This window comes from Cygnus atratus, chromosome 3 (assembly GCF_013377495.2).
Source record: "Cygnus atratus isolate AKBS03 ecotype Queensland, Australia chromosome 3, CAtr_DNAZoo_HiC_assembly, whole genome shotgun sequence".
NCBI classification, from domain to species: domain Eukaryota; kingdom Metazoa; phylum Chordata; class Aves; order Anseriformes; family Anatidae; genus Cygnus; species Cygnus atratus.
Window position 1 is genome coordinate 31,508,990 of NC_066364.1, and position 144,179 is coordinate 31,653,168.

The window sequence follows — 144,179 nt, forward strand, 5'->3', positions numbered from 1 at the left end:
CAACAGGCCCTGAACTGCACTTTCAAGGAACAGGAGCAGTCAGTTCTACTGCTCCATGCACTTACTTCTGCCTTCACAGTACCAGGTACTGACATTTTTTTAAAAACTCAGTGTTTGTTAAATAATGATCCCCCTTAGCCGACTTAACATCACATAGAATATATACTTACATCAACTTTTGAAAGTCTAGAATCTCTCAGCTTTCTCTTTTATTCACTATTTCATCACCTTCAGTAACACGCTTCCTTCTTTGCCGGAGAGCTCCCCCGAAGACCTGCAGTGCATTCTGGAACTCTGCATGGGAGTAGAGCCTGAAAATAGACCATCGTTCTGCACTTCAAAGGCTCTAGAATCATCTGGCAGACAGTGACATTAAAGAACACAAAATGAAGATTCAGAAGCAAGAGACGAGTTACGGAAGCAGATCTTTATCTTGCAGTCAAACAAAGGGACATTGTGTAGAACATTTTTAGAAATGACACACAGGTCTTGTCTGGGAACCTTTAACGGTCTTTCTTATTAGTACAAACTGTCTTAAATCTGTCCCGTGATTTTTATATGATCTTTTTTTTTTTTTCTTCCCTGTAATTTCTGCACCCATTAGCTAGCTGGACCTTTTGTTCTATAACCTTTTCTGCTCAATTCCTAAATTAAAAGATCATTTCATATTCAGTGAAGTCAATGCATGGATGTCAATGTATGTCTCAGAACTGTACACTTTTCTTCAAGAAAAAGAAATATGCTTTCCAGATAAAACGTCAGAATGAAGTAAACACAGAAACAATGTGCCTTTGGGGAGTAAGAAAACACTCCAGGGCTGATTATACTTGCCAGAACATTGAACATGGACCCATCGGATTGATTAAGTCTGTCATAACAGCAAATCATTAAGCCGTAAAAGAGAAAATTCAATGTACTTTCTAGAGATAGAAGTCTATTTTTAAAAAAATCAAAGCAATATTGGTTTTAGCCAATCCTTGTTGCTTTACTGTACTAACACTTTGAGCAGGACTTTGACATCAAAGATGCTGTAGTAACAAAAGTACAGACAACTCAACATTAATTTTTCTTTTTTATCATATGACACCTATCTGGACCCGTGTCAGTAAAGACGAACACGCCAGGCATGCTGTAACCAGTGCCATGCATCAAAACATGGAAAGGAAAAAACTGTGAGGGAGAAAGACCAACATATATCCTGTATGGGGAGAAAAACTCTTGTTGAAAAGCAGGTAGGAGGGGTTTTCCACAAAAACTTCCCTTCTCTGTGAAAATATGATCTGGAGAGAATTCCAGCATTGCCTTAAAGTGGAGCAGTAGAAAAACTGAGGCAAGCAAAGTGAGCTGAGGGAATCCCAGTCGGATGCCTCTCCAGAGAAATCCTGTTCTCTTCCACATCCCCGAGGGACACACAGACCTTCCAGAGCTGCAAATTCTTGGAATCAGAGCTCACATTCTCCTGACGCTACACTTTCTGTGCAGTGTAGCTCGGCTTTACATTGTACACAAAACAAGGGAAACAACCCAGGAACCATCACAGACTTACTCGTGCTTCGAGAGGCAGTCACCCAGCTGCCAGATATAGACACAACATGGTGAACACATCCAAGCGTGTTTCTCAAGCGATCAGTCACAGAGGGCTGAAGGAAGAGACTTTTTCATTTCTTGAGAATCCACTGAGTGAAAAAAGCATGTTCTCCTGCAGATAGGAGCTCAGCTTGCGAGTGTTAAGGACATTTTTTTATTGATAAAAGACTCACTGCTCACTAAAAATAAGCAGCTTTTGAAGTAGAAATGATACTTCTCCAGCATCTCTGGACTTCAGAGAAATTCAGAAACCAGTATGATTTGCATAGCCAAGGCTATGACCCAACCACTTCAGCCTCCCCCAGTAAGAAATTATCTTGAATGAGAAAGCAAAGTGAAAGTATTTTAAATGTATCTCCTTAACATTTTCACTTCTTTGAGGACGATTACACTCTAAGACAAAACAGGTAGCATTGGCAGGAGCACTGCAAATGTTCAAGCAGGTAAGATCTAGCATGCAATTATTAATTGTTCCTTGTTGAAAAGATTAACACTGGTTTATTTACACTAATATTTAAAGAGTGCTACAGAAAATAGTAGGAAAAACATACTGCTACAGAGGCAGATCTGTGTAGAGAGATTCTTTTGGTAGCAACAGTCTGAAGCTCGTGGTTCATCAGCTGGTTTTCAACCTGTGCTCTCCACAAGTTCGTGATTTCAGAGGGCTGAAAAAGCGTGCTACATGAATCACAGCTTCTACTGTTAAGGAACTAACACTGAGATTTGTTCCACATGAAGCCAAAATGAAAAGCTTTCCTAGCTTTAGGGTCTACTCTGCAGTTTACTGAGTCAACAAAATGTTTTTAAGCTCTAAGACTACCTATTGCACGTGAAGGAGTAATTACAATGGAGCTCGGCTGTCTCACTATATGTTTTCTATTCATATTTCTCCCTCATCTTTCAAATGTATGATTTTGCAACCAATTTTACATCTGATTGTTGCTCTTCTTCTTGGCTAGCTATCAAGGGCTGCTGATACCTAAGGCTGGTATTCTTATCCTAAAAGCCCGAGTGAGCCAAATGCATGACTCACAAAGTTTCATCTAATAGTCTCTCTTTTTGAGCTTCTCTTCAAAAATCCCAATCTTAGAATGGAAATGAAAAGGCTCAGGCTGAAACATACACATAGCTTTCAACAGCTGAAAATACACAGGGAGCTTGGGAAGTGCCAAGCATTTCGTTTTTAAGATCTCTTCTTGCTTTGGAACCGTGTGGAGCTTCCATTTCGTTATACTGAACACCCACACTATTCTGCACGACATTCCACACAAGAATACAGTGGCCAAATATACGCAGTAGTTTAAATTATAATTGCATACATGCTTATTAGCTGTACAGTAATGATTTTTTTTTTTCTGAGCTTACACAATTTATGACTGACAGCAAAGCTCATTAAAATGTATTTAGTCATTTGCATCCGTCTATTTAATTCATAGTTTCCTGCCAGGTACTCATTTGTGTTTACAATTACAACGCAGATTTACTAATAACTCTCAAGAACACAAGATTGTTTGTGATGTGTCACCATGTGCTGGCATGTCACTAAACGATGCCACTTAGCAAGAGATGGAGATCCCTTTCTAGTTTTAACAATTTCCATCTTAATTTTCGGAAATCTTTAGATTTCAGTGTATTTCAAACGCTCGGCACCTACAGAAATCAGACGGCATTATGTGTGATACCATAATGTCCGTAATTGCATTCAGTATCAGGTGCTTGTTCTCTGTACATAGACGTAAATGAAGAACCAAGAAACTGGAAGGAAAATTTATTACCTCTAATATCTCATCTCTCCAGTCAAGCTGCTGTACAGAAACACAAAGTCACTGAAAATACTGCCTCCCCTATAAATCTTGCTTATTTTATACCTTTTAACCACCTCTGGCATGACACTATTACTGCTTGCTTCATGGGGCAGGCATTAAGTGCTGAAACTATGGGGCGAACAAGTAACTCATGCAGCTCCTGGGGCAGGTGTTTAATGGTTATAGATCAGACTTCCAATTGCAGTGATCATGCAGGGCTGCCAAACATTTAATACCCTTTTTGGGGAAGAAGTGAGATAAACTTGTTGTTCTACTACTATACTCGTACAGTATTCAGCTGTAGTTCAGACAGTCTTGTCCTAATAAATTTTGCATTGCATCATTGCATAAGGAATTTCTTTCCATATCAATACCTTCTGTACTGTTAAAATTTTGTGAAGCATGAATTAATGCAAGTAGTATGTTAAAATATATGTATAGTTTGTGTTAGCATTTTAATGTTAGCATTGAAAAGGTTTATCGAAGCAGAATTAAAATTGAGCTTTGAAAACTAAACTTTCTGATTTTCAAAGGCTGGGTTTATATTATTATTATTATTATTATTATTATTATTATTATTAATACTGCTTTTTAACACTTTGTTGAATTTGTTTACAGAATTATGTTTTTGTTTATAAGCAAAGAAGGAAAATAACAAAATCCCCTGGTATAGGTTTAGATGCCTTTGTACATCTGTTACTTCATTTTCCATGAAGTTACTATTGCTTCCTTTCTTTTTTGTCTGAAGATATCAGAAGTAGAGCTGGGCAGGAATTTTCCTAAACGAAGTACATTGCTGGAAAATTGTTGATTAAAAACAACACTGATAATTCGTCTCTTAAATGACCAACTTCTGTACACTCAGGTACAAGACAGTCGCCCTCCCTACCCTTTACAGCCAATGGGGAGATGCAAATGATCCAGCAAGTGGTTCGCCTCCTCCTAATGCAGGCTCTTCCAGATGGTAATTCACCTCACCGGAGTTAGATGCCTATCTCAGAAGAAGACAAATCACCTTCTGGAACATCCGTTTCTCTCCACTGACTATAAAGGGTGGCTAGCTCACTGCTAAATAAAGATTTCCTTAAGCACCTCAAATTTGTGAAAGAAATTCCATCTGAAGTGCTTTCTGAAACATAGTGGTTCATATTTTGGGTACTGCCTTTCTCTGACAGCCACGGGCTGCAGCTACCATATTATCTGAGCCCGTGGACATCCCAGACTCTGCAGCCTGAGGAGCCATCTTCAGAGCGTTGAGTTTCAGGAACATTACTGAAATGTCCATTTCCCAGACAGACACAGATCTTTCTTTTTCCTTTCCTTCCCTTCCCTTTTTTCTTTTCTCTTTTCTTTTCTTTTCTTTTCTTTTCTTTTCTTTTCTTTCTTTTCTTTTCTTTTCTTTTCTTTTCTTTTCTTTTCTTTTTTCTTCTCTTCTCTTCTCTTTTCTCTTTTCTCTTCTCTTCTCTTCTTTTTTCTTTTCTGCCATAAGAGCATGAAAATGTCTGAAGCAGTGAGGTTTCTTATGAATCAGAAATTCTCAAATTCAAAAACTCTGTAGTTGGAACCCTGTTTATTTCTGGACTTTGATATTTGCAGATGAGACATTAGGAAACCACAGCTATTTTAACACCTGGTTTCATTTCAGTTAATAACTTTGCACCTGATACATTCTCCTCCATTAAGTCAAATTTATGCTAATACCGTCCTGATTAGCAAATACTATTTAAAGTTGGTTTATGTGGAGATTTCTGAATAAAGTAGGTATCTAGACTTGGTGAATTTCAGCCAGGAAGATTATATTCAGTGAACATCAGCTATCAGATTATACAACAACATGAGCTTCAGAAGTTGCCCATAAGTATCCCTGCAGGACAGCGGTGTTGCCTACAGGATGACAAGTAGCAGCAGCTAGGGAGAAGCTTTTTTCATGCAAGGTCGATCTGTGCTTTTTTACTGAACACAACGCAATCTCTGGCAGGGATGGCAGAACTCTGGTATTTGAGTTACTTCATGGAAAATTCACTTAGCCACGTGAAACTCACTTGCTTTGGAAGATACAGGTCTTCAAACACCTGAGTATTTCCTTTAACAATTCCAAAACTGGATTGTATAGGCTGTGCTCTGCAGGGCTTTACGAAAGGTGAAGCAAAGGGCACCAAGCTGACAGGCTCAGTGAGACAGCTGCCTATCTTCTCCCTCTGAAGGAGCCCTAGGCGGTGACATCTCTGGCCTCTATGCACTACATTTCACTGCAGACCTTAGCTTTTTCTAAAATCCATACCATATCCTGAAAGACATTTTCCCTTTTATTTTCCTTCTGAAAAATGCTTCTGGTGGTAACTTCGTATATACAATACTTTGCTTTTCTTTAGGGTCTAGGAAAAGCAGCAAAGGCACAGAGGGGATATCCTTTCATCTTCTTTACATTCATTTAAGCTCTTAGGGAAATACCTAATAATGCATTTACAGCATGCTGTTTTCAAAGCACTACCTATTAAAACATTAATAACTTACTCATCTCAGTCTCCTAGGGAAGCAGGAAATTTTATATTTCCACTACTTTATACAAAGCATGGTAAGTATATTAAAGGAAAGGATAATTTTGAGAGCTGAACACAAGAAGGACATCTTAATGCTTGACAGTTAGAGGAGGATATCCCATACCAAGCCACTCAAGCATGCATGCAAAGTTGGAGTTAGTCCCAGGAAATAAACAATTGGGACATCTGGGTTTAAGGCACTAAGGCCAAAGCACAGACTAAACAAATACACTTACTCTTCACTTCTGTAATTTTTTTTCGAACACAGAAACTGGATCAATAGCCACTTTTCATGGTGAGTATCCCTGTATTCATTTTAGGATCAGAGAAGCTGATGCACATTACGCTAAGCCGATTGCTTAACTTGACACCTTCTGGCAGCGCAGCAGATGTTTTCACAGCATATGTAATGTACAGGTCGAGTTTGTCACAAGACGTAAAAGCAAGTACTATTTTTTTCTAAAATGGCAGTGCTGCTGCCACAGTCTTTTGATATAAGAACACAAGAACTTACCTAGAATATAAAATGCAACCTCGTTTCCTTTCCTCTCTGAGAGCATTTGTGCCCACAGTCCTCGCCTTTCTGAAAAGCGTTCTGTTCCCCAGAGCCCTGGGATGAAGGCAAGGGGCAGAGGTATGTCCTCTGTCCTTCTAGCTGGAGCTGTTTTTCTCTACAAAAGACACAGTAATTAAAGATACTCTGGGCTAGAAAAGGAGAACAATTTTGTGCTCGTAGGTAAAATACTCAGCTGGAACTGTTTAATGTCATGTTTAAACGGCCAGGACTATTGCACCCCAATAACCACGTCCCTAGCAAAGCACAACTAACACCAAGCTACATTGCTGTTAGTTTTACGATCTTTCTGGTGCAGTACATCTTTGGATTCAGGCACTGCAGCAAGGCAGCTGTAGGATGCTAACCCATCTCTTGGCCTCATGCATCGGTACCAGGTATGCAGCCTCGTACCCAATACCGCGGCACTCTGTGTGTCTTTATTTATTTGAGGGAGATCTAAACAGGGTCTTCCATGTTAAGATACCAACCTAACTGCTAAATATTGTGATAAGCACTTTCTCAGTTCTTTCTGTTATAAGTCTTTCAAGTTTAGGGGATAATTAATTAACCATCAGAGTTGAGCAGAAGAAAGACAGAATGATTCAGGAGTTTAACCGCTGAGGGAGAAGAGACCTGAATTCCCATCTGCCTCACTGAAGTGTTTTATAGGCTATATATATAGGCTCTAGCTCTTTCCAGAAGAGTTGGATTAGGAAAAAAAAAAAAAAGGGAAAAAAAAAAAAAGCTTGGAAGAGGCTGACAAAAGGGCCGTTACTGAGGAACGGCCGGCACAGAGCTAGTCGAGGGGACGCGACACAAAATGGCGGCGGACAGGCAGCACCGCCACGCGGAACGGAGGGGCGGGAAGGGACGGAGCCTTCCTCCTCCTCCCCCCTCTGCTCTTCCTCCCCCTCCCCCTCCTCCTCGGCCGGTCCCCGTGCCCATCCCGCCCTTTCCACGGGGCGGGTCGCGAGGGACCCGAAACCCCACGGGGCAACCGCGGGGCGGCGGCAGGACCCGGCGGACTATTTGTTGTCTCGGCGTGGCGGAGGGGAGGCGGTACGGATCCCTCCGCCCGCCGCGAAGTAGCGCCGGTCGCGGAAGTCGGCGCTGGCGGCTGCCGGGGGCCGCGGCAGGGCAGCGGCGGCGCCTCCACCCCCGTCCCCCGGCCCGGCCCGGCTCCGCTGCCATGGCCACCCGCTCCTGCCGGGAGAAGGCGCAGAAGCAGAACGAGCAGCACCAGGCCATCCTGGCCAAGCTGCTGCGGGAGGAGGACAACAAGTACTGCGCGGACTGCGAGGCCAAGGGTACGGCGGAGGGGAGCGGGGGGCTGAGCCGGGCTGGACCGTGCCGAGCCGGGCTGAGCTGGGGCTGAACCGGGCCGGAGGGAGCCGCAACGGCCGTGCCGGCGGGGTGCCGGGAGCCAGCGCCGCCCCGCCCCGCTCCACGTCCGCAGGAGCGGCCCCGGCTCGGCTCGGCGCTGCCCGGCCCGGTCCGGCCCGGCTCGGCTCTGCTCGGCTCGGCTCAGACGTGTCGCGGCGGTGGGCGAGCTGCTGGGGCTGCGGCGCTGCCTCCCGTGGCGAGGGGTTTGCGGTGTGCCGTGTGTCGGTGCCGGCCGTGGGCTCGGGAGATGTCGCCTGGACTGGAGGGACCCCGTTAAGGTGACCCGAGCTAAGGGCGGCACGGTGAGGGCTCTGCTTCCCGGTGGTCGCAGCGTGCGATGGGCCCAGCGCTGCCCTGCCCGGTCCCGACCCGTCCTCGGAGCTCAGTGGGCTGCCCCGAGCTGCCCCAAGGCGCCCCGTGGCTGTGATTCCCCGCTCCCATCCCTGTGTGCTGCTTTTCCTGGCCGCGATCATCAACTGTGCAGTGTCTTGCATGATGCTGTGATTTAATACATCAGTCTTATGGAAATGCAGAAATACGATTTTATTTTCCGAGCTTACAAACCTAAGTAGCGTACAGTGTGGGTTACACCAAAGGTGTCAGGCCTTCGTTATTTTGCAAGTAACTCTTCTTACTCGTTTGCTAGCACAGCTATTCAGGCCCCCAGGCTTCTGGTTGCTGTGTGAAGACTCCTTGCAGACTGTGCTTTTCTGGAAAAATCGTATGTTTTGTGCATTACTGGCATTTGGGAATGTGATGCTGAGCGCTGCTCGGAGTTCCTTGCTGACTGAGCTCCACACGGGTGCTGCTCCGTAGCACAGGCCTCAGAGCTTGGCTGGTCAAGATCTGTGTCTTGAATTCTCCAGCTGAGTTTTGTTTTGTTCCCTCTTTCCAACCACCTGGTCAAAGTATTGTTCATAAATCTCTGTAGTCCTCCTTGCCCAGTATCTTCTGCCTCTTCAACTCAGCAATACTGATGCTTCCAGCCTCCTCGTTCTATTTGTGTTACGAGTATTTTTGTGCACTGTTCTTCGTTCTTTGATACTTCCATACCATACCTCTTGTCCGTCACAAGGCAAAGCTTGAACTGGCAGAAAGCTCTTACCTTCAGTATGTGTGTCTTCTGTCCAGGTTCTGGAGCACCTACCAGTCCCTTGACCAGATGTCTTCTGCCAGTACCTGTCACTTGTTTTCCATCTTTCTAGTAAGTTAGATAAGGTAGCCAGGTAAGATAAAATTTGACTGCAGTTCTGAAGTCTTCTGTTTTCTCTTTGGCCAAAACCTCTTCTTCCCACGCTGTCTTTCTGCATGCTAGAGGTGGAATGGTGAACTTAGCTGAGCCTCAGCTGTTCTAGGGGCTCCTGTCTGGGAGGTGGTTGTATGTGGAGATGCCATGTAGATTTCCTTTCCTAGGTTTAGGAAGTTTCCTTCTAGGCAGTAGAGTTGTGTGAGCAGTGTTGAGGTGCCTCCATTATACCCTGGAGTCTGGATTTTTGTATCTTTCCAGAAGACATGGTTCAGAAGAAAAAGCACGATTGGTTCTCCAGCTGAAAATCAAGCCTTCCCCTGCCGTCAAAACGTAACACCACTGTTGAACTCCTCCCTGATGTCATTCCCTTGTTGAAACTTGTTGAGGAAAAGAAGAAGAGTGGAGGCTGCTGCTTTCAGATACAGCCAGGTTTTTTTTTCTCCTGATGTTTCACGCTTGACCCATGGTTTTGATATGTGCTGGTGTCTGGCAAAGTTACGGTTTTATTAGTCATGGCGCACAGGGATGTCTGAGGCAGCAGTTTTTAAAATGGCTCTGCAAGGAAAGCAGGTCTGTGGGCTCTCCCCAGGCTCTGGCAGCGGCCTGCTCCGCTCGCATGGCTAGCAGCATCCCTTTCATCACCAAACACACTTGTAATTACAGGCTGGAGCTCCCCGCTGTCAGTTCCACTAGAGGAACTGACTTCTCTTAGTCCTGCCTTCTGGAAGCTGACTTGTGAAATTGTTCTCGACAAAATATTGAGGACTTCTCTGGTGCGAGCTCTAGTTGAGGGCTTTTGTTTCCTTTTGGTGGTGTTACTGATTCTTTTCTCATGGAGCTATTGTCCACTTCAGCTTCTGTTACTTTCCTCTTTTGTGCGAGCTTTGCTTCCTCGTCTGTCATCCTCCTTTCTGTTGGCTAGGATTCCCCGAGTTCAGTTTATTCATGCTTAAGTGAGTTACACTTACGTCTTGGTTCTTCCTCTGCCAATATTTTAAAACCTTTCCGTCTGGTATGGTCCTGCAGATGCCTAGCATCGGCCCAGATTCGGTGAGCTCTGAACTGAGGCGCAGTGGCTGTCATCACAGATTCCTTCCTCTCACCGGAGATGTTGCAGTCTTCCCTTGGACCTTAAGCCTCAGGTGTTCCGTTTACCCTGGGCTTCTGCTCAGATGGCTGCATCTAGGGGATGTTAAAACCTCGTATACCTTACCTGCACGTCTGTATTAACTGCTATTCTTTGAGGCCCTGGGAATTCTTCAGGAGCTAGATAGCCTCTGAAGTCTTGTTAGGGTCTACAGGATACTCACAAACTTAATGTGGTCCCACTTGCATTTTTATTGCACGTTTTTTTGACCACATCTACCATTAAGGCTTCTCTGCTGGCTTTTACATCTCGCATCAAAAAGGGGATCTCTGGAACTTACTGTTGTCCTGATCCACTCCTAAATCCCTGAGGTGGCTCCTTGCTCTGTGAGGACCTTCTGCATTGCTCACGAGGAAGTGTTGAGCATGCACCTTTCCTGTAAGAGGATCTTTTTTTTTTTTTTAAGACACACATGTCTTTCTCAAAATAATAATGCCATTATTATTAGTGATTGTGTATCACGAAGAAATCCGTCCATAGGTTTCTGGCCTACTTCTTAACGCGTGAGGTATGTGGATGAGTTAGACAGGGATTATACCTCCTTGCTGCTTTGTTCTGCAAATCCTTCAGAAGGTGGAGAATACAGCTGAGGATGCGTCTGCCAGAGTAGGCACGAAGCAATAACTAGGATTGCTGACGCTGGGTACAGTTTGCGGAAGCGTTTTTTATTCTGTATTTGCCTTTTAACTGTTGAAAGAGCTGCTAGGAACCTGCCACTGCTGACGCGTGTTGGGAACTACCTGCAGCAGGGCCGGGCTGCAGTCACTGTCACGCTCACAGCGGCGCAGGAAGGCTCGATGCCACCTTTGTGGGGGAGAAGCCTCAAAATCAAAGACTCTGGAGCTGTCTTTGCAGCCGCTGAGGTTTTTGGAAGAGTGAGGAGACCGGGCTGACTTCTGACAGCGCAGTTCTTGTCTGTGTGCTGACTGTTCTTGGTGTCCCTGTCTGAGCAGCTGTCCGCATATGGCAGTAGATGTCTTCCTGATGTTATACTACCTACTCCTAATATTTGGAGGAAATACTAAGGTGTGTAGAGAGTAACTTCAGTGAGCCTGAGTTTCTGAAAGAGACAAGCAACTGAAATTCCCTCTGGTGTATCATTGTATGGTGCAGCTCTTCATAGTCCTTTTCTGTGTGTAGGTAGGTAAAGCTGGCAGGAACTGGAAAGCTGTAGGAGAGAGAAATAGCTACAGATCTGTCAGGCAGACTGTGCTGAAAGCTACCTTGAAGCACTTGTTTTTTGTGTTGTTTTTTCCCACTGTATAGGGAGTCTAAATGGATTTTTGCTATTTGTGCTGATATTTGAGTCTCCTAAGCAATAACAGCTCTTACGGATCTCTCAAATGGAAGCACAGTCAGAAAACATCAACTTCAGTCCCCCTTTGACTGTCAGGGTTTGCTCTTTCTATCCATTTAGTACCTAGTTATAACGTGCTAGAAGTCTGCCAGGCTCGTGGTACTGCTTGGCAGCGGATATTACACGGGCACTGACATCAAGCAACAGTGAATCGAGTACTTGGGGTCTGAAGAGTGTGACAAAGCCCCCAAGGAGATGTGCTTTGTTAGAAAGGGTCAAGGTGTTCACTGCTATCGAAGGAACAGCCAGCTGAGCAAGAAGGCCTGCCAAGTAAGCTGGAGGCAGGAGACCTTGTGCTAGTAAGACTCTGCTGGCTGTTCCTAACAATGCTCAATGCGAGGCATGCGTTTGAAACCAGTGTGAACATACTCCAGCGTCTTGTCTGTTTGTCACGCCTTGCGTTTGGGTGTTGGCTTTAGCACAAAGGTGTCAACTTGTGAACTCTGCTGGTGCATTCCCGTGTCTGTCAAGAAGACAATTACCTTGACTTGTCAGCCCCATTAGAGTTTTTTTTTGAACTGGAGCAGTTACAGGAACGTAATTGGAAGCTTGCAGATCTTATATAGACAATTTTAGATATTTTGGACCATCAGAAGAGGTGAATAAATTTGTGTCAGGCGTTTTGTCATTTTTCTTCATGTTTACTCGCTTCTACTGCAGTGAGGTATGAAGTCTGGCTAAACGATCCCTTACCAGAGCTGTGGCATGAAAGGACACACTGACACTGCTTGTTAAACCGGGTACAATTCCAGTATTAAACAAATGTTTTTCAGTAAATTTTAGTTGTACTGTACAATTCGTGGCTATTTGTCTATGACTGACGACTTGATCTTTTCTGTCTGAAGAATAACAAGTATGGGCTTTTAGGGAATGTGGGGAGAGACTGAACAAGAAAAATCACAGTGCCAAAATTCGTGTAGTCAAAGCCAATTTCTACAAACTTGGCTTTAAGTAAACCTAACTTAAATTTGCCTAGTAACCTGCCTACCTCAAAAAAAAAAAAGTTTAAACTGAAATAGACAAACCAGCAGTCAAAACAAATTCCTGCTGTGCTTAGCTGTTCAGATTCCTTTTTTTTTTTTTTGTAGACAATTGATTCTTGTGTTTGATGTCTCCCATGTCTGGGAGACCAACTTAAACGCATCTAAGCCTCAATGTCTTTGAAGCTACTTCTGCTCTTAGCTTGTTTTGGTGACTAGGGGTCTCAGCATCTTAATCTTGCTTGTATACTTTCATAGAGTACTTCTCCTTAGGCATTACCCTAAAGCATATGGCAAACTCTTGTAGCCCACTGCAGCAGCGCTTGAGCTTTTGCCTCTGGCTGCCGGTGTCAGCATGCTTTTGGGTCGGCTCGTCAACACCGTTAGCTTGATCTAGCACAAGGTTCTGGCTGCTCTACCTCCTAGGGTCAAGGCTTTCTCCTGCCTCCAAGGGTGGAGAAACTGCTGAAGTAGGGCATGAGGGCAAATGGAGCAGAGTTAGCTGATATCAGAGGTGAAGTCCGCAACTGACAGCTCAGGTGTAGCTTTTAGCCCGATACGGAAGGTCAGCCACAGAGCAGAAACCAAGCAGCTCGTGATTGCACTGTGGTACCTTGTCCCAGCAAACATACCTGTATCCCACGTGAATTTAGGCTGCCTGGATCAAGAAGTTGCTGGTATTCTTTGGTTCTGTTGTAAGGTTGCTCATGCTGCTGTGAGACGAGGCTGATAATGAAAACACGAGCTTAACAGACCAGAACATGAATAGACAGATAACAACCGAAGGCTTCTATGGTCCCTGTCCTTCCACAAGGAATAATGAAGGCAAGCTTTGATTCAGGGTGGGTCTTGACCTCTAATAATAGGAAGGAGCCCTGTCACTAGAAATCCTAGGGTTCATCTGGTTACATTATTATTTTTTTCTCACCTGTTCGCAGAACATCACACCGTCGAAGACCTTAAGGGACCAGAAACTCCATGCTCTCTTGCCACTGTGTCTGCGGGTTTTTTTTCCTGATCCTCTACTGCTAAAAGCTGTGCCAGCCCTCGGTTGTTGTTCTGCGCCCTTTTACCTCTTGCTGGGACTGGTTGCATGAGGCTGAAACTTTAAGAGCGAGAGCTGGAAAGTTACTGCCTGGGGTGAGATAAGAGCTCTGGAGGAGACGCTTCTCTTTCCAGCTGGGAGAGCGCGGTGGCTTTGGTTCACAACCTGTAAGCAGGTGGAACGGGGCTGTGGGGTTGTTGTAGTGCTGGGTGACTCCAGTGGTGGTCTTTATACCCTATAGGGAGGGGTTTGTTTCTATCTCCTGACTCTCTCAGTACAGAAAAATACTCTGACACAAGCCGCAGGAAATCTGTTTAACTTGTAATAGAACAGGCTTGTTTGTAAATACATACTCCTGCTTTTGAAGTTCTGAAGTGCTGCCTGGAGGCATTTTACCCAAGCCCTTACTGTGGTGTTTGTGTGGATTCTCCATTCTTTGGCACTTAGCAGAGCTCGATAGGGCGAGACCCGAGGTGGCACGATGTAGCTTTGAAGTTGGCCTTGTTTTGACGGGAGACTGGGCGAGTTGACCTTTGGGGATCCCTCGCAACTTAAGTCTTTCTTTGACTTTTAAAAATACGTGCAGGACTTGCGTAGTTGATGTTCTTCTCAGACAGTTGCAGTAATCCTTACCGTGGTTTGCAGCCCCTATGTTCAGGAGTACAGGCCCCTGCGATCTGAGCTGTCGCCTTTGTGCGGACCATAAAGGCGGGGCAGTTCCCGGAGCAGCGATCGGTGGTGTTGGTGAGACCATCTTCTGGCCTTTTGGCGCGGGATGTCCTAGCGCTTTTGGCCAGGAGCTACTGGCGTCTCCCTCCTAACGATGCCTCACCTGTGGCTGTGTCACTCCTCAGCGGCATGAGAAAGGTGCCGCTGCAGGATGCTGTTGAGGCCAGATGTTAATCTTCGCTCTGTTCCTAGATCTCCTCTCAGTGGAGCTGAGGCTGTTCCTGTCCTGTGAAATCTTCCCTCCTTGGTCCGAATGGACAGCAAAGCAGCGTTGATGCAGCCCGAAGTAGTCCTTGTCAGCAATGCAGAGGAAGCAATTAGACACATGTATGTGATAAGTAGACTTTTAGGGAGGGACCTTTTCTGGAGGGGTGGCTCCCTCCTTAATCCAGATTTCCTAAGGGGATTTAATAGAGTCAATTAGCAGCTATTACTCAGGGGGTAGTCAGAGGTTAACTTAGCTCAGGTGTTGCATCTTCCCTCACTGGCTCACTCAGGTTCATTTGAGCGTGATTCAGCTCTGCACTACTGACTTAGGTGCTCAGTTTTGTTCTCTCTGGGGGCCTCAAGTAAATTCCCTAAGACTTAATGAGTTTGCCTTACAAGCAGGTAATGTGCAGTGAGATCTTATTCTCACAGTTGAGGTTCTTGGAGTATCCCTGTTGGGTCTGTAACTGCTGGAATCCAGCACAGGATTCAGGCACAAGTAGCCCTGGCCAGTAGTAGTCCTTTTCTGTCAGAGCACGGGCCTGCGTGCGGCTTTGCCTAGAGGTGGGTGACGAGCTTAAGAGCTCACGGGTCAGGGCTAGAGGGCAGACCAGCAGGGGTGCTGGCGTGGGTGTCTGCTCCTGGCCACCTGGTCAGGCAAAAGCAGGAATGAGGCCTTTCTCAGACAGCTTGAGGGCTAACATTCACGGGCTGTGGTGCTTGTGGAGGACTCGAACCGCGATGATACTTTCTAGAGAGGAAAGAGGTCCAGGAGAGCTGGTTACCTCCCCTCAAGGGTCACATCTTTATGCTATAGGGGGGCACATCCCAGTGAGCAGGAAATCAAGCAAAAGCAGCAGGGAGCCTGCCAGGAGCAGCTTGCTCATTTTTGCAAAGCTCAGACATAAAAAGGAAGCATGTAAGAGGTGGAAGCAGGGACAGGTGATGCACAGTAAAAATAGAGGCACTGCCTAAGCATGCAGGGATGGGGTTAGGTGGGAAAGCAAAAGCCCACTTGGAGTTGAATCCGGCAAGGACAGCAAGAAGGGATTTTACAGGTACATCAGCAGCAAAGAGAGGGCTGGAGAAAATGTGGACCTGCTGCTGAATGGGGCAGGGGACCTGGTGATGAGGGACGAGGAAAAGGCTGAGGCATCCATTGCCTTCTTCACCTTGGTCTTTACTTGTTTCAGAAATCTCCCTGGATCTTAAAACTCTTGGTTGGTTCTCTGGATTGTGACTAAAAATGATATCCTCTGGCAGACCAGGGGCAAGAGAGAAACTATTACAGCATTCCTGTTCTCCCCATGTGGCCTCCTACCTGATTAGTGTCTGCTGGGAGCTTGAGCAGTGCTGCTCTTCCCGAACGACTTCACGCGACTTAAAGCTGCTTCATCTTTGTGAAAACTTACCCGTTCAAATCGAAGCTTGCTATCTGTTTCATGTTTATCTTTCTTTACAGTAGTTGACTGTAGGATATGGAGCAAACCCTTGCTTACCCTCCACTCCTGCATCGATCCCTCATTGCTTTCCAGTAGGCAATAAACATACATGCGGATGTCAAGGAGTTTCTGCCTGGTGTTAGCGGTGTTTGCGAGAGGTGCTGAGTTCCTGCTCTGTTCCCACCTTACCCCAAACGCCCTAGAGTTGATCTTCCTCCCTCTCACCGGAGGAACCGGGTGCTGCTGTGTTGTGGGGCCACCGTCTGAGGCGGAGGAAGAGCTTGGCAGCACGGAGAGCATCCCAGCGCTCCGGTCCTGTACCGGGCGTGGAGAGCACTCGTCCTGGAGCTGACAGATGCGGCGATGACTTCTATGAGAGATGTGAAAAACTGCCCAGGTCAGCTCGCCGACCATCTCCGTTAACCTAGACCTTCAGCTGCTCTGCCTGTCCTGAGGGAAGGCGCTGACATCCTGCGGGCTGCTCTGGCACGTGGCGGGGGGAGCGGGAGCAGCAGCAGCACAGCTCGGTGCTTGTCAGAGCAGGGCTGCCTGCTGCTCAGGGCGGGGTTGCCAAGCAACTAACTTTGCAGCTGTGATTTGGGGAGAAAGTGGCTCTGTTCCTTGAAGCTGCGCCTGGCTCTTGTTTCTGTGGCAGAAAATGGATACGTTGATTAGGAGCTGTGCTCCTGGCATGGGAGGGGAAGGGAATTTGGTATCCGTGTTTGGCTGCTGGTTGCCGTGCTCTTCTTGTATGCTAGCTCTTTGGTAAGCAGCAGGGAACAGAAATCTCTTAGGTGATTTTGGTCAAGTACTTAAGTGAAAATGGATAAAGCTTCATAGAATCACAGAACGGTTTGGGTTGGAGGGGACCATAAAACCATCAAATTCCACCCCCCCGCCATGGGCAGGGACCCCTCCCACCAGACCAGGCTGCCCAAAGCCCCATCCAGCCTGGCCTTGAACACCTCCAGGGATGGGGCATCCACAGCTTCTCTGGGCAACCTGTGCCAGGGCCTCACCGCCCTCATAGAAAAGAATTTATTCCAAATATCTAAACTAAAGGAGGGTAGATTTAAAGGAGGCATAGGCCTTCCTGCGCTTTCTTATGCTTTCACTGGCTTTCATGGCATAGCGCTTCCTTAGTAGGATTACAGGCCGTAGTACTGTAGGAATTTCTGCAAAAGGAGGTGGAAGTGATTTATTGCGTGTAACCTGCTATTCCTGAACGCAGCAGAGCTCGCAGGTGGAGTCAAGGTGTGTTAGTGAGTAGCAGCTGGGTTTGAGTAATAGATCTCAAATAAGCTCTTTGTACTCTGTGTTCAAGTCATTTGGGTTTGTTTGTCATCCATGACAATTTCTAGAAACAACCAGTATGTGAATAAAACCCAGTGCTTTTCTGTATAACGTTTGACTTCTCTAATAGGGTATATACCTATGGGGTATTTGTTCTGTTGCCTATTACCTGTAGATAAAGGCAAAACCGTCTGTTTCTTCAAACATAGCAAGTGCCATACTTAACATTGACCCTTTAGATCTTTAGCAGAAATGCGCGTGGGCATGTGAGCTCCCTTCCTAGGGACTGGTTAAACTGGAGACACCACCAACACCCGGACTTTGGTCCTATTACCAAGTGATACCTGCGTGGCGATTTCCAGTTCTCGGTGCACTGAACTGCTGAGGGCTGCTTTGGTGTTTCAGGAAATCACGGTCCTTTACTAAGCTTCAGGCTTCACAATCCTTTATTAAGCAATCTTCCTGGGTGTTCTGCACTCATAGCAAAGGGTCTCAGAGTGATGCTGAACGCCCCTTGTTTGGCTCGCTGTAATTTCCATGAAGTTGCTGTTCTTAAAGAAAAGTTACTCCAAAAAATGTGCTTTATTAGCAAAAAGATTGTCACCCGTTTGGTTTTAAGTAAGACTTAAGAATACAACAGAAGAAATCCAGGCTCAAGATTGCATGCTGGAGGATTCTTTTAAGTTTTGGGAATACATTTTGAGAGCTGATACTTCTCGAGCAGCCTTGATTCCGCTCTAAACGCTTTTTAAATTGTGTATGTGAAAATAAATGCAGCTGATTTCTTTGGTGGATTATTCAGTTTTTCTTCCTGGCTTCTGAAGAAACGGATATTTTGCAACAAGTATTTTCCAGCCGCAATTACTCGTCTTACTACTCTAGGAAGTAGTAACCATGTTTGGGGGGGGAAAAAGCTTTAGAAAAAATTGAGCAGTTTTTTTTTTTTTCTTGTGAAACACAAATCTAGTTAGAGCACGTGTGAGGAACTCTACTTAGAAAGAAATTGCTCTTCCTTCCAGTCGCGTGTGGCTGATCTCGTGGTGCATGATACCTGTGTGTTGACAACTGTCTGTCATGCAGGAACATTTAACTATATTCAAATAAATTATAATTAATCTAGTGTCATCTCAGATGTGCCATAGTTTTAGGAAGCAAAAAACTTTTAGAGAAAATGTGAAGCTCATTTCAGCCTTGTGTGGTGCGATACCTTCTGATTCTGTCTGCCCTCTTTGACCTCTTCTTTCCCATGATCTTTCACTGAAGTTCATACCCTGAAGTCCACAGCAAGTGCTGCTGTGAAAGTTAGTAACGTTACAGAATCACAGAATTGTAGGGGTTGGCAGGGACCTCAAGAGATCATCGGGTCCAACCCCCCTGCCAAAGCAGATTCCCTAGAGCAGGCTGCCCAGGTAGGCGTCCAGACAGGCCTTGAATATCTCCAGGGAAGGAGACTCCACAGCCTCCCTGGGCAGCCTGTTCCAGTGCTCCGTCACCCTCACCGTGAAGAAATTCTTTCGCATGTTGGTGCGGAACTTCCTGTGCTTCATTTTTTGGCCATTGCCCCTTGTCCTGTCCCCACAAACCACTGAGAAGAGGTTGGTCAAATCCCTCTGTCTCCCACACTTAAGGTATTTGTAAACATTGGTAAGATCCTATTAATAAGATCCCCCCAACATTGCTACGGTCAAACTTGGGCATCATCCAAGAATGGGGTTGCATTTATGCTCGTAGTAGGCTGTTCCTGTGCCCGATCTGACACACGTCAGTGTTGCGGGGTGGCCAGCTATGCTCTCAGTAGGTAAGAAGAGTAACTGGTGCAGCATCGCCACCTGCGTGGTGTGGCCTGTTTCCCCTGCAGAGGAAGCGAGGGGAGGCGGTAGGTGTGGGAGGAAGGGCGGTGAGTAAACCCCTGGCGTGGGCACGGATGGTGTGGGTTAGTCCCGGAGGCAGCTGAGCACCGCACAGCCCCTTGCTCGCTGCCCCTCAGGGGGATGGGGGAGAGAACCAGAAGGTTTTAACGGGAGAAAACTTGTGGGTTGAGGTAGGTAATGGGTGAAGGGAAAGTTGTGCGTGCAGTTAGAGCAAAATAAGGAATTCATTTACTGCTTCCCCAGGCAGGCAGGTGTTCAGCTATTTCTAGGAAAGCAGGGCTCATCGTGTACGATGGTTACTTGGGAAGGCAAACGCCATAACCACCAGCAGCCTCAACCTTTTTATTTCTTCCCCGAGCTGAGCACAATGTTGTATGATGTGGGCCGTGCCTTTGGCCAGCCTGGGCCCCCTGCCCTGGCTGTGTCCCCTCCCAGCTCCTGGGGCACCCCTAGTGTCCTTGTGGCCAGGGCAGCACCAGGAGCAGGAGAGTCCTTGGCTGTGTGCAAGCACTGCCCTGCAGCAGCTAAAATAGCGATGTGTTATCAGCACTGTTTTGGTCACAAACCCAAAACACAGCAGCACAGGCTCTGCTATGAAGACAACGCCATCCCAGCCAAGACCGTTGCAAGAGACTGGGCAGTCTTCACAGATGCTTTCAGTCTGTTTCTGCAGTCCAGAGACTCGGATTTGGTGCTCTGCTTCTTGTCTGCGGACCTGGGTCTCTTGTTTTCTCTCTGCATCTTTTTCAAACGTGGGCTCACGTGGGAGAGGTGACGGCGGTGTGTTTGCCTGCTTCGTGATGCAGGGTGTACGAGGGAGAGCAGCTCCTGGTAGTGAGGGCTGCGCAGAGCCTGTGGAGTTTGGGGGGTGTCTACTTGAGCTGTCTCTTCTTCAGCTGCGTTTGAGTAAAAATGGTAGAGGGAGTTAATGTGATTACTAGATTGATAGTCTTCATTTCATAGCCTTCATAGGTAAGGGTAATTTTTCTTTCTTGTTTTATGGCAAATAGGCCGTATCATAAATTTGTCCTGTAAGCAAATCTCATTTCTGTGTTTTTGTCATGGTTTAAAGAACTTAACTGCTGGCCAAAGGCTTTGCAGCAGATGCTTCTACAACCTTGGTCTTGTGTCTCGCTACACAGTGGCACCGCTGTATCCCACCAGAGTAGCACAGATTTACATACATGTATGTTTCCTCTTATCAGTGATACTCCGAATGCTTAGCTATCAACTTATAAAAACATATTTGTAAGACCTTACTGTTCCCTAAATTTTCTTTTATTTCTGCATGTAAAAGGAATATAAATTGTTCACTTTAAAAACAATAAGCCTTTCAGCAGTTCCTTGCTGACGAGGGAAAAACTGCAGTCAAGACCACCTCCAGAAGCCTCTTACCAGTATGTAATATGCTCCATGACCGTGTCGTCTTAGAAAATACCAGATGCTGTTCAGAGGAAATGACTGCTTGCACGCTTCTTTCTTGCAGCTTGAACTCTGACATGAACAGTGCTTTTTTTCTTTACAAGCAAACAGGCAGAGTAAAATCAGAGCACTACTCCTTAACCGAATTGAAATTTGATTTCTGAAATTGCCGGCTTACTGAATGTGGCCAGGTTGGCACCGCTGACACTTGCCATACCGAAGGGTTTGCTTTTTGCCTTTCCAAAGGGGATGCTGCAGTGTGCTCCTGTTCTGTGAGGCTGAGAGGAATACTGGGACAGTGTCCCGTGCACTCTGCACACGCTGTGCATGTGTGCGCTCAGTAACCAAGTATTTCAATGAGGAATGTGTTTTATTTAAACATCGTCATCTTATTTCTAAGATGAATAGGAAATCTTGGTGATATTTTGGGAACAAACCTCCCAAAAGCCGTTCTTGATCTCTCTTTTCTCTTACTATTTCATGAAAACTGGCCAACTATGTATGGGATGTATGTATGTGTATAACTTCACGATGAACTTGGAAATACTGTGTTTTTATTTGTTAAACAACTTAGCATTTGCATCGTATCAGTCCCTAATGTTTGGTGACATTATTATTATTATTTATTTTGGAAAAGCAAACTTCTCAGAGTCTCATTCAGTCAAATTCAAACTTTTAGTAGCTGGCTGTTAGTAAGGCCAAAATACTTTGATTCCATCTCGTCACCTTACAAAATTTCTTACCTAGTAGCAATTTGGCGTGAGTAAAATGCTGTTTGTGAAAGAATAAACTGACTTTTGTGTATCCTTAACAGCTGTAAGTAGCCAGTCCTGATTTGCATACTGCACGTTGCTCATATTCCTAAGAAGTTTCCGAAATAAGTGGTTTGATGTTTGAAATGTTGTATGACTTGAGTGTACTCCAGAGTTAAAGTAGTCAGAGCTTTGATTTTTTTTTTCTATTGAAGCTGTATGTGGTTATCAGGTAAATCAGGTGAATTAGGTATACTTTATTTTGTGCCTTAAACAGAAGTGGAAGAATTTTCGTGTCACTGTGGTACCGTTCTAGTTAAGGCTTTATACACTTGTTGGAATAGGGTTGCTGTCTTTTAAAACACTTAACACTTACTGCTGCTGTGGAAGCAAGCATTAGCGAGCTGAAGGACTAATTAAAACTGGCTGATAAGGATTTCCCTCTGAGTTGCAGAGGTGGGGCACAGGGGGAGAGTCTTGTTCAGATAGCCAATGCGTGGCTTCTACTGTTAGGAATAAGACTGAGCTTAGGGGCGTTGTTGTTGATGACTTTGGTGAAAAATGGTTGTCCAGATGGAAGAGACAAACTTGGGGGCATCCTGTCCTTGAAATTCTACTCCGCTTACCAGATTTTGGCTAACAATAGCCAAGCAATGCATCCAAGTCTTGTCTCTGCACCGTTCTTGCAAGAAGTCTTGAACTGCCCGATTCTCAGCGGTTATTGAGCTGGGCTCTGGAGCAGCGTAATTGCTTGAATTGCTTGCCTTCAGCATAACTTCATGCCGTTGAGTTTAATTGTACTTAAAACTACTAAAACAGCTGTCTTGTTTGAACTTTTCCAATGCTTTTTTTTTTTTGATGTAGCAAACTTTAAGTTTGTTCTCACCTTCTGGCCTTGACTATGTGTCAAAACCACCCAAAATCCTGCTTTGAGAATAGCAAGGTCTAAGGGAGGCATAAGGTAAGGACTGGAGCCACCCTCAGACCTGAACCTGTCCTGTGGCAGAAGCAGCTCCGTTTTGCTTGCGGATGAGAGAAGGTAGCTGGTGTGATAATACCATGAGATCTGTTTACATGGTTGGTTGTTGCTAATTGTATATAACCGGCTGGAAATTGTAACGTGACCTTTCCTTTTCCTAATGGAGGTAGAGTCTCATGATCAGGACCGAACTTCAGTGAAACCTTTGTAAATCTGCCTTTGGTCCTGATTCCTACTTGTGACTTGGGATGTTCAGTGACCTTTTGGGTCATGTTTGTCACAACTGTCAAAATACAGGCTTATTACTAAGCCATATGGAAGAGATTTCTAATAATGACTTGGAACAAGGTGATCATTAAGGTCTTTCCCAACCCATTCTGTGATTCTGCAGATCTGTTTAAGCTGCAGACTCCTGTTGCCTTTTTTTTCAATATAAAAGAGCTTTTTGCTGCATGCCATCACATCTGAAAAGAACACGAAGAGTGCAGTTGTATGATTTTCTTAGCCTTTGAGTATGGAGGTAAAGCAGGGAAGCCTCTGCTGCACAGGAAAAGAATGAGCTTACTGTGGGGAAAGACAAGAATGAGCTTACTGTGACACAAGACTGCTTCAGGCTGTTTGTTCCTTTTAATCAGGAACTAACTCAGTGCAGCAAGTGGTAGGTAAATAGTCCCATATCTTCAGTTTGTAAAGACTAAAGGTTCAAGGTCCTTGAAGAACGCTTTATTCAAGAGTAAAGATTCATGTATTGTGGTTCTTGCACAATTTCCTTTGCGTAAAGGTCTTTGTGTAAGATACTCAAGATTTTTGCTCTTTTTGAGATCTGTTCTTTAATTCACAAAATCTGATGTATTTCTTCCTGGCTTCTTCTTCCTGATTTGAAGACTTAACTGATTCAGTAGACGTGAATAAGATTGTAGTTACATTAATTTTTGGTTCTAGGGTGCTTTCTTTGTGTGTGTTTTGTGTTGTGTGCGTCTGAATCTTACATGGTAGGAGATGGTGGATGGGGTTCTTCTTTCAGGAGAACTGAGCAGCTTCCAGTGAGGCTGGTAAGACAGTCTTTGGAAACAGCAGGGTAATACTGAACGTGTGTGACAGTACTAGTGCTGCTTTTGAGCATTTTAGTCTCATCTTGATTTAATCCCTGTCTCAAGTGCATTGCCTTGAGGGGACGAACTGATAGGAGTCTCTATGGTTCTGCCTCGAACTTTTCTTCTTCCCTGTGTGGCCAGTGGAGGTGGGACTCTTGTGTTAGTGGTGCTGCTTGTTGAATCACACAAAATACAACTGCTGCTTACATATTTTTCTTTTTTTTTTCTATATATCTGGTACATAAGAACGCTTGTTTTCTGTGCACAATTTGTATCTGAATCTCACCTTGGAGAAGTCAGATGTTTCTGGAAAATGTTCATTGATAACTTCATTTAAGTCTTGATGAGCAAAGCACTTACACAGCCCAAATTGTGTGGGGGAAGTCGTGGAGAGAGCACTGCACGAGCATGCTTATGCTGATGCAGCCACCCAGGCTTTGGTAAATCTTTGGCAGAAGTGACTCTTCAGGAACTGGCTGGTAACCATTAGATGTGTAAATCTTCTTGCAGTTAATTCGCTGTTCCACAAGATGGAGCCAGTTATTTGACAAATAAAATCTGTCAGCCAGCTGTTCTGTTTGGAGGAAGAGCAGCGTACTGCAGTAACTTTGCTTGCTGCTCGGGGCGCAGTCAGCGGCATTGGAGTGAAGGAAAGAGCCACGGAGCTGGAGTCTGGCAGAAGACGTGGCTGATGTTGGCCCAGAGAAGTTTACTATGGACTATTTTGAGATGCATAGGAGTTAGTGCTCTGTTACCTGTAGTGTTTGGCTTCCTTCCTTCTAGAATTATTTTTTTAATATGCCCGTGTGGGAAGTACATGTGCTCCTGCCCTAGCCTTGGCTGGTAGCCTGTAGCTGTAGTTGAGTGGGGCAGCAAGACGCTGAGGAGAAGCTACCGGTGACTGCTTAAGGCAGTCAAAGGACTTCTGTAAGGACTAATCAAAAGGAGACATAAAGCGTTGTTTCCTACTGTGTTGAGCTGCTCGAATTCATATGTAGTGAGTATACAGGGCTTCAAAGGTCTTCCTAATGCAGATAAAACTACTTTTTCCTCAGCATTTTAAATGGTCAGTGCCTTTAAGCCTTGTTTTGTACATGAGGCAGGCACATGCACCCACTAATGCAACACGTAATTCCAGCAGTCCGGAATAAAACTTAAACTTTGGACTTGCAGGAACTGATGTACCTCAGCCCACGTTACCTTTTGTAATGCGCTATACTGGCCTCAGCATTGTCACTGCTCTTGTTTTTCTTGCCCGAAGACCTGGATCAGCTGTACTCACAAGGCTGTTTGTGTAAGCTGTATGTACACGAGCAGAGTGCGTCAGCAGGGCTGGGGATGTTTATTGCTGCCTCTTTGATCAACTTTCTAATACAACCAACTAGAACACTTTGCCCAAAATGAACTGTGGGGCTGGGGAGGAAGGGGCTGTAAGGGGCACATTAAACATGTGCGAGGAACTAGACCAGTTTAAATAATATGGAGGAGAAATATATCATCAGAAGTCATACCCTGAAAAGGGAAAAGTGGGAAGATTTTTGAAATCTGTTCAGAGAAAGCATCTAGTTCAACAGAAAATACATGAAAATGATGCCTATTTTTCATAAAGTTCATACTTTGAAATCATTTTAGAATATGTGTCATGTGAAGACAGATAACTCTTCAGCAGCTTAAAAATTGGATGAAAATCAACTTATGTGAAGATTTGTGTTTAAAATTGTCAGTGACTTTCAGGCTCTTTATTGGTTAGGTTTAAAACAGCTGAATTCTGATGTTGAAATATTCTCATTTTTTTGGTAGCTGTAGATATTTTTGCAAGTAGGGAGAAGTTCTGCACAATAACTGTGGGTGCGTGGAATTTCTCTGTAAGAGGGGAAAAAAAGCTCTTGTCAGTTTGTCTCTGAAATTCACAAGTTACCTGGCAATTTCTAGCAAGAAAACTTGAGACATGTCGGGAAATGTTGAGCCCTATGGCTATACTTCTTTCATTCTAAAAGTCTAGATGGTTTCTAATAAAAGACTACTTAAATACTCAATATATGTCACAGTCAGTGGTGTGTTTGTGCATCTGGTTAAATTCTAGTTTCCAATGCAAACTTGACAGATGATTCCTGGATGCAGGTGAATCCGGCAGTGGCCATGGCTGACCCCGGTGAGCAACCGAACGCGCACCCGAGCTCTCGCTCCCCTCTCCTGTGGATTGGGGAGAAAACAGGAGGGCAAACAGACTTGAGGGTCGACATAGTGACAGATGAGTAAGAAAAGGAAAAAGCCCTGTGCACAAGGGAAACCGAGGAGTTCATTCCCTGCCTCCCATCAGCGGGCAGGTGTCCGGCCACTTCCTGGAAGGCAGGGCCTCGGCACATGTAGCAGTTGTATGGGAAGATAGACCCCATAACCACTTACGTCCCCTCTTCCTCCTCTTCTCCTGGGGCTTTTCCTACTGAGTGCAGTGGCACAGTGCAGGATGTGGCACAGCCGTACGGGCTGCTGTCAGGGAGCGCTAGTTGGCCTGGCCAGAGCCAGCCCTGTGGGAAACATCACTTGCTTTTTTCCAGTTAACATCTAGGAATCCAAATTTATGTGAATGTGTAACATCTCAAATACAAGTTTCTGCTTGGGTTTTACAAAGCTTGCCTATTCTAGCTGTTTAAATTTTAAATTGAAGTTTTATCGCCTTTCTGCTTCTTCAGAAGGTAACTGAATTGCAGCTACAAATACAACTAAATACGCGCGATAAACCATGTGTGGTTGTATTCGGTACTGGTTATTGTAATGGTTACTTGTAAATGTCAGACCATCCTAACGAAGATTTCAAAACGTTCACAAGAATAACCTAGTACATTCAAAATCTTGTTGTGGTGGTTTTACTCGGGTGGGCGGCCGAGCTCCACCACAACCGCTCTCTCACTCCCCCTCCTCAGAGAGGAACGGGGAGAAAATACGATGAAAAGGGCTCAAGGGTTGAGATAAGGACAGGGAGATCGCACAGTAATTATTGTGACGGGCAAAACAGACCTAGCATAGGGAGATAGTAAGATTTGTTACCTATTACTAACAAGCTAGAGAAGTGAGAAACAAAGTAAAGAAACCAAAAGCACCTTCCCCCCCATCCACCCTCTTCCACCTCCTCCCCCTGAGCGGCACAGGGGAACGGGGGAGTGGGGAGTTATGGTCAGTCTATAGCGCTTCTTCTTTGCCGCTTCTTCTCAGTCACTCTCGTCCCCTGTGCTGTGGGGTCCCTCCCATAGGATGCAGTCCTTGCTGAACTGATCCAGTGTGGGCTGCCCACAGGCAGCAGCTCTTCAAGAACTGCTCCAAATATGGGTCCGTACCACGGGGTCCATCCCTCAGGAGCGAACTGCTCCAACCTGGATCCCCCACGGCAGCAGCTCCTGCCAGGTCACCTGCTCCTGCATGGTCTCCTCTCTACAGGCTGCAGGTCCAGCCCGGAATCTGCTCCGGCAGGGGTCTTCCACAGGCCGCAGTCTCCATCGGTGCAGGTCCACCTGCTCCACCGTGGTCTCCTCCACAGGCTGCAGCGTGGAACCCTGCTTCACCACGGTACTCCAGGGGCTGCAGGGGGACATCCATGGTCCTCACCACAGGCTGCAGGGGACTTCTGCTCCGGCGCCTGGAGCACCTCTCCCCCTCCTTCTTCACTGACCTTGGCGCCTGCAAGGCTGTTCCTCACTCCTCTCACTCTCCCAGCTGCTGTGTGGCACAGCGTTTTTTTTCCCTGTCCTAAATATGCTCTCACAGAGGTGCAAAACAACATCACTTACTGGCTCAGCTCTGGTCAGCAGTGGGGCCCTTACCCGACATGGGGCAGCTTCTAGATCTTTCTCACAGAAGCTGTGTATCTGTTAACTGTATCTTAAATGACAGAAGAAGTTACTTGAAGTGGATTTGGTATCAGAAATAGTACCCTGATAGCAGCATAGAAAGTTGCTGAAGTTCAGCCCAGCCATTCTAGTAAGAAGCTTGTATTAAATGGCTTTCAAAAGAATAAAATTACGTATTGTATTAAAGCTTATACCAGACAACATTTCCTACTAACGTTGGCCAGTTAGAGTTGCACTATATCATGGCAGTTCTTGACAGGTAAGGTAGCTTTGTTACTGCCATGTGAAGGTGTTTTAAATAGCGTTAAGTAACCATCATCAACTTTCTCAATTCTCAATGTTCAGTCTCCATTGTTGAAGCCAAATGTCTGTTTTCTTATGTCAGTAGCAGAATATGTACAGCAGATAAGCTATCTTACTTTTCTAAATTTGAAAATTGTTTGTTGAATCAATCCAATTTACCCTTGAACGTTTCTGACATGGAAAGGTTTGCAGGCTGCCAACTTCCTGGCAAAGTTGAGAAAAGCTCAGTGGCATAAAGTACATACTCCTGAGCACCGGTTGCTGCCACTTTGCTTTTGTCCGGTGTGGTTCTTTTTGTTCAGACTGTCCTATTGTGAGTACAACAAGTGTTCTGGTGCCCATACAGACAAATTATTTTATAACTTCTCTTGCCTACTGCTTACTGTGGCATAATTGATTTGTATTAATTACTTTTTATTTGAAGTATTTAATATTGCGCACTGTCATTAGTCTGAAATAAATTCAGGGAGTACACGTAGCATTTTGATCTGGCCTCAGGTTTATTAGTGTTATTCCACTGCTTAGTTTGTTACTCTGTTGCTCAGTTAAGTTTTATTTCCCTGAGTTATTCAGAAATAAGTAAAAATTAATGAACTTTGAGCTTCTGGGAAAACACAAAACCGTTCCTTTCCAGGAGAATAATAGCTGTTATGTGTTATGACCTTACTGTTTGTTAACAATTCTAAGCTAAGCTATTAAACTACCAAGTTAGCAATCTCCCTCCTCATTTGTTAAAATAGATTTTGGTCATGTTGAACCCTCATCCCAGTCTTGTCTTGTTGATGTATATGTGGACTGTAGCTGAGAAAAATCTGAGGTATAGGAAACTAGATAGGTGACCTAAAGAGCAGTGCCCAGCCAGAGTTGTATAATGTTATAAAAAAGAAAAATGAAAGAAAAATGGCTGTGTGTAAGCACCCCATAGGATAAAAATAGGGACAGCACATAGTACAGATGATTATCTCCTGTCCTTGTAGTGACCTGGTCAAAACTGGCTTTCCTCTGTATAACCCAGGGTTGTGCATTCTAGTTTGGGGGCAAAATTGGATGAGCTGTTGGGTGCACAAGACCTTGCCGTAGTTGTTTTTAAACCATCATGGGTACGTTAAGCAACTGCACAAGCTAAGGTACGTTAGCCACAGCGGAGTGGCAAATGGAGTATTTAGAATAAGTTTCGTCTGGTGCATAACTTCATCTGAAACTTGACTAATATCTTGATGCAAGCAGCCTGCACATCCTGGAGCACTAAAACTTGTGGTAGTGTACATTGCTAGTGGGGTCTTCCTGCACTCTGGATCTGTACGGACTAATTGAACAGGGTGCTTTGTGTGTGGAGCATTTTATGGGGGGGAATGGCAGGTCAGGCAGCTGCTAGCTTTTGAGCTCTTTTCAGGTGTATATTGTAAATAGTTTGACTGTTAGTTCTTACCTGGTGAGTATTTCTGTAGAAGTGTAGTTTGTGCAGGGTTAGTTTCAGTGAGTAATTGTTAGATCTCCTGACCCCTGAAATATAATTTTATCATCATAGCACTTCTTTGTAAAACTGCCAGTCACCTTAATCGTTTTGGTCTTAAAGGTCAAGCGCTGGACATCAGGCGTCTGACTCGCTGAGGTCATGAGCAAGACAAATTAAAAGCAGAGTGGCTACTCCAGCTGTAGCTAGTGAGAGGAACGCCTCTTGCAGTAAAGCCAGGGACCTGTGTATGTACTAACAATATGTTAGTGTTGTAATGCTAACTGCTGCAGCTGTGTTAATGGTCTGGGTGTGCATCTGTCCTACAGAAGGGGAAAGTGATTGCTCAAAACAAGCTCCAGCTCTTCAATGTGTGTCTTCTTTGCTTCTGGTTGTTAATTATTTAATCACTTTAATTCTTTAGAGTTCAGAACTAGATGGAGTTTAAAACACTGCCTTTCATACTGGTGGTGTTGAGAGCTGGAATAAAACAAGTAAGAGTCATGGAATCACTTCAGGACATGGTTGGCCGTTTTGGCTTCCAGGGCACGCTGCTGACTTACATTCAGCTTGCTGTTGACCAGAACCCCCAGATCCCTTTCTGCAGGGCTGCTCTCCAGCCTCTCGTCCACATGCAGAATCCGGCACTTGCTCTCATTAAACTTCAGGTGCTTGATGATTGCCCAGCCCTCTAATTTGTCTCAAGATCTCTCTTCAAGGCATTTCCACCCTCAAGAGAGTCAACAGCTCCTCCCAGTTTAGTATCATCTGTGAACCTACTTAGTATGCGTTCGAGTCCTGCACCCAGATCATTTATAAAAACATTAGAGAGAACATTAAAGAGCATTTGACTTGAAGTTACTACAGTCCCAAATATCCCAAGTGTCTGTGAGATTTCAGGTCAGCATATCCTAGGTCTGTGTCAACATGTTTCTCAGCCGCATTAACAGTGATAAAGTTCATAAATCATCTTGATTCTACAGGAAAATTCATTGGGCTGTGAATGGCAGCTCATTAAGTAGTTCAGGCATCGAGGGGGCTGAATATATTTCATTTTCTACTGTACTTTGTCTTGGGTATTTTGATTATTTGGCTTTTTAAATCTCTGTATAGTATTCCGTATAATCATTCTCTAAAAACTTGCACGCTACTGTTGCATGTGTGGGGTATTAAAGGATTTGGTGCATTCACATAAGGTCGCTCTGCATTTAATTTGAAGCTTGGTACAGATGCGTGTCTTAGGTGGCTTTGAATTGGAGAGAAAGGGGCAACTTCTGATTTTTGCTGATACTTGGATCTCATGCATAGCCATAAGTGTTATTCAGAATGTAAGCAAAATCTTGTTGCTGCTGGTAAGCCAACTTCTTAAAGTTTTTTTGGAGTGTGCTTCGTAGCTAATTGAAATGTTATATGATATCAGTTAAAAGTAGAAAGTCATAAATAAAATTGCAAATGATGGACGTTAGCAGCAGTAACTAGATGTAGATATCTTTGAGAAAGAGCTGTCAGCCTTTATTCAGACTTATTTACTCCTGTTGTCTGGAACAGAGTCGTGCCAAAGAAGGTCTTCGCAGTATATGGAATTTTGAAAATAGCTAATGTGTTTCCTTGTTCCCTTTAGGTCCAAGATGGGCTTCCTGGAACACTGGTGTTTTTATTTGCATCAGATGTGCTGGAATACATCGAAATCTTGGGGTCCATATATCAAGGGTCAAGTCTGTCAACCTGGACCAGTGGACACCAGAACAAATACAGGTAAAATATTAAATTGTTTTCAAATTGGAAGGAATTCAAGGAATCCTTTTCAAATGATTGAGTTTATCATGAATGTTTTACAGTCAAAGTAGAGAGACAGGAGAGCTACTGTGATTTTCAAATGTTTAAGGGCAACTTTAACTGTCTAGCAAGGTAACTTAATACCCCTACGTGAACAGAAAAGCTACACAATCAAAGAAAGATGCCTGTAGTTTTAAGGTGGTGTATTTAAGAGTATTCTATTTTCCTTTTTCCTCGAATCTTTCAAATGTGTTTCTATATAAATAAAATATTGAATGTACTCTCTAGCTCTTCTGATTCATTGTAAAGAGACTTTATAGATATTACAAGTGATTTTTTAGGTTTCATTCCATAGGACTGAACAGATTGTAGTCAGCTACAGTCTATTCACAAATACCTAATATATTATTTAAACCGTTTTTATATATAATCTCGGTACACAATTTGAATTACTAGAACAAGGGATCAGAAATACTCATGTTCATATGAATCTTTATTATGCTGAATGAGTTTGAGAAGCTGAAGCTTGTTAAGTGCTATAAATTTGGGACATCTGAGTTCTTTAAAACCTACAGTGTCATTTAAGCACACCTTTAGCATTCTCACTGTCATGATTTGAAGTATAAATGGTCAAGAACTAACTGTTTTCTATCGCTTTTCCTTAGTGCATGCAGGAAATGGGAAATACTAAAGCAAGACTACTCTATGAAGCTAACCTACCGGAGAACTTTAGAAGACCTCAAACAGATCAGTATCCTTTTCGCTTTAGTTTTCACATTGAAATGACTTCAAATGCTATTTAGATGTTAGGACTATTTCAAGAAAATTCTACATTTGGCATCTCGTTGTTTCGTTGATACCATTGTGTAAGAAGTAGCAGTGGAAGTTGGGAACGGTTCAGAAAAGGTTTAAATTACTTCAGTTATAGCAAATCTACTTTGTAATGAGATTTGGCAAGCCCCATTTATTTTTACTGTCAAAAGAAGTGACTTCATAAATTCCATATATGTAAGAAGTTAGAGTGATACCAGAGAGCTCTTGATTCTGTCCCTATCTTGAATAACTGCCAGCTGAAGTTAGAAGCATTTGAACAGGAAATAATGAGCTGAACAGCAGAGAAAAATAAGTCATTGGATCTTACGCAAAGTGAAGTACAGATTTCTTCCTCTAGATTAAGTATAGTTTAGTTTTCTGAAGTTGAAGTGTGTGCAGTCTATGAACTATGTGAGCACAGATGATAAGTATGGGAATATCTGAGTAAGCCAAACATCCTGACAGCTGCCATTTGTGTTGGTGAGTGTTTACCACCAGGTACCTGGAAGGGGGAGGGTTGGAGGAAAAATTGTCTGCCATTGATGGAACGGCTTTACTCAAAAATTAGCTTTCTCAAATGTACTGAATCCTTTGGATAATTTATAATAGCATTAACCTAGGTTTGTATTAGCCTCTGATTCAGTGACGGTATTCCACAGGTAAGATTTGCTTCACCTGATCTTATTGGAACTCTTAACTGTAATGAGATACTAAACACTTACTGTTAAGTGAGCTGAATCTTTTCCCAGCTCTCTTAGTCTGACACAGGCTATAGAGGCTGATAAACTGACTTAGCTGTAATTGGATCCGAATCTTCTTCTTCTATATCCAAAAGTGATCTTGGTTCTTCTGTTTATTAGATGCTATGCTTGATATGTAACGTGCCGAAGATTTTTTTGAAGGGTAACACTCTTCATTTTAATGAGCACTTGGGGAAAAAAAAAAAAAGGATGTGTTTCTTCACGTTCCAGTAGCTTTTGCATTAAATGTACATAGGTTTAAGAAAAAAAAAGGAAGCACATACTACTGTAGTATCCCAGCTGTAATACTTAGATTAAAACTTAAGCAAAAGTTGACCTTAAAGACAAATATTTTGTACGTACTGCATTTGAATTTCCTGGTGCTGTTGCAGGAGAACTAATAAAGCTTTACTTGAACCTTTGTTGTCAGTTAAGACCAAAAGTTGCATTAGCTCTGTTGCACAGTAGATCTCAGACAACAGGTAATCAACACTTCTGTCTCATCGGGCTTACTTTAAACTTTCAAAACAATCATTTTCTTGACACTGTATACCTTGAGATAATTATATAGTCTTTTGTCAGTTTCTAGGTGGTTGACTTGGTACACTGAGTTTATTTAATTGCATATGTCCTCTTTATTAAAAATACAGTGCTAGAAAAGAGGATGACAGTGTTTTCTATTTTAATTCTCTTCTCCCTCAATTTTGGCAGCTACTTAGCTGCTTGACATTGGTAATAACTGCTGTGATATGAACTTTTTTGCCATCTTTTTGACCTTTTGTATCAGTACAAAATCATTATGGTCTCGAAAGTATTCTGGTTGTGAATATTCTTAATATTCTGAAACAACTTTTGGATGAGCTGTGAAAACCCTTCGCATTACAGTGATCGCTTTTGTATATATTATTCCATCTTAGTGTTTAATTTCTTGTAGCGCTATAATGTGCATTCTTCTACTTTCTGGGTAGTTGAATGGAGAAATGGAGAAGCTTGCAGGGTTGGAATCTGCCCAAAATCTCCCGATAAAGGCCCCCCATCACTTCTGCTTGATCACAAGACTGACCTTTCTGAGCGTTTTCATTTTCTCTTGTACCTGATGGGGGTCCTCTGGCCTGGAAGCTAACTGAAGATCTTCTTGATCTGGACATTAGTTTACTGTTTGAAAGTGGTTTTGTTCTTAGAGTAGATTAATTTTTCCCCCCTTTGTTTTACTTGTCTCTTAAAACAGTTTTGGCGTCTGTTGAGGTTGCATTAAATTATTCTGCTAACAAGGACACAGTGGGTTACTGACGTAAGGGTAGACATCGTTCAAAACTTGGATCCTTGAATGAAGAGGTATCTTTCAAAATGCACAACTTAATACCCCAGTGTAATAGCATCCCGAAAAATTAAACCTTCTGAAATCTAAAAACTTCTGATTGTTTGGTATGTATAAAGAACAACATATGTATAGCTTGGTACTAATATTTTAAAGAGCTCAAGATCCCCTTTAGAATGTAGATACATTTGAAAAGAGTAAGAAAATAATGTTTTCTTTTTGCAGCTTTTTTATGAGGCAAGTGTTTAGGTGACACTTGCATGCGATTTGAAACTAAATATTATTGTTGAAGATAAAACTTGATGTGCAGAAGGAAGCAACGGAGTGCTCTGAGCTCAGTGCTAATCTTAAGAGATAGTACAGGGAACTAAGGTAGTTCCCCTTGATTGAGGAAAAAATGGTATGGGAATTAAAGATGCAACGAACCTGAGCTTTCACAGTTGAAATTTTGATTTCTGAATGGATAATCGTATTGCCAAACAGATTAGTTAAGATTTAAAGTTTATTCTATAGGTACCAGAGAGTTAGCTTTACTAAAATTCAAGTACTCGCTCTGCTTTGGATGAGTTGCTTTATTAAGCTGAGATAATACTTGAAGAAAATAACTATTGTTCTTTCTGTATTTGAGCTAGCAAGTTGGCTGTTCTGGTCTTCCATGCTAGTATACTTGCTGTTATTTCCACCTGTGGTTCCATACCTTCTTATCATTATTGCTTTAGTTTTCTTTCCCTTCCACAGAGATGTTTGTTGTAGTGGAATATTCTTATAGAGGACTTGCTGATCCCAGAGGACTTTTTATGATCAGCTTTTGATACATGCTATAATTTGTGCAAATCAAAAAACAGGTACATATATCTCACCTGTTTTCCAAGTTACGATGATAAATGATACTTTAATTATTTACTGTATTTACTAGGAGTACCTTTGCAAGTATTTGCAATGCTATGGTTCTGCAGCTTATAAATACCAAGTGCAAATACCATAACTGTGGAATGCTGGGTTCCTTCTAGTATATCTTTCTGATACTTCATTAAGAGATGAAAATGACTAATTTTCTGCAGTAAAAAACAGCTCTTTTTGGACAATACAGTAGCAATTGTTCTGTGCAGAGTGGTTTCTCTTCTGTTGTTTTAAAATGACAAAATGGGTTGGAACAAAATCTGCAGTTCTTTAACTTGAATAACCTGTCAGCTGTTTAACTTACTGTTGCTATTTATCTGAATGCATATTTTCCTTAAACTAGCTGTTTCCAGAGCCGTGGAATTTTTCATCAGGGACAAGTATGAAAAGAAGAAGTATTATGATAAAAATGCAGCAAATACCTTCAATGTAAGTAAGCAGTTTCACCAAGAATTCTGTCACTTTTCTTACTTGAGAGCTATATGAGAGAAATGTAGGAAACCTTACACATGTTAAAGTGTCTTTCACAGTAGAAAACTTTTTGATACAGAGCTAAATGCTTTCTTTTATCTGTTGAAATCTATTCCTAGATTCTGTAAGTACAACATACGTTGTCTATTGCATTTTTAACAGCAAACTGTTATGATCCAACAAATAACTTTCTTCAGGCCTTTTATATTGTGGTGTTTTGTTCTTTCAGTGATGGATAGTTCTTTAACAGTATTCTTTTGTATAGTATACTTATACCTTTTTGAGTGTCTTTTTCTGTCGTAGAAATAAAACAGAATTACTGTTCCTGTGTACTTTGATTTTCCTCTTTCTCTGTAATATCTTGATGAGAGGTCCTAAGGTGTTTTGGGTCCCTTTTGTGAGGGTCTTGTTGCTCTGATAAAATGTTAGAATCTTGCTTGCAGTGAGGTGCACTGTAATAGCAAATGAGTAATAAGACAATACAAAATTAAATAGTTATGCATTCACCGCTGTAAGCTGGTGAGAGATTTCCTTGCAAAGCAGTTTTGAGAATGTCAGTCCTTACTGAAGTTCAGAATTCATTAGTTTTCTTGATACAGCAGTTCATGGGGTGTACAATCTAGTTCATACATCTCAATTTTTATATAGGTATATGTATGCTTAAACTTCCATATATCTACATTATTTAAGTATGGCCTAACACAAAACTTATCAGTCCATCTTACTAGGCAGTGAACTTTGACAGGGAAATGAGTGTAAGGATGGGAGTAGAGACTGAATTTATGCTGCCTTTGCCATTTGGAAAAAATGGATCTTCAAATGATATTTTTATTTTAGAAAATTTAGAAAAATGTGGAAATCAGAGAAGTGAATTTCGTTAAGCATTACTGAAGTAGGGGAAAGGTTGCCTCACTTAAACCACAATTTGTATTTTACCTCTTGAATTACACTGTTAGCTACCTCTGTTATTTTGATTACAAGGTAGAAAATAGCAACAGTCATTTAAAACTATACTTGTATAAAAAGTTCAAAATATTTGCAAGGTACTTTTAAACACAAGACCTAGGTGTCTAGTATAATAGTCCACTGCTGCTTTAGTATATTTGAATGAGTAATCAGATTTTGCTTGTTGTACTGCAAACTAATATAAATCGTTTTTGACATAGCATTAAGAATGGAATCCAGAAAAGCTGGAGAGATGCACGTTACTGCTGAGTAGGGAACAGCATTTTATTTCTTCCTACCTGGACTTGTCTTTCATTGACTAGTATAAATTGCATAATTTTTCTGATTAGGACCAAAATCTGATTATGAAATATTTTAACAAATGGACAAATCCTGCACACTCACATTTACCTGCTTTTCTTCAGGGCCATCAGACATTGGGTTTGAGGTAGGCAATTTTTTGCTACAGTAGTAGCAAAGTCTTACAAGTACACAGATTTACTGAACTAGTGCAGTGTCTGTCATCCTGGTCTGCTGCTTGTTTTCAGTTGCTCTGCTTGGCTGTGATCCCCAGCCCAGCTCATGCACACCTGTGTTTGTGTGCCTGGTATTCCGTGACCATCTCTTGTGTGGGCTTTGGACTGACAGGGAAGAGGAAGAAAAGGTGAACTGAAGATGGGCCTTCGTATTCTGCATGTCTGTTGCACATCTTTTCTCCTCCTGGGTGCTATAGACAGGGGAGGTACCTGCACCTCCAGCAGATGGAGGTGTGTGAGGTGTTTGAGAAGAACCAGGTGAGGACAGTGCTGCTGGGGTATGAGTTTCTGCACACTTGTGTGGCAGTGGTGAGGAGTTTCTTTCTGTGGTTGTGATGATGTCTGAGAAACCTGCCCTCGTCCCACCTTTTCAGGAGGTGGCTGAGATTCCCTGCCTGTGGAAGAAGGGGGAGATTCCTGCTTGTGGTCTACAGCTCTGTCAAGTGTTTCAGTGGCACCAAAGCAGTTGCTAGCATGAGCCTTTTATCAGTAATAGTCTCAGGAGCTGTTGGTTGTGAACAGTTTAATTTGGAGATACATATGTGTATTGTCATCTGGTAAAATGAGTCCCTTCTGGGTATGAGCAGGTAAAACAAGTGCAAAAATAGGCTTGCTAGACCTTCAGGGCTGCTTTCCTTAATCAAGTGATTTTGCTGAAGTGGTATTTAAAACTTCAAGGGACTTTCCTGGATTTGATTCACTGTTAAAGGTGCTTGTGATAAAAGCTTCAAGCAGCATAAAAATTGTACGTTTTAAGAGAATCTGTTCAAAACCATACACAATTTTTCATAGATCAATTTTGGCGAGATCGTAAGCTTTTCAAGTTTGTTAACAGCACAATGACTGTGTTAATGTATTCTGTCTGTTGGAGTCAGGAGTGTATGTGTCAAGGCTCAGCTCTTGCTTCTGTGGTTATCAGGATTCTTGTATCAAAATGTTAATTACATGAGGTGATTTTTTCTGACAAGAAGACTGTTGTAATACTAAATTGAGTTTTGAGAGACCCTGACTATAATAACAAATTTCTCTAGTGGCCAGCCTTGTACTGCCATCAAATGCGCAGGCTAAAAATAAGCAAATATGAAAAGTTTAGTTACTCTTTTCATATATTTTTGATTTTTTTTCTATTTAGCTTCTGCTAATATTACAATATTTGACTTTGTTTTATTCTGATCCGTGGAAAACAACAACAACACAATGAATAAATAAGCCTGCAATGAGGAAAACGATTTTATTTTTTGTGTCCCATGGAAGCATCCTCAGATAGACTGGGTGCATATGACATGGTGCTGAGTTTGCACAGCTGAGTCGTAACTTTCCTGTTTTTTCAAGCATTTGGTCAGAGGCAAGGTATGACCAACAAGCATGGAACGAGGCAGTAACTTCGGTAAGCTCCACGCAGCCAAATTTAAATCAAGCTTTATAAGCAAGAGCATCTTTTTTGGAAGTTAAGGTGTAGTTTAGGGAAATGTAATCCTCAAGAATCCTTTAAGGCAAGTGATTTTCACTCACAAAAGCAATTATCTTTGAGCCAGCCCAAAGACTGGGAATTTCAGAGTAACTTAATGTGTGTCAGCTCTTTGAGGAATTGTTACTGTTGTAATGATCTGTAAATGTGTAGATACAGTTGTAGGGTTCTGACTGTGACTAAATTGTCAAGACAGCTGTATGGTATTTATTGTATACAGGAAAATGTATCCTTATTATCAAAGCATATTCCATGTAAGCAGTGTAGCCTGTGACAGAAGTAGTATTTCTCAGGCCAGTGCCCATCATATTTCTCTTTCAACATTAATTAGTCACACTGGTTTAAAAGATTACCACTTCCTTTCTCAGGAAGTAGTTCATAGCCCTACAGTGGTGAGACCTTGGTTTGTCAAGATTTCTAAAGACCAGTTGCTTAAGGAAGCCACGTCTCTCAATCTGACCGGCTGCCTTCCTGGTTTGCTTTGTTGTGATGGGATTTTGAAACATGCAGGACTTCATGGTTGTTATGCTTTTTATGAACGTTTGAATTTTAAAAACTGAGGAATAATACAAATAAAAACATGTGAAGCTGACTGTGTTACTTGGGAGTATATGTTGGCTTTGTGTGAATACTGTGGGATTTGGCATTGCTAACAGCAGGAACTTTTTTTGCTTATTGAATCATCGCTTTGAGAGCAGCAGTAATTGTTAACAATTGTTAACAATTTGACTAATTTAAAATACTTCCAACATAATACTGTCCACCTAAATCTTATTTTCTGCCGAGTCCCCATGTTTTTGAGCAATACGTAAGCTGTAAAGGATGCCAAGTGCAATGTGGAATCTATTAAAACAAACTTCACACAGGAAAAGGATCGGGGTCTTTATGAATGTGATGCATCTAAGATAGGGTAATGTGTACAACTTGCTGTGCACTATGCTGTGGTATTTGACTTGATTTACCCCAAAAGCTTGTACCCAGCAGCTGAGGGCTTGCATCACTTCTGTAATTAACTACAGATACTTACCAGAGGTCAGATGGTGTGAGGTGATTTTGCGTGTTAAAGCTCTTCCTCAGGTGGGTGTTGATGTGAAACTGTTCAGGAATATCATTCCACTTCAGACTTGCACCTGAGTTTCACTTCCAAGCAAAGGCAAATCCTTCTATACTCATCCTATATTTTTGTTGTACAGAATGATCCGAGAACTGAAGGGTAAAGCATGCAGAGTGGTTTCTCCTTTTACGCTCTCAGTTGTAAAGACTGTTGCTTAGTAAATCTGTTGTTTGCTTTAGGCTCTCATTAAACTCTTTATGCTCTTTTATTTTCTCCTGGAGCGCTCTTAGATGAGCACAGCTTACAGTTACACAAACACCTTTCCACAAAAATCTGAACTCGTCTGCTTAAATTAATGACTTGAAGGACTTTGCCAGACTTGTTGCAGTAAATAGAAGTGGAGCAGATGTAAGCGTAGTCAGAGACACAAAGTATTCCAAGAGAACGTAATATAAAACTGTCATTATTTTTAGGAGAATAAACTGCCTTACTATTTTCGAGGGCTGTTCCCTGTTACAGCAGAGAATACTTACATAGCTCTAAAACTGGGTGTGAAAGGGGATTCCCAAATGAGAAAAATACTGTACAGGGAAGGCAGCTGACTGTCTTAACTCCCTTGATTTTCAGTCTTTTTTTTCTGATTGGGCTTTTCTCCTGTATTCCTCCCACCAGACCTTAGTACAATTGCAGATAATTCTTGTTTCTGTTTTTTTTTTCTTTATTCCTTTTTTTTTTTTTGTGTCTGGGATATATTGATATCTTTCTGGAGTACTTAATATTCTCTTACTTCCTCATACCACTTTGTACTACTTCCAAGAAAGCCGTGGATGCAGGCAGTGATGCAGAGCCAGAAAAAGAAACTTAGGTTGTTAAGACTTCCAGATGCCGCCTGTAGTTGTCCAGCCTATGTGATCGTGCAGTGGGATTATTATTATTTTTATGATTTTCTTCTGGTGATATTTTCGTTGTTGAAGCTGTGGCAGATATAGCTATTCTCGACTTTTAGGTTGGGTTCTTTTTCCCAGTTCTTGTGAAATTTGTTAATCTGTATTGCAGAAACAATGTTTGCCATAGGCTTTGTAACACCACTTGATGATGTAAGATGTTAAATGTGTTGAAAATTGGTCGTATGTAGTTCATTAATAAAACTTATAGGCTGAAAAAAAGGCAACAGTGTATTTACAGCTAATGGTATTTTTAGTTGAATTATTTTAATTTTTGATTCTTTTGAAACATTTGTATGACACTGAAAGCAGATTGGTTTGCAACTGAAGCAGCTTAGTTTGAATGCAGGCTGAGGAGTGTTCTCAGGAATCTATTCAGAACATCACAACAATTGTTAGGCTGGTTTTCCCAGTGAAATAAAGCACGTTTTCAAGTATTAACTCATTTTGGTGACTATCAAGACAAAACACTTATTTGACAAGTACACTTTTTGGCCTTGTTTCTTTCCCTTAATTCTCTAACCAACTGAAGACAAAGTACTTGAATCCAGAACTGGAAATGGGGAGACTGTTTTTAGAGATCACTTTTTAGTCTGGAAGAAGTTCAGAGATATTAGACATACCAATATTAGTAACTGTAATAATTAAACTTGAAAGGTAAGACTGCAACTGCTTCCCCTCAGTACTTGTATCCTAAGAAATAGATATGCATTATCTGCTCGAATAATAGGAAGGTGGTTCCTAGTTGTATAGGAATATGAGTGCACATCATCGTTCTCTCATTGCTAAACAATTTAGCTGATCCCAAAGCTGCTGTTGTACTTAATATTCATATATAATTCCTGCCTAGCCTTTAGTAGGTTTGTCGAATGTGTAGTATGTGGAATGATATCTGAGGTGGCAGTAGTGGGTGGAATTTGCCTTCTTGTTGACGGGAAGGCATTGTGAAAAGTCAGAGCTCTCGGCTTGCTAAAGGTCTGAACAGAGTTCATGAAAGAGTGTTGATTGGGTGTCTGTGCTGGGGCATGAGTTGCTGCCTGATTTTTGGTTACAAGTGGAATGATTCAGTGCAGTGATTATACCCAACAATGTGAAGTGCTCAAAGGTTAGCTTGTCTCGTCTTCAGCAGAAGTTATTTGTTCACTCTGGAAAGAGGCAAAATCTTTTTTGAAAGCTTTTTCTGAACAGAGCATTCATCTTGACTGATGATCTCTGTATTGAGTTCCAAATACTTGTAATCAAAGCTATACACCTGGTAAGGTGGCTGGAAAGCTGTTAATGAGACCAGGTTCTTAGATGCAGTGGCCAGGAGAAATTATTCAAGTTGCACAGAGGTTTGGGAGATCAGGTTTGAAGCCATCCTATTTTCTAACAACAACAACAAAAGTAGCACGACTTTGATATAAAATAAAAACTACCAGAAGACAAGCTTGTTTAAATTTTTGTTTATATCCACTGCAAAGACCCTTATGCCATATGAGTAATAAGGAAAAGAAGCAGTGAGGACACTGTTGGTTGTGTATAAAGATGAACGATGTAGGCATTAACACAAGTAATCTCTGCAGTTTTTAATGAAAGTATGTAAGAGAAGAAACAGTACAACTTCTAAGAATGCCTGTGGAAACTACGATATTCAGGGTGGATGGTGAATCAACTTAAGCTCCCTCCAGATACTTTCAGTCTCAGAAATAATGAACTGGTACAACTTATTCCACTACATGTAGTGTGAATATATTATAATGTACTGATGATACTCAGAGAATAAAAAACAAAGTTCCTACATTTTAGAAAGGGTGTGAATTATGTATGCAGCAGAAGTTTTATGTAACTCCTAAGTTCATGGAAAGAAAAGAATAATGGGTCTACGTTTTCCATGCTTTAAGATGCTGTGTATAATTTAAGAGATTTGAAATCAGGCAACTGGATAAAATGTGATGTGAATTTAAAGAATGTGGTAACACATTTTCCAGAAAGTTATCTTAAAGGAGATTAGTGTTGTAAATTTATTATGGATTTAAAATATACCGCATGGGCAATTTAAGATGGAGAAATTGGGGTATGATAGAGTAGGTGAATGATTGCTTTATAGTAACAAGCATTGAGAAGCATTCAGAGTCATTGGCCTGGAGAGAGGTTACTGGTGGCTTAAAAACCAAAACAGCTCCGCTCCCAATATTACAAGAACCATAATCACAGAATCATTAAGGTTGGAAAAGACCTACAAGATCATCTGGTCCAACCATCCCCTTGTCACCAGTGTCACCCACTAAACCATGTCCCTAAGCACCACATCCAACCTTTCCTTAAACACCCCCAGGGATGGTGACCTACCACCTCCCTGGTGTTTTTAACAATTTTCCGAAGGGGTCTATGAAAAATTTGTGAATCAAGTGATAGAAAGTACCTCTGAAATATGCTAAGCAAGAGGAAGCACAAAAACACCATATGAGAATGACTTGAGGGCAGGCATAATAAAAGTAGGATAAAAACTATTTTGCAAGATCGTGCTGTTAGAACGAGTTAAATTACAGAATTGCGGAGTAGCTGTTTGCCTCAGTCATCATTGTTCCCCACCACTAGTTATTTATACAGATTGGTAAGATTTCTTCCCCCTCAATAGCTTTCAGTCAGCAGTGTCAACTCACTAAGCCTCTCCTTGTCTGAAAGATGCTCCAGTCCTTTAGTCACCTTAGCAACTCTTGACTTGTTCCTGTCAGCCCATGTCTGTCTTATGCTGGGGAGCCCAGAACTGGACACGTTGCTGACACACGTCCAACTTGTTCACCAGGACCTCCGGGTCCTCTTCTGCAGAGCTGCTGGTGATGGACTGTCCCACTGTGTGGGTCATCAGTGAAAAAGTTCAGCAATACTGACCCCAGTGTCAACACCTGGGCATACCACTAGTGCCTGGCCTTGAGCCCAGCATTGCCCAGCAGTGGTTAGGCGAATTGGTTGGAGAGGCCAGGGTGTGGATTTTCTGTATGCAGCTGCATTCTCAGCAGTTGTCGTGTGCAGTGTCTCTTTTTCTCCATTTCCATAAGGAACCAAGTACTTTCGTTAGAGGAGTAGTTAACACAACAGGTGGATTGCCTAGCTACAATTTACTGTGTCCATGTAGACAAAAATTCTGCCAAAGCTGAAATCGGTAGTGATTGAGTTGCCAGTTCAGTGTCAGTCATGAAAATGTAAATGATCCTGGTGTGCAGCAGAGCAGGCGTTGCCACTTGGGAGGAAAAAAGGTTTGGTTGGGAAGCTCTCACCGAAGAGAGCTGTTTTCCCTGGAACAAATGCAGGAAACATCTGTTGGGTTGGACAGGGGAAATGGAGAGTGCTCCAGTAAGAGATTAAAAGCATCTGTTCTGTTCATCCTGTGTCAGCCTTTAGTCAAGCCGTGTTGACTCTCGTAACATCCCAAGAGGGTAGATACCTGAAGGAGAAGCTAAGTAACCTAAAAAAACATGGGCAACCATAGGTATGGATGCTCTTGAAGTTGGGGAAAAAAAATACGCATTTTGCACTGAAGTCAAATACTAATTAGAAACAAACAAACAAAAAATCCTCCCAGAACATTGAGTCATTGCATCTCTACTTGATGTAAATGTTATGAGTGTCTGTACTTCTGCACACGTACAGAAAGAACTACAGGCAGGTTTTGCACAAGCTTCACTGTATTCCTGAAATGAGATGCGAGCACTCTAAAGGAATGGAGGAGGGGTGAGCACGTTCAAAATAGTGACCGCACAGTAGTACTGGGTTCTTTGAAAAGCCAGCTACTGCTGTGTTTTGTGAAACGTGGGGCATTGCATCTGTTCTCTGTAGCGTCCAGCAGATAGAGCTCTGAATGGCAGAAATGTTTTACTGGCAAAAAGCCATAGCAGTTAGCCTAAGGAACTTCTGCAGAGATTCAGAGGTGTTATTAATAGTATGTTAGCATTCTTTATACTTCTTTTAAAGAGGTCTACTCTTGAAATACTAAAAAGTGGTAAGCAGTTGGTTGTGTGTGTGCATCTGCTAGGACTCCGTAATTGCTACCGCTTTGAAATTGTTTTTTTCAGTGTGGTTGGAGATGTGCAGTAATAAAGACAATGAGAAACACACCTAGTAGCCAAACTTAAAACCTGCCAAATGAGCATGGAGTAGTCCTCTTGATTTAAGTTATTTCCCTGTGTATTGTGTGCATTTAAAATGGCCACTCGAGGGCACCTTTGCATTTGGTTCAGCTGCTGACTTCCTGAGTGTATTGACCTGGTTTGGTAATTGACTCACTTTTTAATATCTTGAATCTTCTGAATGACAGCACCATAAATGTCAGGTGTAATGGCAGCTTGTTATAGGTTTCTAAAGGTTTAACTTGAACTCACTAATAAAAAGTTAAATAGTAAAATGCATTAGTTCAAGAGCGAGATTTTGGAAAAACTGTAACTAAAAGTGTATGAAAACTTTTAGTACTTTGATCTTAATGTCTGTAAGTGTTTGTATGACTGCTGCCTACCATCAGAAATATCTTAGTGAAAACTTAACCGAAGTAAAGTCATTCTTAGATTTTGTGCATGTTCTCTGATAGCTTCATTTCTTTTAACCTTGCTTTTTACTTGAAATTATATGTGGTGCTTAGACTGCAGCAAAGTCATAGGGCCAAGTACTGCTTGTACTGATGCTTTCACATTGAACTACTAACACACTGTGTATTCGGTTAGTGCTACTACTAAGAAATACTGTAGAAGCTTTTAATGGAGAAAATAGGAAACAGGTAACCCCTTTCTGTGTAAGAAGGACAGGGAACTGGATTAATATTTTAAACTTGTAGATCCATGCTTTTCTGTTCTTTTTTTTATGAACAATAGAGGCTCTTACAGAGCATAGGTGAAAATGAAGTCTTACAGTACCTTTCCTTTACACATGTATGCGTTTTCTGCACTGAATATTCTTAATGTTTTAAAAGCACTGATGAGTTTCATTGCACAAAAGGATTGTTTTGGCTAATACTAGCTTTCTAAAAACTACTCCCAAAACAAACAATGGAAAGAGATTCAAGAATTGCTAAAATGAAGTGGCTACAAGTCTTTCAGTCTCAAACTCGATCGAAATTTTATGATCTTAAGAGTATAAATGCAGAGACTTAATAAAGAGCTCCATACTTCACTATATCTTTTAGGCAATTCTGAATTCACTTTTCAATCAAACGGCCCAACTATTCTTAGCTTAAAAACTAAAATGAAATATTCAGATGCTAGTTGTCAGTTTGTAATACATTTTTAATGCATATAGGCCTGTCAGTTTTATTCTCTTTCCAGCAGCATGTATGGTTGGTTGTAGGGGTTGCCACTGGTTTTGTCTGGTGGTTTAAAGTGCCAATAATCAACTGTTGTTGACAGCTTTCCAGAGCAGAATGCTAGCATATGTTGTTGGAGTGTATTAGTGTGTGCTGCTTTACTTGAATTCTGGAAAATGGCTAGAAACAGCTTTTTGGTTTTTGATGTAGAAATTTAGATGAATTTATTGCTTTATACTTGTGGCCAAAAGTAGGGGAGGTTTCGGTCATTTGTCACCAAAGCCATTAAAGATAAATTTCACTCCTACCACCTACTTACTCAAATGTCTTTCTGTTGCATCTAAATTAAAAACAAAGATATTTTCCATTTTCCTGCTGTCTGCTCTTCAGACTTCGTAATCGGTGTCAGCATTGGCCTGTTTTTCTAGAAACTTTCTTTTTCGTTTCCAATGGAGTGTAAGAATTGAATTAAAACTGACAAATCAGAGAAGTGGTAACAGGATTATTGCTGTGGAATAGTGGTTTTGCAAACCACATTTTCGCCACTAAAAAGGGGGATGTCTGCTTGTAAACAACAGTATTTTAGGGACTTGAACTTGCTCTCAGTTGTAGAGCTGATCTTCCTTACTGATGTTTCTGATCACCCCCACAGAAACAAGCCATGATTAAGAAAGGCTGATAAATGCCAAACAGAAAAACATATATTACTTTGAGATGGGATTACGTAGTACTGCTTTCCAGTGATCTCAATCTACTAAAAAGGTTTTAAATTATTATTAAAAACCATGGTCGGCAATCCTGAGTGGTGATCAGCTATAAATATCTAAGGTGCATTTGGGGCTTTCAACTAATTACGGGCAGTCTGAGCGGCACAGCCTGCAGCACGCTGCGGAGCTGGGTGCATGTAGCTGTCGTGAGCGACGGGTTTGATCTGGGAGCTGGTCTGAACCTCGGCACTCACGCTGCTGGCCAGCCGACGGTATTAGCACAAACGTAGAAGTAGGTCACTGAGCAGATGCTTTTTCAGTTGCCATTTGTTAGTCAAATGAGCTTCGTTAGCTTGCCAACAAACTGGGACAGCTTCATGAGCTGCTTTATCACTGTAGTAGTTTTAAAAACAAGGATTTACTGGAACTGTAAGACAGCAACACGCAACTTGTCAGCTGCTGTTCCTCGTCAGCGTTTCATTTGTTCAGTGACTGATACGACCATCGCCAGCGGTGTGCCAGCAGTGCAGGCAGGATCTAGAAGCTCCTAATACTAACTTTGAGAGTGATAAAACATGCATTTTTGCAATAAAATCATCAGAATAGTGTTGTAGTTGTTTACAGATGATTTATGCTAACGAGAAGGATTATCTGATGAGGTTTTTGCTATACATTATAATATGCACAGCTGTGAAGTGTGCTGCGGTTTGAAAATAGGAGCATACCACAACCTTTCAAAGTAATAGCTGGGGGCCAGTACAAGGGAAAAGAAAACCTGTGAGGTTCTGTTGAGATCTCAGAACATCAAGCAACTTCAGTGATTTGCAAAAATAGTGCATGTGCATTAGTTTGAGTTAAAAATGAACATTTTGCAAACTGGAAAACAAGTACTCGATGATTGAGGGGTTTCTTGTCTCTTTATGCTTGAAGACAGTAGTAGCAGCTTTTATGATGGCTTTGATACTAGTCAAAATTCAGAATCCCAAGATAATAAAATACCCTTACATTGCAGCATTATTACAGTTCTTAGTTGTATTTGGTGCTCATTCCGGTATACAGACATGACACAGTGAAACCAGCTAGGAGCATGATAGCTGGCACTGTCGGGGCTGATGCTAGCTGTCTCCTTAAGGCTCCTCTGCAGTCAGTGCTATGCTGGGCTGCTCTTAGCTCAGGAGGGCTTGTTCAGCGTGAGCTGGCAACAGTAACAGGATGCTGCTGGTCCCTCAAGCATCCGTTTGTACCAGTGGCAAGTAATTCTACAGGCTTCTCTGGTACCCTGATAACTCTACAGCGGACTGCATCAGTCTGTTTTAATGCTGTTTCATGTTTAGCTTTATCCAGCCACTCAGTTTGACTTCATTTTTTTTTTTCATTCAGATTTCCTTATCTGGTGCAGCATGGTAGATAACAAATTTAACATGATGCAGTGATGACAGAAACTATTCAGCAGCCCAGACTCACACCATTACTTCCATTATATAAACATAATCAGTTCTATACATTGTAAAGTGTTTTCTTTTAAAGATTATATTCAGTCATATACCTTTTGTATTCCTGCTCAGTCGAGTGTTTGCATATGTCAAGCGTGCTTTGAAGAGCTGGTATTTAGCCTGAAGTGAATGCAGAGTTGTGTATCTATAAATGCTTTGTCTGAGTATTTCTCAGCTTGTACATCCTGTTCCATATCACAGGATAGACTGCCACTGCTTGTCACTGTCTAGCTGCTTAGAACTTGCATGCCACTTCTCCATTACTTGATTGGCGAAGGTATAATTTCAGGCCGTTGTAGGATTACCCTATCCAAGGTTAGATGATCGCTTAAGTTATGAAGATGAAATACAGATTGAGAAGAGCTATTACAGAAGCACAGAAATGTGACACAAACAACTATAGTGCTGATTTCTCCCAACATCCAAATGCGCTTCTGCTCATCTGGTTCTGTGGGGTGCGTAGCAGTGACCTGCTGTTCACCCGTGACAGCTGTCAAACTTAAATTCTCTAAAATCTGAAGAATACAAAATAATTTGAAAAAAGCAAAAATCCCACTTTATCCTTAGAAACCATATGTAAGATGTTCTGCTATCACAATTTCACGTATTTGCATTTAAGTGAAATGTTGATGAGGAACACGTTATTAGAGCTCATTGTTTAGTGTATGTACCTACCTATTTTTCTGACGCCTTTATTTGGTTACGGCGTGGTGTAATTGGAATAAACAGGATCCCTGTGTTCCTATAGCAACTGAATGCTACAGTGTAGAACTGCTTTCTTGCAGCAGATGTATCCATAACTCTTCTGATAACCTGAGGATTTTAAAACAGTAAATTCAAAAAAGAGGACTCTTCCATGTCTCTGTAGGTTAAATCTGGTTTAAAACTGAACTTTTTAAAAAGCTTTCCTGAAACTACACCACCTTCCAGGTTAAGTATAGTTTGTGAAAAAACTGATTATATATACACTCTATGAATATCTAGATATATGAGCTATGGTACTGGCAGGATTGTCTGTAGCAAATATGGAGTATGTAGATATATTTTTACTAAAAAAAAAAAAATGCTTGCACTAAAAGGAAACTGAAAGCTACAGGAAATAAAAACACTGTCATCTAAATTGGTTGTTTTGATCCAGCATAATGGCCTGCTCTGCAAGAGTTTCATTTACTTCTAAGTTTTCCCTGTAGATAGTAGAGATGATCCAAGACATTGTAGAACTAAGTGTCACCTTTATAGCTCTCAGGATCTACTACCTGCTTGGTAAAGGTAATTCAGTTGCATTTTTGTAGTAAGTGTAACAGAAAGATAATGTTTCCATTAAAGTGATCAACTATGCATGAAGAAGCAGAATAGGAAGATGTATGGAAATGCATTTAGAGAAATCCCATTTTCTTGAGCAAACTGCATCGCTTGCATATCTAACTTAAACCTTTTGGATCACTCTGCAAGTCTAGTAGTGTTTATAGCAAATTTATGTACTGGTTCCTAGGAAAGAAGCATCAACTGACTGGAAGGTCTGGCATCCTACCTCTAGGATGCTGTCTTATATTAAGCTGTTTACTCCTCTGGAGTGCTCTTAGAGGACAGTTAATTAGAACTTTAATTACTGAATAACTTTGAGAGTTATTTTGCATTGTTCATTGCCTCAGTAATTTTATTAAAAACAAGAACAAAGGCACTCTTTCTCTCCCCCTCCTCTGGGGACAGTATGCCTTCATGCTTCAGGACATTAATATTTCAGGAGTCATGTTGGAAAAAATTGAAAAATGGATGAAACCTAATTATTTCTCGTAGGCCTGTGATACGATCATATCCAGGTTCATTTGCTTATATGCTGTTCTAGTGAACCTCATTATGAGTCACTCATTCCTACTTGATAGACCTCCTTTAGAAATTGTACTGATAAAATTTATGAAATTAAATGGAAATACTTTGTTTCTTTCTTTTGCTTTTTCTGTGTTGTATGTTTTTTCTATACTCTCAAAACTATTAAAAAAGAATGAAAATCATGTCTTAGCTGCCTCTGTTCCCCATCCACCCATTTCCCACCTATTCTTGCTTATTTTCCTTCTCATTTCTTTCCTTTATTTTGTACAGATATCCTCTTCTGATACTGCTCAACCTTTGACATCCTCTCCTTCTCTGCAACCTGCTGCTGAGAAGAGCAAAGCAGAGGTATATTGGGTTTTCTGGTGTAACTCTTGTCAGATTATCTAATCTGCTTCTTTGCACAAATGTTTGCATTGCTATAGGGTAATTTCAGTGAGCTAACTAGGTAATTTGAAATGTTAGTAATACTTCAGGCATTTAAAATACTTCTCTCCCCCCTTGCTTCCTGGGCTTGATAAATTAACTGATAGAGTGGGACAAAATATATGCATGAGTGATATGTGCTAACATTTACGTGTTGAAATTCAGATTTTACATGTTGAAATTCAGATTTTGCTCTGGTTTAGTGTCTCAGAGCTGTGTGGAATAACTTTTTCATTCGAAGCTAATGGGCATGAGTGACTTTTTCCTTTCTCCTCAGGAATAGTTCTTGATAACTTCTTTATATTAATTGTTTCAGAACCTAAATTATCAGTACTATTCCAGTCATTGACTTCAGTCTCCTTGGAGATGAGGGTCATGGAATTAATTCTGTATTTCTGTTAACTTATACTGTTTTAATATCCCTTCTAGTTGGGGTTTGTGTGTGTGTACTAAAGTTACATTTACTGTGTAGAAGGGCCTTTGAATTTTCACACACACACACAGGTAGGGGATGAGACATTTGCCAGAACTTCTGGTAAATGTTACAATTCATAACAATAATGAAATGCATAATTTTAAATGCAAATGTTAGGTTCTTTTGTGTACTTCATTCTAAATTGAGGCTGTATACAGTATATGAAAAAAGTTATGATCTAAATGTAAATCATGCATTTTTCTTCTAGATAAAGAAAATTTGGCCAGATGTTATAAATTATTTTAGTTCAGCTATATTTAACATTAATTAAAATTTAAGTTAGTGTCATGGACAAGACCACAAGCCTTAGGGAATGTGACATGCTTTTAAAGTTGTAGCAGGAATCTTAGTTGCCATTCTATAATTAAACTCACCTTTCATTTCTTAACCTCCTCTCGTGTATTCAAATTTAAAAGTTCCACTATGTAACTAGTATGCCATGTTGTTGGAAATGAATCTTGGGGAAAAATGAATGATTTTTGCTTAGAATTTAAGACCAGTACAAAGACAATTTCATGTTATGATCTTGATAGTGTCTTTTGACTAATTTTGCAAGTAATGAAACACTTGAGTTGAAGTTCTGGCATCAATACAGCCTCTGAGAAATGCTTTCATTTAGTCTAAATTCATTTTTATCTAACGGAGCTGAAGCAGAAAGCTTGCATATTGGACTTGTGAAGTGTGAAGATGGAGTTATGGGTTTTTAAGCCCTCAGTGAAAATGTACTTAGCAAAAACAGTCTCTGGGAATTGAGAGAGGTCCTGTGGGCTTTGTGAGAGGTATGGAGGTGGAAACGCCGGTGAACAGTTTGTCTTCACATCTTCAGTATGAAGAAGTCAGGAGTTCTATAAGGGCATTTCTTGTTTATATTTGGTCACCTTTATGGACTGTTTGCCATGTGAAGCTTAATGCAAGCTTTCTTCTTTCCTGAAGTCTGAAAAATTAAAATTTTCTGATACTTCTTCCCCTGGAAGCGAAGTTTCTCTAACAAAATATATTTAAAAATGTTAAAGTCAAACTGGAAATGAGGACATCTTGAAGAAGATCATATGCAAAAAAAACTTTCTCTGCTTTCACTTGACATATTCTGGTAAACTTATAGTACTATATTTGAAAAGTAAGTACTGCTATGATACTTTCAACAACCTTTTCCAAGAGGAGAAGAAACAAATAGCATCTAAGACATAAAAGAGCTTCCATAAGGGAGGAGATTAAGTGTACTTAAATTATTCAACTTGAGAAAGCAGGGAGGAAAGGGATAAAAGACTTTTGGAAAAAGAAATATATATTGCTCCAACAGTGTATTTGTGCACTATACGTTATTGCAGTCACAGGATTTAGGGAGTCTTTAGAATGCAAGTTGGTACTGGAATGAGTAATGCAGTAATGAAGGGAAGATTAAGCTTTGTTTGAAAGGCATGGCTGTGCATTTGCAATCTTAGTTCAATAAACCTGCAAATCCCAGGTTATTATGATGGCTTCAACATAAAACACTGCTCTCAATGCTTGTCCCAGTAAGCTTTTTCTTCTATACCTGACACTGCCACAGGTGAGGTGCAGCGTTGGCTGGTCCTCTGGTTTGGACTGGTGTGCTCATTTTGTGTTTCTAATAGTTTATGTTGCTTGACTGACAGCTACCTGTGCTTAAAGTTGGTTTATGTGATAGTCTCACTTTTTAGGATCAGAGATTAAGTTAATACAAGATTAAATAATACACAGGGGTTACTTGGGTCATGAGGAACCTCTGTTGAATAACCTCAATCCATCTGGTAAATATAGTGAAGCTTTTGAAAACATTATTTGAAGTTGTGAAGACTGTGTGTTCTTTGAGTTCCATAAAACCAAAATCCTAGTATTAGAGCTGTTTTATAGGGAACACCAATGGTGACTGCCAACCAGCTGGACCTCCATTCACTGCAGTGAATATATAGTTTGAAGCAATAGTTTGAAGGCTGCATTACACTTGAAAGCTTCCTGGTAACATCCTTGATCTGAGCCCTGGGGAGGCAGCAAACTTCTCCGTGAAGAGGGTCTGGCATGCAGATAGGAGCTTCCAGTCCCTTGAGAATGGAGTCATCTACAGTTACAACTCGCTGTCGTTTTCTTCACGGCGCTGGTCTTGGTGCTGTGCTTGCTGTGAGGCCTTGGTTGATCTGACCTTGGAGGGAGAATTTGCATGGATGTCTCTTCTTCCCTCTTTTCATGTTCCTCGTTTGCTGCTCCCAGAGCCTTGTACCTCTTCGGTAGTGGAAACTGAGCAGGCAGACGGCTCCTCTTTCCACGCGGTAACTTGCTTCCACTCCTTGGTGTCCCTCAAGTTGCTGCCTTTATCCTGATGCAGATCAGATGGCAGGTTGGCACATGCATACCTGAGAAAGCAGAGTATGGCTCCATTGATCTATTACCTTCTCAGACTCCCAGATGCTTCCCAGTCTCCTCAGTTCTTCCTGAAGCTTGGCTGCCAGGCAGAGCAGTCCACCTGCCCAGGCACACCTCCCATGTGCCCTCGCCCTCCATCTCCGGGAGCAGCGCCAGGCCCACCCCACAGCCCCAGAGCTGGGTGGCCAGCACGTGGTGACATCTGCCACCGCCATTAGAAGTGACAGTGTCCTGCTGTTCTGAACCAAGACTGCTCAGTCTAAAAATCACAGCTAACACATCGTGTCAAAGCACACAGAGCACTGGCCTAAGAAGTCCACGTCTTCTGTGTGTTACAAATGGTGCCTTTTTTTTTTTTATGCTGTTCTTCAGTCAGACCTGATCTGTAAGAGTTTTGAGTTAATAAATCAGCTACGATTTCTGTAGTGTCACTATGATCCTTTTAAAGGAAAGGGATCTCTTATGTTTTCTTTCTGGAACAACTTAATGTTTTATGACTCATGAAGTCTTTTATGTGGCTGAAGTCAACTTTTTATATTCAAGAGTATTATATTTCTATTTCTGATCTACTAGATCAGCTTTTAAAAATGGCTAACTCTCTGCAGAAGGTTACATGTATATTATCTTACTGTAGTTCTTTGGTCAGCTTGGAAACTGTTCTGAGAGAGGTTATCGGAGTTAGCAGAGTACCCTCCACTCCCTCCATAGTAGATGCCACCAAATCCCCTTTCATTTCTACCCCACCTCACCACTTTATCTGTTGTCTACTGTGGTTTTTGTCGCGTTCCTTAAATGACAGAACAAAAGAACTACAAGCTTTCAGCTGAAGATTTCAGGGACTTCCCTCTGTAACTCAGACTTCATGGTGTCAGGTGTTGCTGAATCCAGCATAACCTAAAGTATGGTAGTTTCTATAAATTTATTAGTAATTGTTGGCTTTTCTTCCATGAAATTGTCAGATTGCCCACTCAACCCGTGTAAATTCCCAACAGCTGAATGACCTGCAGCAAGGAATTCCATGGCTTAAGTATAAAGCATGTAGAAAATAGTACCCTTTAGTTTTCATTTTGTTTTCAGTCTTGTTCTATGTTGCCTTTGTATGATAGCCCCATATTCTTATACTGGAACCCAGAAAGAAATTCCATATTACTCTCTAAATGCATCCTCAAGATGATGAATCTGTGATAGTGTATTTTTTGCTGTCTCCTTCTTCCTTTTCTGCACTGAAATCAACTTATGTAGCTAACTCTAATAGGAAAGCTTTCTGTGCCATGAAAATTCTTGATGCCTTTTCTTGAATGTTTTCTGGATCTTTCAGGAGGAACTTATAAAGATCTGCCTACTTGTATCTTTTGATAATTTTTTTCCATATTTCTGAAACAGAAACTCGAGGCAGATTCTGATCTGTGAAATTATGGATGATGCAAGGAAAGTAATTCCTCCGATGCTATGAATTGTTGGTACTAGTCAAAGACGGCACACCTGTTTCTTTCTCTTCTTTGCATGGGACATCACTATTAGCAAGATGCTAGTGAGTAGTAAGGGGTAGTTGCAAAAACAAAGTTCTTGTGGACAGGTTTCTTTACCAGGTTATGTAGAGAGGCTAAATCAGGTAAAAAGGAAGAAATAAGCTTTAGTAAGCTTTTTTTATTTTTTGGCAACTGTGGCCTTTCCACAACTGTTTTCTGTGGACAGTTAGAGATGTTTTTTCTTTCCATATCTCCTTGGCTCAGGAAAAAGCAACCATGATTCCTTTTTCTTTCTGCTTATATGCAGATGAAATGCAAATGAGAAGGCAAAATAGTATTTTCTTAAATTTGAAAAAAAAAAAAAAAAGATTTTTTTGGTAGTACTATTTGAACAAAAGATACTTCTGGAAGCAGAACAGATGAAAGCATAAACTCTGAATTGAAAGGGACCAGCTGAAGATCTTTGTTCTGTATGACCTGACATTCAGTATGTTTGCAAACGTATTGTTGTTGAGTACTAGCAAAATGCTTTTATTCATTTTTCAGAAGGAAAAAGAAAAAAAGAAAGAAGAGAAAAAGAGAGAGAAAGAATCAGAAAAAACATCAAAACAAGTAGCAGTTGAAAAGGTAAGAATATTTTATTTTCCTCAGTTACTTAAAAGTTACATGTAGGACGTGAGGATTTGAAAAAATGAAAATTTAAGTTGTAGAGAAAATAATACATATACACGTGCACACACATGAATAGTTATCTAAATAACCCACATGAATGGTTTACTTAATGTTAGTACTCCTACTTGCATACAGACGTTGGTTGACCATTTGATGAGGAATGTGTTTGGTGGAGCAGGGAAGTGAGTTAGGATTTGTTCAGATTTAAGCTCAGATGATTAAGGTTTTTAACATGTGCCATGTTGCAGCTTTATTTGCAGCTTTATTGAGCACTGTGTGATCATTTAATGCTATCTTTCTTAAATGAATCAATTTAAACAGGTGTATAATTATAAAATTGAATTTATAACTTCAGTCTAGGTAACTTGAAAACATTTGACAAAATGTGACAAACAAACCAGCTTAAGCTGCTTTTTTCAGCAGCTATATTAAAGCGTAACGAGCAGCTTTAGCAACATAGGTACGTTTAAAATTTCATGTACACTGCAAGTAGAGTTAATATTAACAGAAATAGAAGGGATAACTTAAGTTTAAGATACAACAGTTTCTTCTGAGACAGTCCTCTGACCAATTAGGTGACTCCATTAGTGTGTTCTTATCTGCTCTGTAGTCCACAGAACACATTGGGGACTCCATTTGTCAGTTAATTTGCCAGTAGTGCTGTGTTACAACTATGAAAAATGTGTATTCATAAATTATAATTGCGGGTATATTTCTAGTTCAGTTTTCTATTTTTGTTATTTTTTCAATATATTTTATATTTATTTTGCATAACCAAAAATAAATACAAAAATATATGCATCTGTGGATGGGGAAAAAACCCTCCCCAATTTAAATATCTTTTTTTCTGGAGTTGTAAAGCAGTTTTGGAATAATAAAGCAAACTTGTTATGACAATGTGAGTCTTCAGTGAGCTAGTGGGAAAGGATATCCTTACACATATGGTAGGAGGTCAAAGCATGATTATGGATGGTAATACAAATATTAAAATTCTTGATTATTGAAATTTTGTAAAAGTACATTTTTTTTGCATCCACCCAAATTAAGTGTTTTATTCTCATGATTAGAACAATATAATTCAGTTCTATGGGCTAAAAATATTGCTGTGGTTTCTAAGTGTTAACTTCTTAAAGCCTAGAGGTCTAGTGTTGGTTGGGGCAGGGGGGGGAGTTGCTTTTGCAAGGGTTCCTCAACCTTGTCTCATCATGGCAAGGACTACTTAAGTGAGAAGAAAGGACAGCAGTGCACAGTTACAGCTGAGGGGTTACCAGTTAAATGGTTAAGCAGGAAAAAGAGGTATTTTGATTTTAAATGCTTGTGCTACAAAATGTGGCATTTTGTAAATACATCGGCGTTAGGTAATAGTGCTGTTGTAACAGCTGCAAAATGTTTGAACATGCAGTGCATTTTATTTCGTTATTAATGCAACAGCACTGGTTGCTCAAATGAAACTCATCTATGTGTCTCTTTGATTTAAAAGATTCTTTAAGCTGGGACTTTTCAAGGCTTTTAAGGATCGTTCAAAATACACTATTTTTAGATACCACTTGTAACTGTTACTTTAAAATTGCAGTCAGTTTCTAGAATCCAAGGGAAAGAGACCTATATTGAATGCTTGTGTTTCCATTGGAAAGTACTGGTGAGATAGAGGATCTGAAGATTTTTATTTATGTGTATAGTCATATATTGCTGTTTTTTCATGTGATTCTGCTTCAGGAGATCATAAACAATAACATTCTTCTTAGTTTGACTAATAATGATGGAATTTGTGTCCCGTTAAGACTGACTGTAGGGTATGTTAAATATTGCGTGTTGAATCAGTAGGAGGATGATGGAGTCTTGACCACAGTATGATATTCCCAGCAACCACCACAAGCAGCAGATGCCAGTTTATCCCAGTTCCGAGCTTTCTGAAGAAGGAAACAACTTAAGAATTCTTTGGATGCTTCATATGTGCAGTCACTGGTCACCTTCATCAGGCATCATATACCTCAAGTGTAGACGTTCCAGGCTTGAAAAGTCAATAAAGTAAAAGCACGTAACCAAGCAATTGTCAGTTTTACAGGAATTTTGTTGATTAAGATGATTCAAGCAGTGTTTTAGCCATCCTATAGAAGAATCAATGAAGATTGCGGGGGCAGAGGGGGGAGGAGGAGGCTTTAAGCTAGCAAAAAGTTGGAAATGAAGCTATTAAGAAAACTTCAGATAGCTTTCCAAAAGTGATGTATTCCTATGAGCCTTAAGTTCCTAGTATCATTTTTGTATCTTATACTGAGTTCAAGTTTGTTAGCTTTGGAAACGAGTTTTTAAAAAACCAAAAACTTGAAAAAAAAAAAAAAAGGCAAAATGTTCCCATTCAGTGCTTACGTTCTGGTCTCTGCGTCAAAGAACCAACTAATCTGCTCCTATGGTTGCATATAAGAGCCTTTCACTGGTGACTAACTGATCTTTAGTCTTTCACAAGCTGAGTGTCTAGCCCTATTTCTCTGGCATTTTCACATACTGCTGAAAGCTTGTAACATGGGTTTAGTAAACTACATTATTTCAATATTGTATTAATGCATCAGGTAATTAGGAATTTCTTCAAGGTCCAAATGAGATCCACTGCAGAACAGTGAGTAGCAAGGATGCTTGGCTTTGACTCGATTTTTCTGGGCCGTTCCATTTTCTGTGACAAAATGGCTGGGTAATTTCTATTTTAACAAGATCTTACTATGTCAGCTGCAGAATGAGTCTAGCCCAGTGGTTAGTGTTTTATTGGGAATAGCCAACACTATGATGTTCCACATCAGGTCCTGTAGTTTCTTAAAAATCGTGATATTGCCAAACTACTGGCAGTTGTAATGATTTATTTTCAGTCTAATTGAGATCTACCTCATGAAATCTTACAATGGAATAGTAATGTTGTCAGCTTTGCTGTTATTAATTATAGCTTCTGGTGCTTCATAAAGCCTGGTCTAGTAGTCTGACATTTTTTCATGTTGGTAATAGGCTGACAGTGGTCAGCAAAGACAGGGAGTTAGCTTTCCTCTTAAGTGCTCATTTGATCCTATAGTACTGTGTACGTGTTTGTCCTGGTTTCAGTTAGGACAGAGTTAATTTTCCTCCTAGTAGCTGGCAGGGTGCTATATTTTGGATTAGGATGAGAAGAGCGCTGATAACATGCTGATGTTTTAATTGTTGTAGAGCAGTGCTTACACCAAGCCAAGGACTTTTCAGCTTCTCGCTCTGTCCTGCTAGCGAGCAGGCTAGGGATGCAGCAGGAGCTGGGAGGGGACAGACCCAGGACAGCTGACCCAAACTGGCCAAAGGGGTATTCCATACCATCTGACGTCATGCTGAACAATATATAGGGGTGGCTAGCTGGGGTGGGGGGCCGGCTGCTCGGGGATAGGCTGGGCATCGGTCAACGGGTGGTGAGCAATTGCATTGTGCATCACTTATTTCGTACACATTATTACTATTAATACCATTATTATTATTATTGTTGTTGTTGTTATTCTTTTCCCTGTCTTAATAAACTGTCCTTATCTCAACTCACAGACTTCACTTTCCCGTTTCTCTCCCCCATCCCGGAGAGGGAGGGGGGAGGGTGAGCGAACGGCTGTGTGGTGTTTGGCTGCCAGCCGGGCTAAACCACAACAGTGTTGATCACGGGTCTCAGTTGATAAAACTTCTTATTCCTATATAGCAAACTTCGTGTAACCACTAGATATCAAAGTTTATATTGAAGGCTTAATTGATTCAGCAGTATTTTGAGACTTTCTAAAGATGATGACTTGCCATAATATAACTAAGCTACCAATACAAACTACAGTGTTCAGTGTCAATACTCTTCAGTTTCTCCAGGAAAACTGTATAATAATTGGAATACTAGACGTTCAGTCAGAAAAGTAGAATTTTATATTTGGTTTTAGAATTTCTAATATGGGCTGAATATTTCAAATAGGGCTGGTATGGTAATCTGTCTGGATTCAAATTTGTCTTTTAAAGCAAATTAATCAGTAAAATAAGTATTTCTGTGATGTTAAAATTGTACTCTAAGGGGTTTATTGCCTTTGTTAGATCATCTTTACAAAGGTTTGAAAAACAATTTTTTGGGACGTTGCTACTTGGACAGTTAAAATATGATTATTGGCACGCCTCAGGGAAATGAAAGTAAAGTATGGGTAAATGTTAGTCCTTTTAGACTTTTAAGTATCTTTAGCTTTAAGAGGGTGCCTTCCAAGAACAAATCATGTTAATTTTCAATGAAATATTAGTTCCATGGTTTAAGCTAGTAATCGAGAGCTAGAGCTTCTAATATCACAGAAGACATGCATACAGTTTTAAATGGGAAGTTACAAGTGACTTGAAGGCCTCAGGAGCTGTAACTATTGGCAGATCATATTGGCAGTCAGAGGAGATGGGTGCTACTTTGCCAGCACACTCATTTCACAAATCCATATCTGGATTTTAAATAAAGCAGTTACAAAATTAAAGGGAAGTAATAATTCTGTATAAGGGTGGGCAGAGAAATGGAGCATGAGGAATAAAGCTCTTGAATTTCTAACTTTAATGAGGAACAGGAAATAAAATCTCTCATTTTGTGTGAAATTGCGAACTTCCTTGAACACAATAAATAACCATCTAGTAAGTATAAAGGGACATACTTTAGGAGTAAGGGACTACTGAAGGAATACTCTTCAGAAATCTGGCAGCTTATTCTAGGAGCAGTTGACCTAATGACGCCTGGACTCTCTGGGGATATTCTTGTATCCTGTTTTCCTTTCATTCACTGCCAACTGATTTTGCCCAGAATAATCAAGGTGATGCTTTAAAAGTAGAACTACTTGTCACGTTATTCTCTCAGTATTCAGTAACTCACATTTTTACTGTCTCCCAGAAAGGTCTTCTGGCATTCATCAATTTTCAGCTTAAAGTCTTTCATTAATGTCTTTTTTGAAGCTGGCAGGGACCAAATTCTGCCATCTCCAGCACTCCAACACCGCTCTTTCAGTGAATGCCCTTGTCTCTTAGAAACCCAGGGTACTTCTTCCCGTTCTCCTTGTGCCATTTCCACAGTTACAGTCTTCAAGTTTCTTTTTTTTCCTCATACTTTAAATAACCTTCCCTTTACAGTTGCTTTGAGAAGAGATTGTAAGAAAACTGCTGGAACAAGCACTATGCAGTTATTCTTGACGTGAAAACTGGGGACTGATCACGTGGAGCTGAGATGTCCAGCCAAAGCCCAGCTTGTTTGCGAGCAACAGAAATACCAATATAAATAGCAATATAAAATATATTGAATTGCAGGAATAAATAAATGAGGCTATTCATGTGTTTCATAATGTTTCTTAAGGGCCAACAGCAAGAGTAATAGCACAAGAGAGACTGTCATGCACTGAAGGAAATTTTTAGATGTTTTGTAAATGTAATTATGACTAAGATTTTAAATTAGCTTAAAATCTGATGCTTTAAGAGCCAGTTTGTGAAGAGAAGGAAGAAAGTCTGTAGTCTGCCACAAGTCCTACGTATTTCACTGATGGTAATGCGTGAAAATTTTTAATTTCTTTGAGAAAAAACAGCTAAGCTTTCAGTAGTCATCTTTTAAGCTTCATAGTCCTGCCCACCCTTTCATCAGCTGCTGAGTAGCTTTCCTTTCTTATTAATTAGTCCATTGCACAGTCAAAGTACGTGAACTTTCCTAAATCAGCCACAATTTTTTGTTTTCCTTTTATGCCAAAGCTGATAGAACTAGTTCTTAGTTGGGGATCAAAACACTGAACTCCTTTTTATTTCTAGTATTTCTACTGAGAAGGACTTCTTCATCCTGAGGAAATAGAACGTGTTCATTTTAGTCATTTGGTAAATTTGAGAAGAATACCTAGCCTAAGTATTCTACTAGTGCGTAAGGGAGCTACCAAAGCCTCATTAGTAGTTTTTGGAACTAAAACTTAAACTGTACATTCCTTTTGTGTAGCGCCTCCACTTGTAGCACAAAGGAGCACTTGAGGTAAGTTCCATGGTGCTGCTTCAAGCAGTGTGCACCCCATCCATCTTGTACCTGTGTCCACTGAAAGGAGGGATGGGGTACAATACAACCTGGTCATTAAAGCTGCACAGAGTGGAGTCAGGAAGTTGGTGTTTGAGGATAATCAAATGGAATCTGATCTCTACAGAACGGACAGGAAACTCTTCGTACATTTGGCAGGACTTCTAATAAGTGAGGCTACAAATACTAATAAGTATTAAGGATATAATACTTCATTTAGTAAAGGTACTTGTGTTGCACAATACTTGAATTAGAACAGAGAACTTGGATTGAGTTTTATGAATGAGACCTCCTGAATATCAGAGTGACTAACACAATTCTATTTTTTTTTCCAAAACATGCATTATATATCCATCTGCAGTACAAATTCAGACAAAAATAGGCATAACCAGGCATGATGTCTTGTAGTTCGAGAGCTTCCAAAGTAAGGAAGAGAAAATCCGTGTGCCTAGAACATTCAGATTTTTGTAGGGTTCAACTTTTTATAGAGATTTAATTTTTAAATGAAGGAAATCTGATGTGCTTGAGTGCTAGCAATCTAGAATTTAGCCAGTAGTGATCTGTAAAACCATCCCTGGAAAACTTGACAAGTATTTCTGGTATCCAAAATTACAAAGTTCAGCTAAGTCCATGGCACTGAGTGATTTGAAGGTGCTTGGATTTGGCACAGTATAGCTTTTTATGGTGTTTATTTTAAAGACTTTGCATCAGTTGAAGGCTTTCATGAAAACATTGTGATGGTTTCTCTGTAAAAGACTGCGTATTGAGGGTTGTAATCTGATTTTTCGAAAATGGGCTCTGTGAAGACAGTTTTTGTTCTGTTTGGACAGTAAAGTTAAGTAGTTAGGATGTAAAGAACAAGGTGTTTTTTTTTGTCTTCACCAACTACCTGTGCTTTTGCAAACTAATAATGATATTCAGAGTTAAGAACTTTTTTATTCTCATGAACATACCAGGATGAATGTTTCTAAAGGACTGCAGCAGTTAACTTGATTAACTGAAGTACTGTTTGACACTAAGTTTAATTTCCTTTATTATGCTGCATTTTGAGTTTGAAATTGGCTCTTATGTATAGCGTTGAGATAAGTGACAGGAATGGGTCAGTTAGAGGCTGTCTTTTAGTGGCAGTCAATCAAATTCTATTTTTCTTCCCCAAGGTGAGGGCTAAATTGCCAGCTTAATCTCAGCAGTAAGAGTAAGCTGCTGCCTCTGTCCAGGTAGGACCAACTTGTACCAGATGGCCAGTGTTTTGGAGGTACTGACAAGTTTATTTGCACTTTAAAAGTGCTAGCAAACCCCTCAAGCAGAAGTGGAGGCATATCATATTAGCAGCTTTTCCACTTCATATAGCAGAAACGGTGTCAAATATTCTTTCGCTGAAGAGGAAGAACTTACTGTAGTTTTTTGTGTTGTCCCCTCACCCTCCAAAGACAGGTAAAACTCCCACAATAATCAATCCATCCAGGCAAGTGAGGCAAGAGGAATATTGGTCCCCGTTGACTGGAAGAATGAAAACTTGCTAAAATTTTGGTCTCCGCTTAAAGACCAATTTGATGGAGGTGATATACTTAGGTGTTTAGGAGTATCTTTGACGTGATGGATATTGACCTGAACGATAAAATGTAAATGCAGAATTAAATCATTGATATTGTAAATGTTTTCTTGATTATGATATGATTGATGAGCTCTGCTAAATCACTTGAATAGTTATTCATGTTCTTCTAGCCCTATAACCACAATTTTGCCTTCCTGAATGATTTCATTTTTAATGCTTTTTCTTTGTAATCTTACATAAAATGTTAATATATAAGCAATTGAGTGTTTATCAGAGGAACAGAGAAATAAACAGGTTTTGCACTATGACTGTATAGTCTCTTTTATATACTTAGTGCTTGTGCTCACAAAATTCAAACAAAGTAGATTTGATTTAAAGCTCAGGAGTCAGGAGTAAGTGGTAAGACGTAGGACAACCTGTTTCCCTTCCTCCTACTTCCACAAAGGGTGAAGAGTTTTCAGGCTTGTTCTGTTTTTTATGCTTGTTCTGCATTTTATGGACTTGTGCAGACTGGTTTTATATTTCTAATCATACCTTTCCAGTGTTTTGGAACAGACCAGATTATTTTTGAGTTGTTTTGTTGCTTCTGTTGAATGGTTTACAACATGATTCTTCTTCCCAAAGCTGTGCAATTCATTTTTTTTGTGCAGGGAACAAAGGATTACTTGTGTTTAAGGATTGCTTTGAAAAATAGTCTTTATTTCACAGAAGTAATCTGTCATGGGTATTATTATTTATTAAGAGTTGTAGCCAAAGATATTAAGAAATAAATATTGTAGGTAGAAGCAATTGAAAGAAAGCCTTGTTTTGTCATACGGGGGGTGGGAGGGGAAGGACATTCGTGTTTTTTTTTTTTAGTTTTGGAAAAAGAGTCAACCATAGGTATCACATTTTTTCTCTTCAGTGCAGCGTGCTTTCTCTGTATCTGCTTGATTCTCTCAACTCTGCTCTGTGGCATAACATTGTTTTCATGTTATTTCTAAATAAATGGAATCTTAAAACTATGAAAACAAGCTTGGGTTTTGGCTGCTTTGGTTAAATTTGCCTTTAATTTTCTACACTATTTTTAACCAAAAGGTATTCCTAAGTGTGCTTCGTTTTAGTTGATCCTCAGTTGTTTTTCCTGTATACTGAGTCAAAACCTTAAAACAGACATGGTTTTGGGATTGATAATACATATTAACAGGTGTCATTTTCAGGTTTCTCCTGCTTGCTTGTGATAAGCTTCATCTTTTTTCTATATAACCTTGAGACATTTAGGAAGGCAACTCATGCAGAATTGCTGGAATATGTTATACTGCAACCTTCACTTTTATGCATCAATTCTAAATTGGAATAAGTGCTGAGGTACGTTAGTCCTACTTTTAGTCTGTTGACATGATTTTACATATATAAATCTGCATATATATGTTTAGCAAAAAGAAGAGCGTGCACTTAAATTAGCTTGAACTAAATTAGCCTTATTCAGAGATGGACACTATCTTTAGATTAAAAGCATCTATAGGACCAAGTCTTACGCATTTTGAGGCATTTGAACCGTAGGAGCATGCATGATTGAAAGCGCAAATACGCAATCTCATATAAAGCATATTATAAAAATTACAGTACTAGTTAAATTGTGTACAATCGATCACATGTGCAAGAACAAAGAAGTATGACGCTTTTACAGAAGTGGTACTGACATGCAGAATTGAACATAAAGAAGGGGAAGGATTGGATGAGATATGAAGTTAAGAACAGGAAAAAAAAATAATGATGTTCAAAATAATAATCTTACCTTGTTTTGTATAATAGGCTTCCTTTGTTTTTCTAACATAATTCAAGTATTGGATCATGAGCAAAGCAGCCAGGTGTCTTTGTGTTTGTTTTCATTTTACTGTGCTTAGGCTAGGAGAATGTGCTTAAAATCCTCAGGGGAGATACCTTACTCTAGTGTAAGGCATAGACAGGGCCTTTAGATAGGGCAACTGGGTAGCAGGAAGAGCTGTTAGATGTGTAAATCTTACTTAAGAGTAAAAATGGTAACCTATTTTTTATAAAAATTTTAGATGCCACTGGCAATGTTAAAACCTCCAATGTAAGCTTTAGCTATTAATATGATTTTTAAAAGAGTATGTTGTAAGAGGTTTCAACAAGAAGTTAACAAACACTGTAGTGAAATTTTCAGAGCCTTTCAGTTCAGGTTAACAGTTGACGTAGGTATGGATTGTGCAGCTTTTTATTAAAAGGAAAGAAGGCTATTCAGATTGAATTTAGTATGTTTTGGTAGTTGCTCGTGGCAGTAGAACAATTGCATAAAAATCTTTATGGTTCTGGCATTAATCCTGTTACCTAATTATGTCTTCACACTCTTTACTTAAAGGTATTTGAAGATATCACTCTAGCTGTGATAGAGATACAAGCAAGACAAGGTACAGGGCGGGATCTTTTAATGCAATTTGAAGGAAATGGACACGCTTCTTCTAGAAAATTTTGCGAGTTGGAAGTGTGGTACAAAGTTAAGTTGCCAGTTATCTGGTTGTTCCGATAACTAGAGTCTCTTTAATGCTAAATTGCTAATATGTCAACACTGTTAACTGATCTACAATCAGTTGTCTCCTGTCTCTGTTGCCAAAAGGGTTGCAAGTGAATGAATTCATCTTTGTCTTACCTGAAATTTTTCCTTTATAAACTTGGCACCTGCAGCTAGAAAATAGGGCAGTTCTGTGGTTTGTCCCCACGCTAGTTGTCAGGGTACTGTTGCGAAATAAATCTGTAGCACATCTTTGCTCAGCAAGCATGGCATCTCCCAGCTTGAGGGTATTGTAGATCATGTCACAGTAAGTTACTGCAGACTTGGCTGCTAGGCAAATAGTGCATTTTACACTGTGAGTAGCATGGGTAACTTCTGCTCAAGATAACCTATGGATTTTGTCTTATGTACTTAAATCCTCAGTTTACACAGTATGTACATAGCAAATACATTTTTTCTTCATTTAGAAACAGACTAAGTGGTGTAGAAGAAATTGATTTGGTTGAATCTGAGCATAAGTATTGAAATGGCTGCACAAATAAGCAAATTGGAGTCCTTGTAACATCGCTTTGAAGGGTCAGTTGTAAAAGTTCAGAATCCCTTGAAGCTATAAATCTAAAGTTTTAGTGATCCTAACATTTAGTAGGGATGCTTTAAAACATTCATTTTCAGAATACCCAGAAACTTCATATAGGTTCATATTATTTAAACTGGAGGAATAAAAGCAGAAAGAATTTTGATCCATTTGCAGTACAGATGTAGACTGCGAGACTGGATTGCAGTTTAGTAGGTGTTAAAAAATTACAGTGATATGAAGGGCGAAGAGAAAGAAGATAGTTTATTCAAGTAGAGCGAAATCCATTTTGGTATTGTGACAGGTTAAAATTAACTAGCTTCTAAAATAATTGTTTCAAAGTGGTTAAATTTGAAATGAGAACAAAACAGGGAAAAAAAGTGGCAGGAAAAACTAGTGCATTGTCATAGACATGAAAAGTTAATGATGCTTAAATATTTATTAAACACTTCTTATGGGATGCAGAGAGAAAAGAATGTAGGGATTGGGCAGCGGGGATTGGGGTTGTGAGAAGTTAATTATACAATTAACGTGCAATTAGGTGACAGGTTAATTACGCAATTAGGTGACAAGACCAAAAGCAGGGAAATGAAGGAATCAAGGTGGATAGGGGTGGATCAAGCATGAGGAAACCCAGGGAGAAAGGGATATAAAGGGCCACTCACGTGGATGCAGGTTGCTGGGCACTATGCTCGTCTGAGCCCTGCAGACAAGCAGGATCGAGGATCACTGCAGGCTACACTGCGTTTGTATCAACTTCTGTTTGCAACCATGAGATTCCCTCTTCTGTACCTGTGTGAACGCTAGCAAACCTTAAGTTGGACTACCAGACAAGTAGGATAAGAGGTTGGACACTGGAAAGACTGCAGGTCAGATGAGCCTAAGGGTCAGCAACTGGGGAGACCAGTATCCAGAAGTCAACTGTTGCAAAGGCAGCATGTCTAAGACCAGCTACTGGAGACACCCATAGCATGCTCACACAGGCAGGTGTGTAAGAGCTAGCAAACTTCAAGCTGAGTTAGCCAGTGAGCAGGAAACCAGCATCTGGAAAGATGCAAGGTCTGAGCTGGGGACTGGCTGCAGGTGTAGGGTCCTGATAACAGATTAACCTCAGTTCCGTGCAAAAAGCATTTTCCAGCAGAACAGCACTTCTGTTGTAGCCAAGGAAAAGAATGCAAACCATGTATTCACAAATAGGGATGGAAAGCAAGGTTCCTATTAGATCGTTTTTTCCCTATGTCACAGTCAAGTGCTGTGTCCACAGCAGCTTACTCTTGTCTGGAGGTCTGTAAACAAGGAATTACAAATATATAGATATGTTTGGGTGAACATGATATAACATCAGTATGACTAAAGGTTTTTAGAAGGAAAGTTGTTAAAAAAAAAAAAAAAAAAAAAGATTGGAAAAACAGTTGAATCGTTTCCAGGATACATTTACAAAACATAATACAGTGCCACATGGCTATGAACGAGCTGAGGAACTGGAGCTAATACAGCTGTATTACTGTAATATTGTCCAGGCTAATTATACAGGCTCTGTATAAGCAGGGTTGAAATACTTTTAACAGAGTTCATGTAACCAGAATGTGGTTCTAAAGCTGAAGGCATATTTAAAACAGCTTTTAGAAATGCAAGCCACGTGTATTGCATTTCACAGCTTGCAAACTGAGGTGCATTAAAACACTCCCACTCTAATCTGATTTATAGATGTTGTAATGGGACGGTGGATCAGCCACAGCTTTATGATGGATCTGTCCGGATTTTCTGCTTTAAAATGACTTATCAAAGATTTAAAAACAGGTTTTATTGGATTAAAAGTAGAATGCTTTGGTCTTACGTAATCAATTTTCATGACCAGATTAAGACAAAACAGGAAAAGGCTTGATAAACAGCTTTTCCTAGTGCTTTATATGTCCTTGTAAGCAGGTCCTCAATTCTAGGTTCAAAAGCAGTCATTTCAAAGATCTTGAGCTGTAGCAAACTCTGCACATATCCTTACCCCCAGAATCCCTATAAAACTGTTTCCTTACCTCCAGAATCCCTATAAAATTGCTACCTCTGCATGCAGGCTGTGGGCCTCTCCTTCTCAGCAGTGTTGCCATCCTCTTCAGGTTCCTACTCCTTGTGACTGTTACCTAGCGAACACGCAGTCTTTTGATGCTTTCCTTCAAGTGCCAAACTCTTGGGAGAAAGAACTTGTCCCCTTGCTTCAGACCCTATTGTGAACTTGTCAGCTTGAAAATGAATGTATACAATTAGTGTACCAAATGCGGTTTAGATCTTTTTAATAAGTAAATCTTGCACTTGCCCTTGAAATTCTTATATTCAATCTTAGACATTTTGCCTGATGTCTCAGCAGTAACTGTAAAAAATAGGCATCTTCATTTTAAGAAATTATGCTTCTACATTGCGTACGTTACTTTGAACAAGGCTAAAAGGGCCTCTGAGAGTGTCTGATGCAGATGCTAGAAAGGAGCTAAGTATGAGGCATGAAAGGTTTTAAGTTTTCTTGGAACACATTGACTAAAGTAAATGAGACCTGAGCTAACGTTTTATGTTCTGTTAAAATGGTAGTACCGGGTGGTCAAGACACGATAACAAAAGAATAGTCTTAATCCACTTTCATAGATATTATTAACATCTTAGCCTTGACCCAGATAAAAACTATATTAATGGAGCAAGATTAAGGTGCAGCTGTCTGATAGTTCAGCCAGGAAGTTTTTCATTCAGGTGACTAAAGATATGACACATTGTACGTTATCTTCTACTAGGACTGTCCTGGTTTAACTCCAGCGGGCAGCTCACCACCATGCAGTCGCTCACTCACACCCCCCACAGTGGGATGGGGGAGAGAATTGGAAAGGTAAAAGTGAAAAAACTCGTGGATTGAGATAAAGACAGTTTAAAGCAAAAGCTGTGTGTACAAGCAGAGCAAAACAAGGAATTCATTCACTATCTCCCATCAGCAGGCAGGGGTACAGCTGCTGCCAGGAGAGCAGGGCTCATCACGGGTAGTGGTACCTTGGGAAGACAAACACCATCACTCTGAACGTCCTCCCCTTCCTCCTCCTTTCCCCCAGCTGTTATTGCTGACCACGACCCCACCTGGTGTGGGACATCCCTTTGGGCAGCCTGGGCCAGCTGCCCTGGCTGTGTCCCCTCCCAGCTCCTGGGGCACCCCCAGCTCCTCGCTGGCAGGGCAGCATGAGGAGCAAGAAAGGCCTTGGCTCTGTGTGAGCACTGCTCTGCAACAACTGAAACGTCATTGTGTTACCAAATTATTTTCATCAAAAATCCAAAACACAGCACCATACCAGCTACTAGGAAGAAAAATAACTCTATCCCAGCCAAAAAAAAAAAAGCAGGGCGAAGTACTTGCCCTAAGCTGTGAAAATTTAATGAAATCCAAATACTGAGGTTTTTAAAATGGAAATTGAGATCAAGGACAACTTAAAAATGTTTTCCTTCAGCCTGAATGGCCTTCAAGTGTACAGATTCCAATTTAAAAGTGTTTCAGTTTTGTTGGTTTGCTTGATATAAACACTCTAAATTAGATTACCTACATCAGCATGAGTAGTTCAGTGTCTGAGAGTGATTCATTACAATAATCGCAATAGACTCTTAAATAATAAAATCAGAACTTCCCCTTGGAGTAACTGTTAGTTTGAGGCAATTCTTCTTTAAAGAAGAATTGCAGCCTTTTGTTTGGTTGACATGCAGTGTTTTTTCTCTTGATTAGAAATGCGTCAGAGTTTGCATGCTGAGACGTTGTAATCTGTACGACTTCAGAGTGATACCACTGTAGTGTCTCTTGTGCTTCAATGTAGTATACTTGTTTTCTGGCTCTTTTATTTATTTATTTTTTCAATATAGGCAAAATGGAAGTTCATTTGCTAAAGGTATCCTAAGTTTTTGATGTGTCAGTCTTGTTATTGAATTTCATCTTATTTAGTTACAAGTCTGAGAAAAATCCTGATAACTTATAGGAAGGTAAACAGAACAACACATTTCATTTTTAACTTGATTTAAGTATAGTATTATGGAAGAATTTATCTTTTACTTATTTACTTATACAAAAGGTACAAAAGATGTAAAGTGTTCTTAAAAAGTTCTGGGACTTCTGTGAGTGATGCTTTAAATAGATACTGGCCAAACTAACTTGTATAGTGAAAGTATATAAGCTGTCAGAAAAATCCCACCTACTGCAAACTTATAGTAAATGACTAACATTATTTTCTCATATCAGAATTCTCAAATGTTTATGCTGTCTTCAAAAGTTTTATTGCAAGCAGGTAATGAAGAAGGAGGGAATCCAATTACTTTATGCACAAGGCATGAAGTTCCTACCTAATAAAGAGCAAAGGAGGACTTTTGTACAGTAAGCATAGAGGCATCTATAAGCTCTAGTGAGTAAACTGGAAATTGCTTTTAAGTAGGTTAGGAGTGATTTTCACTAAATTATTTGATGGATCTTCAGCTTTCATAAACCCTCATGTAGCTAAGGTAGAGTACAGGAGTAAATGCCTGAGTGGGTCTGATGTATATGAAACAAACCAAATTCTAGATTCATGTGAATTTTTCATTGAAGCATGAAATTGAGGAAAATGTTCAGAGAGGGCTTTTGTGTGTATAATGTTTAAGTATGAAAATAGGAGCAGATAACTGGACTGGACAGCTGATGGATCAATCTTTGACAGTGATTGATTCCTTGCTTCAAAGGAGGAGAAGAGGGATTTACAGTAGTAACTTATGACTGCTCTTACTTTAAACTTTTTCTACTTCAGAGCTACTTGTCATAGGCTTACGTCTTGCACCATGTATGCTACCCCTTCTAATACTTCTCAGCTAAAGTAAATGAGAATAAGGTAAATTTTAATCCTAAATGCTGTTGTCGAAACTAAATGATTTGCATGAATATCTTGTGGTAGTGAATTCAGCAAAAGTTCCATTTGTTTTTTAAAGTATTTTTTCAGTTTTACGTTTCTGTTGGGTGTCACTTCCCTTCTAGAACTGTTGAACCCTTAAAAATTGTACATATGAAGTAATTGTCATGAAGTTACAGAAGCAGAAAATGGACACTCGAATTACCCAGCATTATTCTTTTATCCCAAAGCCAGTCATTTACGGTGAAAAATAACCACAATATGTTCTCTGTGTGCTGGCACTTTTGAACCTACCCTTCCCAAACAAGTTTGTTTCACCATTGTGAGTTTTATGCAAAATGTCCTCAGCTGCCTCTGTCAGAGGAGAGTAATCTGGTGAACAGGAACGTGCAGATAAGTAGCTTATAAATGCAGAGTTCAGACTGACCTATAGGCTCTGCAGTGTGTAGTCATGTCTGAAAATGTTCTGAAAGGACTGCACTGTATGAGTAGTGTGTCCTTAAATCATTTCACAAACTTGGATTGATTTCCTATTTTGTTACGATAATGATTAAAAAGAGAGAATGGGGGTAACTGAAGAGCAGTGGAGTAGTTATGAGATCTGAATATTCTTAGTTTTCTTATTCAGGGTTTAACTCACATAGGAAGACCTGACATCGTCTGTTCTGTCCTCCAAGCAAGCTGGGATAAAGCTTTCCGTTTCCCATTCCCCTACCCATCTTGTACACCTCGTAGTCAAACATCCACATGGGCGCTATCCTGCGAGTCAGGGAAGGACAAGCTGGTTTTTTTTTTGTTTTGTTTTGTTTTCAGAAACGGAACATGGGTTCCAGCAATAAACCTTGTAGTGTCCACCTGCCTGTGTGAATTTAATAGATGTGTGACTGTTGGTCAGGGTCAGGTACTGACCTTTCTTCTTGTCTTGCCCATGAGGATAACCATATCCTTGTAGACAACATCGTATGTGCTGAACTGTAATCTTTGTGCAGAGGAAGGGGGAAGATTGACTTGGCAATGCTTTCATTATTTCTCTTTCCTCTGATGAGACAGAATGAATTATTCATTTAATGGTTATCTTCAAAAATAGCTGGCTGAACAAAATCTGATGAAGTGCCTGACTGAGACAGCAGACTTTCTACAGTATACAACTTAGGCTTCAGGTGTTACTTATGGGGTTCTTCACAACCCCATCTCCTGTAGAGCTGCTGTCTATGTCTCTGGGAGAAAACATGGTTGTTGTTCAATGAAGTGGGAGTTTACCTTTGGATGAGGCTGGTGCAAAACTGTGTTAAGCTTAAACTTAAGGCTTTGAGGCTTGTGTATGCTAGGCTTCGATGGGAAAACAGATTGGGAGCTCACTGTGATTTGTGATTTGCACTTTCTTGAAGCTGTGCAGGTGGTGCTCAGCAATGTTCAAAAACACTGCTGTGTTACCAGCGCTGTTCTAGTCAGAAATTCAAAGCACAGCACCACACTAGCCCCTCTGAAGAAAGTTAACTCCATCCCAGCCAGACCCATACAGGCAATTTGTTTGCAAAATATATGGTATAAATCAGATTTCAGTTCTCTTGTCCTTGTCAAAGAACTGTTCTTATTTACTGGAAGATTTGCCTTACGGGAACATATAAGAGAGAAACAAATCTATAAAATCAACCCTAGACCTTGATGTGTTATAGAGTAATTAACATTGTCACTTGCTGATTTATTTGGTTTAAACTAATTCAAGAAAAGTGTTTCACATAAATGAGATTGAACTAGAATGGTGTTATTAGTGTTATATTGAGAGCAATGCATTGTTGAGAGTTCAATAAAATGTAATATTGGTTTATACAAAAGCTTTGCTTTTTGAATCGAGACCTAGTAGGGACAAATAAAATGATTTATTTTTTGCTGGTCTAAACTAGTATTCTTACAAAACCTGTTTTTCAAATTAAACCTTTATTACTGCACAGAATGAGAAAGAATAGCAGAGGAGAAAACAGCAGTGCATCATTAAATGTAGGTTGCTGAATTATGAGTTATTCTTTCACAATGGAATGGAAAACTTTCTCATCCTATGAAAATAGTGCAGTTCTCTAGAATGATGTTCTTTTGATCTTGGAAGGATGTCGTCAGAATTTGAGCAAAATAAAACGCAAAACTTTGATTTCAGTACAAATATTTTAAAACAAAAAAAATCTTAGCCATGAAATGTTAGAAAATGAGAAAGATGGATAAGTGATTTTGATTATATAATACCTAGTATTGCTATGGATTAGAAGCAGACTGGTGTGAATCTTAGGAAAAATTACGTTACATAAAATTATTCAGGCAGGCTTAAGCACTTGCTTAAAAATTGTAATAAATTACAGATGGCCTGATTTTATTCACAGTTGACTGCTTTTTACAGCAATTAGGACAAGAATTCTGTTTGTGATAGCTTCTTAGCACATAATATTAAAGTTGACCAAGTTGCAAAGTGGAGGCATATGCAGATTGCCAGCATCTAATGTTCTGTCTGCTAATTTCAAGCCAATTAACTTCTAGTGAAGGTGTGAGGAAGTTAAGATCCATATAGTCATTTCTGTATTTCCATTTTACATAAACAGGAAAGAGATGTTTCTTATTATCTGTAGAAGATATTTTCTCAACTGCTCATTTTGTTTGTTGGAAGTAAAGTTATGGAAAGTTCCCAACTAATTTTAAATACTTGCTCTTTAAATACTAAAATATTATTTATTTTGTTACCTAAGGACTACTTGTGAATAAAGTTTTAGTACTACGTTGTCATGGTATGTTTTTATTGTATTGTAGATGGAGATTAATTTGGGAATAAAATTGGGAGTCACTCATCACTGGATAGTAAATAGAGAACAGAATGAGAGCAAAAACTTGAAGAGGGAGTTGTTTCCATGATAGCAACTTGATCAGTTTTAAGCACGCAGCTATGTTTGTCTTACTAAAACGCAGCCACTACAGGTACTGTGATTATCTAAGGTTCTGACAATTAGTTTACCTCCTAAATATTAAACCAAAATTCAGGTATTCTTTGAAGGAGTAGCATTTGCATCAGTCTCAATGTATCACGCGTTCTTTTCAGAGAATAATAAAGGGAAATTCTGATCAGACAATAGAAGAAAGAGCTATTCTTGACCTCAGTCCATTCTTACTCAACTCCTGTTAAGTACTCACCTTTCCATATCATCCCATACATATTGGTATGCCTCTTGGGATCCTCATAGCAACTGTAACCTCTGCTGCAGTTGAACTTGATTGTTTTTCCCAGTTTTATTAAGTATGGAAAATGAATATCACATAATATTTATGCAGTAGATACTTTCATTTCATTGCTGAAGCAATCTTCAGAGGTGTTACTAAAAATGATCTCTCAGAGAGAGCTTCAGGAATAGGCTATAGTAGATGAAACAAAATCCAATACAAAGGAACGATTACTTATAAATGAGAGAACTCATTGGTATAAAACCAATCCTAAAACAGTGGTTTCTGTGTATTCAGCATCACATCAGCTAAGATGGATGAGCACTTTAGAAATCAGTGTTTTATGCCAAGAATTACTTGCCTATACTCTTCCACAGAAGACTGCTTTAGCCCCCTTCCATTGAGAACTTAAAACAATGTTAGGGTGCCTGAAAGCATGGAAGGCTTTCAGCCTTAGCAAAACTGTCTGGCAAGAGCAAATAAAATAGCTGATGATTTCTACGTGATCTTTCTTTTGAGACAATCAGAGTGGTTGAGGTTGGAAGGGATCTCTGAAGGTCACCTTTTGAACAGCATATTGAACAAAGAGTTCGCCAGACAGCTTTCAGCAGCTCCAGGCTGGGAGACTCCACAACCTGTGCCAGTGCTCTGTCACCAGCACAGCACAGAAGTGCTTCCTGATGTTCACACAGAACCTCTTATGTTCCAGCTTGTGCCCATTGCCTCTTGTCCAGGCACTGGGCACCACTGAAAAAAGCCTCCCTTCAATCCCCTGGCTGAACAATCCCATCTCTCTCAGCCTTTCCCCATAGGAGAAGTGCCTTAAATCAACGTACTGGCCCGTCACTGGACTCTCCCTAGTCTGTCCATGTTTCTTTTGTACTGAGGAGCCCAGCACTCCAAGTGTGGCCTCACCAGCACTGAGTAGAGCAGAAGGATCACCTCCCCAGACCTGTTGGCAGTACTTTGCCTAGTGAAGTCCAGAATACCATTAGCCTTCTTAGCAGCAAGGGCACATTGCTGCCAAGGGCCCTTTCTGCCAAACTGCTTTCCTGCTGGTTGGCGCTCAGCTTGTCCTGGTGCCTGGGGTTGTTGCTTCCTAGGTGCAGGACTTCGTGCTTCTGCTTGTTAAACTTCACGAGGTTCCTGTCAGCACATTTCTCCAGCCTGCCCAGGTCCCTCGGGATGGCAGCATGACCCTCTGGTGTACCAGACACTCCTCCTGGTTTTGTGTCATCTCCAAACCTGCTGAGGAGCACACTCTGCCCCGTCATCCAAATCCTTAACAAAGATGTTGAACACGACTGGACGTAGTGTTGGCCCCTGGGGACACCACTAGTTACTGACCTACAAGTAGACTTCATGCCACTGATCACCACCTTCTGGACCTAGCCACTCAGCGAGTTTTCAGGCCACTTCACTGTCTGCTCATCCAGCCCGCACTTCATTAGCTTCTCTACAAGGACCTTACAGTAGATGGCATCAAAGGCCTTACTGAAGTCTGGGCAGACAGCATGCAGTGCTCTCCTCTTTCTACCATGCTAGCTGTTCCATCACAGAAGCTTTTCAGATGCGTCTAGCATGACTTCCCCTTGGTGAATCTGTGCTGCTCCTTTTTAACCACATTTGTCCTTCATGTGCCTAGAAATGGTTTCCAGGACCAGCAGGTCTGTCACCTTCCCACGGGTCGAGGTGAGGCTGACTGGCCTGTAGTTCCCTGGTCATCCTCCTTACCTTTCTTAAAGACAGCAGTGATAGAAGAATGTACTTAAGTAAAATTTTAAAAGATAATGGGGGGGCGGGGGGATGGGAGGAGGATTACTGTATCTCAGCTAGATATTATCAGTGCAATTGCAGAAAATCATGATACCCATACTGGGTCTCAGTAATGATTCTTTCCCTGCTTCTCTACTGAAGAGATTTGCTTTATGGGTGAAAATTGGAAGACTTGCCAATCTGAGGAGCTGTATAAACAGCTGAAGTATGCAATAACTGCTGAACAAGCAATAACTTCAATGGATTGTTGTTGCCCTCTTCAAAACAGGGGCTAGGTTTTTCTTAGGGCAGAAAATTCTAAGTCATGTTGGATACCAAGCTGATAGCAGGGGGGGTGCAAAATAATTGACTTCCAAGAAGCTTGTTGTGGCGTCAGGTTTTTCTCAATGACACTTGCAAATAATCTGCTTTCAGTTATCTCAGAATAATTTAAAGCTTACAACATTGCTTGGTTTCAATAGATGCATGAAAATGAGAACAACCTTAAAGTAAAGTGTAGTGCCCGTTTGTGACAACTGTGAAAAATGGAAATTTAAGGCCTGTGTATGGAAGACCTTTGATGCTCTGCTGTTTGCAAGGGCAGTGTTTCAGGAGTATAGACTAGTACCATAAAGATTTAGTTTTTCAATTAGAAGTTGTTTATATATGATATGAAGTAAACATATCCAGAAATTGCTGAAACTGTGTACTTCACTTATAAAGCCGCACATACTGCTATGCCAGCCTGAAATATGTTTAAAATGGTAGCCCCAGTAATTGTGAAGACTCCGCTTGAAAGTAAATACACAAATACTGCATACCTGTCCCTTTATACATGACTCCATTATAGCAGATTTTTATGCTATTTATTATTTATTTGGTGCTGCTTTGTCTCCTATTTTTATGCAGCCTTTTTCCAAAAGATACTACAAAGAGTAATTAATCTATTAGTGGTGTCAATAATTAACAATAATTGCTGTGATATTCTAGCAGACTAGTAATAGTAATAGACTGAAATGAATCTTAGTGCAGCAGAAGTCCCAAGCAGCCTTTTGTCATGGTATATGACACTGCTACAAAATTAAAGCAGGTCACTAATTGAAACACTAAGTTAAAGCAATTTCACTGCCTTGTTATGCAGTTCTTTAGCCCATTGCATGCTTCTGTGCACACTGCATGCAGGGATTTTTTTGCTAGAGCAAATCAATATTTCTCTGAAAGATGAGCAGGGATGAGTTTGGGTGTGCAGGTTCCTGTTTCCTGTCACTGCAGATATTTCCTAGAGGTTTTCGATGGATACTTGCTTGTTTCAGAGGGGTGTCAGTAGTATGTTGGGTTTTGGGTAGTCTTGAGTTCCCTCACTGCTCTTTACAGACACCAACCTCATTTACTCTTTATTCCTAATTTGCAGGAGAGGAAAGGATTATGTATACAAAGATAACTCCATACCCATGCAGTGAAATATGTTACAGAACTGTAAAATTCTCCTAATACTAAATACTAAGATTTAAGGACTTTAGCAACCTCAGCAGACTCAGCGGCTCTGTCAAAGGCAGCTATCGGGATGATAAAGGTGCGAGCGAAGCACATTTTCTTGATCTCAGCCCAGTGCCCAGCCTGACAGTGCTCTTCTGCTGTCCTTCAGGAATCGGTTCTAGTTAAAAGCCGTGCAAAAGATGAGAAGTTTCCTTCTCCAAAGGAGACAAATAGTGTCACTTGCCTTCAGGTTTACAAAGGACCGTGAAAACACGTCTATGTGGAAGCACATCTGTGCTTAGCATCTATAAAGTCAGCACATTCTGCAGATACTGTTTTCAAGAAGGGTAAATAGTATCTGTCTTTAGTCTGCTTCTGAATTTTTACTACAAGCTTTTGAAAAATTGAACTTTTTTTCTCTTTAATGATGCAGAACGGCATAGTTTGGATGCTGAAGTTAGTCAATAAATAAGAGTATAGACAGATTTCTGGCTGGTGCATGATAAGCGGTGGCTCAATTTAAGATTTCAATTTATTTTTAATTTATCCTGGAAGTTTTATTTAAAAATTGATTATATATCAGTGAAGGAATAAGGATAATGTTTTAGAGTAATACGCCTTGTCCTTTATGACCAAAACTGTAATTTATATCCTTATAAATCAAATTCATTACAATAAACAAATACAGAAAAGAGTTTTTATTTCTGATACTGGAGCAGCATCTTTCACGGGAATTTTTAAGCACTTTATATTTTTCAGAAAATTTACTTGTGATTTTTTTTTCTTTCTAAAGCCACAGAAGAAGGAGGATCAACAATTAGAAGCTAAAGCAAGTCCAAAAAAGTCATCAGAACCCACTATTGACCTTTTAGGACTTGGTAAGCAATAAATAATTACCTGTTTTTCTATCAAACACAGATACATCATTTTATATTTTAATAAATATTCTCTCTGCTTACTGATATTGTTAGCTGAATTTGAAAACCGTAAGATTGAGTCTCTGAATTTGAAACTATAAAGGAAAATGCCATGGGGACGTGTGTGTATCAATACTTGTGTTTTGCTAAGGAGAGTAATGAGCTCCTGTGGGAAGGGGAAGTTATCAAAGTGATCTTCAAAGGGCTTGCGGATGGTGGAATTTCAGAGTTTATGGTACAAGCATACTTTTTAATTGAAATGCTGAGGTAATCTGAATTGTATTTCTCTAAAATGCCTTATATCTAAAATCCCTATCTTAGTTAAAAGAACAATAAAGTGTCTCACTGCAACTGACCAGTATCTTGTAAAATTAAATACACTGGGCACTGCTTTGTCATACACTGACTGTGACAGTCATTCAGTTTTATGTGATACATCTTTTGTTTTCTTGACTGGCAGGTAACCATCAATTTGTCTTGTAAATAAACTGTTTTGGACATTAATAATTTAATTTGCAACATCTTCATATGCTACCGTAATTTTTATGTGTTTCCTCTGCTTGTTGAAGGCCATATTTCTATAATATATGTGTTTACCCATTGGATAGAAACAAAACCTAGAAAAACAAAATATTACAATAATTACGTTAAATCCCTTTTATTGTTTGAATTATTTGTTTATGAATTTGAATATTGTTTATGAATTGGGAGTGGATATTAGTATATTCAATTTAAACTATTCTAGATTTCTACATAGTTTTTACAGGGTATTGCATGAGGCAGATAAGCTTTTAAAATGTAACTATTTTTCTAGTCTGTAGTACAACCTGGAATTTGTTGGAAAATGTTTTGTTGCCTTTCTTAAAAAAAAAAAAAAAACACTTTTGGGTTTAAGGTAATAATGTTACAGCAAAGCAAAAAGTGTCTTCCCTATTTTAGAATTTACACTGGCATTCAGAACGCAATTTATTTTCCCTCTGTATGCAGAGTAGCTGTGAAATACTGTTTTTGTACTGGTTATGCATGTGTGTTGTGGTCCGTATCTCATCCCAAGTAATCTGCTACTATAGGCAAGCAAATCTTCATTAACACAGTAGAAGTTAGATTATGGATATAGAATGAACTTGTTAAAAACAAAAGTAATTCAGACGTCACGGAAAACTGGTCCCCCCTTTCTTTTCCTTTACCAGACCGACTACCTAATTAAGAATTAAAATTTAATCAATATGTGGTTCTGAGGCTGTCAGACTTCTGTGTCCTTTTAGTTATTGTTTGAAAAGAATCTTGGTAATGCCGCTTTATGATGCGGTAATGAACTCGGATCACATCGAGATGTAATATGCAATAGAAAGAGAATTATAATTGTGTTCAGCAGCTGTGGTTCTTCATTGTAAGGAAGCATAGCGAGATACACAAAGGGCAAAGTTTATAATTTGTATTGTAGCATAAAATGATTTTAGAGGAGGGGGTGTTAAAGACTTCTTCAGTAACAAATTGAAAGGCAGTGTAATAAGTTAGTATCACTTAGAGTCTGCTGAGCTACAAATGAGATGGATTAATGAGAGCAGACCTGCATATTTCATTTGGAGAGTTGTCTTCTAATTAATTCCTTCCGTGGACTACTTGTTATTAATTTGTTGGTTCAGATAGTATTAAAAGAGAGATCACTTCAAAACAATATATATGCCATACCAAACAATAATAGAGTGGACACGATTGTATAGCTCATTTTTCTTACTGAGTGGACACATTTCTAATAACAGTGATTCATTCCCTCAGGATTTTATTTCTGCAAATGGAGAACGATAGTAGTTTTCACTAGACGGATCAGAATCACTTGTAATAGCAGATTAAGTAATTTTAATGGATCATGATTCATGCTAGAAGAATTCTGGCTTTCAAAACAGCCTGGCCTCTTGTGGAGTATTTTCTTGAGTAAAGAGTAGCTTTGGCTATTAAGTTAACCTCTGGGTGATTGCTTTTTTTTTTTTTTTTTGTCTCCAGTACTTTTTTTTAATAGTGACCTCATCAGAAGGTAAACCTAATCCTGTGTAATAGGACTTACCCTGAGAAAATGAGAGGCAGTTGTAGCTAGACAATATAATTTTCTGGAAATATTTTTTTATTATTATTTTTCTTTACAAAATGCAAAATTCTCAAGGTAATATGCCTGGGCAAATTGCATCTTTAAAACTTCTAATAGCAGCAGAAGCATAATGCAGAAAAATAGTACAGTCACCAAGGATTTCTTATGAGCTTTTAAAATAGATTCATATGGTTTCCTTGAGTTCGTCCTGTTCAGGAGGCTATTACTGCGATAGTGCTTGGAAATTCAATTTTTGATGATCCAGCTACATAAACATTTGTGCCTTTTGGCCTTTTGTTTCAATGTAGATTTTAATTCAGTAATCCGCAGACACAGAAAGGTGGGAAACAGACATGTACAAGCTAAATGTTCTTACATTCTTCACAAGCAATAGTGACAGTTAATGTTCTTGCTGTGCTACCTCAAATTCTTTCCTTTACTTCCCAAGCTGTGAGAAATCACAGCCTATTTCTGCAGGCTAAAACTGCTGCTCCTTTTTGTTATTGATCTCTACAATTAGTTGGATCTTGCCCACACTGAACACGAGTGCCCTATTGAGAATGTGAGGACTTGGAAGTTAATGCCAAAGTCGGTAGCATGGGATTTTATAACATTAAGTTTTAATAGGGGAATTATAGGAAACATTTTTTCAGTTTGAAAGTCACAGCATGTGAACCAGAGTTGTTCAGCATTTAAGTCACTGTCACTGCTCTCTCCATCTCAGTGGTGTTAATCTTGCATTCTGTGCTGCTTGGTGCCTTGGGGTTTTCTCTCACAAGAATTCTCTCCGCTTATGTCAGATCAATAGAAATAAAGACAATTTAAAGAAATATTTGGAAAAAAATATAGCTATGTAGGATAGTGAGAATCTTTGAGAATCTTTTTTTTTTTTTTTTTCCTGAATACTATTATGCAGGTAGTTTGGGGCCATTCTGTTTGTCAGTGTATGCCACTTGAATTATCTCAGCATTACATGACTACAGAAAAAAGTGAGAAGTTAATATTTCTAAACTATTTTACCTTACAGAATAATGAGAAAAAAGGAAAGTGCATTTTATGTATTCTGCACCATTTACTGTGTTTAGACATGCCTTTTATAAACCAGTTAGTTGCACATCCTTGATTAATCAGTGTAGTAAGGTGTTACAAATAATCAGGAGAAATTGAGTTTTATTATTTTGTGTGGTTGGCCTTTTTTTTTTTTTTTTTAATCTTCATGCTTATTTAAGATACTCCTAGATAGTTAATATACTGCTTAATATACATAGTTAATGTACTGCTGGAAAGAAGCTCTAATACAATAAACCAGAATACAGTATCATTAATAGAATGGAAGGAAGGCATCATTATGGAAGGAAGTGGTATCCTCATGGAAGGAAGCTATCATTAATTGAATGAGATGTGCGGGGCATTCATCTGACGTGGTTGGAGGTAAAGTAGGATATGCCAAAAGCTGCAAGTCTGTCTGCTTGTGTGGGGGAAACATTCTGTGAAGGAATTCTGTTAAGTTTTGAGAGCCTGATCATAGTATGAAATGTAGCAGGATGTTGCATATGAGAGAGATGCACTTGTGTCAGTGCTGTCTGGCGAGTACCAAAGCAGCATCGTTGGTCATAAATTGGAAAGCTGCATTTACGAAATTAAAAAAATGCATTTATAAGTACATAAATATCATATGCTTACATAGATACATGTTAATATTTATAGTATTGCTGCTATGTTAAGATCATGTTTAGGTAAGTAGTGTATCCACCCAAAATGAAAATGTTTACAGCCACTCAGGGCATGTGGTATTGTTAGCTTTCTGGCTTTCCACATTTCATTTTGAGAAGTATTATATAGAAACAACCTTCCTATGAGTGCTTTTTCACTTCCGCAAAGGTTTTAGCAGTAAACAACATTTTAGTAATGCAGTATATAACTCCACAATAATTTGGGATACTTGTTTATATCTCTGTCCCAGATTTTGTTTCAAGTGTTCAACTATTTTTCTCAGCTCTGCCTTTTTAATAATTTGGTGAAATAAATAATCATATGCATACTCAAAATCCTATCTCCTTCCCTTGCAAGTTTTAGTATGGCTGTCATAAATATCTAGAGAGATATATGTTAAAACACATGGCAGCTTAGTAACAAAGGTCTTGTAAATAGCTTGTCCCATAGAAAATCAGTTTCAGAAACATAATGCAAAGTTTAAGAATAAATCTTCTTACGGTGCCTTTGAATCTCTTCTGTTGGTCACTTCCACTGTTGGCAAAGAAAATTATACCACATACTAATGCTGTGTATTAAAGCTTTCATAACAAAAGGCAGCATGACTTGGAAATTGTAGTGTCAGAAACAAGTAAAATGTATACGGAAAAGCACTATAATGGTAAATCCTTCACTTACTGAATATATCCTGGTAAATGGCTTTTGTTTCTACTAGCAAATTTAAACAAGACTTCCTAATCTGAAAGCAGAAGCAGCATCTGCTGTTGTATAGCATGGCAGACAGCAGTCAGATACTATCTGTCATATTGTCATAAATGTAGAAAGAGCAAGTTTGGGACCACAGATAGGAACAGCAATGGAAACCAGCATCTACTGTCGTAGGGTTGAGCCACGTCTTGTGCTTCATCCACAGCTACTGATGAGGATGAAGTGATGGGTGTACTGTTGATTAAAAGTGCTTTCCAAGTAACTCTGTGATGTCTCCATAAGACTTCTGGTGGTTAAAGCTATAAATTTCTCAGAATATTCGGGCAGGCCTATATAACTTAATCTGGTTTTTTGACTGCTTCCCAGAAAAGACTCCAGGCGTGTTTCCTTCCATCTCTTCTACTCATCAGTTTTTAATGGTAGGCAGCAAAAGTTGAGTAAGAAGTAATATTCTTAGAATAATTTAGAACTCAGAACTCCACCGCACCATCTTTTGTATACTATAGAAGTACTTTAAAGTGAGGGGAGAAAGGAGAAAGTGCTTTCTAATCGATGGCCTGGTGCACTGAGGTTGAGAATATCCAACATGTGAACTACTACACTGAAACACAAGTTTGTGTATGCCTGCATGCATATATTTAAATGAAGACAGTAATATTGCTACAAATGATAAACAGGATTGAAAACGCTTAGGTTTTTTTTTTATATCCTGAAATTTATCACATTCTGGAATCTTCTAGTTTCATTGTGGAAAAATGTTTTAGGAATCACTTTTTAATAGATATAAATATTCCAACCATTATATTTTTGAGAAATTAGTAATACAGGATCTCATATTATTCCAGAGTTGAACTATGTTGTAAACAGTAATTCAAAATGGCTGGCTTCTGCACTGAGACAAGGAAATACTCATTTTTAGTCTAAAATTCAGTAAGAGATTGAAAGTATGTACATTATCAAATAACACTCTTTGAGAATATGTATAGCTGTTAAAACAGCTTTCGGCTGATCTGATGAAAACCTGGGTTTTCATAGTACTAATTTATAAGCAGGTTATTAAATACTAGAAAGAAAACGTGCTCTTGCAAATGTGTTCTCCCAATGAATGCTCTAACATATGAAACGTTTGTTTTACTAAATGATTATGTTTAAATTTAAAATTTTAAGTCTTATGTTAAACATTTTTACATTCAGGGAAACTGAACCGCTTTGGAATATAAGATTTTCTCTTTAATGCATGTGCCTCACTGAGAAAATGAGAACGTTAAATTATTAATTCTAGAAAAATCCTTTTGCGTGAAAATTATGCACTGTTCATTCCTAAATTTATCTGAAACAGTCAACTTTTTGGGAGATGTTTTTGGAACTGCCTGTCTGCAGAATGACCTCAAATGAATAGAATACACTGCCAGAAGCTTGTTACTTGTGTGCAAATACATTTATTTGCATGCATCTTAAAGCACGGTTGTGTATGAATGGTGGATCAGATTATGTGTATGGTGTCCGCTGGCTTCCAGTCATCAGAACAGAAATAAGGAAAGGAGGAGACCTTCATAGCTAAGATGTAAGCAGGTTTGCCATAATCACAGATGACTTTGTGTAACTTTGTTTTTCAGAATTGTTGAAATGGTAATCCTCCCAGCAAAGTCAAATCATGACACAGGAACTAAATTAATTGGCTGATGTGGCAACTGCAGTCCTGTTGTCATTGTTCAAGTCACGAACTTATTTAGTATAGAAGATCTAATATGACCAAGCCATTCCCATGGCCATCTTGTCTGTGTGGAGTTCTTGGGTCTTCCTTAGTCCTCGCAGACAGCATAATTACCCTTACAGACTTTGGGGAACTTAGGACAATAAACACACATGCCGAGGTTCAGTTTCTTGAGAGTGCTGCTCACTTGCATCCTTCCTGTATCCCTGCCTTGTAGGTATTTAGGTCTTGTTACTGGGTCTGCGTGCCTTTGCTGGCATGCACAATTTGGTCTGAATTTCCTATTGATAGGAAGTGGATTTGAGAATTAGCAAATACCAAGCTATTAATGTCCTTGCTTGATACTGAATCAAGCGTAAAATCGTGTTGTGTATCTGAAGTAGTCACAAAAGCAAGCATACAGCTTTCAAAGAATTGCAACCCAGCACCCTTCCACGTGGTTGTTTCCTAATTCCCTGTGCAAAAAAGGTGCAGTAAGTGCTTTAAAGTATGCTGGGGGTTTTACATATACCAAAGCTGTTCTGTTGCAGTTTCTGTAGCAGCTATAGCCATGCCACATTTCCTGTACTTACAAAGGCACAAAGGTTAGCATCTCTAAAGTAAGACAAAATACAGATGTGAAAGGATGGTGGTAACTTTGGACACATTTCACATTGACGGATTTTGACATTTGTGACTTCAGTGTCAGCTTTCCAAATACTTAACAGTAACAGTCTGTGCTTTTAAAATAAATATTTACAAGCAGCGTGGCCAAAGGGGTGGGGGTGTCGTGGATGGACGGTAGTCCATCGGAGTTTGAAGGCAGGCATCATTGAAACGTGAAGACATCTTTTGTGGATATTTTGGACTGACTGTTTCCGATGCATTGACTTCTAATACAAGTTAACAGCTAAAAATCTTGTCAGCTCTTCTGTGATAGCCTAGAAACCACTTGAGTGAGGAAACTGATGAAGTGTCTGGTGATGCCTTCAGGCTTCTTCCAACTTGTCAGCATCCTGGGCTACTGGGAGCAGTAGTCTCCAGCTGCTGGCACTGTTGCAAGTTTGCATGTGACTGAACAAAATAATGAAAAATGAGAATATTCTACATGCAAGATGACAGATCTTACTATATTCAACCAGTTATCCGTGTTTCTGCAAAAAAAAAAAAAGAAAAAATGAAAAAAAAAGTAGAGGAGCAAAAGGAGATCTTATTTCTAATTAATAAACTTACTCTTTTATTCTATTATGTCTTTAATAAAATAACATACCAATTCCTCTATGATTGTTTTCCAGATGGGAAAGAATGCTGCAGTTATTTAAGAGATGGACTTGTAGTATTTTAAATAAGTGTTGGAAGCCTCTTATGATTTGCTTTTAATTAAACACTGCATTTCAACAGTGCTCTTCACCAATCAAACCACTTCTGTACCTTTATTAGAGTTCTAGAAATTTTAATATACCAAAACCTCACATCTCCCTTCTTGCCTGTATTTGTGGTAGCAAGGCATATGTTTTGTGTGTTATCACTAGATTGCTAATGCTGATATTCCAATGATAGACCTCTGCTCTGGAAATAGATCTTTTCACTATGGTCAATAATTTTCATGGTTGTAGGATACTGGAAAACAACGTCTTACAGTGTAGTAAAAGGAGCAAGTGACTGTTCTTTTCTTAAATAAATATTAACTGTTTTTGAAGGTTCTTGATGTTTTTTAAGTTTAAAAATGGTGATCTGTATTCTGTGTTTTAAATTTGTAATATATTACTGAGAGTCTGTAAATGTTCCAGAAGTTTCTGATAGATATATTTGAAGTTAGCTACCTATGTGTAACTGTATGACTTCAGAAAAAATCCTTTAATTAGAATTCTACATAAATTAAAATTTGCTTTACAGAAACTTACTCTGAATAATGAGAACAGTCTTATCTTAGAAATTGGATACATATTTGATGGCAATGGGGAGAATGGGCAGCTTTAATTATTTTTTAATTATTTATTATCCATTAAAATATTAACAATTTTCACTTTAAATGCAATTCCATTGTCTTTTTAAGATGGTCCAGCTGAAGCATCTGTTACAAATGGAGGCACTGCTACTGCCGCAGCATTGAATGATGACCTGGATATCTTCGGTCCAATGATCTCTAATCCTTTACCAGCAGCTGCTGTATCTCCTGCTCAGGTAAAATTTACTTGGCTGTATGTATGCCTAAATTTGTGTGTTTGTGCACATAGTTTCCTTCCAGTTGTTGTTCTCTTGGAGATTCAGAGAGAAGGAATGCATCTCTGTTTGCAGCTGGAGACTATATAGCCATAATGACTACATTTTTCTCACCTCTTCGGGCTTCCCTGCTGCTTAAATATAGAATTAAGAGATGGTCTGGTCTTCCCTTCTGATTCCTCCTGGTTGTCCAACTGAATTGGTTTCTGCCTTCCCTCGGTGTGATGGTAGTCATGGTTTCCTCTAGTTCATATTCTGTCATCTTGTTCTTTTTTTTTTTTTTAGTAAGTATTGCTGAATATATTTTTTTATTTCACATCTGCAGGTTCTTGTAATTTAGGTCATACTTATTAAGGACTTCTTATTGCTTTTTAATATTGATATTTAGGAAATGCTACAGCAGATGCTTCTATCTTAAAGCTGCTGACAAATTAGGGTCTCAAGCATCATTCTCAAAAGCAAGAATGGATACCAAGAAAAACTAATAATTGCTTCCTGGACTGATCTGTCTTTTTTTCTCATCTTGGAACTTGTGTGTCCCTTCTTCCTCAAGGAAGGGGTGGCATGAAACCCTGCACCTGGCCTCCTCCCTGTCATAGCACTGTGACAGCTCGGAAGAGACCCCATTGCCTTGCCTGCTGTAGCCAAGTAAGGCAGCTTTGGGATGCACTATGAAAGCACTTAATGCTACAGCTCCATCAAAGTAGCTTTCAGCCTCAGAGAACAAAGTGTTGGTGCTGAATGTGGCAGGTACAGATGAGAATGCACACGTGCTGGCTTCCTTACCCAAAGTGGCTTCTGACAGGGAGGCTTTGCTCCATCTGTGGAGCCCTTTTGAGGTTATTTGGAGGCTTTCTGCCTCACTCAGCTGAAGCAGGAAGTTCTGTATGTATTCTTGGATTTACGCTTTGGGACCTGTGATCTGTACTTATTTTTCCTTCTCCAGTAGTTCTGATCATATATAAAATGTAAGGAATGGTGATGGAAAGTAATTGTGATTGGACTGGCCTATCGTAATTTTGTTCCCCAATGTTCCCTTTATCACTGTGGTCACCTCAAAGCATTGAGGAGCAATTGCTGTTGTCACAAGATTTGATTGTAATTGTTATTCTTTATCGTTTACTCTCCCCTCATCTACTTGTTCCTGAGGGCTGGCTTTCTGAAAAATGCTGGGTAAGGTTTTAGAGACCGAAATCACGCTTCTTTTTCAACATAAAAACTATAGATAAGGCAAGCTTCCCAGCATGCCTTCATCCAACTGTAAATGGTGAGAGATGAGTGGTTTGGATGTGTTAGCTAAGGCTGCAAAGGAAATTGTTGGTATGGATTTTCTTGGCTCTTGCGGATGTCTGTGTTCAAAGTACCAGAAAGGATGGTATCTAAGTGCACGCTGTCTGCTATTCTACCGCCTTATGTCAAAATTGATCTAGATAAACCTACCTGTAGAGCTAGATGGGAAAAGCAGGAGCCCATTTCCAGCTTCACTGAGCTGTTTAATGTATCCAATTTTGGTGTAGATTGGGTAAATTGAAATCTGGAATCATGCAGTTTCCACTCAACCCCGTAATAAACAGACCGGCAATAGTAGCACATGTAATAGGAAGGGCTGACTTGTGTTTTTCCCCTTTTCCTGCCTTTCTGATGCTGGAAATGATTTCCTCTATATGTAGTTATTGTCTGTGCAGGAGAAAAGATTTTGGGGGTACAATTAATGTTGCCTAATGAGTCTTTTCAGAGAGCTTTCAGAATTGCAGCCTTCCCTTGATTCCATTCCGTGAGCAAGTGACGAGATCCGCTGGTTAAACAAGTGATGTAGCTGCGGAATTCAGGAAGTCGAAAAGAAGGCTAAATACTTAAGAGTGAGAAAAAGTTAAGTGAAGGGTGATTATCTGGATGGTGATGATTCCTGAAGCGTTAAATAATGGGGTGGCTGCTACAGCATATTGAATAATATGTATTAGCAGTTAAAGGAAAGAAAGTGCATTTCTGTGATAAAGATTGTTTTGATATTTATAGTTTATTTGTGATTGTGCTGGTTTGTAGACCAAGTATAGCACTTATTAAATAGATTACAAAGTAGTAAAAAGGAAAATATTCTCAATATCTGGTAAGTATCAACTTGTTTGTATCCTCGGAAGCATGGCTATATTTACTTGCAGTTAACAAACCAGTCCAGATTTTTAGTGATAATTTGCTTTTTTCTGAGTGCCATAATCAGGAGCAGCAAATAGAACTTTTATCAAATAAATGGCCCTTATGGCATCTTGCAAGATTTAATTCTTGGTTGTCTTCCATTTTTAATCAGTAGTCTGAAAGAAAATATGATATAAACAGATAATTTCCCTAGATTAGAGACAGGGAAATGGTAGTAGCAGAGGATAGGTTTCTGGTGCTGATTAAATGGCTTTCTTGGTAAAGTGAATATTCCATTTTCCTTTAGGTCTAAAAAGGCCTTGCAGGTCTTGCACGTTAGGATGGTGGTATCTAGTTTGGGCACTGATTCTGGAAAGGACTTGAGGGTGCCTCTCGTTTGGCAGCGGTATGAGTATTTTGCAATATGGATAAAAGTTGGATGGGATTCAGGGAAGTGTCAGGAAAATACTGGAGGCTGGAAACTATGCTTTGTAATGAGATTTTAAGGATTCGCTCTGTTTAATGTACTGAAGCAAAGAGGTGGTGTGATTATGTTCTGTAATTATTTTGTATGAGACTGCAAATGGGAAGGTGAACATGGAGTACAGTCCAGTAGCTGAGTAACCCTACTATGCAGTTCCTACATTTGGAATTGGAAAATTTAGAGTAGAAATCCGTGGCCAATTTTTAAGTTGGGATGCGTAGCACTTGTTTGAATATCTAATAATAGAACGAACCTTATTCAAAAACTGAAGGTAGAAGAAGGGATCAAATGCAAAATACTGTGGCTTCCATTTTCACCTAGATTTGCCATGGTATTCTGCATAGGTTTTTCTGAGATACCACAGCAGGGTTTGTGGGCATCAAAAGAGAAGGTAATTTAACTCTGTTCCTCAGACCAATTTGCAGGAGCAACATACACTTGTTCATTATTCATAGGATTGCTTTTCTTTTCCAATTTAACCTTTAAGATAGGACTTAGTATTCGATGAGTATTTTTATGGCACTGCAGAGTCCAGAAGTGTACTGTTTGAATGTTTTATTATGAGAATGGAACAATGTGATGTCTGAAGAGCTTAGGATTTGTTATGACAGTTGACATGGCCAAGACATGATTTTAAATGAAAACAAAAGCATTTATTTTTTTGTTCTCAACCATGACTTCAGTGTTTTATTGACTTTTACTCTCCTTTCAGTTGTGTCTTTTTATAGTTTTCAAAAACACTTAAAATATTTCTTCCTACTTTTCTGTGTAGCTGGATATTAAAAAACAGTTGATTTTGTAGAGGTCTGGTAATGCACAGTATGGGAATGGGTAACTTTTTTTTTTCTAGAAATTTGCTGACTAGCAAATACAAGGGGGATTAAGTTAGTTTAACCAGCTCCAACTGTACAGCTAGATAAAAGGCATGTGCTATAAAATTACCAATTATGTAGTGTTCATGGACATAAAAAGGAAAAAAATGACATTTTGTATTGTTAGTGACACTTTCTAATGTGAAGTGAGCATAGCTGAATTATAATTATTAGTACAGAGTTTTTTGTTGCCAAACATTGGATGGGAATTGAACAGTGGTCTATCATTCTTAGTTGTAATTAAGCAATTTCCTAAATTGTTTTAGCCAGATTGTAATTTCAGACTTTGTATGGGTATATCCTCCAGCTAAAATGTGATCTTCAGTCTTTGCTGAAACTTGTAGCGTGGGGGAGACAGGGAGAACTGCAGGTAGTAAGTTGAAAAGCATTAATTCACTGAAACACTTAACGTGCATCTTTAATGGAGCAAAATACTAAAATCCACTGAAATTACACTTTGGATTTTTGTGTGCCTGTTTTGCATCATATTGGGAGCTGAGAATTGTTTCAAGGGCTACAAAAATACGTTTTTGTAGAGATGCTATATGTTCTTCATGAGTGTTTGAGGGCAAACTTTAATTTAAAGTAGTAATGTGGTTTAGATAACTACGTGTTCTCAAATACTCGTTTTTCCCTGAGGCCAGATGTATGCACTTACTGTGGCTGCTATCAATCAGCCCACAAGCTTTAACTTTTTAACAAAAGTTGTGGTAATGATAATGTGTCATAGTCCTCGTTTTTTTTTTCTGGAAAAAATGAGTTACTCAGAAACTTGCTTTACGGTGAAAGTTCTTTGTGTGGGCCCTTACCGGAGAGCTATTTAGTTCTGTTATGCTATGAGCAGTTGGATTGTTTGTAGCTTCTGCTTGTGTTTATTTTATCCCTCTAGATTTTGAGGTAATCTGAAAGATAAGTTTATTCCTTCATCTGAATGTGGGGGACATGGAGTGACTCTTTATTGTGACTATGATTAGTTACTACCAAGCTTATCAAATTGCGTCTCTAACTGTAGGAAGTTGTCTTATTTCCTAATCACTAGGCTGCCTGTACTTGCCTGGTTTATCATCGTTGATACAGTCTGAGTGTCTGATGAGTCTGGTGATGACTGGCAGTGTTCAGTGGCAGGCTGGACTTAGGAGTCACACTGAAGCTTCTTACTCAGGCAGTCCCTTTATGTTTGCACCCGGTAGGCAGAGCTGAAGACCTCTGCATTTATGTCTGTATCCACAAATGGAAGCTACTTGGGTACAGCCTGTGTTTGGTAAGTCGGTCCTTGGGAATTCTTCAGCACCGTGCTGCTCCTGGCCCTTCTTCAGCAAATTGTTTAGATGTGGTGTCAGTGATCAGATTACGGAACATAGATGTGGTCAAGTGATCTTTAAATTATTGAATTATTTGTTTTGATGCCAATAGCTGTTTGTTTATTTCTTGAAGAAGCTTAAGAGGATTTCTGCACAGTTTAGTATAATTAACATTGGTTAGCACTGATTCTAAGTTCCTTTTTTTATATGGGTGTTCATGTTGTGGCAATTCAAATATTGCTGGAAACATTGATGCACAAGATTTGAATCATTTTGAGGTCATGGAATCATAGAAGCATTAAGGTTGGAAAAGACCTCCAAGATCATCTGGCCTAACCATCACCCTACTACCAATGTCCCTAAGCACCACGTCCAACCTTTCCTTGAACACCCCCAGGGATGGTGACTCCACCACCTCCCTGAGCAACCCGTCCCAGTGCCTGACTGCTCTTTCTGAGGAGAAATGTCTCCTCATTTCCAACCTGAACCTCCCCTGGCACAACTTGAGGCCATTCCCTTTAGTCCTATCACTAGTTATCTGCGAGAAGAGGCCGACCCCCAGCTCCCCACACCTTCCTTTCAGGTAGTTGTAGAGAGCAATAAGGTTTCCCCTGAGCCTCCTCTTCTCCAGACTAAACAACACCAGTTCCCTCAACCGCTCCTCATAGGACTTGTGCTCCAGGCCCTTCACCAGTTTTGTTGCCTTTCTCTGGACACGCTCCAGGGCCTCGATGTCCTTCTTGTAGTGAGGGGCCCAAAACTGAACACAGTACTCGAGGTGCGGCCTCACCAGAGCAGAGTACAGGGGGACAATCACCTCCCTGCTCCTGCTGGCTACGCTGTTCCTGATACAAGCCAGGATGCTGTTGGCCTTCTTGGCCACCTGGGCACACTGCTGGTTCATGTTCTCCCAAGTGTTGTATTTCTGTTCTTCGGTGTTGGCCTTTTTCAGTTTTAAACTCTTGAAACTTCTGATACAAGTCTCAATTGTTCTTGCGTTGAGTGGCAAGAATGTGCCCTCTTTTATTATATTCTTGATGAAAAAGATTGCTTCAAGCTATATACAGAAATTCCTTAGTTTACCTTTCTCCTGTTTTAACCACTCTTGTGCTTCTTTAGTTTTACGTTTAAAGAATGCAGTGCTTCAGAGAAGACCGTGAAGTCTGCAGTAGGGTGACATCTCTTCTTCCTGGGGAACTGGCAGAAAAATGGATGCTTGTAATGTTGCAATCTTTGCGTTTTTAGTTGAATTACACTTTCTTCCTCGGCTGTGATAAACAAACCAGAATTATTGACCCAGGTTCCCCTCTGTTTCCTGAAGACATGGTCCAGCTGAAGAGGCTTGACAGGGAATGAAGAGTAGAAGGTGCTTGTTCTTGGACCTCTCTCTGCATGCTAAAAATTTGTAGGCGTTATGAAGTGTCTCCAGCCTATACTTTGCAGTATACTACTACTACTTTTTTAGTTTCTCTTCCATAACTTTACATTCGGAGCCATGATGAGTAAAAATGTACATCACTCAATGCAGAAGCAGTACCAGACTAATGAATTGTTGAAGAAGAGCTGGAATTTAGATATGATTGATGTTATTACAGTAACAGGATCTGCATCACTCTGTGCCTGGGGGAAGAGAAGAAACTCCTTATATAAGTCTGTATCTTGGCGTGCTATTGAGAAGCTGTCCTATTAGTATGCATGCTGTACAGTTCGGAGTGGAGGTAACAGTGCTAAGAAGCTTACAGTCTAATGGAGAAATAATGTAGATGTGCAAAATTCTATGATTCTATGAAAATAGCCATGTGCAATTTGCTACAGATGGAAAAGTAAAGTGATGGATTCAGCTACCAGATTTGTGGTCCTGACACATTTGGCTGATACTTTATGGTGAAAATTTCCTTTGCTTAAGTATTACCTTTACAGGTAATAAATAAGCTGTCCATAACTAAACCAACTTACATCTGAACGTGACGCATATTTGAGATAACTGCTAGTAGTTTAGGTAAATTCTGCTATATCAAACAGCTCATCAGTGTATTTCTTAACCACCTGAGGAGTGTTTAGTTTTGATACAATGACTGAGAGTACTGCACGTAGCCTGTCTTGAAGGCCTGATACTATATGTATTCAAGACATGCTTTTGTAGAGGTCTTGGAGAGCATGAGAATGTTAGGTATGTGAAAATGATCTCAATGTTTTTCTAACTTGAATGCCACCTGCTGTTTTCTTGCCATGTATTTTGCATTATCTTCCATCTATTTAGCTGTTGAACACTTAGGGCAGTGCTTGTTCAGTGCCTTTGGCTCCTCTTACACAATCTTCCCCAAACAAACTGAAGGAACAGACGTTCAAAGAACGTTCATTTCAAACTTAGTAGCTGATCAGTCTCCATGGTCTTTACCTGTCTCTTCTCTTTTGTGCACACATGTATGATTTTCTTTATTTCACTAAAGCATCTACAGGTAGCAATATTTCATGTATCTGGAGACGATTTTGACCTGAGGTCATGCCAGATGAGAACAGTTTATCTCTGATGCTATTGCTTATTTAAAGCCAAACTAAAATGCACATGAAAACAAACAAAAACCAGAAAAAACACAGATACTACTGTTCTCCCTCCTAGAAAAAAGCAAACCTTTTCCTTACTGCAGTATGAGTGGCAGAGAAGAAGATGCCTCTGTTAACTCACCTCTGCTGTTTAAATGTCTTTCTCCAATACGCTGAGCACGGCTGCTGTACAGAGGCTATCTTATGCAATAAGAGGAGAACGTGTAATAATTCGGTAATGAGACTTCCTGCGTGGATGCATGGGAAACAGATACAACCATTTAGGGTGGACTTTTACATGAATACATTTTTTAAATTCATCTCTGGTATTTTCAAAGAAGGTCACGCCAGCCTGACGAATAATCCTCTCAGATTGAGCGGACTTCCTGCTGCCCATTACAAAACTCTGAATTTTGCTTTGCAATCAGAATTTGTTGTCAGTAATAAGCAGGAGGCACTAGCTTTATTAATATGTGCTGAAGGAAGTTGATAATTTAAGTACATGTTGGCCAGAGAGATGATTTCACAGGAGTTAAACAATTCCTGGTCTTTTTTTTGGTCTACTTTCCCCTGCTGTTTGTAGGATGGCTCCGTAGGGTCTCAGTTTGACTTCGGCCCAAACTGACTATTGTGTAAATGCAGGGTTTTCAGTTGCCAAAGAGTTCCCATTTCTTACTCTCTGCCCTTTCTACAGTAATCTTGGAGATTCTGCCCATCAACCATCTGAATCCACATTCTTTATCCTGATGGTTTCTGACCAATTTAGTTGGTATCACTTCTTTTTTTTTGGTAGTTATTTTCCCCCTAATTTATAACACTGCCTTATCCTATAGCTTTTTAGCACTGCAGCAGTCAGATATGCTTTTTGAAGCTGTGTACTCAATGCTTGTATTGCAGTGTTTGTACAAATCCAGTGTCAATATGTGTAGGGTAGTTTTCAGGGCCTGCCAGCAAAACCAGGAAAGCATCAAGGTTGTGGCTCCAAGGGGGAATACAGGTGTCTTACAGCAACTGCTTGTTTTGGGGTGGCTTCTTGTACCACAGGCATTGCTGTGGGATGACAGTGAAGAAAGAGATGGACCTGACTGCAGATCCAGTCCATTCATTGTGGTAGTGCAAGTAGGTTTTTTGTGTTTTGTACAAAAGGGTTGAAAATTGCATAGGCTCTGGTATCAGGCAGATGTATGCTAACCGGGTGGCATTGTTTGCCTGGACCATAACTTAAATATGTGCTGTAATCCTGGCTTTCTTGCAGTGTGCATACAGTTGATTTGTACTGAAAGTTCCCACTGGTAACAGAATGAGTTGTTTTAAGAAATTTAATGGGAATGCAGCGTATTGCCTAGTTACCTAAGCAAACTCCGGTATGGAAGTGTGTGCATGTTAACAGCAAAATAACATAACTGACAGACACTTGGAGGTAATTTGTTTATAAAACACTTGGTGCAAGAGCAATGAAAAGCCTGACAGCCTGAGCATGTTTCAGGTTTTCAGTCCTGGGCTACAGTAAGCTTCAGATAATTATGCTTTCTCAATAACTCAAATGTGCTTAAAGAACTAAAAGCTAATTACGTTGTATTTTAGAAGTTGTATTACTATATCAGCTGAAATTTTATTTCTGCCTTCTCTCCAAAAAATATTATCCTCTTAGCTGAAGTATATTCTAAAACACTGAATCTTTTGTTAGCTCCTCTCTAATTTATTCTATGAGAGGATTAATGAGGTGTGAATTGTAATCTCCTTATTGATTTCCTAATTATTTTTCATAATCTAGCTAGAGCTCATGATTTATGCTGCTCGCTGATTAAAAATAATAATAATGTAGGAGCACCAAGAATGAATAACCTGTATGTGTAATCCCTGGTGTTGGTCTGGGTTTTAGTCTTGTTTCATAACCTGTCTGGTTGGTGTTCTTGCCATATTGCATGTACTGCTGTCTTGCTTTTCAAAGCTTCATTTAGTTTAATCTCTATAAATGAACTGGTTTTCATGTTGTTAAGGGATAAGGGTGTGCAGTAAATATTTAATGTAACAACTTCTGCTGGTTTCCTTCAGTAGTCTGTCTTGACCTTTATTTCCCAGAGCGCTTCCACTAAACCAACAGCTGCCACCTTGTCTGCAGCATCTGGGGATCTCGATCTGTTCACTGAGCAAACAACAAAATCAGAGGAGTCGGCAAAGAAGCAACTCTCCAAAGACTCCATCTTATCACTGTATGGCACAGGAACCATGCAGCAGCAGAATGCTCCAGGTAAATAATTTTGCGACTGTTTCTAATGCAATCCTATTTTAATCTTTACCTGGAATGCAATAATCTCCTACAAGTGTATGACTAAGGTGGGGTACTCTGCTACTTCTCTTCAAATGAGGAATTTTCTTTTTACAATTTATAAGTAATGGGAAAATTACTGAAACATGAATATTGAAGCTACAGAACAAAATACTGTGTGATTTTAATGTATTTATAGCTGTTGAAATTAGCAAGTATGCATTTGACTGAAAGATTTGTGAATTCAGCTTCTGCCATCTAATTCTGCCTGGATGAGTACAGAGCTGTCATGTTTTGATTTTAGCTAGATTTGTGTGAAACCAAAGACTTGTAGTACAGCAACTGAAAGATTCTCACTGATCACAGGGATTTGCCAAACTCTTCTGGGTGGTTAACCTATGGTGGTGAGTCCCTTTCCTTTGAGAGATTTTAAGCAACTTCCTACTTTTACAGAAAGTAAATCAACAGCACTGACATACAACTGGACAAAGTTATCCTTTAAAATTATTTTGATGCATTTCAAACCTGGGGGCATGTGGGTTGAAAATCACAAAACGCTTTCTCTGAAATATTCCCTTCTCTGTTACAGGTATGTTCATGGGCTCATCCTCTATGCCATTTACCACACAACCATCAACTCATTTTCAAGGTTTTCCAGCCATGGGAGTTCCTGTGCCTGCAGCAACTGGAATGATGGGAAGCATGATGGGACAATCGGTGCCAGTCATGGGACAGAGCACGGGTGTGATGGTAGGAATGGGAATGCCCAATGGATTTACTGGTACTGCACAAACTGGTGTGATGGGACTTCCTCAGAATGTCGTTGGACCTCAAGGTGGAATGGTGGGACAAATGGTTACTCCACAAAATAAGTATGGATTGCAACAAAATCAACAAGCTCAATGGAACCTCACTCAGGTAAATACTTCCTGTTCCCAGATAAGGATGTTTTTAAAAGAGATGCTGCTTTTCTGACACAAACTGTTGAGCTGTACGAAGGCAGCTGCAGTGGAGCCAAGTTACAAACTGCTGGACTATGAGTTGCTCAGACACACGAGGAAAAAGAATCAGTGAGGAAATAAATTAAAGATAACTAATACATAAGCACAGAACAAACTTTGCCAACGGAGACCAAACTCAGTTTTCTGCTTCTGTGGCTAGTCTCAACCCATTGTCTGAATTAGGTTAAATAAAAAAAATAATAACCTACTAGCTTCACTGTAATCACGCCATACTGAAGTGTAAACACAGCAGTATAACTAACAGCAGAATTTAATTGCTCGAGGATAGCTGTTAACAATACTTTCATTTACAGACTTCAAGATAAATTGCAGTGGAATGTGCAGTGCTTTGCACTGTGGTATTCTACTGTACATAATTTGCTTAGATTCTTGTTACTTATCTGTAGCATTTCCATGCTATTTTTTATTTCTTAAACACGTTTAAAGGGTTCTCTAAGTGTCAGTATATGCTTAGTACTATATTTATACATGATCCAATGAAACATCTTAAAATCATGTAACTAACAGCTTATTTTTTTAAAAAATAAATGATTCCCTAAGAGATCAATATGGATGATAGCAACTATTTTTTTTCATAATATGTTTTTAATGAGAAGAACAATAAAATATTTACATGCTGCTTACTCTAGTGATTCATGAAGTGAACCTTTAATGACTTGTGAGATTTAATTACATTAAGTCCTGCAGTGTGAACAGTTATGAAGGTAAGCAGTACTTCTTAAAGAAATGAAATAGGCCTTATTTGAAAACACAGGCTATCGTTCTGCTTTGAAATTTAACTTTTTAAAACATGAGTATTCCAGAATGTCAAATGAAAAATGAATAAACTGTGTGGTCTTACTGTTAACAATCTTTGTTAAGATACCTAACTTTAAAAAAGCCCTATATCAGCTTTGACATAAAAATCATGCTTCTTATGAAATATATATTAAAAGTTGGCTCACAGGACAAGCTCCTACCCATTACTTGCACACCAGATAATTCTACCAGTATGCTCATATTCAGCAATTTGTAGGGGATCTGTGCTTCAGTTGAAAGGGGGAGAGATTGCTTTACTTACCAGAATAGCCTGCTTTGTATAGTCTACTTCTAAAGAATTCTGCTCAAGAAGAGATTAACAGTTAGGTGAGACGTTTTCATCAGCATTTTTTAATTTCCATGTTCAGTGATTGGTCAGTCATTTTTGCGGATAAAAGTATGAAAGCACACAGTACTGAATTTTACGCTGAAATATTAGCTTGCAGTTCATTTAACAACTTTTTTCACCAGTTTTTCACAATTTCCTTTTGTACCCTGGTGTTGTGTGGTCTTCTTTAGATGAATTGTGAAATTTTACCTAATGCAGTCTCTTACTCAAATCTGATGTTGCTTAGCCAACATCCCTGTTCATTGATTCTGATTATTAATTGCTGTCTTGCTCTCAAACACTTAAGAGGGGACATCTTTACTCTGTCTATACAGTTAAGGTTTTAGCTTGTCAGTAAGTGTCTTTGAGAAGGTAAGGGGTAGTTACCTAAAAGTTTTTATATTGGACACTGAAAATTACACCAAATAGATAATATTTTTAGAAAGTAGAAGTATTTTTTGCACCATCTTTAAGATGAATGCGCTCGATTTTGAACTGTTTCCCACCTTTGACTAGTTACCTTCCTTAATTTCAGGTGAACTATTTCACTTGTTTTAAAGTAGTTACGGTATCTTGAGTTGCTTCTTTAACAAAAACGCTTAGATTTAGACAACACTCAAGTTAATAAATCTGTATCTTTTTTGGCCAACTAAATGGACAATTTTTATAGAAGACAGTGTAGTCAAGATTTTGAGGTCTCCAAAGAAATACTGCTGAAACAAAAAACATGCGGAGTTGCAAATGTAGACAAGGCTATGCTGCCTGCTTTGGTGTTTCTTTATTGTAGTTGCCAACATTTTGTTGGTTAGCTTTGAAACTTCAAGCTGTTACCAACTGAAACACATCAGACCCCGTTGTCACATGCTCTGTGAATTCACTAGCAGAATGTTTATAGGCTTGTCACAGACACCAAGTGCTACAGCCAGTCAACCTATGTGTAATGGTGATCACTTGAACAGAAAGTGGTTCCTGAAAATCTGGTCCCTTGAAAACTGTTTAGAAGCTTATCTTGAATCAATATTTAATAAGAAATATTAACGTTAGGAAAACATACTTTAACTGGGTTGCTAATTTAGGAGGCATTACTGCTTTTGGCTAATAGTGTGTTGTTTCTGAGCACCAGTGCTAACAAGACTTGTGTATGCTTCACAGATGAATCAGCAAATGGCCGGAATGAATCTCAGTAGTTCCAGCAACGTGATGGGCTTTGGCCAGCCCCCCAGCACAGTGGCAGGATGGACTGGAAGCTCCTCTGGTCAGACTCTGAGCACACAACTGTGGAAATGAAAGTTGCAATAGAAGTTTCCTCCAGAACAGCCACCTAACATTCCTTGTTCAAATGCATTTACTTTTGCTGTTCTCTCCATGTACATATTCTTTTTCTTTTTCCCAAGCTGTTCAGATTAAGAATATAACTGACTGACCGTGTTGTGGTCTATATTGATTTAAATTTGATGTAGTGAAAAGCAGATCAAGAATACATTTATATATCATTGGCAGCGTTTTCATACAATGCATATGATTTCATAGACCATGTATTTAAGAAGCTGCTTAACCACATACTGATTTTTTTCCCTCAAAATTCTAGATCAAATGTTTGCATATAAGGGATGTAGCTATCATGTTAGTAATATCCAAAAATATAAACCCTGACCCCACCCCCCAAAAAAAACTGACCCAGTAATCCTGTAGAAGGTACTGTATGAACAACTGTTTAATCATATATAAATAGAATGTAAATGTATCACTGAGCAATGTTTTCTAGTGTATCAAAGAAATTTTGTTTCATCATACATTTCACTGTGATGTTATTATGGTGTGCATAACAGGGAATATGGTTATTGAAAGAAAGATAAACCTGGATGTTACTGTAGTTCTACAAATTAATAGTTTATTCTTTTAAAAAATGAGCATTTGATCCATTTGAGTTTCCTGTGATAAAGTACCCAATCTGGCTCACGAGGCATGTACACAGTATTAATGCTGAGAACTAGTGGCACAACATGTATACAAGGTAACTCAATGTGAACAGATATATTTTTCCTCACAGTGATCCAGGTTTATGACAGTGATTGTGTTTACATTTTATGGTGCCTCGTAATGATAAAATGTTATTTCCCTATATTAAAAGGATAAATCCATAAATGATTGTGGGTTTTTATTTCATCATTGTATGACCTACTTGACAGCTATTTCTTCCAGAAGTCTGCTTTTAATGAAGAAAAAACATGTTCAATTTGGAGCATCTATTTATGCAAATATTTAGATCAACTGTTCATGATTTAAAATCAGTTTATAATTACACCATTAAGCTGGATAAATACAAAAACTATGTACATACATGATGATTTTGAAAATATTCCATTGCAGTCATGTTTCTCTTGCTTGTTTTTACTATGTGGAAACAGCCTTAAAATAAAGGTAAGTGTCAGTTTATTAAGACGAGTTCAGAAATGCATGCAAACAAGTTAGAACAAAGCACACCCATTTGATTTGCTTATTAGAGTATCTGACAACTTTCGTTTTGTTTCCACAGAAGTCCATCAGGTGACTGTTAAGAGATCTCACACACGTAGACTGTTGTAACTGGCTGATTGCGAACACCTTCTGACACATCCGTTGTACTGTACCTCCTCTATAACTGTCTCCAGTTCATACCTCGATATTGACTGTGTCCAGATGGTATTTTGGCTCATTAGCTAGATTGACTTTTTCTGTTCGTGTGTGCCATACAAGGACCTATAAAACAACATTTGCATTAATACAGCCTTCTCCAAAGAAAATACAAGAGCTTCTTAGTAAGGAAATTAGTACCTTTGTGCAGTTGTTTGCTTTTGGTTCCAGTTCCTCCACTGTAGTTATCTGTTTCAGAAAATCCGATTCTTGCATTCCCGGCTGAGAACCACGACGCTTGAATACAGCTTTTGGATGTGACAGAATCACTTGAAGACTCACAGCAAACCCTTCAAGAAAAAAAAAAAAAAGGGTTAAGAAACCCTTTAAGGTTTTACATTTTGTGCGGATTACACTTAAGCCTAGAAATCTCCATGTTCCTTTTAAAAACATGTAAATTTGATTATATGGGTAGACAATATTTAGTAGTTTTGTACATCCCACGTTGTTTTGTTTTGCCCCGGAGATGCACTCAGATTTTTTTTTAATTGCACTGTATTTTCAACACGTTTAATCAGTTTCCTGTAATGAAGAGAATGTTTTTTGCCTGAAAAGTCAGCTGTTGCTAAGATGTTGGACTGTCTTTTCCCTTTCTACTCCTAGTTAAGAAAATAAAACTGAATTTTAACTAAAATAAAATGTATGACATTCACACTGAACAAACACTTCTAGGTTTAAAGGTGAGAGTCAGAAAAAAAGTTACGTAACTGATGACTGTTGTCTTTAGAGATTTTTTACCTTGTTGATGAGACACATCATTTATAAGCAGTCACCTGCAAGACAATCTGTAGCTGATCTGTGCATTGCACAAAGAATTTCATCAGTGGGCATACCTCTGTTGGCAATGCATTCCCCCTAATAACATACATTAGGCCCCCCAAAGGGAGATAACAAACCAGGAAATCAGAAGTTTGAACAAACTCACCCTTTCTGAAGCAGAAAGGTTAGTCTTCCCATTTGCTGTTATTTACAGAAATGTAGTGTTTTCATTCAGTAAGGTTCAGTCATACGTGTACTTCAAGTATGACTCAAAACTGTTCTGATACACTTGTGGAGAAAAAATACATTTGCAATGCCTTATGTCTAATAGCCAAGACTACCAAATAAATAAATGCTTTTCAGTCAGTTCTGAGTGGTGCCAGCTGCCCCTTTGTAAGAGAAGCTGCTGTCCCTTTACAACAGTATTGACATCTGATTTGGAAAACTGTGAGCATGTTAAAGACAATGTTAAGATTTTTCTCATTAAAAAAGAGTATAATTTTCTCTAATGGAATATAAGTCTGTCTCCTTTTTTACTAGAACTATCTTGCCGCTGTATTTTCCTTGAAACTACCTGGGTCTTTTATGGGAGTCTTTTAAAGAAGAAAATAAAAGGAAGTAGTTAATACATCATATGCAAAGAAAGCGTGTTGAAACCACTTTTACCTTACAGTACAGTAAGACTCCAGAAAGTGATTTTTTTTTTCTTTAAAAGTAAAGAATTGCCCTGGTTCAGTTCAGTATTTTTGGTTAGGTTTTCTTCTAAATTAGAACAAGCAATTAAAATTTTTGGTGTAACTGGACTTCACTGTGGTTGACAGTTTGGGCACAAAACCATATTGTTTGCTCTGCAAGGTAAGTCTTTGCTGGAGCCCTGATCAGCTGTAGGAGCTGCTGTTTCCTTTTAAAATGCTATAAGATTTAAGCTCGTCATCCATGAAGAAGAAAATGAAGTAAACACCAAAATTAGTACAGTGTCCTAGATTTTAAGAGTGGTGAAGGCATCCATCCTAGGTAGAAAAGAAACACATTTTCTAGCATTTCTTTGCATGTCTCACATGACTTGGTCCCTGGTTCCCCATAGTCCATGCTTATCAATACAAGAATTTCTTCTAGGGTCTCTTGGTGCAAACCTGCTCCTGTGTTGAGAAACAGAGTCAGGTCTAAGGATGAATTTCTCCTATGCACGTATCTTCAACAGTGCTGTGCCCCCCCCGCACATAACACATAGCCTTGGTACCGTGTTACTGCAAACCACCCTTCTAGAGTGCTGTCAAAAATCCCCCGTGTTTTCAGACATGAAATTAAGTCAGATTATTAAACTGTTGTACACAGTAAGGACATAGACTGCTGTGCACTGACTGGCCTGAGGCTTGGTTTCGTGATCAGTGGTCATGCATTCTCTGTGTATCTTAAGAGACTGAGTAAGCAGCAACTTGAAAATAATTCAGGGAGACTTATCTCCCAGCTCTGCAGTTCTTCAGCTCTGCTGTATAACTGCTTTAATTTCACGTGACATATTTCTGTAGATAAGGCTTCCAGCGGACTTGGAAAACATTTTCTAGTGCCAACTTTTGGTTGGCTTTATCACAGATCATTCTGGCATCAAGAAGAGATAGATGGCTGAGGTTTTGGCCACACTGGCACTAGTTACTCCCCTTGGTAGCTAATGATCCCATGATAGTTGATGAAGAGCCACTCTTGTGTCTGAATTCTAGCTGCACCAAGGAATTACATGGAATTAATGTCTCCAGTGTAGCGTAACTGAGCAGCACTACACTCACAAGGTCATACTGAACTTAATCACTTAAAATACCATGGGACAATTTCACAGACAAAGTGTAAAGGGGCATTTTGTTTGTTTAGTGCAAGGCTGTAACCGAACTCTAATTGGCTGAATATCCACCTGGGTACGAATGAATTTGTTGGAAGATGAGACCTCTGGAAAACATGACAAAAACTGCATCTGTGCTTCTTTCTATGGAACCGATCTGTTAATTCACACCTTGACTTGTCTTGGATCAACAGTTTCTGTTCGGTGATAAACATTTTTCTTCACCCAGTTAGACAGCCTTTGAGGATTTAGTTGCCACAATAAATGCCTCTGCCTCCTGAAGGCTCTAGATAGGATACTAGCTGAAGGCAAGCTAGAGACTGAGCATCTTTATCACTTCCAGAGTGATAATGTGATAAATGTTTAGCATTTTAGCATGTTTAGCTCAGTGCTGGTGTTGACACAGATACACTGCTTTCCACACAGTTTGAGGTACTACCTTTGATTTGTTAAACATGTCCTGACTTGGGATCTGCTTCCTTCTTCTCCCTGTGATGTAAAATTTGGGTTCAATATTTTAAAAATATATATTGTTTGTAGTTCAGAACAGAGAAACGTTCTAACAATTCATTCACCTGAAAGGGGTTCTCCATTTTAAACTGAGCAACCTGTAAAACAGTTGTTACATACTTGATGGCGGGGTTGGGGGTTTGTCTGCTGTAGCCACTCAGTTTTTTTGTTGTTTGTACTTTGTCTTGCAGCAGCAGCTCTATCAGATTCAGATGCAATGCACCATGTTTTGCAGTGTCTTTAACAGACTGGCTTTTTTTCTCTCAGGAGAATCGTGAGAAAGATGAGATGTATTAAAGCTCTCACATCACCACAGAACCCAGGAAACAGGTGGTTGCTCAGGCCCTAGCAGAGGGACTTGGAGCACAATGAATGACTCAAAATCTGCCTGCCCAGTGAATCACAGGTATAGATTAATCTGTATGACTGAAGCAGCTGCTGGAATGCTAATGTAAAGCATGCATCTGTTTTCCTTGAACAGTCTTGACATTGCGAGATTCATGATCTAACTTGTTCTCATGGGTGGTGAAAAACTCTTGCACTGGAAACAAGCTGTAAGTAAATCGATAACAGTGTCACTTACAGAAGATTTAGAATCAGGTCTATAATAAACAACACAGTGCACTCACTTCAGCCGCCCAGGTGGCTACTGATAACTTAAAAATAGTTTGTGGTGGTTTGTTTTTTTGGGGGGAGGCACAGGGAGGGATTTTTTTAAATTCCCCCAAAGCCTCAAAGTGTTCTTGTTGCAGCTTGCGTTCTTTTAGATATCAAAGTGTAATGACGTACTAGAGTTGATACTTGAATCAGGCTTTCTAGGTCCAGAGAAATTCCAGTTCGTCCTCGTAGACAGCGTAAGTATTTGTGGAGCCTGACGTTAGGACAAGCACAGGTAGACCAAATCTTCAACAGAAATTATCTGGCAATATACAGGAATAGTGTTCTAGCCAAACCAAAAGTAGCTATTGCTTGAAGTTACTATTTTACCATCCATTCAGACCAAACTGCCTAAAAAGATGTGAAAAATGATCCCATACTTCAGTGTATGATTCTCTTCTTCTGTGGGGTAGGGATGGCCTCTACTAGCACTCAACAGGTGTGCGTCCTTCCACGGATAAAAGCCGTGACAGCAGGCAAGGCGGTGAAATAAGGAACGGCGTTCGAGACCTCCTCAGGTAGTTTTACATCAAGGCAACCAACTACTGGAGTTTCACCTCCTTCGCTCCCCTGAAAAGGGGAGTGAGATGGGTCTGTCACATCATTTTTCTGCCAACCTATTACAAAAAGAGTGCCTCAGCTAGAGTCACCAGAAGCAAAGATGCTTCACAGCTTTCACAGTCAAATTCTGTTCAGTCTGTGACAGAAATACTAATGAAAAAAGGTGTCTGTCTTGCAGTAAATTTTGCTTAGATTAAGATGAAACCTGACTTGAGTGACAACGCATTTCCATACTTCCTAGCTCCTAACATGATAGTATATCTTTTTTTTTTTAAACCTAGTTTTCCTCAGTTCATGTTTAACCTATATTTTAATAGCACTTTTAAAGCGTTAGGACTGTGTGTTTGAAAAGACAGTATGTTTCCTTTCCTACCCTCTGGGTAGTGTTTGTCTGTATCTGGAGCAAGATTTTCTTAATTTCATTCTTTGTGTACAAGAGCCCAACTTCTGTAACTTTCATGTCATGGATATAGAATTTTTCTCAGCTTTGTTTAATAAAATATCATCATAGTCTAGGTAAAAGTACAAACAATATTTATTGCAGAATCCAGTAAAGTACTGTTTTCACTGAGAACTACAAAGCCAACTCTTCAACAGTTCTAGGTAATACACGTTTCTAAAGTAATAAGCACAGGTTGAATTTCAGCCAATGGTAAATACCTTTTACCATTCTCGTGAAACCAAATAGGTAAAATTTACTTTAGAAGTTGAAAATTAATTTTGGCTTGTGTTGCCACACTGCTCTCCCTACTTAAATCTTTTCCATAGCCAGTTCTGCAAACATGGAAATACAGCCCTGGCACACAGGCTTTAGCAAGAAGACCACTTCTAACTGTGGAAAAAGAGGGATGCTCACTGTACCACAGAACCCTGTGGTTGAGTCCAGGGGCTCTCAGGAGGCGAGAGAGCAAACAGCAGCTCCTTTCTTTTCCCTCCTCAGCCCTGCTCTCCCCTGCTTCTAATGGACAGAGCAAAGAGGGGAAAAAAAAACATATTCTTCCCCTGCCCCAGCCTTTTTTTGAATGCACACTTATCTATCTTCCAAGTAACCTGTGCTTCTTCTCCTTATTTTCCTTGAACTCATACTCTCTTTTCTCACACTCCCTTTTCTCTAACAGCCAAATGCTCTCCCATGTGTTTGCAGTCATTTCTTACCCCTTTTTCCTGCTAACTCAGACTCACTGTCCCATTTTGCTTACAACACCCAATTCTCTTTCCCTTTTCTTCCCTTATGATAAGGAAGTCTGTCAAACTCTAGAAAGCATCTACCGTTAAAACTGAGGCAGTACTTTAAAAACACCAGAACTAATTTGTATGCTCTGTTGGTTGCCAGACAATAAGGAACACAGGAAATAGCTACTCTGCTTTCTGAATGCAATTTATTACCGGGGCATAACAGTGTCAACCACAAACTTCTCCAAAGAAATCAATGTTCACTTAACAGATAAAATGTGACTGCCACATGTGAGGACACTTCAAAGAAGAAACTAGAAGTTGGCCAGCTAGGGTCTTTAGCTGATCCCAATGAAATCAGCAGTACCTGTCTCCACTTGTGGTAGATTTGAGTTTGGCCCTATATCTTAAAGCCGAGAATAAGAAGTTTGTGTACTTAAGCACAAGGATGCACTTAACTGAACAGCCACAAATTAAATCGGTGACCTTTTGAACAGCCATCCTTTTCATACCAAGCCTCCTGATCAAATCCTTGTGAAAATCACTAAGAAAATATGGTTCTATAAAAGAACAGAGCCCCTTATCATTACCTTGGGACTCAGAACATTAATTAGAAACAGCTATAGACAGCTGGACAGCTTAACTTACACACTATTTATTTTTTATTCCTGATCTTCCCTACGTGCAGTATATGAAATAACCTTAGTTGCTTACATAGTTGGTGCCAGTAGAAGGAGGAATTCCAGTGATGCAATCAGCATGCACTTCAGTTTACTAGCAAGTCCTCTAAGTCCCCAAAGGTATAGAGGTGTGCTAGGGGTGACAAGGCTGGAAAACATGTTCACGCACATCGTGTATACCACACCTGTTCAGACACCTTTTAAGTTCTGAATTCACAGCTTCTGTGCTGATTGTGCCCTTCCACCGTGTTCCTGAGGGGAATGAAGATGCAAACTTAACATACATATTTACCTGACTACATAACATCCATTTCCCTCTTCACTGAAATAATGGTATTTAAAACATATTTTTTTTCTGATTTTTCTGTTTTGTTTTTTTTTTTGAAGAAAAATGGAAGTTCTTTCACAAAGTAATACCTCCTTTTTGGTGATTCTGCAATAATTTCCTGTACTCTCAGCCCTTCTACCTGTTTCTGTAACTCTCTCTTCCATGACTTCTGTAGTCATGTCAGAGCAGGTCATGCTCCTAATGGAGCTGCTTTTCCCTCATGCCAGTGTTTCAGCCAGCCACTGCAAACTGTAAGCAAAGATGACATGAACTTTCCATGCATCTCTTCATATCAGGGTTAGACTCCCTTGGCTAATGTTGTGTAATGGCTTTTTGCCTGCTGCTAATGAATTATGAACCATGCTATCATCCTTACAATGCCCAAGAGCAACCAATTCTACAACATAGTATCTGTATGTATCTATATATCCACAGGCAGAGACCGTTCTTAAAGCCTGGAGCTGCAGCCAGGCTGCAGGCATTTTGGGATTGACATACCTAGATCTCCCCCCGAGGAACGCCTCTACCTAGAGGCTTTAAAATTTTTTCATGCCAGGTGGTATTAGTAACCTGGAAGGTTTCTACAGTGCAGAAAAATTCACCTGTTGATACTTCTGCTACTACTTAGTTCTCTTAGTGCAATTTTTAACCAACTGTACTGTAAATACTGCACATATTTGTCATCAAACACTTCAATCCATACAAAAACAGTCTGTTGAGATGAGAAAGCACTGTCCCTTTCCCACTCCTGAAGCATAAAGGTTTTAAGAAAATTGAAAATTGCTGGCTGTTTCTATCCCATTCGTGCCCTTGTATCCCTACTTTTCCCCTCCCTCTGCACCCTGAATACAGAATATGCTTAAGTGCAAATACTGTATCATTCTGGGAAACCAGCTGCTGCTACATCAGCAATCAGAATTCGGGACCATGATGATTCATGTGACAGTTGTGAGTATATAAAAAAGAGTGTCTAAGCATGGACTGGCAGCAAGACAGAGCTCTGTGGTGTGCTAACTTCATACCAGAAGACTGAGTAGATCAATTCTGAAGCTTTTCTGCCTTCATCTGTTAGGCTATAGCTGACAGTGATTTTTTTCCCCCCCTCAGCACACCATTTCATACTATATCCATCTACAGTTATCACCATCATTCCAAATAGCCAATAAAAAATGAATTATATCATGATAAAGTAGCATTTTACAATATGGGGTCTAAGAAGGGTCTCCATTTATACTGACTGCTGTAGATTGATGACACAAGGAAAGGGAGGCGTTCCTTGCAAAAATTAACTCGTTAATTTAAAAAAAAAATTAACAGCTTAACTTACAATTAACTTGTAAATCGTACTTGTAATTGTTTCAGACAATTTATACAACGTAACTGCCAAGTTGCCACATAAAATTAAAAGCAAGTGAAAGTAAGTTCAGCTATCACTACGAAGCAACTTAATTAAACGAGATGTGCAAGCTAAGACTTCCAGGATATTTAATGCTAAAGGGCTACGTACAGCGGCTACACTTCAGAAGTTTTAACAGCTGCTTACCTCGAGACATCTGTTTCTGTCCCACTCACAGAAAATGTAGGTCTAGGTGTTATGAGAAACACGTTCATACGCCATGAAGCTTGGTGCTTACCTGCCATGTCAATAGCAAACGGCCTGTCAGCTCTCCAGCCAGTATACCAGCCGACGACTTTGCCGTTTTCCACGACGGGGCGCTCATACCGCCGTCCTCCCACAAGTCCCACGGGCCACACCGACACTTTGCGGGTCGTACGCATCTGCAAGAGGCAGGTGCAGCGTGACTTTGTGCATGTTTTTTTTCTTAGTAAGCTTTTTTATAAGTGTTGGTGGAAAGCCTACACATTAATTGTCAATACTAGGTACTTACGAGGAATTCTAGCTTACAGGTGTCAGCCTGACAGCATTTGGAAGCTGCATAGGCCCACTCATTTTCTGTGAAATCTCCAGCTCCCTAGCTAGTAGGCACCTCCTTTCTACTGGAAATATCTGATTCAAGTTATTTTTAAAACAAAAATTTTTAAAGCTGTGAAAAAACACTACTTGCTTTCTTGTTTGTTCGGGTTTTTCAAGGTGCATTAGATCTTTGTTACAGGCAAAACTACAGCATTCTCTCAGTAGGCGTATTTCTATAGATCTCTTATCAATTCTGAGAGAGATCCCAGTGAGATTATAGGAATGATTAACAAATACGCATTTCATTAAGACATGTACAATGTACAATTAGAGACTATTAGCAAGTACACAGAGTACAAGATACTGCGACACACAACCCTTCCCCTACCCACAACATACCAGATTTGGACAAAAGATGCAGATTAGATCTATTAAAGGGTCACAAATAAACAAACAAATAAATAAATAAACAAGTTTTGGGGCTATTCCTTTTAACATTTACATTTCCTCTCAAAAAGAGCTGTTAAGTTTCTGAGAAGGACAGAAAGCAGGTTGGGCAGTGTGCAAGTTTGTTGTCAGTAATGGAAGTTTTTCCCCGGTGTAACCAAATGTAATTCTGGAAATGCAGTCCCCATCTATCCTAGAAGAAACTATAGGTACTGGAAGATCACTCGTTAGCAACAGGCATGTTGGACTGGGATTCTTCTGTTCACAGGCTAGAAGACCACTACCTGCAGAAAACAGAAGACGATCCCCACGGCCCTGCTCCCCACAGGAAAATGGCCACCGCTGCGGCCTGAGGACTTGAGAAGCCGAGCACAGAACTGACAACACGGACACAACTCACGTTGTTTTACCACGCTAGTTCAAATGCCACTGATTTAACTACCGTGCTTAAATATGGTCTTACTTAAGCAAGCAAGAAACTATTCCAGTGTGACATGGGTTTAATTCGATCAATTTTTAAAACAACCTCATCTTCTAGTGTAGTTGAGGCCTATTCCTTAGGGAAAGGTTATCCCTTTCTCCTTCCAAGTACTCATCTTAGCAAGAAAAGCACATGAAATTTTATTTATTTGTAACTGCACTCCCCTATCGATAGATGTTCAAGTAAAAGACAACCTTGGTTAAATATTAAACACTTCCCTCTCTTTCTGTCAAGGTGAAAGATTTATCATATGTATCATCTACACTCCCATGAGATCCGCTAGAAAAAACAAAGAGAGCACTTCACTCTTGTTGGCATTTCTACACTAGAAGCATTAGCAGAGCTTTTAAAGAGAATATAGGGAATGCATAAAATACATATTTAAAAATCCAGATATGTATGTGCACACAGAGGAGAGGTGTACACCTCTTCTCCTTCTGATTCTTTGTGCACCTTTAATGTCTGAACTATTGGCTATTTCAGTGCCAGTAAGAGACTGCAATGAATGTCTCTACAGGTTACTGTTAAAGGTGTTTGCCTTTAACTGTTCTGCCTGCTTAAGATATTTTTTCCTGCCTCTCCCACTCATCCATTCAGAAAAAACAGAATTAGCAATTAACTATTCAGATATGGAAATCAGTCAAACCTTCTCATGAAGCTCTTTTAGCTCTGGTTTTAATGATACATCCCATTTGCAAGTTTTTCTAACAGCATATTGGCATTAATATCCAAGCACATGGGATATGGACACAGAGCATGATCCTCTCGGGCTTGTCTACACATGCAAGTCTGCAGTAGGTTTCCAAGGGCACGATTGAGCCGTGCACCCACCTATGGCACACGTCCTCTACCTCCTTTCTATTAGCACCAATACCTTCTTGAGCGCATGGCTGCAGCAACAACTTCTCGGCATCTGGATTTACAGCACTTTGACAGCTCTGTGCTAGCCGCCTGCCTGCACCCATGCTGCTCTGCATGGTGAGCACGAACTGCCACAAGGTACGGGCAGGATCCCAGCTGCGCCAGAGCCCTGCCTGCTCTCACTGGAAGCCTTCGGGCAGCTATGTTGCAAAGTGAGCCCGACCACACAGAGCTTCCGGGCAGGGTGAATACTGGCTGCAGCATTTATGCTAACACAGCTAGACAGATTTTCATCAGTACTTCACCTTACAGTCTGTAGGGAAACCTTGTTACTCGAGAGTGTCCCACTGACCTCCAGAAAGCAGCATGAAATGCCCCAGGAAGGTTTAATTATTATAGTCTTGTGTTCATCTCCATGTCTGTGAGTTACGTCAGTAATGCCACCATACCTCAGGAGAAAATAGGCACACATTTACAGAGCTCTTCATTTTGTACTCGTGTTAGTTTCTTTGTTCTCACAGGTTACATTTGTGGAGAATGAAGTAAGTGGGTGTCAACAATACAGCAATCCCTTTAAGTACAAACTGAAAGAGCACATCTAGACCGGTATTTATGCTAATTCTGAAATACCTTACAGCCTCAGGATTTGCTAGGCAGATGGAAGTAGGAATATTTCTTCTAATCTTCTGAGAATAGCATTACTGCATTTAACGTACTCACGTGTGTCATGGCTGTATTTATGTACGATGGGAAGAAAGCTGTATTTGGATTAAAAGGTCAGCTTGCAACTGAGATTTGACGCTACCAATCATTAGGACACAAAAAGGTGATTGAAAAACATGTTAATTCTAAATAGCTTTGCTGCTGTGAGTTAAACTACCGCCAAAATCCTATAAATTACGAACAGCTTTGTAAATTACTCTTCTAGCTGTCACTTTTATGTGTGGCAGCACATGCTATCTTAATGTTCACCACTTTTAAGCCCTATTAGTTTACACGAATAAGATTCATCTTTCTTACACATAACTCTCTGAAGGGTAGGCATCTAGTCAATCCTAGTTAAACTTTGATAGTTAATAAGCAGAGAGATGAACCTGCTGATGTGATTCATCCTGATCAGCTTAGACAACAATCTTAAGATAGGATGAATCTTCTATCTCCTAAAAATGTGGTTTTTTTTTCCTCTCTTTACTTTTTGATTATTTGAAGGTAGTCAGGACACAGGAGAAGAGTGATGTACTGGATGGGGAAAGATGGGAAAAAGGACACTGCAAGATGGCAGAACAAGTGAAAATGAAGCAGTTGAGAACTAGGAAGGAGTGGGCAAGGAAATGACAGGAGAGAGCAGTAACAACTGACAAAAGAAATCCCAGTGAGGTGATGGGAATACAGCAGTAGATATAGTACTAATATAGGAACCACTGAAGAATAACATGTGAAAATGCACAAAACGTAGCTGAGCAATAAAAGAGATAGCGTTAAAAGCATTGCCAAAAATAGCACCGCAGTCAATCAAGAAAAGCTACTTAATGGGATGTGCTGATGGATAGGTAAGATGCCAAGCCAGGAATAAAATAAAAAAAGCCCTAGGGGAATGAAGGTAAATGACAAAGAGAAGGAAATATACTTCCTACAGTGAAAAGGCTTCAAGGCAGGAACAACAATTCCTGTGTTTTTGCAGCCTGATGTTGATGTGTTTCTATTTGGATTCAATGTTGACAGCAAAAACAAACCTGGCTGCCACATGCAGTAAGCTTTGTTCTGTTCTCTGTCACTTCAGCCCCTGTGTAGTTTGTGATCTGTACTGGTCAGTCTACAGACTATCATCCAGGCTCACCTGGATGAAACTCCATCCCAGTGAGTTTCAAACAGATCTATATGCAAAATTCCAATTTATTATTACCAAAGACATGATCTAGAGCCTAGAGCTCCTTCACTACAAGTCTTCCAGAAAAAAAAATAAATAAAAATAATAATAATAAAAAAATTATGGGGTAAAGCAAGAGCATAGCCAGGTTCCTTATCAGTTCTCAAGCAGGTGTTGTGCATTACTCTCAGGTCACATAAAGCCAATTTCTACTTCAACAAAACTTACCTGACTGCAGTACAAGCCAGGATAGCTCAGCAGCAACATTGCCATGTTCATTTTCTTAGACATGAAAAGGAGCTCCTTACTTCAGAGGAGGTCCTGTGTCAGAAAATCTGTGCCAGTGGTTTTCTGGTTCAGGGACTGTGAGTGAGGCTTTGGTGACAGTAACTTTAAGAAGCAAGTCTTTTGTCAGTAAACAGGGGTCTATGTCTCCACCAGAAAATGTGTAGGAAGGGTCTACAAATCAAAAAATGTGTCAGTCACTGACCTAGCCTGCCCTGCCCCACAGCTAGATAAATGGTATTTGAACAAGACCTGAAGGATCTATGTCCAGGTGGAGGTCGGTGACAAGTGGTGTCCCTCAGGGGTCTGTCCTGGGATCGGTATTCTTTAATATCTTTACTAGGGACAAAGACAGTGGAATCGGGTGCACCCTCAGCAAGTTTGAAGGTGACACCAAGCTGAGTGGTGCAGTTGATACAAGAGAAGGAAGGGATGCCATCCAAAGGGGTCTGGACAGGCTGGAGAAGTGGGCCCATGTGAACCTAATGAGGTTCAACAAGGCCAAGTGCAAGGTGCTGCACCTGGGACAGGGCAATCCCAGACATGAGGACAGGATGGGAGAAGAACTCATTGAGAGCAGCCCTGCAGAGAAGGACTTGTGGGTTCTGGTGGACAAAAAGCCTGACTGAGCCAGCCATGTGTGCTTGCAGCCCAGAAGGCCAACTGCGTCCTGGGCTGCCCCAACAGAGGGGTGGCCAGCAGGGGAGGGAGGTGATTGTGCCCCTCTGCTCTGACCCCATGAGGCCCCACCTGGAGTGCTGCATCCAGGTCTGGGGCCCCCAGCACAAGAAGGATGTGGGGCTGTTAGAGCTGGTCCATAGGAGGGCCACAAAGATGATCAAGGGGCTGGAGCACCTCTCCTGTGAAGAAAGGCTGAGGGAGCTGGGGTGAACATCCCCTGGAGAAGAGAAGGCTGCGGGGTGACCTCACTGCAGCCTTTCAGTACTTAAAGGGGACTTATAAAAAAGATGGAGAGTGACGTTTTGCTCAGTCAGATAATGACAGGACAAGGGAGAATGGTTTTAAACTAAAAGAAGGGAATTTAGATTGATGTTAGGAGGAAATTCTTCACTCAGAGGGTGGTGAGGCCCTGGCACAGGTTGCCCAGAGAAGCTGTGGATGCCCCATCCCTGGAGGTGCTCAAGGCCAGGCTGGATGGGGCCCTGGAAACCTGATCCAGTGGGTGGCATCCCTGCCTATGGCAGGGGGGTTGAAACTGGGTGATCTTTAAGGTCCCTTCCAACCCAAGCCATTCTGTGGTTCTCTGATGTTTGTCTTATCTTTTCTTAAAGACCTCAAACAACAGAAGCTCTACAACCCTCACAGGTAATCTGATTCAGTGCTTCATCATCCTTACCGTTACTTTTTTCAAATATCTGCCTTAAGCTTTCTTTGCTGATTTTTACGCAATCCACACCACATAGGAAAGATGATAGATTAATTTTCCCTTCTCTCAAGCAACATTTTATGTATTGGATACTATGATTAATGCTTCTAAATCCTCGGGTACAAATGTCAGTACTGCTTCCCTACGGGAGAAAACTGTACTAAACTGCAGCAGCTAGGAGCCAACTTGGGAAGACTTCCAAAAGATTTGTTGTTCATGTTTCTTTTGACTCTTCTACTTACTAATTCTTTTTCTTATCCTACTTTCTGTCATTCCATTCAGCTGTGTTCCTGCATCATGCAAGGCACCCCCCTAAAGAGCCTCCAACCATTCATAATTAATTTGGTAGTAATGGCATTAGTTTCACAGGTAAAAAGGAAAAGACTTGACAAAATGCAGAAATAGACAGTGCTTTGCACCATGTAATCCAGAGTCCCTCACTTAGATAAATATGCTTCAAATAGCTTTTTTGTCACCGTTTCCTCTCATTTTAAGCTATTTCATTGTTTCTCTACCAGCCTTTTCTCATCGAGCCTTTTTAGCATAGGTATTACATGTCTACGTGCAAGGGGAATTGTCAGTGTGCATTTAAAATCTGTCACGTATTCTTAAGCCATTTATATACCAGGAAGATATTTAATGTGCTGCTAACTCATATTTAGATCTTTTTTATTACGAAGGAAATAACTAATGACAGCCAGCTAATATTTAATTCTGTCTAGGCTACTGAGTGTTATTTTTAAGGCTATAGCAAAAATCTGATTTTCCAACCAGTTCCAAGAGATGCGACAAAAGATCTCCATGTTTTCAGAGAGAACTAGATTCATTTCCACTACTTTTAAATCTTTGCATAAATATATCCATTAAAAGATACACCGAAGTCTACTTTTACATAATTGTCATAACTTGAATACACTTTATTAAGCTATCAAAAGAACACTAACCCTTCCCTTGTTAAATTTGGAATAAATAGTAAATATTCAATTCTTCTCTAGTGTCTTCTTTGAGTTGCTTTCAAACTATGCTACAAAGTAGATCATGGGAAAGCTGAAGCCTAAGTTCAATTTCCCACTGCTCTTTCCCAGAAAAACCCTGTCTAACGTGAAGTCTGCTTGGGGTGGGGGGAGGAATGACTGGAAAAGAGATTTAAAAAAAATATTTAAAACCCTTCACCCTTCTTATGCTAATAGGGAATAACAGTTATGAACAGTCAGAGATTCAGAAATTTTGTCTTCACTTTCATATTTTCCTGACATTTTTTCTTCTGACAAAGCAGACATCAATGTCACTTCTCAATTAAGGTTTAATCCAGAAACTATTCAAATGGGGGGGAGAAGCTCCCATTAGGTTTCTCTGATCACTGCATCAGATCAAACGTCCCTGGGATGTGAATGGGTTAGTCTACTTTTGGTGCTAATTTAAGCCCACAGATAAAGTAGCAAATTAAAACTGCCATCTCCTACATGTAAACAAACCCCAAACCAATTCAAGCCATTGACAAGGAACACATTACCCTGAAATGTGTATCAAATTAACTTTGATAAGGGCCAACACCTGCATCTCACATGCATTTGACAAGACAGCGCGTAACAGAATGGAGGCTGTCCTGCCCTGGCCACACGTTGCAGAAAGCCCCACACCATCACGGAGAGCTCCCTAGAAAGGAAGGAGAACTGCGCATGGCTGAGAGACACGTCCATTGGCCACCCGATGCCTACATGACACACAATGCCTGCAAGTATTTCTGTTCTGATTTTACTAACGCGGGTATTTTAAGCCATGAACTGCTACCAGCAGTTAAGATATCTGCTACCTTTGTACAAATCCTCTGGGAGAGGGAAGAGCGGGGGCATGAGAAAATGTTTTCAGAGTGATTCACTCTCACAACTCATCCTCTGCTCTGCAGTGCCACTATGGAAATTATCAGTGCCTATTAGCAAAGGCATGATCTTTACTATTTTTCCTCTGTTCTTCATGAATCTTCTTTCCCATCCGGCTGACTTGAAGACGATCCTGTCTGGGCAATTTAGGCCACTACCTAAGCATTAGCATACTTCCCAAATACTAGAGAATTTCTGTTTTGATTTGGTTTAAATTTCTCCTGTGAAGAGCGACCCAGATGACTGTCCTCTTCACTGATCTGATTCATATCTTTTTTTGTGGTTCCACAAATCTTGAATTACCTGTAAAGACTACCTCAAATTCAAGCAAAGGAGATGGAGATCTCTCTCCTCCACCTCCTTCCCTTCTAGCATGAGAGGGCATTCTTGTGCAGGCGACAGCTTTGGTAATTTGAATTCTGGTCCCCAACCCAGTGAGCAACCAGACTAACTGAGCTACTGAATAAAAGGACTTTTTTTCTCCTTAGAAATGCCAATTAATGCTTTGCACTGTGTTCTGCAGGTCTGCATTCAGAACACACCTTACGGCATAAGTTCCTCTAAGAAGACCCAGTCTGTGAATCCTCAGCTCACACTCAGACAAGACAGTGGTATGTGCTTGCACACTTTAGGCACCCATCAAACCTTGCTTAGACACCAGTGACCAACGGGCTAGGGGTGGCAGTGAGGGAGATCATGGTTTTAGATATAAGCTCTTGAATTTCACAGTTACGTGTCCAAGTGCAATACAAGCAAAGGTGACAGATAAAACTTAGGACCCTCTGAAAGTCAATGCATTTCTGAATACAACAACCTCAGCTTCTAGCACATTAAAGACCTTTGCTCCTGCTCTTTGTACTCCTTAAGCAGCATGGCTCTCATCCCCAAAGGTTTCAGGGGAGAGTCTGCACAATCAACAGCAGAGTGGATCTCCAGCACTAGTTCATCCCGCTTGCATGTATAACCATCCGTGGACCAAGCAAGCGGTGGCCTTTGGCCAACTACTCAAAATATGGAAAGGGCAGAGAAAACAACTGAGACCCACAAACACACGAAGGATGTGAAGAGGTAAGGGAAGTGGAATTTCAACAATGTCTGCCTTCAGTTTCCAGTGCTCAGGCTGATCTTGTTTAAAAAAAAAAAAATCCTCTATGAAGGTGGAATGCCAGCCTTATCTAAGATTTTCTTTCTGGAAGTCTAAAAATATAGAACCGGCAGTTGCTAGGCATCAGTCACAATATTACAATAACTTGCATTCAGGAATAAGATGAAGCACAAAGACAACAAACCATAACAGAGTCACTCCAAAAAGAACAGCCTACAGTAAAAAATAGAAGTTATGATGACTCATGTAGGAACATCTGTATAGCCTATCGGATACTGAATTTGGGATTTCAGGCCTCTCAGAAGCTTTGTTAAGAACCCAGGCTGAGGTTCAACTGATAAAAGACGTTTTCAGAAAGTGGACAGCTTTTTCTGATGGAGAGATGCAGCTGGACACCTCCAGGCAAACACATCATATCTGAGCAGGGAAAAAAATAAATCAGTTTTGATGTCTGGATCCCTAAAGAATAAATGACAAAACAATACACCAAACCCAGCAGCACTGAAGTAAAAGCGTGATTTTTCACCTGGGCACCATTATACTCTCAGGCAAAAAGAGCTGGGCATAACTTAAAGAAGCCACGCCTCCACACCCGGAAATATTTCTTGATCATAACCGTAGCCCCACTTAGCTCTCCAAATAATTTTACAGCCCCTGAGCCAATTGGTCCTTTCCCCGGAGCCTTTTCAGGAAGATTAGCCTCAGCTGAGCCAGTAAGGAATACAGTACCAGTGGAAAGACACCAGCTATGACTAAACCTGCTCAGACCCCCTCCAGCCTGACTGCGAGGGTGTACTTTACCAGTCAAACACACATGTGCCACTGCATGTCCCACAAAATAAACTACTATAAAAGCACCAGGGGGTTCCAGATTTACTGCAGATGGTGACATTTCCCAGCAAAGCACCACTGTAAGGTTTGTTGTTCTCATTCCTCCCCCCCTCTTGATTTCCACAGAGCACATTTTGCCCCGTTCACTCCCTATCAGATGAAACACACTCACTCCTGTAAGTACCAGATAGGAGGACTTTGGACAGCGATTAGAATTTCCTGGGTAGTTTAGAATTGCCTGGGGCAGTGACTTGCTGGAGGCCACCCAGCCAAGGCAGGTAGGACCAGCAGTCGGAGCTCCTCTCTCCTTGCTCCACGTTTACACTGCTCTCCCAAGTAAGCAGATGAGTTAATCAGACTTTGGGATTAGGCAACTGCACATCTGGAGAATCACGCCTGGTAAGGTAACCAAGAGCAGGCAGAAAACACCTCCCTCCCAGGCATCTTTACACCACTTCCACGACGGAGTTACTGCTGGATTCCTTCTGCATGCAACATGTTCTGAAGTTGCTCTTTTTGTGCTTGGAGAAGAGAAGCACAGTTTACCCCCGTAAATCAATCAATCCCTGAAGGAGAGAGCAGGATTTACTACAGAGCTGTCGAGCCAGAATCCGTAACCACAGAGAAGTTTTTTTTTAAAAAAACAAACAAACAAACAAAAAAAAAAAAAAACAAGAAATAGAATTTCAAGCAGTGTCTTGACTGAAAACAAAGCTACTAGCTCCCTCCAAATGTAACCTCCCACTTGTCATAAAGGCACATTCAGCCTGCAAATTGCAAATCCTGCCAAGGGACTTCAGTTAACTTGGTCAGGCCGACACGGCATTCCTGGAGTTACTGTCAGCGGCATCCCAGAGACCTGCCCTACACACCACCCATCGGTGGTGCCAGGAGACAGCCACGGGAGCATTCAGGGATAGCTGGAGCAGGAGCTCTTCCTCTGCTTCTGCACTGGAGCTTTCCAGCTGCTACCTGTCACAAGGAGAACTCATTCATTCGTAGGATTCAAAACAAACACCTCCTGCACAGCGGCTGAACCCTGGTCAAAGAGAAGCCGTGGGGCTGCATAGCTGCAGGTGTGAGGTTACCACTCCTGCCAGCAGGAGGGAGCACAGGTTGCCTGCTCTGCTGGTAATGTCTAAGGTTAGCCCTTCAGACATTCATTCCTTTGCCTTCATGTATTCTTTGGCCGAGAGATCACTTGTACCTTTCCGTTTCATCATCCACACCAATTAGAACAACAGTACAGGGAATAATAAAAGAATAAATCTGACATGCACACCAGTAGCCATGGGCCACTCAAGTGACATGCCTGCAATACTGTTCCTTTAGTTTGCCCTAAACATTTGCACTCCAAAGAAAGTAGAGATTCACCTCCAGGTATTTTCTCTCACACTACTTGTGGTGTGAAAGAGCATTTTCTGTATCGATTTACAGAGTCCCTTAGAAAGAATGAGGTTAGTTTCACATCTCCGAGTAGCGACGGGCACTCCCATCCCACCGAAGATCAGTATATGGAATTATTCTGCATCATAACACCCCAAGCACAGCCGTGAGATTTTAAGGAAATCAATCACAGCAAGGGCTTAGCCCCCAGGCACAGGTCCCCCGATTAGCAGCTTCGATGCCGAATGCCAAACTGGAAAAGGAACTAGGGCATCTCTGCTCAACGGGACCTCGTACCTGTCAACACGCAGAAAGTGGAAGCGGATGCGCTACAAATCTAAACACAAGCCAACATAAGCATTTCTAAAATAACCCGCTCTGGGGAATTTCACGTGCTTCACATTTCTGCGTATCACGATCCTCTTAGCCTACCAAGAGGAAAACATCTGAGGGAGCACGACGCCTGTGAAGTGCAGAACGGAGGTGCACGCTGCTCTACACCGCACCGCCTGCCAGTGAAAGGCAGGGGTCAGGATCCGTCCCGAGCCCTTGACGTTCCCCACCTGCCTGCCAGCCTCCTGTCCTGTCCCCTTCCCATGCCATCCTGCCAAGGTTACTCTCCAAACTGTCACAGGAGATGCAAGTAACGATTCTTCTGCTGCTTTACATCCATTAATTATTATTAGGCATCCCTCCTTCCTGCCAGGGGAAATGAGACAGAAAGCCGGATAACCTCCCCCAAATCCTTGCCAGTTCCCACCGAGAAGGAGCAAAGCCCTTCACCGGGTGGCTGAAAACGCGTCCCTTTACGAAAGAGCCTGCCGAAGGGCTGGTTAGTCCTCCTGGTGACAGCCTGCTGCTGCTTTTAGGGGCTGCTTTTAGGGGCTGCTTTTAGGGGCGGGAGGCTCGGGGAAGTCGGGGCAGCAGGGGACGGCCCCGGAGGACGGACGGGGCAGCTCGATGCCTGGCCCTGGAGCAGCTCCTTCACTCCAGGCAGCGAGAGCACAGCCTGAAGGAACCGAAACTTGTCTGGAGGAGGAGAAAACACCTCCGCAAGTTCTCGGGATGCCCCAAAACACCGTGGCAGCGCGGGGCGTCGGGGCGCTGCCGTGCGGGATGGGGCTGGGGGGGGGCGGGGGGGGGGACGGGGAGATTTTGGGGGGGACGCTGCCCGAGGGGAGCCCTCCCCGCCTCCCCACGCACCTCGTGGAAGAGCTCCAGGCTGTAGGTGTTGTCGTCGTCGGCGAAGAAGAGCACTCCGGGCTGCGGGGGGGGCAGGTGCTGGTGCCGCTGCCGCAGCCAGGCCAGGCCGGCGTTGCGCTGCTCGGTGGCCCGGGGCAGCCCCGGCCTCTTGTAGCGCCGGGGCGTGGGGACGTGCAGGTGGGTGCAGGGCAGCCCGGCCGCCGCCACGAAGCGGCTCACCAGCTCGCTGCGGGCCGCCGCGTCCTCCACCAGGATCCAGTGGAGCCGCGACACCTGCCGGAGGGTGTTGGCCAGCCGGGTCAGCTCGGCTTTCTGCACCGGGCGGCTGTAGGTGGGCGTGATGGCGTAGATGGTGGGCAGCGCCGCCTCGGGGCCGCGCACGCGGGACCCCCCCCCGCCATCACCCCCGGCTCCGGCCCGGGGGGGCAGCGGCGGGCGGCTGCTGTCGATGTCCAGCACGATGATGACCACGAGCACCCAGGGCAGCAGCAGGAGGAAGCGGCCGAAGAGCAGGGACTTCATTCTGCAGCCCCCCCCCCCCCTCCCGCCACCCCCCTCAGCGCCGCCCCATGGACGGCAGCGGGGGCGCTAAGCGCATGGCCGCCCCCCGACCCACCGCTCAACGCCCCGAGGGGCTCGGGGGGTCCCCGGTGCCCCCCCTGGTGCCCCCCGGTACCCCGCTGTGCCCCCCGGTATCCCCCCGATGCCCCTCGAAGCCCCCTGGAGCCCTCCCCGGTGCCCCCCGACGGGGGCAGCAGCGCGGCTCCGCCGCCGCCGCCCCTCTACCAGCGCCCTTCCTCCTCCTCCTCCTCCTCCCTCAGCATCGCCGCGGCGCCGGGGGGCTCCGGGGAGCGAGGCTGCTCCTCAGCCGCTTCCCCGGGCGGCTCTGGCGGGGCGGGGAGGCGGCGGGGAGGCAGCGGAGGGAGGGTCCCCGCGGGCGGCTCCAGGGGGGCTCCCGCCCCGCTCCGCCCCGCTCCGCTCTGCCGGCCTCCCCCCGGGCTCCGAGGCGGGGCACCGGGCGCCCTCGGGGGGCTGAGGCTGCCCCCGGACCTTCCGCAGCCCCCCGAAAACTTCTGCCGCCGCCCCCCGACGGCCCCGAGCCCGGGGGCGGCCCCGAGCCCCCCGCCGGCGGCGCTTCCCCCTCCAGCGGGCTGGGTCCGCCTAATTCATTTTATTTCTCCCTCTCCTTCTCCTTCTCCTTCCAGAGGAAGAGCGGTTTGGAGCTCGGCAGAAGCCCCAAGTTGTACATAACGCGCCGGTTCCTGCTCGCCATCCCCCTCGGGTCCCCCCGACGGCCGTGGCCCGGAGCCCTCTCGGCAGCACCCCCGGGCCTTTGCCTCTCAGGGGAGGCACCGAGAGCAGGGGGAAGCACCTGCTGTCGGCATTTTTCTGAATCTCGTTTCGCTGCTTTCCCCCCGTCTTTTACTTTGCCTCGTCTCAGAAGGGCTCGGCATGACGCGAGAGCTCCTTTGTAAATCAGTCGTACATGGGAATTTGCTAATATCCCACCTTTCTGCGCTTTGCTTGAATAAAAGGCGTTCGCCAAGTGCCGTACCACGCCTGAAATGCATGATCTAAAGCCCCCGGGAATAATTCCTCACCGAGGAAGTTCCCCGTGCATTTTGCAGCACTCGCTGCTGTCGCAGCTGAAGACCTGCTTACAACTTGAGCTGAACGCTTCAGTCTTCGTGTTGCACAAAAACACGGGGGCACAGAATGAGTGTTTACAAATTGGGGAACCCTCCTCGGTTCCCTGATTAAAACATTTACCCCTTTATAGACCAAACTGGGGGCTCACCAACTTCTGGGCAATTTGAGATCAGAAGCAGGGTGATTCATCACCGAAGCATTGACTTATCCGTGGGAACGGTGTTAGCTAGAGAAATTGATAGTGTCTTCACATCAGCCTCCTTGTCTCAAACTGCTCCTTTCATTTCTGCTTTATATGCATCCTTCACATTTGCATGTGTATAACCAGCGCAGATAATGTAGATGATGCGTCCATCTATCACTCATATCTCTGTAGCAATCAATTTGTTACCCGAAAGGACATATTAACCCAGAGGGCTCACCCACAGGAAGGACGTTAAAGTGATGTAATATAAGCTGAAATGCTTGTGAAAGTGGGAGTGACACATGACCACGCACTGAATATCTAAATGAGGAAACATCTGTGTAGCCGAGAGGTAATTAGAGTTAGCATGTTTAGTCGGGAAGTGGAAGGGTTGTTATGTGATTAATGAAGTAATATGGAACAATGCAGCAGCCACAAATAGTTCAATATATCCGAACCAAACACATCTCAGACATAAAATTACAGTTGCCCATTTTGTGCTGATGCAGTTTATCTAGAGGACAATAATCTAAATAACATCTCTCCCCAGTGAATGAACATACCCTTGTTTTCTCATTTATAGTACGGTCCTGTTTACAGAGAGATTCATTCATGTAATACAATGTATGTATGAAAGCAACATGCCAGCGAGCTGCTGGTTGTGCTCCTTTGGAAGTGGGGAGTCTGTTGAAAAAGTGAATTCAAGACTCGCAACTTCCAAGTATTGTGTTACTGCGTCAGCACCCTAAAAACCTGCTGGGGCAGAACGTGGAAACTAAGGGTTACAAATGAAGGTGTTTAATTAGTGCTCTTCACAGAGCCTGCAGCCTTTTTTTGGCCAAAAATAGTCTTTGGTGGACTTCGAGTCCATATTCAGAGCTTAGCCTGGAGAAAATGCCTAATAGTTTGTGGCTATAAAACCTTGGTAAAGGTAGCGATAAGAATAGCTGGGTGTAATTGCAGCAGTTTAGGAAGGAGCACAAACACTAACTCAGCACCAGGGAGATATCCTGGTGAACTGCGTGGCATTATCCCGCCTCTTTAATTGCGTCCTTGGAAGCTGGTAACTGCATGTTTTTGTGTGCTTGCTAACATAGCACTTACTGCTCCTAACTGCACACAGGATCTGTAACATAATGATTTGAGGTACTCGGCTGTTGGATAACAAATTACTACAGATATATTTTCACTCCAGAGCTGCTGCAAGGTGTTTCCGTGTGCCACAGAACAGACTTGGAGGTCACAATTTGAGCGCGTCAGGTGTGATATCAAATAAAGCAGCATCATTCTCTGCTAGCTTTAGGTGTAGATTGCATTAGATGGGAAGGTAAATGATAATAAGACACTGTGTACAAGCCAACTGGTATTTATTAAACTGCTGCTTTTTGATGAGCAAAGAAAAACGTTCTTCCTTTGGACACTGGAGGAACCCAATCAAATAACCACTCCATTTGTGTGGACAAACCATCCACAAACATAGTTTTTTCTGCAAAACACCTTAGCTCTGGCTATTATAAAAATTGTCACATTTGATTTGAGGCCTCAGGTGCAACTCTGAAACAAAGGACAAGTTTCTAACTTGTGATGGATGGTACCAATCACCGTGTGACTCAGGTTGTTCCTATGGCTTCACACACGGTACGCAGTACAGTGCATATTCCAGGTTGTATGATGGTGTGTGGGCAGGCGTTTCTCTTTAGGATCTAGTCCAGCACCGTTTATTTGCAGTACTTTATTGCTTGGCTCATCTATTATGGGATTGCTGATTGCTGCCCCCGTTCTCCAAAGATTTTTGTCAGAGATGTGTCAGGATTTGTCACCCAATTTTTAATTTGTCTTCAAAAAAAAACAAACAAACCAAAACAAAACAAAAACTCTACTTTAGTTTTGTGCACGGTTCTTAGCAGCGGAGGGTGCCTGGCTCTGGCAGAGGAATGCTTGACAGTGCTAGAAAGCAGTGTATATGTGTAAGTGTCCATATACCTGGTCATACACAAGAATTTTTATTCTACAGGAACACACAGAAGCATTTTTTTCTTTCTTTCTTTCAAATTAAAGCACGTTTCAGACTCTTCTGTCTTGTGCTGGCTGGACACAGTCATAAGAGTTTGCGATGCTAGCCAGTGATTGCATGCCCCTGTTTATTTTCTTTTTCATTGGTTTCAGTCTTTCCAACATCTGTAGAAAAAGACAGGCATGACATGAGAGTTTCTATCTCCATGTACGGTTCTACTGGCTCTAAAATAATTCATTTCTTTTTGCTTTTCTCCCTCTTACCACCCTGAGTCACCCTCCCACTCGGCAGCTCAGCCATGGCTTCTGCTAGGACCCCCCCCAGCCTCCCAGCTGGACAAGTCCAAACCTTCTCCTTGCCCAAAACATTTGAATTTCCCTGCAGTTTCTGAACACCCGGATTTGCTCAAGCTAAGTACAACATTACAGACTGTTCTTCTTCAGATATTGGAAAGACAGTCAGGGTTATAGATAGCATTTGAAAAAAAAAGCTATTAAAATTGATTGTTTTGTAGGTTCTGTGGCTGATGGAACTATTACGGTCCTGCAGGAACAGAAGCAAAACCAGTTGGATAAACATATCAAAATGTGCAATTATTTTTAACTCGTGGATAAAACACTGTAGAGAAAGAGTTCCTATTTCATATGTTTGTAATTGAATAGATTAAGCCCAAGGATGGTTCATTTCTTTGGAATGTTTTGAGGTTTTCCTTTCAACAGCACCAACTGGTGATAACTGAAAATGGGTAATCAGCTCTAGCATGCAAAGGTGGCTCCTCGGCTTAGTTTCTGTGACAGGCAAAGCCAGATACAAGCTGACTCAAATCACAGCAGGCAGCAAGGCCGGCCTGCCTATCTAAATTAAATATGCGCAGTGTGGTTTCTTGCACCTTTTGGCACCACTCAGTCAATCAAAATGCGTGATTAGCCAAAAAAGAGCACTGGGGCCACACCTCACAGGAAATGAACGTACACTGTCTACGGTACATTCAAGGGCGCGAGCCTCATCTCGGCACTATCTAGGCATGTAAATGAGGACAGGTTTATTATACTTCAGCAAAGGCCCGGAAGACCAGAGCTTAAGCCAGACTTCCTACAGATAATGTAAAGTTTTGCTGTCTGACAGGCACAGATCACCTCTCCCTGTCTGCTTAGAGGTATCTTGACATCAGCAAGAGGCGAAAAAAAAAGAAGGAAGCAGCACAGGATATGGCAAAAACATTTCTTCTGTCCTCATCTGTTCCTTTAGAGTTATTCCAGCCTTATTAGATCACCTCACACTTTCTTTAAGGGACCGCATTTCCCTACGTTGTCCAGTTGTGGAAGCCACCAAGAAATTTAATTCTCCAGCTTAGAAGTAAAGGACCCCACACTCACACACAAGATTTGAGTGTGTCAGAAGAGTCAGGCAGTGGAGACCAGGCTGGACTTGCTATAATAATAGATAAGGGGTCTGTGCTGTTCCCAAAACGAGAAACCAGCTGCCTGAGCTGATAATGAAGGATGAGATTGCATGTTTATGTATGCACGCAGGCCATTTTGAAATCATTTTCTCTAGTGCTTTGTTCCTCTCCCTAATAAGCCAACTTGTTTATCACTATAGCAACCGGCTCCAAATTCCTGGAAAGAAGAGCTGCAAATGCCCATTTGGACCTCTGTGGTCACAGACAGTTCGTACAGCCAAGGTGCCATGCCTGCCTCCTTGGGGACACAGAAGGACAGAGCAGGGTGAGGCAGGTACGACGTGGTGTGAGGGGACATCGGAGGGAACGTGGCTTTGCACGGCATGATGGAGGCCATCCCAAAAACGAGCAGTGTTTTACTTGGAAATAAGTGCTTTAGGAAGGATAAGGTTGAAACAAAGAGCTGAATCTGAGAAGGGTCAATTATTTGTGCTGAGGCTTTGGAGATGAATGCTGGAAGAGGTGGGAAATGGATGTGCAAAGAGCTTGCTCAGGGGAGGTCCTCCAGACGCAGGTATGGATGGAAATCAATGCTCTCACCAAACATCTGCCAGCAGACACCTCTGAAAACACCTCTGAAACACCTGCCAGCATACACCTGTGCCAGCGTGTGTCCCGCTGGTGCTCAGCCACACCTAGATGACATCTCACAACTACAGCATCTGGTCAAATGGCAGAGGTCAGTGATGTCAAGCCAAAAACACGATCCCTGGAAATAACCTGCAGGGGTAACATGGTTGCACAGAAGGCAAAGCTCTTATTTGCTTCTCAGCCTAGGCAACTGCGTGCAAAGAATACTATGCTACAAAACTATTTTCAGAAATGCAAATTTAAGAATTCAAAGAGTGGAAAAGCCAGAATTAAAGCTGCCTCTTGAAACTTATGTTGGTGTCTTTGAGCTCTCGCCTTATGATTCAGCCTTTGCACTTTCCAGCTTCTCTTAAATCTATATTTTAAGATAGTAGGAAAAGGATCATCCTTACACTGTTTGGGTACCCCTCCCCTGTATCCATATAACTTAATTCATAAGTTACGGAGCTCACCCCTGAGTCCTGGTACATGGTCAGTTTGCTTTTATTTTGAGCAGGCCCCAGGTATGAAAAAAAAAAAGACAAGTTAAAAGCTGCATGGTTGAAAAGGCTACTCGACCCTTAGTCCTGATACTAGCAGGGCTGAATGTTTTGTTCTGTGATTGTAATGTAATGTTATATTAATGAGGTAATGTTGTTGTAGCTCCAGTGTCCTAGCATAGGAGAGGCACGCTTGTAAGGAGAAGCCGTACCTTCTCATAGACTCCACGTTATGGTAAAACACAAAACAAAACAACAACCAAGCAAACAAAAGTTTCAGCATACTAGCTTTTCTTTGGGTCCGAAACAGCAGCTTTCCAAAATGCTCACAGAAGGGGATACCTCCAGGCTACTACCAGTCATTGCTCATAAAGAAAAAAAAATCAACACCTTGTGAGTTTTTGGTAAGAGTCTTAAGTTTATGATTTTGACAGTAGATCATTTTAGTTAACCAGATGTTAACTTAAACCAGCACAGATAAATACAAGCAAACTTTTCTCCAAGTGCACCACTGTTAAAGTGGTGGTTTTCTGTCCAGCATGCTTTGATCAGGAAAAGGCTTAGGCTAAGCCAAACCAAGCCACTCTGAAATTAATACCAGTGACAGAAGTGGTACTTGTGAAGCTGTATCATTTGACTAATTAATAAAGGAAAGTTGCATAGCCCTACCTGAAGACTAATTCAGCCCTGTGTGAATCTATTGTCCTCTATCTCCCTGGCCAAAAACCCACACCTGATCTGACAACACACACGGAGATAGCTGGCAATCACCACGGAAAACGGGTATTGTCTGACAAGGCTTGCAAGCTGTCTTGCAATGCATCTGGGGGATACCTTGTGTTGTGAACCAGCAGACAGCAAAGTTTCTTGGTCTTGGCTAAGGACTCAGTTCCGTGATATAATATTTACTAGTTGCCATATGGAGGTGAGTGGCTGAACCTGGCTCTGTTTTATGTAGAGATATTAAAAAAAAAAAAAAAAAAAAAAAAAAAAAAAAAAAAAACCTGGTGCATCTCTGAGATGATGAGTGTTTTATGGTGCTGTAGTGTCTGTCAGTTTGGGGACTGGTAGATCTCTTCAAAGTCCTAGAGCATATACCTGCCTCCCCAGATCTCCAGGGACTTGGTAGAGCTGACTGGCCAAGCTGGAGACAACTCCTTACCGTATGCTCCTCTATGTGTTGTATACAACAGTTGTGTAACAATTGTATGAGACATCAGGCTGGCAACAGCAAAAAGCACGTACAAAGGTGTGACCTCTGTCCGATAACCTTACAGTCCCATAACAGCTGAGAAGTCATCATGGCTAGGGGACAGCAGGCACCTTTCATCATCTCCTCCCTAGCTTCACCTTTTTTCTCCTTGAGGCAGGCTTATCCCTGCTGATCCAACAAGGAAAGGAAAAAGGAGTTTGCTGCCTCCTGGTGCAGGCTGGAACTGGCGAGGTGGTGAAGATGGCATCTTTGCTATGGGTAAGACAGGCACTGGAAAAAGGGTTGCACTACATCAGCACTAACCAGAAATTCATGCACTGGGAGTGTTACTTGAAACTCTGCCTCTTTTTCTCCCGAACAGACTAGACCAGAGAGAGGGACATCTGGGCTTGGTCAGCGCCCAGTTGGCCCGCACGCCTCATCAATATGTCTTGTGGCTTGCTGCTGCCTTTCCATCTGTTCGTGGTGTCTCCTCCCACACTGAAATTCTCATTAAACCCTAGCTATGGCCATGATATCGTAAATATACATTACATAGTACCTTTGTGCTGAGTTTGCAAACTTCACCCATCATTAGCAGAGCTCAAAGACACTGAGGATCTGGCTCTACTTTGGTGGTATTTGTAACACTTCCACCAAACCAGAGAGCTGACACATCCCTCCCTCCCTCTTCGCTCACCTTCCCAGTATTTCTTCTTTGTCTTCCAACAGGGTGTCCCTGGAGCCTTCCAGCTTGTCAAGAACAGTAGACTGCTCTGTGCTTGAAAGCATATGGCCAACAAAACAAAGAGCTTGCAGCTGGAATTTGAATGTGGTACAAAGAGAATTGCCTTAAAAATCAAGGTGCATGCTGGGAAGAAACAAACTGTGGAAATGCCAGGCACAAAAGGTCATACAGTCCAGACACTTATCTCAAGCCAGGAGACATTTGTCTAAATGTGCAGTGATGATATTCCAGCCACCCGATGTTGTAAAAATAAGTAAAAGTCTTCTTATTACATTCATGTATTTAATAAAATGTGGACTCCAATACCAGAATTATTACTCTGCCAAAGATTCTAACAATGCCACCTGAAGGACTGTATTTACCACCCATGTCTTCCATATGACACTTTGAACAGTTCGGTTCATTATTCATCACAGGTCCTTTTCTGTGTTACTGTTACTTGTTACTAAGTTTAAGATTTTTTTAGGCAATGGATCATAGTTCATCTTTCTAGGAAAGGATAATCCACAAGAAGAGACATTGTACCTTTCAGTCTTAGGATATATTTTATGGCAGTCTGTCCTTAATATTCATGCTAGTTTAATGAAATTTGAAAAGTTTTCTAAAATCCCTTTCTCATTACCTGAGAACAATGCACAACAAGTCACCATCCTTATCCTCCTCGATATGCTCTGATTTTGAAAACTTGCTGTAAGCTGACTGTCACTCTGAAATATGATCAACAAAATGCCCTATGGGGCCATTGCTGAAGGTGTGGTGGAACAAAATGAACATTTTCCTTGAATGTTGGGATAAAATACAGCCATAGAAACATTTTGCTTAGGCTGCTGGTAGTCTCATACATCCACTTTTCTGACAATTTGATTTGCCTCCGTGCTTGCAGCCAATGCATGAGTGCAGGACAGGGTGGGAATGAGACTTAGGGGAGGATGCAGGAACGCTTACTGGGTTAAAGAGCAGAGCAGGGTTGGGAGAGGTATTGCAGCCACCCTAATCCACAGCACCCTGGTTGTAAGGCAGAAGTAAATCACTGCATAGATCCCCAAAAATGAACTGTTGGAAGTCCATAACAGATTAGCAGAGCAGACCCTGTCTCTCCAAGGGACTGGGGGCATGTCTAAGCAGCTGTGGGCAAGCATGGGGGTAAGGTAAATTTTGAGGAGGCTCAGGCTTTGTCATGCCTTAGAGGGGGTGGGCAGTGGGAAGAAAGGTCTCTTCTTCATTGCAAGGCAACGGGTGAGGACACGCTATTATTCCCAGGAGTTATTTTTCAAGGGCAATTTGCCCTCAGGCACTGTTGTTTTGTTAATAAGGATGTGGCCAAGCTAAGCAATTTTCTCTAAGTCGTTGTGTGCATTTCTTTCTCAAACCATGTCCATGGCAAATTATGTATAATTGGGCTGTAAGGCTCTCTGTGTCCTCCTTAATCTGCTGTTTACTGATATGCTCTTTATCAACACCGACAATTTTTTTTTTCTTGACGATTTTGTCACCTCTAACAGAATGTAAACAGTGATTATGTAAACAGCTTACATTCCTACTCACCATGTTCAAACACTTTGATTTCTTATCGTTGTAAGGGTGAGGGCTGAATAAAGAAACGTGGCAGCATATTCTGCAATTTAATAATTAGGGCTGGATGAAAGCACCACCCTGCACCAGGGGTGGGCCACCCCTGCCGTGCTCTGCTGAGGCTTGAAGGTAGGAATTCAACTTCAGATAGTGCTTGTGGTGGGGACTCAACCAGCTCAGTCCCCTCCTTCAGTGGATGAGGCTATGCCAGGGCATTGCTGTTCCAGAGGATTTCTCTGATAAGCACAAGTAACAGGTCCCAAGCAAAAATGTGCCTTAAACCAACCATATGTGTTAGTGTAAGAATGTGCCTTTCACAGCTGTGAAGTCCTGAAGCATTAAAATTGGGCCTTTCCACAGAAGATTGCTTGCCCTGCAGCTTGAAATTCAGTACGTCAGTGAGATATCATGTGCAGAAACTTTCATTTCTTTTCTTCCCTGGCAGGTGGAACTTTAGGGATTCAGGTTTATAATAATGTTTTAGGGAATATTATTCTTTCAGAAATCCTTGACCAGTTATGGCATTTGAGAAGACTAAGGTGTCTCATCCTTTGTGAGGAGACAAGGCAAGTAGTTGTACCTGTCACAACCTTCCTCCCAAATTACACTGTGTGTAATTCTCAAATAATACAATTTTACATAGTTTAGCTATTTACCAGAAGTTTTCACTGCAGATGAGATGTTGTATAATTCTCAAATGGCATAATTTAACACCATCTCTTTCAAACCTGCTTTAACATTCTATTAGGTGTAGCACAAATAGAAAAGCCTCATGAACTTGCTATGTGAGTAATGGACACCGAAACGACACCATTTTTTAACTATTATTTGCTCTTCCATTTTTAGTCCTGCTGTTATTCCAAAGGTGACTGAAATTATTCCACTATTTCACAGAAACCTCTGCAGTGTAAGGCTGAAAATGACCTCCAGAGGTCATTTCATTTAATGATTTCCACACATTTTGAAACGGTGGATCAGTGCCAAGGTTCAGCATATTTCCCAAACTACCTTCTAGCTTTATTGGCAAATCTTTAAAGGGAAATAGCTGTATGATGATCCTGTAGGCCAGTTATGGACCACCAAACCCAAGGTTCATGGGTAGCCAGGTGTCCCAGCATGGAAATCTTGAGTCCAGGAATAGCGTCTCAGTCATCTCCTCCTGTTGCAGACTCAGGTGTATGCTGATGATACCCTTGTATTTCACACCAAGTGTCCTTGGCTCTCCCATTTTCCAGGTAATCCTCAGACCTGAGCAGGGAATGAGCTCTGAGCAGACAAACTGCACTAGCAGCAGCCTGTTCCCAACCACCGTCCTCCCCAAATGGCTCTGGTCCTTCTCCAGTCCGGGAAGCCAGAATGCATGCACCATATGAGAGGTCCTTCTGTGAAACTGTGAGCTGGGCAGAGGCTGCCACCCCCAAATGGCTCACCCAGGTCACAGCTGGCTTCTGGCTGGGTAAATTGTCCAAGCAATCTACCGGCGGTTGGCAGAACAAGCAGCCCTGATTTAGCCTATTCTTTTTCTTGAGACAAAATCAGGTAGATTTTCACCATTCTCAGCTGCTCTTAGGAATGGTCAGTGTAGAGAATACCAGCAGCCCCTGTGGTAACCAATGCTCATCTGTCCTTTCAATTCTTCCCTTATATCTAATCTAAATTACCTTTCTTCTCAGCAATTTTACTTATTTTCCTGCTGATTGTGGAGGAATAGTACATATTTTGTGCATGTGAAGACTCACACTATCATCCCTGTTTTCTTCCTAGAAAAAAAGAGGCTTGATTCTTTCAGCCATTCCCAAGGAGCCACATTTCTTACCAGGTGTGTTGCTCACCTCTGAGCCACATGATTCAGAGAGTTACATTCTTCTAAAAATACCCAGTCCAAAATTGGGCACAATATTCTAGCTGAGGTCAGTAGTGCCAAGCTGAGTAAAAGAAATACCTCCTGTATTTTATAGCTGTTAATACGTCCCAGAAGGGCATCTGAATGTTTTGCAAAGTGTTGTATTTTCCACTTTAAGTTGTGCTCCATTGTGATCTTCTGGTTCCTTTTCTACAGCAGAATAAAAGCAAGCACAATAGGACAAGCTTCTACAGGGTCCCACTTCTTGTATTATCTCAGTGGAGCGACCCCCTGAAGGATAAACTCAACCAGTAGATACCGATTGGTTGGACATTCACCTTATGATTTTTTCTGTGTCATTTTCCTTCAGCTTATGAGAACGTCATGGGAGCTTGTCAAAAGTAGTGGCTTGGTCAATATAAATTCTATCATTCCTCTCATTTTTGCAAGGTTTCTAACCATGTTAAAGAATTTTGTTAGAATGGTATCAAGTGAGTTGCTCTTAACAAAACAGAGTACTGTCTGTTGTTTATGAAGTGGCTGTTCAGTGAGAGTATTTCCAAATACCGAAGCTGAATTCATCCATCTTGTATGTCCCATAGATTTCTTCCTAGTCTTGCTCTTAAGATAGATTTTGTTTGCATTTTTCCAGTCCTTTGGGACTCCCCATCCACTTACAATTTTCAGAAATGATCATTAACCGTTCAGAAATTGCTCAAGCTAAGTCCTAAAATGCTCTTAAATAAGCTTCGTCAAAGCCAGCTGACATGATTACAGCTGGCCTGTTTAAATAATCTATCCTCTGCTCCTCTGCTCTTGTGCTCTTGTTGAAATTAATTGCATGAACTATCTGGTCAAAACTAACTTATTTTTTGATGAATAAAAGACAAGAGGAACTTGATGGAAGCTCAGTCATATATATTGCTTTTAAAATGTTGTGCATATTTGGGTAGACTTTTCAGAAAACCTCACCTATAGTGCTATATACAAACCCTCACGGATCAAGCGCAGCACAGGGTTTTCAAATTCCACCCTGAGATCCATATAAATACTGAATTGACTATTTTAGCAGCTGCTAGCTAGATTAAAACGTAGAGACGGAGTCACAGCCACCAAAGTCACTCTATGAAAAGATCAGTTCTTCACAGCTTACTGTTTATTGTAAAGTCTGAATCATTTCTCTTTCTCAGAATCTTTTGAAGGTGTAAGTGTCAAATTATGTATCATTTTAAGAGCTGGGTTTTCTAGTCCTTACTCTCTCTCATAACTCATCATCTTCACCTCTACTGTATTTATAGCATGCATGAATGAAACTTGTGCAGGCAGAACGTAAGATAAAAATACATCTGAAAGCTAGTTAATATCTTTATTTGGATGCACCACTTTGCAAGGCTCACCCTTATTTTTTTCACATTCCTCTTGTTTTTCTTGCATTCTGTGACTGACGTGAAATTTATGCTTAGACTTTTTTTTAATGCAAGATTTTTTATTATTATTATTTTTTAATACAGTTCCTCTTTCTTATGTCAGAGTGTTTTTCTGTGATAGGTGCAAAACATCACCTGAAATCCTGGATGGGCTCCTTTTACTCACAGACAGGCTCTCCTCGTGCATGCAGATTCACATGTTTACAGTGTCAGGTTAGATATTGAGAGATGTTAGAATTTCAAAATGAAATTTTTGCTGTTTGGCAGCCGGGCTTTAACAGGGTCAGAGCATCAGCCACTGTTTGTCCAGAGCTTTCAGTAAGACACTCATTTTGTGTAATTCATATGACTACAGCATAAATAAAATGCATTTGTCCTTATTTGAGCACTGCCTCTTTGCAGGGAATGGGTAATCACACAGAAGGCAGAGGGATGAAGGGCTTGTAGCACTGGTTGCACTACAGAGAAGCTGCAGTCACAGAGAATTCATAATCTAATTTCAAACAGAGACAATAAGTGGCTATAACACTGAGGTAGAAAAATAAAGGAAGCACAAGGGGTTTTTAAGCTCTTACAGAAAACTAAAATACTTCCTTCAATGCTAAACAGGCTTTTTTTTTGTGATAAACAGACCTTTTCTCCTCTATAGGGAACTGTGTGCTTTTTATACCTTCTTGATATTGCTGCTATAGACAGCAATGCAATAAAACAGGCATTTTCATTATTAAAACCTTTTCTTCAACTGTTTATAGCTTTCTGGAAATAAAACTTGCTTGCCTGATTTCTTAACATTACAACAGGGAGAAAACAACAACAACAACAAAATGAAGCAGGCACTTAAGGGATATAAAGAACATGTTAAATATTAAATAAGTTCAAACAACAAGACCAAGGTTGTCCAGTTTCCTAGATTAGAAAAAAACAAAAACAACACATCAGGATGAGTGAATATAGGGGGGATGATGTTACTTTGAAGTTTTCGAAGTTTGCACTGAATTAAAATTACCTAAGTCTTTGCCCCCTTACAATCTAAGCAGTGAGGTCCAGTCTGGAAACCTGGGGAACTCATCTGCCTTATCTGCATCCCCTTGATGAGCAACTCTTCCTCAGACACAGAAAAATATTCAGAGAAAAACAATTCAAAGAGAGATTTGCAGGGGGCTGGGGAGGGGCTTGTTGGAGGCAGAAGAAGAAAAGTAGAAACAGTCAACAAGAAAAAGAGATGGTCATTAGGGATGGCTCTTCTCTGCCCCCTTGGCATTTTCCCTTGCCCGCCAGTGACAGTCTCACACCCCAGCTTCTCTCAGCTGGGAGAGTTTAACGTGACAGCTAGCTCCAGCCTCCTGGCTCATCACATGCTCACTCGGTTCTCCTGGATCCACAGCGTCTGCAGCCTGAGCGCTGGCGTGCCCACCTCTCGCCTCTGCCTGCAGGTGATGACTGCCGAAGGGACACCTGCCCAAAGAGAACCTTTTTCCTTTGCGATACCCCAGTGCTGTTTGCCCGAGGTTTCATTATTAAACTGTTCAAGCTCCTGCTTAATGCATAGCATAAAAGGACAGTAGAATTTTATTATGCCCAAATTTACAATGTAGCTGTGCCTTACCAGAATCGCTCCTACCAGTCTTACAAATAAAAAGCAACCCCCTCCTGGGCAAGCCCCGTTTTTTAATCACCAGACTCCAGCAGAGGCTGGCAAAGAGCCCCCTCTCCTGCAGGGCTCCTGCCCCGAGGCTGCTCCCAGCCCCGCTCAGCACCCGGGCTCCCTCGCAGGTAACTGGCAAGTAACCCTGCACGAGCTTGTGCAGGGACTTGCGATGAGGGATTCATTATCAACGCCCTGATCCAGCAGTGCAGACAGGCTCCTACACCTGTGCAGGGCTTATGGCAAGTCTGGGATCAACATAATTCACAGCTCTACCATCTGTAGTATCAGGCTTGGTTACTCATATCAGCCTCTACCACAGCGATGCTGAGAGAGGAGGTGAAACTGGGAGGAAGAAAACTGAATTAAACACCCAGGGTAATGAGATTCTCCTACATTATTTCCCCCGTCAAATGAAAAGTCTCTGTCTTCCCCAAACTGGTTTTGTCAAGTGTCCTGTCTGATTGGTACGGGGGGGTTGTTTGGCACGATTGTCATCTGAAAATAAACAAACTTCACCCCCTGGAGATTTTTGCAGGGAATAATGGATCTGTGTGAAGGTCTAAATCAATACAAGTCTTTCTGAATGCATTTCCAGGAAACCTGGACACATTACTGGTGACTTCGACTGAAACACAAGGTGCCAGACGCTGTTTGTAAAGCAACTTATAGTTAAGTAGTTTAAATTTCGTAGCTAAGAAGGCCACCCAGCCACCCACGGCCAGAGGGGGATGCCAGAGGCCTTCAGCGACTGCAAAATACCTGTGCAATTTTGAGAGGAGGTTTGAGGGTTATTGCTTTATTGCTGTCAGTTATGATTTCTGGATCCCATTCTGGTCCTAAGAGTAAACCCTAAACCCTATTCTGCTTCCCCCAAATCACAGCAAATATTCAGCTTCTGTCTTTTTTTTTTTTTTCCCTACAGTTTATTTTCTGTCAGAGGATTATTTTTCCTGCTATTAAAAGCTTTTTCTTAGGCTATCAGAGTAGGTGTTTAAGGTCTCAATTCTGCCACTTCTTGTTTACATTTTTTCGAGTGTTTTTCCTCAAGCTCAGGCTTAACTGGAGGAGAATTATATACTGTGGCTTGACAGCCATACATTCAGATGAAAAGCACACCAGTGGTTCTTCCCCTCTTACCATCCACTGTGCATATCAGAGCTTATAAGAGGTTTGATTTTCCCAAGCTCAGCTTTTACGACTTGACGCCATCCCCACACCTTCTCCCTCAGCTGCAGCACAACTCTGCAAACATCTGAATTTGGGAAACTTCCCCATCTGCTGACTGTGAGGTTTGCCAGGCTCAGTTTGCCCTGGCCTCTCCTTGACTGAGTAGCTTGGCAATTACCTCCAGCCCAAGCCCAGCTGGAAGGGCTGAAACCCACATTTGTCACCGTCAAGAAGTGTGTCCTCTCGACGAGGATACATGCAAGTCACGCCGGAGACAAAAAGAAGAAGGAAGGTGTGGTTTCTAGATGCTGGCTGAAGCACTGCCACTGGATGGCAGAGAAAGCAGGAATCACAGGGCTAGAGAAGGAGAAAAAAGGGATTTTGTGTAGCCTGATGTTCCCATCTTAGAAGGCAGCAGGTACTGCTCTAACCCTGCATTTCTCACTTATGTGAAGTGTTCACCAATCTCGAGGATATTAAAGAAAAGATGGGCTCAGCTTTCTCCAGCCACTTTTGCATTTTCCCTCAGTTTACCAAGGAGCAGTTCCAGTGTTTCCCTTGGGAGATAGCCTACATATCCCCAGCCTGTCTGGAAGGCAGCATCCTCTTGCACTGTGCCCCACCGCATCGTTGCCCACCCCTCTCTCAGCCTTTTGAGGGGATGGCCTAGCCGGGTGTGCAGCAGATGACCACAGGGCACCAGGGCTCCCATGGCCCACGTTGGCCTGTGCAGCTCGATAGCACCCAAGCACGCTCTGGGGACCCAGCCAAAGCCCACTGCCAAGTGCTCTGACGACGTGTGGATTTAAAGTCTCTTTTTACCACCAATGATGTTATGAACTGGAGATTGATGACTCTAAGTGTTGGTCACTCTTTCTCTTGTCTAGGTTTGGTTGACACAAACTCAACTATTGCAGCCTTGAAAGACTTAGAAAGAAAGCTCAGAGTGCGAAAACCCATAGCAGCGGCGGGGAAAACAATTTTCAGGAAAATAGACCGCGGCGGGAAGAAAGGCAGCGGAAAATGAAGCAGCTCTCCAAGGCTCCCCCAGGGCACAGCGAGCCAGCAAACTCAAAAGAGGAAACAGTAGGCATGCCCCAGTCCTGCCAGTGGCAAGTCAGCCATCAGCTGGAGCACAAGGAGGCTCTTGGAAACGAAACTGCTGCTCATCTCACCCCTCCTTCAGCAGCATCCCCAGTATGGAAAGTAAGATACCATGAGACATTAGCCAGTTCTGCGCTCATGAATATTTGAAGGTAAAAGCTCATAGAAAGTTAGGACCCCCCTACTCTTTTATGAAACCATGGGCACTGTTAGCAGCTTTGAATAAGGCTTTAAATGGGCTTTGAGGGCTACCAGGAACTGCATGCCCTGCTCCAACAGCGTCTCTGCCAGCCTCCCCTAGTGCTGAACACCAGTGTTTGAAACAATTAAAGGTTACTTTAATTTTTTCACTGTAGTTCTCCTATATCATATAAAATACTTTCATAACAGAAAAAAAAATCTGTTGTGAAATTTTTCAGTGACGTCCTCACCTTGAGTTTCTCTAGTTGGAGAACTACAGCTAAGAATTGCAAGCTCCAAATACAAATGCACATTGGAGTGTGTGCTTAAACTCACAGAGGAATATGATGAAACATTTATTTTGGCAACCCCTGCACTTTTCAAATTAGATGCAGAAAAGTTATTCTAATTATTTAAAGGTCTCTGAGTCTCAGCAAATTGTATTGGCAGAGCTTTCACTTTCAATAAGACACAGAACTGAAATGTTTGTGTAAATGTGTTGTTTTCATCAGGATTTTTTCCACTGTTATTTATCTTTTTACTGGGCAAAAATTATACACATGGGCACATTTGGGCACACCCTCATCCCCACTCTCTTTCTTCCCCCACCAACTATTCCTGATTTCTTTGTCCTTTTTTCATCCCCATCTGTGGATACCCCAGGAACCAGCTGCACACAGAGGGCAATGAGTTCACTTCTAAGTGAAGGCAGAGGCAGGAGTGGGGCAGGGGAAATAGAATTTGAAGAGGGAATTTGGGAGTACAAAACATGAGGCTGGAAGGACAGTCAGTATGGAGAGAGCTGAGTACTGGTGAAGCAAGAATAAAATGAGCTGGGATGACTGAAGCAGAGAGGAGAGAAGATTTTGCTACAGATTGTTCTGTCATGAAATTGAAATATGGGGCTTTAAATTGCAAGGTATGTGAGGCAGAGTGAGATAAAAGAAAGCCAGGGGAGTAGTCCTGAGCAATAAGCTGTGTTAGTGGTGCACATGCACAGTAAGCGCATAAACCAATTAATGGAAATATTACATTAACATCTGCAGAGCGATCTTCCCTCTGCCATGCCCCCACAGCGCTCTCCTGGGTGCCCGAAGTGGTCACATCTTTGCAGGAGGGACCCACTCGTGCCCGTCCATGTTTTCCATTGGAAGAAGTTGTACCGCTCTGATTTTAATGAGATCCCTAATAAAGAGACGATGACTGGCAGTGTAATTTCCTTTTTACACCTTGTGCTTTCATGACTGGAGTTTATTATTAACCTCACTACCACATTTTCTGTTATTTTACTCTGGTGGTTTAATTGTATTTCCACCCCAGTCATGTGCATTCATTTTCTAATAGCCAGAGTCTCCTCTCACAAGATTGCTTTCATATGAGCAGCAGGGTTTTCTGTTAAGTACTATGCAATGTTTTTAGTATGAATTTCTTTCTGGTTTAATCTCTTTTCTTTTTTCTCTCTCTGTCCATGTATTAGTCATCCTTAATGGGGTACAGCACCTTGTGCTCTCTGACATGGAAAACAGGGACAATGTAAGCAAACATCAAGGACAAAGCATAAAAATAATGGAGGCAGTCTTGGCAAAAGAGGAATTAATGACTCGGGCAAGTAGGTGCCACATGTAAGTAATTCTAAAGAAAGAAAGCATCAGCCATGTTTAGAAATGCAGATGTATTTATCACCTTTCAGACCCCCTGTTTAGCTATTACTAATGGTGTATTGAGAGGGAACAAAGGAAATTTTCTGAATGCAGAATCAGGGATGTCTTAACAAGGTGGTTAGGGGTAATGTAAATTTAGGGCACAAGCAGCAGGACTGATTCTTATTTCATCAATGGTGACATAAATAAGGTGTGTATTCACTGAATGGGTGAACGAAGTTATGCCACTGCAGAGGTCTGAAGAGAAGTCAGTTGTGTCTCACAGCTCCACTGTAATGCAGGGCAGCAGCCCCTTTAGTAATGGCACCTCTGCCCTCACTCAGTGAAAGAGGGTGGAAATAAATCTTTGTACTACACTGGAAAATACTAGGATGGGTGCACCGCCGAGTCAGGGCAAGTGAGTGCTAGTCCGTATGTTCCACTCATAGTGCAAAAGTGCAGTAACCCTAACAGCACAGTCAGGGTTTTAGCATTAAGTCAATATAAATGATTGAGTCAGCTCCTTATTTACAGCCTGGCCCCTTTGCAATGCTGGCATTTTAGGGGAGCATTAAATTGGATATAAATGTAATGCAATTTGCCAGTATTAGGTAAAGGCCTCTAATGTGAATGAGCATCAGGACCTTTGATTTTACATCGCTGGGCACATTTCCATTTGACATGTTACACACAGATGCTATTCATCTGTGAGAACTAAGGGCGGTCACATTCATTTGCTGAAAAATTGTAAGCAGTGCAGAAAGGCTTGTGAAGATGGAGCAAGGCTGGAGGGATCGCCTCGCAGCACACGGCAAGCCTTCCTTCTGAGGAGGTTACAAGAGAGAAACTGAGCTGCCTTTGCTACCCTTACAAACACCTCCATGAGAAGGGGAATCTGGGTGATAAAGAGCTCTTTTTAAGTTACTGGGGAAAGGTATCATAAGAACTGCAGGCAGCTGGACAAAACCAAACAAAATCAAGTGGGAAATGAAGTGTGTCTGAAATTGTGAAGCTGACTGGTCCTTGCAGTGATACAACAGAAGATGATGGTGAACTCTGCTTTTCTGCTTTTCATATCGATGCTGGACACCTGGCAAGAGGCTGCACCTTAGCGACACACATCTAGAGGGCTCAGGAGGAGGCCCTGAGTAAATTTAAGGGCTTGTACTAAATAAAGATGAGATTTGATAGTCTAAGGGTTGCCTCCTGGGTCGCCCCCATGAACCACTTGTCCTTGCTGCCCATCGTGACAATGCTCTTGCCTGGCTGCCCCAGGGCCAGGCATGGCGTGGGCACCAGCTGGCCGTGAGAGGAGCGGTCGTGCGTGCAGCCCGCAGTGTGCCCACACATGGCTCTGTCAGCAGGAGAAGGCTTTTGTGAGAAAGTATTGAGAGAGAGAGAGAGACGGGTATAATGCGGGAGCTCCTTGTAACTGCTTGTGTGAGGAGCTCTTAGGCCTTCTGGCAGAGGAGCGGCCTCAGCTCCTAAGATGGCGGTGAACACAAGGCCGCCACACAAGGGAAACAGAGACCAGGAGCATTTGGGGCAGGCAAATTAAGCTGCAAGTTTGCATGTGAGCTGTGCTTGCTGCAACAAGGCAAATGCAGGGCAGGCATTTTGATCAGTGGAAAAATCAGTTATTAATCAGCCAAGGGCTATTGATTTTCCAGCAGCCGTTTCCACGGCATAGGAAATCTGCTGCTGCGGTGGGCAGCTGTGAAGTGCCAGCGGGAGCACCCCTGGCCTGAAGAAACGAGTCCATGGGGGATGCAGGGAGGCCAGGGGTGCTGTTTGCAGACAGCAACCTGCCAAACACGTAGGGGCCTTCATCTCCGAATAACAAACAAGCCAAATTTGTCTTAGTAATAAGAAATATTTTCAGAAATGTAGGCTTTGTTGCAGTAAATTCATAGTGGACCTGAGAAATTTGTCATTTTCCTCTTTCTGCCTTCAGTCAGCAAAGCACCCTCCTTTTCTCTCTCTCTCTCTCTCTCTCTCTTTTTTTTTTTTTTTTTTTTTTTAATGCAGTGGAGATATTCATAAGGTATTCAGAGCACTGGAGTCTTCTGATCCCTTTTCTTCTAAATCCAGACCATTTGCAACACACCCAGGCAGACGAGTGCTGATCTGGAACATATGCATTTGCTTATTTATTTTAGATAGGTCTGTAATGAAGTTTTTATCACCAGTCACTGGAATCTAGGTTCTTTTTATGGAACCTGCCCAGAAAAGGGAACATCTGGGGACCTGAAATTCTTTCACAGCCTTTATCCTAACCCCCCTGAGTCAACATGTCACTGAAACAGATCCACAACACCGATGTTACGTGGACATTTAGCCAGGGGCATTCCAGCATCAGCAGTGTATAATGCTGCATAATACAAACAGGCCACTGCTCTTTCATATTTTATAGTATGAAAATTATAATTTCATTATCTAGGAGATGCCCTGATTTAGATCTGAATTTTAGCTGTCCAGCAGTCAGCAGAGAGTGAAGGCTGGATTGCATCTATTTTAGGTGCCTTTTCAACATGCACATAGTCAGTGTTACTCTGCATTTCACTGCATTTCTCTGATCAAATTGTGGTTGTTTCTTCAGTCATGGTCCAGCAACACAATGACAGTATCAAAGACAATAGCTCTCACAGCTGTCATTAAGAACCACAAGTTCATTTACTCACTACTGAAACTTTTATTTGAAATAATCCAATACCAAGCAACCATTACAGACAATTGGGGACAAAAAAACTCCTTGAAACTAGAACTACAAAATCATTACCCTGGACCTCAGCAAAAAGAGCATGGTGCATAGTTCTACTCTGGTGGTCACCATCAGGAGAACATTGAAGGGTAGGTTAGATCCTAAAATTGCTTTTGGAAGACAGCGTCCCTGGTGTCACAATTACTGCTACTACTATTGGTAACACAGTCCTAGCTTCATATAGCATCACTGGCACGTGCAGCCTACTGCAAGGGAAAATGGTCAGCCCATATGGTTTAAATCAAATCGGGATTAAAGCAATTTATATATTTATTAGCAGCATGAATTTAACCTGCAATCAGTGAACTGTACATGTTCAGGACTGAAATCAGCAATGTATCAGATAAATCACAGTACTAGCACTTGCAAAATGTTAATAACTGCCTGCAATTTTCTAAGGATGGTTCTATAATTCCAAAATCGAATAATCCCCCTCCCAGGTGGGCTATACCCCCCATGTCCTGTACGTGGGTGCAGGTGCCCCATGTGCAAACCCTCTTGTGGCCCCATGTGCACCCCAAGGAGAGCTCCCCAATGCCTTTCCCATGCTGTGGGTCCCTGGTGGCAGCAGGAGCTCTGTATGTCTACTCCTTGTTGAGGTGGATAGAAGAGGTAATGGGACCAACTGCAGTACGTGGCTTTCCCAGGGCAAGACCTTCAAGCTGAGAGCCTTTTGCCGCTACCCTCCTGGACTGGCCACCTAGATCACGATCAAGGTGTGACTTGTCTTCAGCTAGAGACGCTGCATACACGTAAAGGCAGGGAAAAGGGGGCTTATACTTTGCAATCACACTGTGTGAAAAGACAAACCCAAAATTTTAAGATCCTCTGTGAGTGCAGCTTCTTATAAAACTGAATTGTTTGTTGCAATGGCTTCTCTCCCTCCCTTGTAGTGATTTTCTTCCTGTTTAGGTGGTGTTTATATATCTAGATATGCTTATTTAATTTAAACCTGATATTTCTGAATCTCTTCCTCATTCTATAAACCTGGTTTACTTTTTCTCTTAACCTTGTTTTCAAGGCAGCATTCCCTTTTTATTTAACAGCTTCCCTTTCTGTGCAGTTTTCCATGAAATTCTTTCTTCCTCTATTACTGTCTGTGTCAGTCCCTCTCCAGCTTGAGAGGACTTAATTTATTTTTTTATTTTTTATTTTTTTATTTTTTTAACTTCTCAGGTTTTCTTAAATCAGTTTAATCCCTTTGGTCCCAGTCACTGTCCAGAAGCAGCTGAGAGCATCCCAGGAGTGCTGTAGTGACAGAGCTCCTTGCATGGTCACCCTCCAGATGCCCCTGAGCGAACATCCTTGGGGCTACACCAGAGCTGACCTCTGTGTGACATGTTATTATATACTAGTGCGTAACAGATTCTCACTGCGTTGTGAATCTCAGCTTGCAGCTCTTTGCATTTGAGCAGAACATGGAAAAAGAAACAGTAGTTTGTGGGTACAGTTTTCTCCTCCCTCCCTCCCTCCCTCCCTCCCTCCTTCTCTTCCTTCCTTCCTTCCTTCCTTCCTTCCTTCCTTCCTTCCTTCCTTCCTTCCTTCCTTTTTCTTTCTTTCTTTCTTTCTTTCTTTCTTTCTTTCTTTCTTTCTTTCTTTCTTTCTTCTTTTACCCTAAGAAACTAAAAATGGGCCACATTTAGACAGTCATGCTGCTTCTCTCTTTTGATTCTGTGGCAAAGCTTGAACAACAGTACAGCAGGGAAGTGCAGAGAAAAATTAATAGCAGTAGTGGTATTTTCAGATGAGTGTTGCCCTTTTGGCTATAGGCATTTAGTGTTCTCCAGCTCAAATAGTATTGAGTTGTTCTGTAGGGGAAAAAAGAGGAAATAAGAATTACAAACAGTCTCTTTTGAGTCCCTTCTTATATGTCACATGCACTCACATCT

At 41.1% G+C, this 144,179-nt stretch overlaps 2 protein-coding genes across 3 annotated transcripts; one reads left to right on the forward strand and one right to left on the reverse strand.

Annotated features, from left to right (window-relative positions):
• Window positions 1-7,294: 7,294 nt before the first annotated feature.
• Window positions 7,295-99,950, forward strand: SMAP1 (small ArfGAP 1). 2 transcript variants are annotated; one of them, XM_035542990.2, is made up of 11 exons: window positions 7,567-7,795; window positions 30,661-30,794; window positions 31,481-31,566; window positions 34,940-35,015; window positions 49,577-49,654; window positions 54,602-54,682; window positions 77,508-77,592; window positions 85,888-86,015; window positions 95,471-95,639; window positions 96,247-96,575; window positions 98,958-99,950. In XM_035542990.2, exons 1-11 carry the CDS (start codon window positions 7,678-7,680, stop codon window positions 99,090-99,092), a joined length of 1,419 nt encoding a protein of 472 aa, XP_035398883.1. In that variant the 5' UTR covers window positions 7,567-7,677; the 3' UTR covers window positions 99,093-99,950. The 2 variants fall into 2 exon arrangements, with proteins under 2 accessions (XP_035398882.1, XP_035398883.1); XM_035542989.1 differs by lacking the exon at window positions 49,577-49,654 and having other exon boundaries at window positions 7,295-7,795.
• A 145-nt stretch (window positions 99,951-100,095) lies between these two features.
• B3GAT2 (beta-1,3-glucuronyltransferase 2) lies at window positions 100,096-121,150 on the reverse strand. The gene is made up of 4 exons (XM_035542991.2): window positions 120,629-121,150; window positions 108,615-108,759; window positions 100,620-100,768; window positions 100,096-100,544 (listed from the first exon to the last, which is right to left on the reverse strand). Exons 1-4 carry the CDS (start codon window positions 121,148-121,150, stop codon window positions 100,458-100,460), a joined length of 903 nt encoding a protein of 300 aa, XP_035398884.1. The 3' UTR covers window positions 100,096-100,457.
• Between the last annotated feature and the right edge of the window lie 23,029 nt (window positions 121,151-144,179).

What these genes read in the sequence shown, in the direction of transcription:
- SMAP1 (XM_035542989.1), top strand. Translation starts at nt 7,309, where the DNA reads ATGGCGGCGGACAGGCAGCACCGCCACGCGGAACGGAGGGGCGGGAAG. An exon ending in ATGCAGCAAATACCTTCAAT is followed by an intron (nt 35,016 to 54,601) that starts GTAAGTAAGCAG and finishes TTCATTTTTCAG; the next exon opens with AAGGAAAAAGAAAAAAAGAA. An exon ending in AACAAGTAGCAGTTGAAAAG is followed by an intron (nt 54,683 to 77,507) that starts GTAAGAATATTT and finishes TTCTTTCTAAAG; the next exon opens with CCACAGAAGAAGGAGGATCA.
- B3GAT2 (XM_035542991.2), bottom strand. Translation starts at nt 121,150, where the DNA reads ATGAAGTCCCTGCTCTTCGGCCGCTTCCTCCTGCTGCTGCCCTGGGTG. An exon ending in GCCTGGAGCTCTTCCACGAG is followed by an intron (nt 108,760 to 120,628) that starts GTGCGTGGGGAG and finishes TGCCTCTTGCAG; the next exon opens with ATGCGTACGACCCGCAAAGT. An exon ending in GTTTGCTATTGACATGGCAG is followed by an intron (nt 100,769 to 108,614) that starts GTAAGCACCAAG and finishes TTTTTCTTGAAG; the next exon opens with GGTTTGCTGTGAGTCTTCAA.